Here is a 144,179-nt window from a genome sequence, read left to right as displayed (position 1 = left end):
TAATATTTTCTCTGTTAGAGAGAGATTTAGACCCATTCCCGCCATTAGGAATAATAGGGTTTTTATTAGGCTTAGATATTTTTAATGTTATTCTAGCTTCTCAGGCACAGAACTACGGAGGGACTGGGAAAATCAGGAAAAGACGGATGCAAGGGAAATCTACAAATTACATGTAAATATTTTACGAATTTTATTAGGCTTGGATATTAATAATATTACCTTAGCTTCTCAGGCACAGAATTTTGAAGGGACTGGAGCAATTGAAAAAAGACGGAATTAGAGACAAATCTGAAATTCCGGTAAGTATGTTACAAGTGTTTCATTAGTCAGGCTCACTTCTATCTAGTGTTCATTTGATTTTAGTTTGATATAATATTTTTTTGATTATAATAATACTGATACAGTAATGGACGAAGTATTATATCCATTGCTGATATTTAATATTAAAGCTTTTTTAGTAATAGGCTCTATCCATATTTGCCTATTTTATTTGTCTTAATCATTATTTTCGCTTCTATTTTTGAGGTATTTTCAACAGGAAACAGAATGTCGTGACACCGACTAAAGAAGAAAAGTATTAACAGGGCTGCCATGGCTTTTTTGTTTTCGATATTTTCTCTGTTAGAGATAGATTTAGACCCATTCCCACCGTTAGAAATTCCCGCCATGAAGATTAATAGGGTTTTTATTAGGTTTAGATATTTCTAATGGTATTCTAGATTCTCAGGCAAAGAATTATGAAGGCAATTGGGAAATTAGGAAAAGACTGATACAAGGAAACAATGAAGAAAATAGGAAAAGACTGATACAAGAAAAATCTGCGAATTGAATGTAAATATTCTTACAAATTTTATCAGGCTTAGATATTGTTAATGTTATCTTAGCTTCCCAGGTACAGAATTTTGAAGGCACTGGAGAAATTGAAAAAAGACGGAATCAGAGACAAATCTGAAATTCCGGTAAGTATGTTACAAATGTTTCATTAGTTAGGCTTACTCCTATCTAGTGTTCATTTTGATTTTAGTTTGATATAGTAATTTTTCGTTAATGGACGAAGTATTATATTCATTGCTGATATTAAATATTTAATAATAAAGCTTTTTCAGTAATATGCTCTATCCATATTTTCCTATCTGTGTTTGTCATAATCATTAATTTCTCTTCTATTTTTAAGATATTTTCAACAGGAACCAGCATATCGTGAACCAGACAAAAGAAGAAAAGTATTAACAAGTATTGCCATGGCATTTTGTTTTTAATATTTTCTCTGTTAGAGATAGATTTAGACCCATTCCCGCCATTAGGAATAATAGGGTTTTTAGTAGGCTTAGATATTTTTAATGTTATTCTAGCTTCTCAGGCACAGAACTACGGAGGGACTGGGAAAATCAGGAAAAGACGGATGCAAGGAAACTCTACAAATTACATGTAAATATTTTACGAATTTTATTAGGCTTAGATATTATTAATATTACCTTAGCTTCTCAGGCACAGAATTTTGAAGGGACTGGAGCAATTGAAAAAAGACGGAATTAGAGACAAATCTGAAATTCCGGTAAGTATGTTACAAGTGTTTCATTAGTCAGGCTCACTTCTATCTAGTGTTCATTTGATTTTAGTTTGATATAATATTTTTTTGATTATAATAATACTGATACAGTAATGGACTAAGTATTATATCGATTGATGATATTTAATATTAAAGCTTTTTTGGTAATAGGCTCTATCCATATTTGCCTATTTTATTTGTCTTAATCATTATTTTCGCTTCTATTTTTGAGGTATTTTCAACAGGAAACAGAATGTCGTGACACCGAACAAAGAAGAAAAGTATTAACAGGGCTACCATGGCTTTTTTGTTTTTGATATTTTCTCTGTTAGAGATAGATTTAAACCCGTTCCCACCGTTAGAAATACCCGCCATTAGGATTAATAGGGTTTTTATTAGGCATAGATATTTTTAATGGTATTCTAGATTCTCAGGCAAATTATAAAGGCAATTGGGAAATTAGGAAAAGACTGATACAAGGAAACAATGAATAAAATAGGAAAAGACTGATACAAGAAAAATCTACAAATTGAATGTAAATATTCTTACAAATTTTATTAGGCTTAGATATTGTTAATGTTATCTTAGCTTCCCAGGCACAGAATTTTGAAGGCACTGGAGAAATTGAAAAAAGACGGAATCAGAGACAAATCTGAAATTCCGGTAAGTATGTTACAAATGTTCCATTAGTCAGGCTTACTCCTATCTAGTGTTCATTTTGATTTTAGTTTGATATAGTAATTTTTTGTTAATGGACGAAGTAATATATTCATTGCTGATATTAAATATTTAATAATAAAGCTTTTTCAGTAATATGCTCTATCCATATTTTCCTATCTGTGTTTGTCATAATCATTAATTTCTCTTCTATTTTTAAGATATTTTCAACAGGAACCAGCATATCGTGAACCCGACAAAAGAAGAAAAGTATTAACAAGTATTGCCATGGCATTTTGTTTTTAATATTTTCTCTGTTAGAGATAGATTTAGACCCATTCCCGCCATTAGGAATAATAGGGTTTTTATTAGGCTTAGATATTTTTAATGTTATTCTAGCTTCTCAGGCACAGAACTACGGAGGGACTGGGAAAATCAGGAAAAGACGGATGCAAGGGAAATCTACAAATTACATGTAAATATTTTACGAATTTTATTAGGCTTGGATATTAATAATATTACCTTAGCTTCTCAGGCACAGAATTTTGAAGGGACTGGAGCAATTGAAAAAAGACGGAATTAGAGACAAATCTGAAATTCCGGTAAGTATGTTACAAGTGTTTCATTAGTCAGGCTCACTTCTATCTAGTGTTCATTTGATTTTAGTTTGATATAATATTTTTTTGATTATAATAATACTGATACAGTAATGGACGAAGTATTATATCCATTGCTGATATTTAATATTAAAGCTTTTTTAGTAATAGGCTCTATCCATATTTGCCTATTTTATTTGTCTTAATCATTATTTTCGCTTCTATTTTTGAGGTATTTTCAACAGGAAACAGAATGTCGTGACACCGACTAAAGAAGAAAAGTATTAACAGGGCTGCCATGGCTTTTTTGTTTTCGATATTTTCTCTGTTAGAGATAGATTTAGACCCATTCCCACCGTTAGAAATTCCCGCCATTAAGATTAATAGGGTTTTTATTAGGTTTAGATATTTCTAATGGTATTCTAGATTCTCAGGCAAAGAATTATGAAGGCAATTGGGAAATTAGGAAAAGACTGATACAAGGAAACAATGAAGAAAATAGGAAAAGACTGATACAAGAAAAATCTGCGAATTGAATGTAAATATTCTTACAAATTTTATTAGGCTTAGATATTGTTAATGTTATCTTAGCTTCCCAGGCACAGAATTTTGAAGGCACTGGAGAAATTGAAAAAAGACGGAATCAGAGACAAATCTGAAATTCCGGTAAGTATGTTACAAATGTTTCATTAGTTAGGCTTACTCCTATCTAGTGTTCATTTTGATTTTAGTTTGATATAGTAATTTTTCGTTAATGGACGAAGTATTATATTCATTGCTGATATTAAATATTTAATAATAAAGCTTTTTCAGTAATATGCTCTATCCATATTTTCCTATCTGTGTTTGTCATAATCATTAATTTCTCTTCTATTTTTAAGATATTTTCAACAGGAACCAGCATATCGTGAACCCGACAAAAGAAGAAAAGTATTAACAAGTATTGCCATGGCATTTTGTTTTTAATATTTTCTCTGTTAGAGATAGATTTAGACCCATTCCCGCCATTAGGAATAATAGGGTTTTTATTAGGCTTAGATATTTTCAATGTTATTCTAGCTTCTCAGGCACAGAACTACGGAGGGACTGGGAAAATCAGGAAAAGACGGATGCAAGGAAACTCTACAAATTACATGTAAATATTTTACGAATTTTATTAGGCTTAGATATTAATAATATTACCTTAGCTTCTCAGGCACAGAATTTTGAAGGGACTGGAGCAATTGAAAAAAGACGGAATTAGAGACAAATCTGAAATTCCGGTAAGTATGTTACAAGTGTTTCATTAGTCAGGCTCACTTCTATCTAGTGTTCATTTGATTTTAGTTTGATATAATATTTTTTTGATTATAATAATACTGATACAGTAATGGACTAAGTATTATATCGATTGCTGATATTTAATATTAAAGCTTTTTTAGTAATAGGCTCTATCCATATTTGCCTATTTTATTTGTCTTAATCATTATTTTCGCTTCTATTTTTGAGGTATTTTCAACAGGAAACAGAATGTCGTGACACCGAATAAAGAAGAAAAGTATTAACAGGGCTACCATGGCTTTTTTGTTTTTGATATTTTCTCTGTTAGAGATAGATTTAAACCCGTTCCCACCGTTAGAAATACCCGCCATTAGGATTAATAGGGTTTTTACTAGGCATAGATATTTTTAATGGTATTCTAGATTCTCAGGCAAATTATAAAGGCAATTGGGAAATTAGGAAAAGACTGATACAAGGAAACAATGAAGAAAATAGGAAAAGACTGATACAAGAAAAATATACAAATTGAATGTAAATATTCTTACAAATTTTATTAGGCTTAGATATTGTTAATGTTATCTTAGCTTCCCAGGCACAGAATTTTGAAGGCACTGGAGAAATTGAAAAAAGACGGAATCAGAGACAAATCTGAAATTCCGGTAAGTATGTTACAAATGTTCCATTAGTCAGACTTACTCCTATCTAGTGTTAATTTTGATTTTAGTTTGATATAGTAATTTTTTGTTAATGGACGAAGTAATATATTCATTGCTGATATTAAATATTTAATAATAAAGCTTTTTCAGTAATATGCTCTATCCATATTTTCCTATCTGTGTTTGTCATAATAATTAATTTCTCTTCTATTTTTAAGATATTTTCAACAGGAACCAGCATATCGTGAACCCGACAAAAGAAGAAAAGTATTAACAAGTATTGCCATGGCATTTTGTTTTTAATATTTTCTCTGTTAGAGATAGATTTAGACCCATTCCCGCCATTAGGAATAATAGGGTTTTTATTTGGCTTAGATATTTTTAATGTTATTCTAGCTTCTCAGGCACAGAACTACGGAGGGACTGGGAAAATCAGGAAAAGACGGATGCAAGGGAAATCTACAAATTACATGTAAATATTTTACGAATTTTATTAGGCTTGGATATTATTAATATTACCTTAGCTTCTCAGGCACGGAATTTTGAAGGGACTGGAGCAATTGAAAAAAGACGGAATTAGAGACAAATCTGAAATTCCGGTAAGTATGTTACAAGTGTTTCATTAGTCAGGCTCACTTCTATCTAGTGTTCATTTGATTTTAGTTTGATATAATATTTTTTTGATTATAATAATACTGATACAGTAATGGACGAAGTATTATATCCATTGCTGATATTTAATATTAAAGCTTTTTTAGTAATAGGCTCTATCCATATTTGCCTATTTTATTTGTCTTAATCATTATTTTCGCTTCTATTTTTGAAGTATTTTCAACAGGAAACAGAATGTCGTGACACCGAACAAAGAAGAAAAGTATTAACAGGGCTACCATGGCTTTTTTGTTTTTGATATTTTCTCTGTTAGAGATAGATTTAAACCAGTTCCCACCGTTAGAAATACCCGCCATTAGGATTAATAGGGTTTTTATTAGGCATAGATATTTTTAATGGTATTCTAGATTCTCAGGCAAATTATAAAGGCAATTGAGAAATTAGGAAAAGACTGATACAAGGAAACAATGAAGAAAATAGGAAAAGACTGATACAAGAAAAATCTACAAATTGAATGTAAATATTCTTACAAATTTTATTAGGCTTAGATATTGTTAATGTTATCTTAGCTTCCCAGGCACAGAATTTTGAAGGCACTGGAGAAATTGAAAAAAGACGGAATCAGAGACAAATCTGAAATTCCGGTAAGTATGTTACAAATGTTTCATTAGTCAGGGGCTTACTCCTATCTAGTGTTCATTTTGATTTTTGTTTGATATAGAAATTTTTTGTTAATGGACGAAGTATTATATTCATTGCTGATATTAAATATCCAATAATAAAGCTTTTTCAGTAATATGCTCTATCCATATTTTCCTATCTGTGTTTGTCATAGTCATTAATTTCTCTTCTATTTTTAAGATATTTTCAACAGGAACCAGCATATCGTGAACCCGACAAAAGAAGAAAATTATTAACAAGTATTGCCATGGCATTTTGTTTTTAATATTTTCTCTGTTAGAGATAGATTTAGACCCATTCCCGCCATTAGGAATAATAGGGTTTTTATTAGGCTTAGATATTTTTAATGTTATTCTAGCTTCTCAGGCACAGGACTACGGAGGGACTGGGAAAATCAGGAAAAGACGGATGCAAGGGAAATCTACAAATTACATGTAAATATTTCACGAATTTTATCAGGCTTAGATATCATTAATATTACCTTAGCTTCTCAGGCACAGAATTTTGAAGGAACTGGAGCAATTGAAAAAAGACGGAATTAGAGACAAATCTGAAATTCCGGTAAGTATGTTACAAGTGTTTCATTAGTCAGGCTCACTTCTATCTAGTGTTCATTTGATTTTAGTTTGATATAATATTTTTTTGATTATATTAATACTGATACAGTAATGGACGAAGTATTATATCCATTGCTGATATTTAATATTAAAGCTTTTTTAGTAATATGCTCTATCCATATTTGCCTATTTTATTTGTCTTAATCATTATTTTCGATTCTATTTTTGAGGTATTTTCAACAGGAAACAGAATGTCGTGACACCGAACAAAGAATAAAAGTATTAACAGGGCTACCATGGCTTTTTTGGTTTTGATATTTTCTATGTTAGAGATAGATTTAAACCCGTTCCCACCGTTAGAAATACCCGCCATTAGGATTAATAGGGTTTTTATTAGGCTTAGATATTTCTAATGGTATTCTAGATTCTCAGGCAAAGAATTATGAAGGCAATTGGGAAATTAGGAAAAGACTGATACAAGGAAACAATGAAGAAATTAGGAAAAGACTAATACAAGAAAAATCTACAAATTGAATGTAAATTTTCTTACAAATTTTATTAGGCTTAGATATTGTTAATGTTATCTTAGCTTCCCAGGCACAGAATTTTGAAGGCACTGGAGAAATTGAAAAAAGACGGAAACAGAGACAAATCTGAAATTCCGGTAAGTATGTTACAAATGTTTCATTGGTCAGGTTTACTCCTATCGAGTGTTCATTTTGATTTTAGTTTGATATAGTAATTTTTCGTTAATGGACGAAGTATTATATTCATTGCTGATATTAAATATTTAATAATAAAGATTTTTTAGTAATATGCTCTATCCATATTTTCCTATCTGTGTTTGTCATAATCATTAATTTCTCTTCTATTTTTAAGATATTTTCAACAGGAACCAGCATATCGTGAACCCGACAAAAGAAGAAAAGTATTAACAAGTATTGCCATGGCATTTTGTTTTCAATATTTTCTCTGTTAGAGATAGATTTAGACTCATTCCCGCCATTAGGAATAATAGGGTTTTTATTAGGCTTAGATATTTTTAATGTTATTCTAGCTTCTCAGGCACAGAACTACGGAGGGACTGGGAAAATCAGGAAAAGACGGATGCAAGGGAAATCTACAAATTACATGTAAATATTTTACGACTTTTATTAGGCTCAGATATTATTAATATTACCTTAGCTTCTCAGGCAAATAATTTTGAAGGGACTGGAGCAATTGAAAAAAGACGGAATTAGAGACAAATCTGAAATTCCGGTAAGTATGTTACAAGTGTTTCATCAGTCAGGCTCACTTCTATCTAGTGTTCATTTTGATTATAGTTCGATATGATATTTTTTTGTTTATATTAATACTGATACAGTGATGGACGAAGTATTATATTCATTGCTGATATTGAATATTTAATATTAAAGCTTTTTTAGTAATAGGCTCTATCCATATTTGCCTATTTTATTTGTCTTAATCATTATTTTCGCTTCTATTTTTGAGGAATTTTCTACAGGAAACAGAATGTCGTGACACCGACCAAAGAAGAAAAGTATTAACAGGGCTGCCATGGCTTTTTTGTTTTTGATATTTTTACTGTTATGATAGATTTAGGCCCATTCCCACCGTTAGAAATACCCGCCATTAGGAATAATAGGGTTTTTATTAGGCTTAGATATTTCTAATGGTATTCTAGATTCTCAGGCAAAGAATTATGAAAGCAATTGGGAAATTAGGAAAAGACTGATACAAGGAAACAATGAAGAAATTAGGAAAAGACTAATACAAGAAAAATCTACAAATTGAATGTAAATTTTCTTACAAATTTTATTAAGGCTTAGATATTGTTAATGTTATCTTAGCTTCCCAGGCACAGAATTTTGAAGGCACTGGAGAAATTGAAAAAAGACGGAATCAGAGACAAATCTGAAATTCCGGTAAGTATGTTACAAATGTTTCATTAGTCAGGCTTACTCCTATCTAGTGTTCATTTTGATTTTAGTTTGATATAGTAATTTTTCGTTAATGGACGAAGTATTACATTCATTGCTGATATTAAATATTTAATAAAAAAGCTTTTTTAGTAATATACTCTATCCATATTTTCCTATCTGTGTTTGTCATAATCATTAATTTCTCTTCTATTTTTAAGATATTTTCAACAGGAACCAGCATATCGTGAACCCGACAAAAGAAGAAGAGTACTAACAAGTATTGCCATGGCATTTTGTTTTAAATATTTTCTCTGTTAGAGATAGATTTAGACCCATTCCCGCCATTAGGAATAATAGGGTTTTTATTAGGCTTAGATATTTTTAATGTTATTCTAGCTTCTCAGGCACAGAACTACGGAGGGACTGGGAAAATCAGGAAAAGACGGATGCAAGGAAACTCTAAAAATTACATGTAAATATTTTACGAATTTTATTAGGCTCAGATATTATTAATATTACCTTAGCTTCTCAGGCACATAATTTTGAAGGGACTGGAGCAATTGAAAAAAGACGGAATTAGAGACAAATCTGAAATTCCGGTAAGTATGTTACAAGTGTTTCATTAGTCAGGCTCACTTCTATCTAGTGTTCATTTTGATTATAGTTTGATATAATATTTTTTTGTTTATATTAATACTGATACAGTGATGGACGAAGTATTATATTCATTGCTGATATTGAATATTTAATATTAAAGCTTTTTTAGTAATAGGCTCTATCCATATTTGCCTATTTTATTTGTCTTAATCATTATTTTCGCTTCTATTTCTGAGGTATTTTCAACAGGAAACAGAATGTCGTGACACCGACCAATAAAGAAAAGTATTAACAGGGCTGCCATGGCTTTTTTGTTTTTGATATTTTTACTGTTATGATAGATTTAGACCCATTCCCACCGTTGGAAATACCCGCCATTAGGAATAATAGGGTTTTTATTAGGCTTAGATATTTCTAATGGTATTCTAGATTCTCAGGCAAAGAATTATGAAGGCAATTGGGAAATTAGGAAAAGACTGATACAGAGAAACAATGAAGAAATTAGGAAAAGACTAATACAAGAAAAATCTACAAATTGAATGTAAATATTCTTACAAATTTTATTAGGCTTAGATATTGTTAATGTTATCTTAGCTTCCCAGGCACAGAATTTTGAAGGCACTGGAGAAATTGAAAAAAGACGGAATCAGAGACAAATCTGAAATTCCGGTAAGTATGTAACAAATGTTTCATTAGTCAGGCTTACTCCTATCTAGTGTTCATTTTGATTTTAGTTTGATATAGTAATTTTTCGTTAATGGACGAAGTTATATTCATTGCTGATATTAAATATTTATTAATAAAGATTTTTTAGTAATATGCTCTATCCATATTTTCCTATCTGTCTTTGTCATAATCATTAATTTCTCTTCTATTTTTAAGGTATTTTCAACAGGAACCAGCATATCGTGAACCCGACAAAAGGAGAAAAGTATTACCAAGTATTGCCATGGCATTTTGTTTTTAATATTTTCTCTGTTAGAGATAGATTAAGACCCATTCCCGCCATTAGGAATAATAGGGTTTTTATTAGGTTTAATATGTTTAATGTTATTCTAGCTTGTCAGGCACTGAACTACGGAGGGACTGGGAAAATCAGGAAAAGACGGATGCAAGGAAACTCTACAAATTACATGTAAATATTTTACGAATTTTATTAGGCTTAGATATTATTAATATTACCTTAGCTTCCCAGGCACATAATTTTGAAAGGACTGGAGCAATTGAAAAAAGACGAAATTAGAGACAAATCTGAAATTCCGGTAAGTATGTTACAAATGTTTCATTAGTTAGGCTTACTCCTATCTAGTGTTCATTTTGATTTTAGTTTGATATAGTAATTTTTCGTTAATGGACGAAGTATTATATTCATTGCTGATATTAAATATTTAATAATAAAGCTTTTTCAGTAATATGCTCTATCCATATTTTCCTATCTGTGTTTGTCATAATCATTAATTTCTCTTCTATTTTTAAGATATTTTCAACAGGAACCAGCATATCGTGAACCCGACAAAAGAAGAAAAGTATTAACAAGTATTGCCATGGCATTTTGTTTTTAATATTTTCTCTGTTAGAGATAGATTTAGACCCATTCCCGCCATTAGGAATAATAGGGTTTTTATTAGGCTTAGATATTTTCAATGTTATTCTAGCTTCTCAGGCACAGAACTACGGAGGGACTGGGAAAATCAGGAAAAGACGGATGCAAGGGAAATCTACAAATTACATGTAAATATTTCACGAATTTTATCAGGCTTAGATATCATTAATATTACCTTAGCTTCTCAGGCACAGAATTTTGAAGGAACTGGAGCAATTGAAAAAAGACGGAATTAGAGACAAATCTGAAATTCCGGTAAGTATGTTACAAGTGTTTCATTAGTCAGGCTCACTTCTATCTAGTGTTCATTTGATTTTAGTTTGATATAATATTTTTTTGATTATATTAATACTGATACAGTAATGGACGAAGTATTATATCCATTGCTGATATTTAATATTAAAGCTTTTTTAGTAATATGCTCTATCCATATTTGCCTATTTTATTTGTCTTAATCATTATTTTCGATTCTATTTTTGAGGTATTTTCAACAGGAAACAGAATGTCGTGACACCGAACAAAGAATAAAAGTATTAACAGGGCTACCATGGCTTTTTTGGTTTTGATATTTTCTATGTTAGAGATAGATTTAAACCCGTTCCCACCGTTAGAAATACCCGCCATTAGGATTAATAGGGTTTTTATTAGGCTTAGATATTTCTAATGGTATTCTAGATTCTCAGGCAAAGAATTATGAAGGCAATTGGGAAATTAGGAAAAGACTGATACAAGGAAACAATGAAGAAATTAGGAAAAGACTAATACAAGAAAAATCTACAAATTGAATGTAAATTTTCTTACAAATTTTATTAGGCTTAGATATTGTTAATGTTATCTTAGCTTCCCAGGCACAGAATTTTGAAGGCACTGGAGAAATTGAAAAAAGACGGAAACAGAGACAAATCTGAAATTCCGGTAAGTATGTTACAAATGTTTCATTGGTCAGGTTTACTCCTATCGAGTGTTCATTTTGATTTTAGTTTGATATAGTAATTTTTCGTTAATGGACGAAGTATTATATTCATTGCTGATATTAAATATTTAATAATAAAGATTTTTTAGTAATATGCTCTATCCATATTTTCCTATCTGTGTTTGTCATAATCATTAATTTCTCTTCTATTTTTAAGATATTTTCAACAGGAACCAGCATATCGTGAACCCGACAAAAGAAGAAAAGTATTAACAAGTATTGCCATGGCATTTTGTTTTCAATATTTTCTCTGTTAGAGATAGATTTAGACTCATTCCCGCCATTAGGAATAATAGGGTTTTTATTAGGCTTAGATATTTTTAATGTTATTCTAGCTTCTCAGGCACAGAACTACGGAGGGACTGGGAAAATCAGGAAAAGACGGATGCAAGGGAAATCTACAAATTACATGTAAATATTTTACGACTTTTATTAGGCTCAGATATTATTAATATTACCTTAGCTTCTCAGGCAAATAATTTTGAAGGGACTGGAGCAATTGAAAAAAGACGGAATTAGAGACAAATCTGAAATTCCGGTAAGTATGTTACAAGTGTTTCATCAGTCAGGCTCACTTCTATCTAGTGTTCATTTTGATTATAGTTCGATATGATATTTTTTTGTTTATATTAATACTGATACAGTGATGGACGAAGTATTATATTCATTGCTGATATTGAATATTTAATATTAAAGCTTTTTTAGTAATAGGCTCTATCCATATTTGCCTATTTTATTTGTCTTAATCATTATTTTCGCTTCTATTTTTGAGGAATTTTCTACAGGAAACAGAATGTCGTGACACCGACCAAAGAAGAAAAGTATTAACAGGGCTGCCATGGCTTTTTTGTTTTTGATATTTTTACTGTTATGATAGATTTAGGCCCATTCCCACCGTTAGAAATACCCGCCATTAGGAATAATAGGGTTTTTATTAGGCTTAGATATTTCTAATGGTATTCTAGATTCTCAGGCAAAGAATTATGAAAGCAATTGGGAAATTAGGAAAAGACTGATACAAGGAAACAATGAAGAAATTAGGAAAAGACTAATACAAGAAAAATCTACAAATTGAATGTAAATTTTCTTACAAATTTTATTAAGGCTTAGATATTGTTAATGTTATCTTAGCTTCCCAGGCACAGAATTTTGAAGGCACTGGAGAAATTGAAAAAAGACGGAATCAGAGACAAATCTGAAATTCCGGTAAGTATGTTACAAATGTTTCATTAGTCAGGCTTACTCCTATCTAGTGTTCATTTTGATTTTAGTTTGATATAGTAATTTTTCGTTAATGGACGAAGTATTACATTCATTGCTGATATTAAATATTTAATAAAAAAGCTTTTTTAGTAATATACTCTATCCATATTTTCCTATCTGTGTTTGTCATAATCATTAATTTCTCTTCTATTTTTAAGATATTTTCAACAGGAACCAGCATATCGTGAACCCGACAAAAGAAGAAGAGTACTAACAAGTATTGCCATGGCATTTTGTTTTAAATATTTTCTCTGTTAGAGATAGATTTAGACCCATTCCCGCCATTAGGAATAATAGGGTTTTTATTAGGCTTAGATATTTTTAATGTTATTCTAGCTTCTCAGGCACAGAACTACGGAGGGACTGGGAAAATCAGGAAAAGACGGATGCAAGGAAACTCTAAAAATTACATGTAAATATTTTACGAATTTTATTAGGCTCAGATATTATTAATATTACCTTAGCTTCTCAGGCACATAATTTTGAAGGGACTGGAGCAATTGAAAAAAGACGGAATTAGAGACAAATCTGAAATTCCGGTAAGTATGTTACAAGTGTTTCATTAGTCAGGCTCACTTCTATCTAGTGTTCATTTTGATTATAGTTTGATATAATATTTTTTTGTTTATATTAATACTGATACAGTGATGGACGAAGTATTATATTCATTGCTGATATTGAATATTTAATATTAAAGCTTTTTTAGTAATAGGCTCTATCCATATTTGCCTATTTTATTTGTCTTAATCATTATTTTCGCTTCTATTTCTGAGGTATTTTCAACAGGAAACAGAATGTCGTGACACCGACCAATAAAGAAAAGTATTAACAGGGCTGCCATGGCTTTTTTGTTTTTGATATTTTTACTGTTATGATAGATTTAGACCCATTCCCACCGTTGGAAATACCCGCCATTAGGAATAATAGGGTTTTTATTAGGCTTAGATATTTCTAATGGTATTCTAGATTCTCAGGCAAAGAATTATGAAGGCAATTGGGAAATTAGGAAAAGACTGATACAGAGAAACAATGAAGAAATTAGGAAAAGACTAATACAAGAAAAATCTACAAATTGAATGTAAATATTCTTACAAATTTTATTAGGCTTAGATATTGTTAATGTTATCTTAGCTTCCCAGGCACAGAATTTTGAAGGCACTGGAGAAATTGAAAAAAGACGGAATCAGAGACAAATCTGAAATTCCGGTAAGTATGTAACAAATGTTTCATTAGTCAGGCTTACTCCTATCTAGTGTTCATTTTGATTTTAGTTTGATATAGTAATTTTTCGTTAATGGACGAAGTATTATATTCATTGCTGATATTAAATATTTATTAATAAAGATTTTTTAGTAATATGCTCTATCCATATTTTCCTATCTGTCTTTGTCATAATCATTAATTTCTCTTCTATTTTTAAGGTATTTTCAACAGGAACCAGCATATCGTGAACCCGACAAAAGGAGAAAAGTATTACCAAGTATTGCCATGGCATTTTGTTTTTAATATTTTCTCTGTTAGAGATAGATTAAGACCCATTCCCGCCATTAGGAATAATAGGGTTTTTATTAGGTTTAATATGTTTAATGTTATTCTAGCTTGTCAGGCACTGAACTACGGAGGGACTGGGAAAATCAGGAAAAGACGGATGCAAGGAAACTCTACAAATTACATGTAAATATTTTACGAATTTTATTAGGCTTAGATATTATTAATATTACCTTAGCTTCCCAGGCACATAATTTTGAAAGGACTGGAGCAATTGAAAAAAGACGAAATTAGAGACAAATCTGAAATTTCGGTAAGTAGGTTACAAGTGTTTCATTAGTCATGCTCACTTCTATCTAGTGTTCATTTTGATTTTAGTTTGATATGATATTTTTTTGATTATAATAATACTGATACAGTGATGGACGAAGTATTATATTCATTGCTGATATTGAATATTTAATATTAAAGCTTTTTTAGTAATAGGCTCTATCCATATTTGCCTATTTTATTTGCCTTAATCATTATTTTCGCTTCTATTTTTGAGGTATTTTCAATAGGAAACAGAATGTCGTGACACCGACCAAAGAAGAAAAGTATTAACAGGGCTGCCATGGCTTTTTTGTTTTTGATATTTTTACTGTTATGATAGATTTAGACCCATTCCCACCGTTAGAAATACCCGCCATTAGGAATAATAGGGTTTTTATTAGGCTTAGATATTTCTAATGGTATTCTAGATTCTCAGGCAAAGAATTATGAAGGCAATTGGGAAATTAGGAAAAGACTGATACAAGGAAACAATGAAGAAATTAGGAAAAGACTAATACAAGAAAAATCTACAAATTGAATGTAAATTTTCTTACAAATTTTATTAGGCTTAGATATTGTTAATGTTATCTTAGCTTCCCAGGCACAGAATTTTGAAGCCACTGGAGAAATTGAAAAAAGACGGAAACAGAGACAAATCTGAAATTCCGGTAAGTATGTTACAAATGTTTCATTGGTCAGGTTTACTCCTATCGAGTGTTCATTTTGATTGTAGTTTGATATAGTAATTTTTCGTTAATGGACGAAGTATTATATTCATTGCTGATATTAAATAATTAATAATAAAGATTTTTTAGTAATATGCTCTATCCATATTTTCCTATATGTGTTTGTCATAATCATTAATTTCTCTTCTATTTTTAAGATATTTTCAACAGGAACCAGCATATCGTGAACCCGACAAAAGAAGAAAAGTATTAACAAGTATTGCCATGGCATTTTGTTTTCAATATTTTCTCTGTTAGAGATAGATTTAGACCCATTCCCGCCATTAGGAATAATAGGGTTTTTATTAGGCTTAGATATTTTTAATGTTATTCTAGCTTCTCAGGCACAGAACTACGGAGGGACTGGGAAAATCAGGAAAAGACGGATACAAGGGAAATCTACAAATTACATGTAAATATTTTACGAATTTTATTAGGCTTAGATATTATTAATATTACCTTAGCTTCTCAGGCACAGAATTTTGAAGGGACTGGAGCAATTGAAAAAAGACGGAATTAGAGACAAATCTGAAATTCCGGTAAGTATGTTACAAGTGTTTCATTAGTCAGGCTCACTTCTATCTAGTGTTCATTTGATTTTAGTTTGATATAATATTTTTTTGATTATAATAATACTGATACAGTAATGGACTAAGTATTATATCGATTGATGATATTTAATATTAAAGCTTTTTTGGTAATAGGCTCTATCCATATTTGCCTATTTTATTTGTCTTAATCATTATTTTCGCTTCTATTTTTGAGGTATTTTCAACAGGAAACAGAATGTCGTGACACCGAACAAAGAAGAAAAGTATTAACAGGGCTACCATGGCTTTTTTGTTTTTGATATTTTCTCTGTTAGAGATAGATTTAAACCCGTTCCCACCGTTAGAAATACCCGCCATTAGGATTAATAGGGTTTTTATTAGGCATAGATATTTTTAATGGTATTCTAGATTCTCAGGCAAATTATAAAGGCAATTGGGAAATTAGGAAAAGACTGATACAAGGAAACAATGAATAAAATAGGAAAAGACTGATACAAGAAAAATCTACAAATTGAATGTAAATATTCTTACAAATTTTATTAGGCTTAGATATTGTTAATGTTATCTTAGCTTCCCAGGCACAGAATTTTGAAGGCACTGGAGAAATTGAAAAAAGACGGAATCAGAGACAAATCTGAAATTCCGGTAAGTATGTTACAAATGTTCCATTAGTCAGGCTTACTCCTATCTAGTGTTCATTTTGATTTTAGTTTGATATAGTAATTTTTTGTTAATGGACGAAGTAATATATTCATTGCTGATATTAAATATTTAATAATAAAGCTTTTTCAGTAATATGCTCTATCCATATTTTCCTATCTGTGTTTGTCATAATCATTAATTTCTCTTCTATTTTTAAGATATTTTCAACAGGAACCAGCATATCGTGAACCCGACAAAAGAAGAAAAGTATTAACAAGTATTGCCATGGCATTTTGTTTTTAATATTTTCTCTGTTAGAGATAGATTTAGACCCATTCCCGCCATTAGGAATAATAGGGTTTTTATTAGGCTTAGATATTTTTAATGTTATTCTAGCTTCTCAGGCACAGAACTACGGAGGGACTGGGAAAATCAGGAAAAGACCGATGCAAGGGAAATCTACAAATTACATGTAAATATTTTACGAATTTTATTAGGCTTGGATATTAATAATATTACCTTAGCTTCTCAGGCACAGAATTTTGAAGGGACTGGAGCAATTGAAAAAAGACGGAATTAGAGACAAATCTGAAATTCCGGTAAGTATGTTACAAGTGTTTCATTAGTCAGGCTCACTTCTATCTAGTGTTCATTTGATTTTAGTTTGATATAATATTTTTTTGATTATAATAATACTGATACAGTAATGGACGAAGTATTATATCCATTGCTGATATTTAATATTAAATCTTTTTTAGTAATAGGCTCTATCCATATTTGCCTATTTTATTTGTCTTAATCATTATTTTCGCTTCTATTTTTGAGGTATTTTCAACAGGAAACAGAATGTCGTGACACCGACTAAAGAAGAAAAGTATTAACAGGGCTGCCATGGCTTTTTTGTTTTCGATATTTTCTCTGTTAGAGATAGATTTAGACCCATTCCCACCGTTAGAAATTCCCGCCATTAAGATTAATAGGGTTTTTATTAGGTTTAGATATTTCTAATGGTATTCTAGATTCTCAGGCAAAGAATTATGAAGGCAATTGGGAAATTAGGAAAAGACTGATACAAGGAAACAATGAAGAAAATAGGAAAAGACTGATACAAGAAAAATCTGCGAATTGAATGTAAATATTCTTACAAATTTTATCAGGCTTAGATATTGTTAATGTTATCTTAGCTTCCCAGGTACAGAATTTTGAAGGCACTGGAGAAATTGAAAAAAGACGGAATCAGAGACAAATCTGAAATTCCGGTAAGTATGTTACAAATGTTTCATTAGTTAGGCTTACTCCTATCTAGTGTTCATTTTGATTTTAGTTTGATATAGTAATTTTTCGTTAATGGACGAAGTATTATATTCATTGCTGATATTAAATATTTAATAATAAAGCTTTTTCAGTAATATGCTCTATCCATATTTTCCTATCTGTGTTTGTCATAATCATTAATTTCTCTTCTATTTTTAAGATATTTTCAACAGGAACCAGCATATCGTGAACCCGACAAAAGAAGAAAAGTATTAACAAGTATTGCCATGGCATTTTGTTTTTAATATTTTCTCTGTTAGAGATAGATTTAGACCCATTCCCGCCATTAGGAATAATAGGGTTTTTATTAGGCTTAGATATTTTCAATGTTATTCTAGCTTCTCAGGCACAGAACTACGGAGGGACTGGGAAAATCAGGAAAAGACGGATGCAAGGAAACTCTACAAATTACATGTAAATATTTTACGAATTTTATTAGGCTTAGATATTATTAATATTACCTTAGCTTCTCAGGCACAGAATTTTGAAAGGACTGGAGCAATTGAAAAAAGACGAAATTAGAGACAAATCTGAAATTCCGGTAAGTATGTTACAAGTGTTTCATTAGTCAGGCTCACTTCTATCTAGTGTTCATTTGATTTTAGTTTGATATAATATTTTTTTGATTATAATAATACTGATACAGTAATGGACGAAGTATTATATCCATTGCTGATATTTAATATTAAATCTTTTTTAGTAATAGGCTCTATCCATATTTGCCTATTTTATTTGTCTTAATCATTATTTTCGCTTCTATTTTTGAGGTATTTTCAACAGGAAACAGAATGTCGTGACACCGAACAAAGAAGAAAAGTATTAACAGGGCTACCATGGCTTTTTTGTTTTTGATATTTTCTCTGTTAGAGATAGATTTAAACCCGTTCCCACCGTTAGAAATACCCGCCATTAGGATTAATAGGGTTTTTACTAGGCATAGATATTTTTAATGGTATTCTAGATTCTCAGGCAAATTATAAAGGCAATTGGGAAATTAGGAAAAGACTGATACAAGGAAACAATGAAGAAAATAGGAAAAGACTGATACAAGAAAAATCTACAAATTGAATGTAAATTTTCTTACAAATTTTATTAGGCTTAGATATTGTTAATGTTATCTTAGCTTCCCAGGCACAGAATTTTGAAGGCACTGGAGAAATTGAAAAAAGACGGAAACAGAGACAAATCTGAAATTCCGGTAAGTATGTTACAAATGTTTCATTGGTCAGGTTTACTCCTATCGAGTGTTCATTTTGATTTTAGTTTGATATAGTAATTTTTCGTTAATGGACGAAGTATTATATTCATTGCTGATATTAAATATTTAATAATAAAGATTTTTTAGTAATATGCTCTATCCATATTTTCCTATCTGTGTTTGTCATAATCATTAATTTCTCTTCTATTTTTAAGATATTTTCAACAGGAACCAGCATATCGTGAACCCGACAAAAGAAGAAAAGTATTAACAAGTATTGCCATGGCATTTTGTTTTCAATATTTTCTCTGTTAGAGATAGATTTAGACCCATTCCCGCCATTAGGAATAATAGGGTTTTTATTAGGCTTAGATATTTTTAATGTTATTCTAGCTTCTCAGGCACAGAACTACGGAGGGACTGGGAAAATCAGGAAAATACGGATGCAAGGGAAATCTACAAATTACATGTAAATATTTTACGACTTTTATTAGGCTCAGATATTATTAATATTACCTTAGCTTCTTAGGCAAATAATTTTGAAGGGACTGGAGCAATTGAAAAAAGACGGAATTAGAAACAATCTGAAATTCCGGTAAGTATGTTACAAGTGTTTCATCAGTCAGGCTCACTTCTATCTAGTGTTCATTTTGATTATAGTTCGATATGATATTTTTTTGTTTATATTAATACTGATACAGTGATGGACGAAGTATTATATTCATTGCTGATATTGAATATTTAATATTAAAGCTTTTTTAGTAATAGGCTCTATCCATATTTGCCTATTTTATTTGTCTTAATCATTATTTTCGCTTCTATTTTTGAGGAATTTTCTACAGGAAACAGAATGTCGTGACACCGACCAAAGAAGAAAAGTATTAACAGGGCTGCCATGGCTTTTTTGTTTTTGATATTTTTACTGTTATGATAGATTTAGACCCATTCCCACCGTTAGAAATACCCGCCATTAGGAATAATAGGGTTTTTATTAGGCTTAGATATTTCTAATGGTATTCTAGATTCTCAGGCAAAGAATTATGAAAGCAATTGGGAAATTAGGAAAAGACTGATACAAGGAAACAATGAAGAAATTAGGAAAAGACTAATACAAGAAAAATCTACAAATTGAATGTAAATTTTCTTACAAATTTTATTAGGCTTAGATATTGTTAATGTTATCTTAGCTTCCCAGGCACAGAATTTTGAAGGCACTGGAGAAATTGAAAAAAGACGGAATCAGAGACAAATCTGAAATTCCGGTAAGTATGTTACAAATGTTTCCTTAGTCAGGCTTACTCCTATCTAGTGTTCATTTTGATTTTAGTTTGATATAGTAATTTTTCGTTAATGGACGAAGTATTACATTCATTGCTGATATTAAATATTTAATAAAAAAGCTTTTTTAGTAATATACTCTATCCATATTTTCCTATCTGTGTTTGTCATAATCATTAATTTCTCTTCTATTTTTAAGATATTTTCAACAGGAACCAGCATATCGTGAACCCGACAAAAGAAGAAGAGTACTAACAAGTATTGCCATGGCATTTTGTTTTAAATATTTTCTCTGTTAGAGATAGATTTAGACCCATTCCCGCCATTAGGAATAATAGGGTTTTTATTAGGCTTAGATATTTTTAATGTTATTCTAGCTTCTCAGGCACAGAACTACGGAGGGACTGGGAAAATCAGGAAAAGACGGATGCAAGGAAACTCTAAAAATTACATGTAAATATTTTACGAATTTTATTAGGCTCAGATATTATTAATATTACCTTAGCTTCTCAGGCACATAATTTTGAAGGGACTGGAGCAATTGAAAAAAGACGGAATTAGAGACAAATCTGAAATTCCGGTAAGTATGTTACAAGTGTTTCATTAGTCAGGCTCACTTCTATCTAGTGTTCATTTTGATTATAGTTTGATATAATATTTTTTTGTTTATATTAATACTGATACAGTGATGGACGAAGTATTATATTCATTGCTGATATTGAATATTTAATATTAAAGCTTTTTTAGTAATAGGCTCTATCCATATTTGCCTATTTTATTTGTCTTAATCATTATTTTCGCTTCTATTTCTGAGGTATTTTCAACAGGAAACAGAATGTCGTGACACCGACCAATAAAGAAAAGTATTAACAGGGCTGCCATGGCTTTTTTGTTTTTGATATTTTTACTGTTATGATAGATTTAGACCCATTCCCACCGTTGGAAATACCCGCCATTAGGAATAATAGGGTTTTTATTAGGCTTAGATATTTCTAATGGTATTCTAGATTCTCAGGCAAAGAATTATGAAGGCAATTGGGAAATTAGGAAAAGACTGATACAGAGAAACAATGAAGAAATTAGGAAAAGACTAATACAAGAAAAATCTACAAATTGAATGTAAATATTCTTACAAATTTTATTAGGCTTAGATATTGTTAATGTTATCTTAGCTTCCCAGGCACAGAATTTTGAAGGCACTGGAGAAATTGAAAAAAGACGGAATCAGAGACAAATCTGAAATTCCGGTAAGTATGTAACAAATGTTTCATTAGTCAGGCTTACTCCTATCTAGTGTTCATTTTGATTTTAGTTTGATATAGTAATTTTTCGTTAATGGACGAAGTATTATATTCATTGCTGATATTAAATATTTATTAATAAAGATTTTTTAGTAATATGCTCTATCCATATTTTCCTATCTGTCTTTGTCATAATCATTAATTTCTCTTCTATTTTTAAGGTATTTTCAACAGGAACCAGCATATCGTGAACCCGACAAAAGGAGAAAAGTATTACCAAGTATTGCCATGGCATTTTGTTTTTAATATTTTCTCTGTTAGAGATAGATTAAGACCCATTCCCGCCATTAAGAATAATAGGGTTTTTATTAGGTTTAGATATGTTTAATGTTATTCTAGCTTGTCAGGCACTGAACTACGGAGGGACTGGGAAAATCAGGAAAAGACGGATGCAAGGAAACTCTACAAATTACATGTAAATATTTTACGAATTTTATTAGGCTTAGATATTATTAATATTACCTTAGCTTCCCAGGCACATAATTTTGAAAGGACTGGAGCAATTGAAAAAAGACGGAATTAGAGACAAATCTGAAATTTCGGTAAGTAGGTTACAAGTGTTTCATTAGTCATGCTCACTTCTATCTAGTGTTCATTTTGATTTTAGTTTGATATGATATTTTTTTGATTATAATAATACTGATACAGTGATGGACGAAGTATTATATTCATTGCTGATATTGAATATTTAATATTAAAGCTTTTTTAGTAATAGGCTCTATCCATATTTGCCTATTTTATTTGCCTTAATCATTATTTTCGCTTCTATTTTTGAGGTATTTTCAATAGGAAACAGAATGTCATGACACCGACCAAAGAAGAAAAGTATTAACAGGGCTGCCATGGCTTTTTTGTTTTTGATATTTTTACTGTTATGATAGATTTAGACCCATTCCCACCGTTAGAAATACCCGCCATTAGGAATAATAGGGTTTTTATTAGGCTTAGATATTTCTAATGGTATTCTAGATTCTCAGGCAAAGAATTATGAAGGCAATTGGGAAATTAGGAAAAGACTGATACAAGGAAACAATGAAGAAATTAGGAAAAGACTAATACAAGAAAAATCTACAAATTGAATGTAAATTTTCTTACAAATTTTATTAGGCTTAGATATTGTTAATGTTATCTTAGCTTCCCAGGCACAGAATTTTGAAGCCACTGGAGAAATTGAAAAAAGACGGAAACAGAGACAAATCTGAAATTCCGGTAAGTATGTTACAAATGTTTCATTGGTCAGGTTTACTCCTATCGAGTGTTCATTTTGATTGTAGTTTGATATAGTAATTTTTCGTTAATGGACGAAGTATTATATTCATTGCTGATATTAAATAATTAATAATAAAGATTTTTTAGTAATATGCTCTATCCATATTTTCCTATATGTGTTTGTCATAATCATTAATTTCTCTTCTATTTTTAAGATATTTTCAACAGGAACCAGCATATCGTGAACCCGACAAAAGAAGAAAAGTATTAACAAGTATTGCCATGGCATTTTGTTTTCAATATTTTCTCTGTTAGAGATAGATTTAGACCCATTCCCGCCATTAGGAATAATAGGATTTTTATTAGGCTTAGATATTTTTAATGTTATTCTAGCTTCTCAGGCACAGAACTACGGAGGGACTGGGAAAATCAGGAAAAGACGGATACAAGGGAAATCTACAAATTACATGTAAATATTTTACGAATTTTATTAGGCTTAGATATTATTAATATTACCTTAGCTTCTCAGGCACAGAATTTTGAAGGGACTGGAGCAATTGAAAAAAGACGGAATTAGAGACAAATCTGAAATTCCGGTAAGTATGTTACAAGTGTTTCATTAGTCAGGCTCACTTCTATCTAGTGTTCATTTGATTTTAGTTTGATATAATATTTTTTTGATTATAATAATACTGATACAGTAATGGACTAAGTATTATATCGATTGATGATATTTAATATTAAAGCTTTTTTGGTAATAGGCTCTATCCATATTTGCCTATTTTATTTGTCTTAATCATTATTTTCGCTTCTATTTTTGAGGTATTTTCAACAGGAAACAGAATGTCGTGACACCGAACAAAGAAGAAAAGTATTAACAGGGCTACCATGGCTTTTTTGTTTTTGATATTTTCTCTGTTAGAGATAGATTTAAACCCGTTCCCACCGTTAGAAATACCCGCCATTAGGATTAATAGGGTTTTTATTAGGCATAGATATTTTTAATGGTATTCTAGATTCTCAGGCAAATTATAAAGGCAATTGGGAAATTAGGAAAAGACTGATACAAGGAAACAATGAATAAAATAGGAAAAGACTGATACAAGAAAAATCTACAAATTGAATGTAAATATTCTTACAAATTTTATTAGGCTTAGATATTGTTAATGTTATCTTAGCTTCCCAGGCACAGAATTTTGAAGGCACTGGAGAAATTGAAAAAAGACGGAATCAGAGACAAATCTGAAATTCCGGTAAGTATGTTACAAATGTTCCATTAGTCAGGCTTACTCCTATCTAGTGTTCATTTTGATTTTAGTTTGATATAGTAATTTTTTGTTAATGGACGAAGTAATATATTCATTGCTGATATTAAATATTTAATAATAAAGCTTTTTCAGTAATATGCTCTATCCATATTTTCCTATCTGTGTTTGTCATAATCATTAATTTCTCTTCTATTTTTAAGATATTTTCAACAGGAACCAGCATATCGTGAACCCGACAAAAGAAGAAAAGTATTAACAAGTATTGCCATGGCATTTTGTTTTTAATATTTTCTCTGTTAGAGATAGATTTAGACCCATTCCCGCCATTAGGAATAATAGGGTTTTTATTAGGCTTAGATATTTTTAATGTTATTCTAGCTTCTCAGGCACAGAACTACGGAGGGACTGGGAAAATCAGGAAAAGACCGATGCAAGGGAAATCTACAAATTACATGTAAATATTTTACGAATTTTATTAGGCTTGGATATTAATAATATTACCTTAGCTTCTCAGGCACAGAATTTTGAAGGGACTGGAGCAATTGAAAAAAGACGGAATTAGAGACAAATCTGAAATTCCGGTAAGTATGTTACAAGTGTTTCATTAGTCAGGCTCACTTCTATCTAGTGTTCATTTGATTTTAGTTTGATATAATATTTTTTTGATTATAATAATACTGATACAGTAATGGACGAAGTATTATATCCATTGCTGATATTTAATATTAAATCTTTTTTAGTAATAGGCTCTATCCATATTTGCCTATTTTATTTGTCTTAATCATTATTTTCGCTTCTATTTTTGAGGTATTTTCAACAGGAAACAGAATGTCGTGACACCGACTAAAGAAGAAAAGTATTAACAGGGCTGCCATGGCTTTTTTGTTTTCGATATTTTCTCTGTTAGAGATAGATTTAGACCCATTCCCACCGTTAGAAATTCCCGCCATTAAGATTAATAGGGTTTTTATTAGGTTTAGATATTTCTAATGGTATTCTAGATTCTCAGGCAAAGAATTATGAAGGCAATTGGGAAATTAGGAAAAGACTGATACAAGGAAACAATGAAGAAAATAGGAAAAGACTGATACAAGAAAAATCTGCGAATTGAATGTAAATATTCTTACAAATTTTATCAGGCTTAGATATTGTTAATGTTATCTTAGCTTCCCAGGTACAGAATTTTGAAGGCACTGGAGAAATTGAAAAAAGACGGAATCAGAGACAAATCTGAAATTCCGGTAAGTATGTTACAAATGTTTCATTAGTTAGGCTTACTCCTATCTAGTGTTCATTTTGATTTTAGTTTGATATAGTAATTTTTCGTTAATGGACGAAGTATTATATTCATTGCTGATATTAAATATTTAATAATAAAGCTTCTTCAGTAATATGCTCTATCCATATTTTCCTATCTGTGTTTGTCATAATCATTAATTTCTCTTCTATTTTTAAGATATTTTCAACAGGAACCAGCATATCGTGAACCCGACAAAAGAAGAAAAGTATTAACAAGTATTGCCATGGCATTTTGTTTTTAATATTTTCTCTGTTAGAGATAGATTTAGACCCATTCCCGCCATTAGGAATAATAGGGTTTTTATTAGGCTTAGATATTTTCAATGTTATTCTAGCTTCTCAGGCACAGAACTACGGAGGGACTGGGAAAATCAGGAAAAGACGGATGCAAGGAAACTCTACAAATTACATGTAAATATTTTACGAATTTTATTAGGCTTAGATATTAATAATATTACCTTAGCTTCTCAGGCACAGAATTTTGAAGGGACTGGAGCAATTGAAAAAAGACGGAATTAGAGACAAATCTGAAATTCCGGTAAGTATGTTACAAGTGTTTCATTAGTCAGGCTCACTTCTATCTAGTGTTCATTTGATTTTAGTTTGATATAATATTTTTTTGATTATAATAATATTGATACAGTAATGGACTAAGTATTATATCGATTGCTGATATTTAATATTAAAGCTTTTTTAGTAATAGGCTCTATCCATATTTGCCTATTTTATTTGTCTTAATCATTATTTTCGCTTCTATTTTTGAGGTATTTTCAACAGGAAACAGAATGTCGTGACACCGAATAAAGAAGAAAAGTATTAACAGGGCTACCATGGCTTTTTTGTTTTTGATATTTTCTCTGTTAGAGATAGATTTAAACCCGTTCCCACCGTTAGAAATACCCGCCATTAGGATTAATAGGGTTTTTACTAGGCATAGATATTTTTAATGGTATTCTAGATTCTCAGGCAAATTATAAAGGCAATTGGGAAATTAGGAAAAGACTGATACAAGGAAACAATGAAGAAAATAGGAAAAGACTGATACAAGAAAAATATACAAATTGAATGTAAATATTCTTACAAATTTTATTAGGCTTAGATATTGTTAATGTTATCTTAGCTTCCCAGGCACAGAATTTTGAAGGCACTGGAGAAATTGAAAAAAGACGGAATCAGAGACAAATCTGAAATTCCGGTAAGTATGTTACAAATGTTCCATTAGTCAGACTTACTCCTATCTAGTGTTCATTTTGATTTTAGTTTGATATAGTAATTTTTTGTTAATGGACGAAGTAATATATTCATTGCTGATATTAAATATTTAATAATAAAGCTTTTTCAGTAATATGCTCTATCCATATTTTCCTATCTGTGTTTGTCATAATAATTAATTTCTCTTCTATTTTTAAGATATTTTCAACAGGAACCAGCATATCGTGAACCCGACAAAAGAAGAAAAGTATTAACAAGTATTGCCATGGCATTTTGTTTTTAATATTTTCTCTGTTAGAGATAGATTTAGACCCATTCCCGCCATTAGGAATAATAGGGTTTTTATTTGGCTTAGATATTTTTAATGTTATTCTAGCTTCTCAGGCACAGAACTACGGAGGGACTGAGAAAATCAGGAAAAGACGGATGCAAGGGAAATCTACAAATTACATGTAAATATTTTACGAATTTTATTAGGCTTGGATATTATTAATATTACCTTAGCTTCTCAGGCACAGAATTTTGAAGGGACTGGAGCAATTGAAAAAAGACGGAATTAGAGACAAATCTGAAATTCCGGTAAGTATGTTACAAGTGTTTCATTAGTCAGGCTCACTTCTATCTAGTGTTCATTTGATTTTAGTTTGATATAATATTTTTTTGATTATAATAATACTGATACAGTAATGGACGAAGTATTATATCCATTGCTGATATTTAATATTAAAGCTTTTTTAGTAATAGGCTCTATCCATATTTGCCTATTTTATTTGTCTTAATCATTATTTTCGCTTCTATTTTTGAAGTATTTTCAACAGGAAACAGAATGTCGTGACACCGAACAAAGAAGAAAAGTATTAACAGGGCTACCATGGCTTTTTTGTTTTTGATATTTTCTCTGTTAGAGATAGATTTAAACCAGTTCCCACCGTTAGAAATACCCGCCATTAGGATTAATAGGGTTTTTATTAGGCATAGATATTTTTAATGGTATTCTAGATTCTCAGGCAAATTATAAAGGCAATTGAGAAATTAGGAAAAGACTGATACAAGGAAACAATGAAGAAAATAGGAAAAGACTGATACAAGAAAAATCTACAAATTGAATGTAAATATTCTTACAAATTTTATTAGGCTTAGATATTGTTAATGTTATCTTAGCTTCCCAGGCACAGAATTTTGAAGGCACTGGAGAAATTGAAAAAAGACGGAATCAGAGAAAAATCTGAAATTCCGGTAAGTATGTTACAAATGTTTCATTAGTCAGGCTTACTCCTATCTAGTGTTCATTTTGATTTTAGTTTGATATAGAAATTTTTTGTTAATGGACGAAGTATTATATTCATTGCTGATATTAAATATCCAATAATAAAGCTTTTTCAGTAATATGCTCTATCCATATTTTCCTATCTGTGTTTGTCATAGTCATTAATTTCTCTTCTATTTTTAAGATATTTTCAACAGGAACCAGCATATCGTGAACCCGACAAAAGAAGAAAATTATTAACAAGTATTGCCATGGCATTTTGTTTTTAATATTTTCTCTGTTAGAGATAGATTTAGACCCATTCCCGCCATTAGGAATAATAGGGTTTTTATTAGGCTTAGATATTTTTAATGTTATTCTAGCTTCTCAGGCACAGGACTACGGAGGGACTGGGAAAATCAGGAAAAGACGGATGCAAGGGAAATCTACAAATTACATGTAAATATTTCACGAATTTTATCAGGCTTAGATATCATTAATATTACCTTAGCTTCTCAGGCACAGAATTTTGAAGGAACTGGAGCAATTGAAAAAAGACGGAATTAGAGACAAATCTGAAATTCCGGTAAGTATGTTACAAGTGTTTCATTAGTCAGGCTCACTTCTATCTAGTGTTCATTTGATTTTAGTTTGATATAATATTTTTTTGATTATATTAATACTGATACAGTAATGGACGAAGTATTATATCCATTGCTGATATTTAATATTAAAGCTTTTTTATTAATATGCTCTATCCATATTTGCCTATTTTATTTGTCTTAATCATTATTTTCGATTCTATTTTTGAGGTATTTTCAACAGGAAACAGAATGTCGTGACACCGAACAAAGAATAAAAGTATTAACAGGGCTACCATGGCTTTTTTGGTTTTGATATTTTCTATGTTAGAGATAGATTTAAACCCGTTCCCACCGTTAGAAATACCCGCCATTAGGATTAATAGGGTTTTTATTAGGCTTAGATATTTCTAATGGTATTCTAGATTCTCAGGCAAAGAATTATGAAAGCAATTGGGAAATTAGGAAAAGACTGATACAAGGAAACAATGAAGAAATTAGGAAAAGACTAATACAAGAAAAATCTACAAATTGAATGTAAATTTTCTTACAAATTTTATTAGGCTTAGATATTGTTAATGTTATCTTAGCTTCCCAGGCACAGAATTTTGAAGGCACTGGAGAAATTGAAAAAAGACGGAAACAGAGACAAATCTGAAATTCCGGTAAGTATGTTACAAATGTTTCATTGGTCAGGTTTACTCCTATCGAGTGTTCATTTTGATTTTAGTTTGATATAGTAATTTTTCGTTAATGGACGAAGTATTATATTCATTGCTGATATTAAATATTTAATAATAAAGATTTTTTAGTAATATGCTCTATCCATATTTTCCTATCTGTGTTTGTCATAATCATTAATTTCTCTTCTATTTTTAAGATATTTTCAACAGGAACCAGCATATCGTGAACCCGACAAAAGAAGAAAAGTATTAACAAGTATTGCCATGGCATTTTGTTTTCAATATTTTCTCTGTTAGAGATAGATTTAGACCCATTCCCGCCATTAGGAATAATAGGGTTTTTATTAGGCTTAGATATTTTTAATGTTATTCTAGCTTCTCAGGCACAGAACTACGGAGGGACTGGGAAAATCAGGAAAAGACGGATGCAAGGGAAATCTACAAATTACATGTAAATATTTTACGACTTTTATTAGGCTCAGATATTATTAATATTACCTTAGCTTCTCAGGCAAATAATTTTGAAGGGACTGGAGCAATTGAAAAAAGACGGAATTAGAGACAAATCTGAAATTCCGGTAAGTATGTTACAAGTGTTTCATCAGTCAGGCTCACTTCTATCTAGTGTTCATTTTGATTATAGTTCGATATGATATTTTTTTGTTTATATTAATACTGATACAGTGATGGACGAAGTATTATATTCATTGCTGATATTGAATATTTAATATTAAAGCTTTTTTAGTAATAGGCTCTATCCATATTTGCCTATTTTATTTGTCTTAATCATTATTTTCGCTTCTATTTTTGAGGAATTTTCTACAGGAAACAGAATGTCGTGACACCGACCAAAGAAGAAAAGTATTAACAGGGCTGCCATGGCTTTTTTGTTTTTGATATTTTTACTGTTATGATAGATTTAGGCCCATTCCCACCGTTAGAAATACCCGCCATTAGGAATAATAGGGTTTTTATTAGGCTTAGATATTTCTAATGGTATTCTAGATTCTCAGGCAAAGAATTATGAAAGCAATTGGGAAATTAGGAAAAGACTGATACAAGGAAACAATGAAGAAATTAGGAAAAGACTAATACAAGAAAAATCTACAAATTGAATGTAAATTTTCTTACAAATTTTATTAGGCTTAGATATTGTTAATGTTATCTTAGCTTCCCAGGCACAGAATTTTGAAGGCACTGGAGAAATTGAAAAAAGACGGAATCAGAGACAAATCTGAAATTCCGGTAAGTATGTTACAAATGTTTCATTAGTCAGGCTTACTCCTATCTAGTGTTCATTTTGATTTTAGTTTGATATAGTAATTTTTCGTTAATGGACGAAGTATTACATTCATTGCTGATATTAAATATTTAATAAAAAAGCTTTTTTAGTAATATACTCTATCCATATTTTCCTATCTGTGTTTGTCATAATCATTAATTTCTCTTCTATTTTTAAGATATTTTCAACAGGAACCAGCATATCGTGAACCCGACAAAAGAAGAAGAGTACTAACAAGTATTGCCATGGCATTTTGTTTTAAATATTTTCTCTGTTAGAGATAGATTTAGACCCATTCCCGCCATTAGGAATAATAGGGTTTTTATTAGGCTTAGATATTTTTAATGTTATTCTAGCTTCTCAGGCACAGAACTACGGAGGGACTGGGAAAATAAGGAAAAGACGGATGCAAGGAAACTCTAAAAATTACATGTAAATATTTTACGAATTTTATTAGGCTCAGATATTATTAATATTACCTTAGCTTCTCAGGCACATAATTTTGAAGGGACTGGAGCAATTGAAAAAAGACGGAATTAGAGACAAATCTGAAATTCCGGTAAGTATGTTACAAGTGTTTCATTAGTCAGGCTCACTTCTATCTAGTGTTCATTTTGATTATAGTTTGATATAATATTTTTTTGTTTATATTAATACTGATACAGTGATGGACGAAGTATTATATTCATTGCTGATATTGAATATTTAATATTAAAGCTTTTTTAGTAATAGGCTCTATCCATATTTGCCTATTTTATTTGTCTTAATCATTATTTTCGCTTCTATTTCTGAGGTATTTCCAACAGGAAACAGAATGTCGTGACACCGACCAATAAAGAAAAGTATTAACAGGGCTGCCATGGCTTTTTTGTTTTTGATATTTTTACTGTTATGATAGATTTAGACCCATTCCCACCGTTAGAAATACCCGCCATTAGGAATAATAGGGTTTTTATTAGGCTTAGATATTTCTAATGGTATTCTAGATTCTCAGGCAAAGAATTATGAAGGCAATTGGGAAATTAGGAAAAGACTGATACAGAGAAACAATGAAGAAATTAGGAAAAGACTAATACAAGAAAAATCTACAAATTGAATGTAAATATTCTTACAAATTTTATTAGGCTTAGATATTGTTAATGTTATCTTAGCTTCCCAGGCACAGAATTTTGAAGGCACTGGAGAAATTGAAAAAAGACGGAATCAGAGACAAATCTGAAATTCCGGTAAGTATGTAACAAATGTTTCATTAGTCAGGCTTACTCCTATCTAGTGTTCATTTTGATTTTAGTTTGATATAGTAATTTTTCGTTAATGGACGAAGTATTATATTCATTGCTGATATTAAATATTTATTAATAAAGATTTTTTAGTAATATGCTCTATCCATATTTTCCTATCTGTCTTTGTCATAATCATTAATTTCTCTTCTATTTTTAAGGTATTTTCAACAGGAACCAGCATATCGTGAACCCGACAAAAGGAGAAAAGTATTACCAAGTATTGCCATGGCATTTTGTTTTTAATATTTTCTCTGTTAGAGATAGATTAAGACCCATTCCCGCCATTAGGAATTATAGGGTTTTTATTAGGTTTAGATATGTTTAATGTTATTCTAGCTTGTCAGGCACTGAACTACGGAGGGACTGGGAAAATCAGGAAAAGACGGATGCAAGGAAACTCTACAAATTACATGTAAATATTTTACGAATTTTATTAGGCTTAGATATTATTAATATTACCTTAGCTTCCCAGGCACATAATTTTGAAAGGACTGGAGCAATTGAAAAAAGACGGAATTAGAGACAAATCTGAAATTTCGGTAAGTAGGTTACAAGTGTTTCATTAGTCATGCTCACTTCTATCTAGTGTTCATTTTGATTTTAGTTTGATATGATATTTTTTTGATTATAATAATACTGATACAGTGATGGACGAAGTATTATATTCATTGCTGATATTGAATATTCAATATTAAAGCTTTTTTAGTAATAGGCTCTATCCATATTTGCCTATTTTATTTGCCTTAATCATTATTTTCGCTTCTATTTTTGAGGTATTTTCAATAGGAAACAGAATGTCGTGACACCGACCAAAGAAGAAAAGTATTAACAGGGCTGCCATGGCTTTTTTGTTTTTGATATTTTTACTGTTATGATAGATTTAGACCCATTCCCACCGTTAGAAATACCCGCCATTAGGAATAATAGGGTTTTTATTAGGCTTAGATATTTCTAATGGTATTCTAGATTCTCAGGCAAAGAATTATGAAGGCAATTGGGAAATTAGGAAAAGACTGATACAAGGAAACAATGAAGAAATTAGGAAAAGACTAATACAAGAAAAATCTACAAATTGAATGTAAATTTTCTTACAAATTTTATTAGGCTTAGATATTGTTAATGTTATCTTAGCTTCCCAGGCACAGAATTTTGAAGCCACTGGAGAAATTGAAAAAAGACGGAAACAGAGACAAATCTGAAATTCCGGTAAGTATGTTACAAATGTTTCATTGGTCAGGTTTACTCCTATCGAGTGTTCATTTTGATTGTAGTTTGATATAGTAATTTTTCGTTAATGGACGAAGTATTATATTCATTGCTGATATTAAATAATTAATAATAAAGATTTTTTAGTAATATGCTCTATCCATATTTTCCTATATGTGTTTGTCATAATCATTAATTTCTCTTCTATTTTTAAGATATTTTCAACAGGAACCAGCATATCGTGAACCCGACAAAAGAAGAAAAGTATTAACAAGTATTGCCATGGCATTTTGTTTTCAATATTTTCTCTGTTAGAGATAGATTTAGACCCATTCCCGCCATTAGGAATAATAGGGTTTTTATTAGGCTTAGATATTTTTAATGTTATTCTAGCTTCTCAGGCACAGAACTACGGAGGGACTGGGAAAATCAGGAAAAGACGGATGCAAGGGAAATCTACAAATTACATGTAAATATTTTACGACTTTTATTAGGCTCAGATATTATTAATATTACCTTAGCTTCTCAGGCACATAAATTTGAAGGGACTGGAGCAATTGAAAAAAGACGGAATTAGAGACAAATCTGAAATTCCGGTAAGTATGTTACAAGTGTTTCATTAGTCAGGCTCACTTCTATCTAGTGTTCATTTTGATTATAGTTCGATATGATATTTTTTTGTTTATATTAATACTGATACAGTGATGGACGAAGTATTATATTCATTGCTGATATTGAATATTTAATATTAAAGCTTTTTTAGTAATAGGCTCTATCCATATTTGCCTATTTTATTTGTCTTAATCATTATTTTCGCTTCTATTTTTGAGGTATTTTCAACAGGAAACAGAATGTCGTGACACCGACCAAAGAGGAAAGGTATTAACATGGCTTATTTTTTTTTGATATTTTTACTGTTATGATAGATTTAGACCCATTCCCACCGTTAGAAATACCCGCCATTAGGAATAATAGGGTTTTTATTGGGCTTAGATATTTCTAATGGTATTCTAGATTCTCAGGCAAAGAATTATGAAGGCAATTGGGAAATTAGGAAAAGACTGATACAAGGAAACAATGAAGAAATTAGGAAAAGACTAATACAAGAAAAATCTACAAATTGAATGTAAACATTCTTACAAATTTTATTAGACTTAGATATTGTTAATGTTATCTTAGCTTCCCAGGCACAGAATTTTGAAGGCACTGGAGAAATTGAAAAAAGACGGAATCAGAGACAAATCTGAAATTCCGGTAAGTATGTAACAAATGTTTCATTAGTCAGGCTTACTCCTATCTAGTGTTCATTTTGATTTTAGTTTGATATAGTAATTTTTCGTTAATGGACGAAGTATTATATTCATTGCTGATATTAAATATTTAATAATAAAGATTTTTTAGTAATATGCTCTATCCATATTTTCCTATCTGTCTTTGTCATAATCATTAATTTCTCTTCTATTTTTAAGGTATTTTCAACAGGAACCAGCATATCGTGAACCCGACAAAAGGAGAAAAGTATTACCAAGTATTGCCATGGCATTTTGTTTTTCATATTTTCTCTGTTAGAGATAGATTAAGACCCATTCCCGCCATTAGGAATAATAGGGTTTTTATTAGGTTTAGATATGTTTAATGTTATTCTAGCTTGTCAGGCACTGAACTACGGAGGGACTGGGAAAATCAGGAAAAGACGGATGCAAGGAAACTCTACAAATTACATGTAAATATTTTACGAATTTTATTAGGCTTAGATATTATTAATATTACCTTAGCTTCCCAGGCACATAATTTTGAAAGGACTGGAGCAATTGAAAAAAGACGGAATTAGAGACAAATCTGAAATTTCGGTAAGTAGGTTACAAGTGTTTCATTAGTCATGCTCACTTCTATCTAGTGTTCATTTTGATTTTAGTTTGATATGATATTTTTTTGATTATATTAATACTGATACAGTGATGGACGAAGTATTATATTCATTGCTGATATTGAATATTTAATATTAAAGCTTTTTTAGTAATAGGCTCTATCCATATTTGCCTATTTTATTTGCCTTAATCATTATTTTCGCTTCTATTTTTGAGGTATTTTCAATAGGAAACAGAATGTCGTGACACCGACCAAAGAAGAAAAGTATTAACAGGGCTGCCATGGCTTTTTTGTTTTTGATATTTTTACTGTTATGATAGATTTAGACCCATTCCCACCGTTAGAAATACCCGCCATTAGGAATAATAGGGTTTTTATTAGGCTTAGATATTTCTAATGGTATTCTAGATTCTCAGGCAAAGAATTATGAAGGCAATTGGGAAATTAGGAAAAGACTGATACAAGGAAACAATGAAGAAATTAGGAAAAGACTAATACAAGAAAAATCTACAAATTGAATGTAAATTTTCTTACAAATTTTATTAGGTTTAGATATTGTTAATGTTATCTTAGCTTCCCAGGCACAGAATTTTGAAGGCACTGGAGAAATTGAAAAAAGACGGAAACAGAGACAAATCTGAAATTCCGGTAAGTATGTTACAAATGTTTCATTGGTCAGGTTTACTCCTATCGAGTGTTCATTTTGATTTTAGTTTGATATAGTAATTTTTCGTTAATGGACGAAGTATTATATTCATTGCTGATATTAAATATTTAATAATAAAGATTTTTTAGTAATATGCTCTATCCATATTTTCCTATCTGTGTTTGTCATAATCATTAATTTCTCTTCAATTTTTAAGATATTTTCAACAGGAACCAGCATATCGTGAACCCGACAAAAGAAGAAAAGTATTAACAAGTATTGCCATGGCATTTTGTTTTCAATATTTTCTCTGTTAGAGATAGATTTAGACCCATTCCCGCCATTAGGAATAATAGGGTTTTTATTAGGCTTAGATATTTTTAATGTTATTCTAGCTTCTCAGGCACAGAACTACGGAGGGACTGGGAAAATCAGGAAAAGACGGATGCAAGGGAAATCTACAAATTACATGTAAATATTTTACGACTTTTATTAGGCTCAGATATTATTAATATTACCTTAGCTTCTCAGGCACATAATTTTGAAGGGACTGGAGCAATTGAAAAAAGACGGAATTAGAGACAAATCTGAAATTCCGGTAAGTATGTTACAAGTGTTTCATTAGTCAGGCTCACTTCTATCTAGTGTTCATTTTGATTATAGTTCGATATGATATTTTTTTGTTTATATTAATACTGATACAGTGATGGACGAAGTATTATATTCATTGCTGATATTGAATATTTAATATTAAAGCTTTTTTAGTAATAGGCTCTATCCATATTTGCCTATTTTATTTGTCTTAATCATTATTTTCGCTTCTATTTTTGAGGTATTTTCAACAGGAAACAGAATGTCGTGACACCGACCAAAGAAGAAAGGTATTAACATGGCTTATTTGTTTTTGATATTTTTACTGTTATGATAGATTTAGACCCATTCCCACCGTTAGAAATACCCGCCATTAGGAATAATAGGGTTTTTATTGGGCTTAGATATTTCTAATGGTATTCTAGATTCTCAGGCAAAGAATTATGAAGGCAATTGGGAAATTAGGAAAAGACTGATACAAGGAAACAATGAAGAAATTAGGAAAAGACTAATACAAGAAAAATCTACAAATTGAATGTAAACATTCTTACAAATTTTATTAGACTTAGATATTGTTAATGTTATCTTAGCTTCCCAGGCACAGAATTTTGAAGGCACTGGAGAAATTGAAAAAAGACGGAATCAGAGACAAATCTGAAATTCCGGTAAGTATGTAACAAATGTTTAATTAGTCAGGCTTACTCCTATCTAGTGTTCATTTTGATTTTAGTTTGATATAGTAATTTTTCGTTAATGGACGAAGTATTATATTCATTGCTGATATTAAATATTTAATAATAAAGATTTTTTAGTAATATGCTCTATTCATATTTTCCTATCTGTCTTTGTCATATTCATTAATTTCTCTTCTATTTTTAAGGTATTTTCAACAGGAACCAGCATATCGTGAACCCGACAAAAGGAGAAAAGTATTACCAAGTATTGCCATGGCATTTTGTTTTTCATATTTTCTCTGTTAGAGATAGATTAAGACCCATTCCCGCCATTAGGAATAATAGGGTTTTTATTAGGTTTAGATATGTTTAATGTTATTCTAGCTTGTCAGGCACTGAACTACGGAGGGACTGGGAAAATCAGGAAAAGACGGATGCAAGGAAACTCTACAAATTACATGTAAATATTTTACGAATTTTATTAGGCTTAGATATTATTAATATTACCTTAGCTTCCCAGGCACATAATTTTGAAAGGACTGGAGCAATTGAAAAAAGACGGAATTAGAGACAAATCTGAAATTTCGGTAAGTAAGTTACAAGTGTTTCATTAGTCATGCTCACTTCTATCTAGTGTTCATTTTGATTTTAGTTTGATATGATATTTTTTTGATTATATTAATACTGATACAGTGATGGAAGAAGTATTATATTCATTGCTGATATTGAATATTTAATATTAAAGCTTTTTTAGTAATAGGCTCTATCCATATTTGCCTATTTTATTTGCCTTAATCATTATTTTCGCTTATATTTTTGAGGTATTTTCAATAGGAAACAGAATGTCGTGACACCGACCAAAGAAGAAAAGTATTAACAGGGCTGCCATGGCTTTTTTGTTTTTGATATTTTTACTGTTATGATAGATTTAGACCCATTCCCACCGTTAGAAATACCCGCCATTAGGAATAATAGGGTTTTTATTAGGCTTAGATATTTCTAATGGTATTCTAGATTCTCAGGCAAAGAATTATGAAGGCAATTGGGAAATTAGGAAAAGACTGATACAAGGAAACAATGAAGAAATTAGGAAAAGACTAATACAAGAAAAATCTACAAATCGAATTTAAATATTCTTACAAATTTTACTAGGCTTAGATATTGTTAATGTTATCTCTTAGCTTCCCAGGCACAGAATTTTGAAGGCACTGGAGAAATTGAAAAAAGACGGAATCAGAGACAAATCTGAAATTCCGATAAGTATGTTACAAATGTTTCATTAGTCAGGCTTACTCCTATCTAGTGTTCATTTTGATTTTAGTTTGATACAGTAATTTTTCGTTAATGGACGAAGTATTATATTCATTGCTGATATTAAATATTTAATAATAAAGATTTTTTAGTAATATGCTCTATCCATATTTTCCTATCTGTGTTTGTCATAATCATTAATTTCTCTTCTATTTTTAAGATATTTTCAACAGGAACCAGCATATCGTGAACCCGACAAAAGAAGAAAAGTATTAACAAATATTGCCATGGCATTTTGTTTTTAATATTTTCTCTGTTAGAGATAGATTTAGACCCATTCCCGCCATTAGGAATAATAGGGTTTTTATTAGGCTTAGATATTTTTAATGTTATTCTAGCTTCTCAGGCACAGAACTACGGAGGGACTGGGAAAATCAGGAAAAAACGGATGCAAGGGAAATCTACAAATTACATGTGAATATTTTACGAATTTTATTAGGCTTAGATATTGTTAATATTACCTTAGCTTCTCAGGCACAGAATTTTGAAGGCACTGGAGCAATTGGAAAAAGACGGAATTAGAGACGAATCTGAATTTCCGGGCAGTATGTTACAAGTGTTTCATTAGTCAGGCTCACTCCTATATAGTGTTCATTTTGATTTTAGTTTGATATAATATTTTTTTGATTATAATAATACTGATAGAGTAATGCACGAAGTATTATGTTCATTGCTGATATTAAATATTTAATAATAAAGCTTTTTTAGTAATATGCTCTATCCATATTTTCCTATCTGTGTTTGTCATAATCATTAATTTCTCTTCTATTTGTAAGATATTTTCAACAGGAACCAGGATATCGTGAACCCGACAAAAGAAGAAAAGTATTAACAAGTCTTGCCATGGCATTTTATTTTTAATATTTTCTCTGTTAGAGATAGATTTAGACCCATTCCCGCCATTAGCAATAATAGGGTTTATATTAGGCTTATATATTTTCAATGTTATTCTAGCTTCTCAGGCACAGAACTACGAAGGGACTGGGAAAATCAGGAAAAGACGGATGAAAGGGAAATCTACAAATTACATGTAAATATTTTACGAATTTTATTAGGCTTAGATATTGTTAATATTACCTTAGCTTCTCAGGCACAGAATTTTGAAGGCACTGGAGCAATTGAAAAAAGACGGAATTAGAGACAAATCTGAAATTCCGGTAAGTATGTTACAAGTGTTTCATTAGTCAGGTTCACTCCTATCTAGTGTTCATTTTGATTTTAGTTTGATATAATATTTTTCTGATTATATTAATACTGATACAGTAATGGACGAAGTATTATATTCATTGCTGATATTGAATATTTATTATTAAAGCTTTTTTAGTAATAGGCTCTATTCATATTTGCCTATTTTATTTGTTTTAATCATTATTTTCGCTTCTATTTTTGAGGTATTTTCAACAGGAAACAGAATGTCGTGACACCGACCAAAGAAGAAAAGTATTAACAGGGCTGCCATGGCTTTTTGTTTTTGATATTTTTACTGTTATGATAGATTTAGACCCATTCCCACCGTTAGAAATACCCGCCATTAGGATTAATAGGGTATTTATTAGTCTTAGATATTTTTAATGGTATTCTAGATTCTAAGGCAAAGAATTATGAAGGCAATTGGGAAATTAGGAAAAGACTGATACAAGGAAACAATGAAGAAATTAGGAAAAGACTAATACAAGAAAAATCTACAAATTGAATGTAAATATTCTTACAAATTTTATTAGGCTTAGATATTGTTAATGTTGTCTTAGCTTCCCAGGCACAGAATTTTGAAGGCACTGGAGAAATTGAAAAAAGACGGAATCAGAGACAAATCTGAAATTCCGGTAAGTATGTTACAAATGTTTCATTAGTCAGGCTTACTCCTATCTAGTGTTCATTTTGATTTTAGTTTGATATAGTATACTTCAGGAGGTCCAAATATTTTTATTAAATGGTATTTGTTTTCAGAAAAAATTACCAAGAAATGGAAGAGGCGGAAAAATATCTGTGAAGACAATCACAATATGGTATAATATAATGTATCAATGACTGTTTTTTTTTCGAATTTTGACAAGCCACTATTTGTATAGTCCTGTTTCCCAAATTGCACAAAATAGTTTATTCATTCGGCCTTTAAATATGGGCATAGGGCGTTTCAGATAATTCTGGAGCGCGATAGGACCCCATTAACAAGTCCTAACGAGTGGGAAAGCCGACACCTCTTGGGTCCACATGGAAGCTCGGTATTATATATTGACAATTTAGAAAATACTCTTTTGTTTTACCAAATTAAATGTATTGGAAGGCCACCAAGAAAATAGGTGAGCATGGGCGTTTTATTTTGTAAGGTGATGTGTGAGCGGGAGAGCGTAGTTAGTTTTACTTTGTAACTTCATGCATGGGTGATCGTTGTCAGGTTTACCTCGTAACATCATGCATGAGTGAGTGTAGTCAGTTTTACTTTGTAACGTCATGCATAAGTGAGTGTAGTCAGTTTTACTTTTGTAATGTCATTCATGGGTTAGTGTAGTCCGTTTAACTTTGTACGTCATACATGGGTGAGCGTTGTCGGTTTTACTCTGTAACGCCATTCATGAATCAGTTTCAATTTGTAACGTAATGCATGACTGAGCGTAGTCAGTTTTACTTTGTAATGTCATGCAGGGGAGAGCATAGTCAGTTTTCCTTCATAACGACATGCATGGGTGAGAGTGTAGTCGGTTTTACTTCGTAACGTCATACATGAGTGAGAGTAGTCAGTTTTCCTTTGTAACGTCATGCATTAGTGAGCGTAGTCAGTTTTACTTAGAAACGTCATGCATGGGTAAGCATGGTTAGTTTTATAACGTCATGCATGGGTAAGCGTAGTCAATTTTGTAACTTCATGCATGGGTGAGTGTAGTCAGTTGTACTTTGTAACGTACATGGGTGAGCGTAGTCAGTTGTACTTTAACTTCATGCATGGGTGAGCCTTCTCAGTTTTACTTTGTAACTTCATGCATCGGTGAGCGTAAGCAGTTTCACTTTGTAACGTCATGCATGGGTGAGCGTAGTCAGTTTTACTTTGTAATGTCATGCATGAGTGAGCGTAGTAAGATTTACTTTGTAACCTCGTGCTTGAGTGAGCATACTCAGTTTTACTTTGTAAGGTCATGCATGTGTGAGCGTAATCAGTTTTACTTTTATAACGTCATGTATGGGTGAGCGAATTCAGTTGTACTTTGTACTCTGTAACGCGTACTCTGTAACGCCATGCATGAATTAGTTTAAATTTGTAATGTCATGCATGAATGAGCGTAGTCAGTTTAACTTTGTATCGTCATGCGTGGTCGAGCATAGACAGTTTTACTTCGTAAAATCATGCATGGGTGAGCGAATTTGTACTTTGTAGTTGAGTGGGCGTAGGAGCGTAGGATACATGGCTGAGCGTAGTCAGTTTTACTTCATAATTCCATGCATGGGTGATCGTTGGGTGTAGTCAGTTTTACTTTTGTAACTTCGTGCATTGGTGAGCGTAGTCAGTTTTACTTTTGTAATGTCATGCATGGGTACACATAGTCAGTTTTACTTTGTAAGGGCATGCATGTGTCAGTTTTAATTTGTAATGACATGCTTGAGTGATGTAGTCAGTTTTACTTTGTAACGTCATGCATGAGTGAGCGTAGTTAGTTTTACTTTGTATCGTCATGCATGGTCGAGCATAGTCAGTTTTACTTTACAACTTCATGTCAGTTTTACTTCGTAAAATCATGCATGGGTGAGCGAATTTGTACTTTGTAGTTGAGTGGGCGTAGGAGCGTAGAATACATGGGTGAGCGTAGTCAGTTGTACTTCGTAACTTCATGCCTGGGTGATCGTTGTCACTTTTACTTTGTAACATCATGCATGAGTTGGTTTAGTCAGTTTTACTTTTGTAACGTCATGCTTGAGTGAGCATACTCAGTTCTACTTTGTAACGTCATGCATGGGTGAGCGGGGTCAATTTTACTGTGTAACTTCATGCATGGGTGAGCGTAGTCTATTTCCTTTTAACGTCATGCATGAGTGAGCGTAGTCAGTTTTACTTTGTATGTCATGCATGGTTGAGCATATTCAGTTTTACTTTGTAACTTCATCCATGCGTGAGCATAGTCAGTTTTACTTTGTAACGTAATGCATGGGTGAGCATAATCAGTTTTACTTTGTATCGTCATGCATGGGTGAGCGTAGTCAAATTTGTAACTTAATGAATGGGTGAGTGTAGTCAGTTGTACTTTGTAACGTACATGGGTGAGTGTAGGAGCGTAGGATACATAGGTGAGTGTAGTCAGTTGTACTTTGTAACTTCATGCATGGGTGAGCCTTGTCAGTTTTACTTTTGGAACGTCATACATGGGTTAGCGTAGTCAGTTTTACTTTTGTAGCGTCATGCATGGGTAAGCATAGTCAAATTTGTAACTTCATGAATGGGTGAGTGTAGTCAGTTGTACTTTGTAACGTACATGGGTGAGCGTAGGAGCGTAGGATACATAGGTGAGTGTAGTCAGTTGTACTTTGTAACGTCATGCATGGGTGAGCCTTGTCAGTTTTACTTTTGGAACGTCATACATGGTTTAGCGTAGTCAGTTTTACTTTTGTAATGTCATGCATGGGTGAGTTTTACTTTGTAACATCATGCATGGGTGAGCGTAGTCAATTGTACTTTGTAACAACGTAAATGGGTGAGCGTAGTCAGTTTTACTTTGTAACTTCATGCGTGGATGAGCGTTTTCAGTTTTACTTTGTAACATCATGCATGAGTGAGCATAATCAGTTTTATATTGTAACATCATGCATGAGTGAGTGTAGTCAGTTTTACTTTGTAACGTCATGCATGGGTGAGCATAGTCGGTTTCCAATTTGTAACGATATGCATGGGTGAGCATGGTCAATTTTTCACTTTGTTAAATCATGCATGGGTGAGAGTATTCAATTTTTCTTTTTTAACGTCATGCATGGGTGAGCATAGTGAGTTTTACTTTGTAATGTCATCCATGGGTGAGCGTAGTCAGTTTTACTTTGTAATGTCATGCATGGGTGAGCATAGTCGGTTCTACTTTGTAATGTCATGCATGGTTGAGCATAGTCAGTTTCACTTTGTAACGTCATACATGGGTGAGCATAGTCAGTTTCACTTTGTAACGTCATGCATGGGTGAGCGTAGTCAGTTTTACTTTTTTAACGTTATGCATGGGTAAGCGTAGTCAATCTTGTAACTTCACGCATGGGTGAGTGTAGTCAGTTGTACTTTGTAACGTACATGAGTAAGCGTAGGATACATGGTTAAGCGTAGTCAGTTTTACTTTTTTAACGTCATGCATGGGTGAGCGTAGTCAATCTTGTAACTTCATGCATGGGTGAGTGTAGTCAGTTGTACTTTGTAACGTACATGAGTAAGCGTAGGATACATGGTTAAGCGTAGTCAGTTGTACTTTGTAACTTCATGCATGGGTGAGGGTTCTCAGTTTTACTTTAAAACTTCATGCATGGGTGAGCGTAGTCAGTTTTACTCTGTAACGTCAGGCATAGGTGAGCATATTCAGTTTTCTTTTGTAATGTCATGCATAAGTGAGCATAGTCAGTTTTACTTTGCAACGTCATGCATGAATGAGCGTAGTCAGTTTTACTTTGTAATCTCATGCCTGAGTGAGCATACTCAATTTTACTTTGTACCATCATGCATGTGTGAGCGTAATCAGTTTTACTGTGTAACCTCAAGCATGGATGGACGTAGTCAGTTTTACTCTGTAACGTCATGCATGAGTCAGTTTTACTTTGTAACGTAGTCAGGTGAGCGTAGTCAGTTTTACTTTTTCAACGTCATGCATGGGTGGGCGTAGTCAGTTGTACTTTGTAACGTACATGGGTGAGCGTAGGATACATGGGTGATCGTAGTCAGTTGTACTTTGTAACTTCATGCATAAGTGAGCGTTCTCAGTTTTACCTTGTAACTTCATGCATGGGTGAGCGTAGTCAGTTTTACTTTGTAACGTCTTGCATGGGTGAGCCTTGTCAGTTTTACTTTTGGAACGTCATACATGGGTTAGCGCAGTCAGTTTTACTTTTGTAGCGTCATGCATGAGTGAGCATACTCAGTTTTACTTTGTAACTTTGTAACATGTTACGTCGAGATGTTGTTTAATTAATTTAAGTCTCTGCTTAAGATAGTTGTTTAACCCGATGTGAGGCATTCAAAGCTTGCACAAATTTTTAAAATTGAATGCCAGCTCAAGCCCCATAGACGGCGCTCCAGAATTGTGTGTACAAATATGGAGGTAAGTAATTTTGTTCGCCCACTTTACGGACGGTTCTATAGAACCGGTGCAAACCGGCTGAATCCCACTACTGGTAAGGGACATATTTACTTGGCCAACACAGGCAGTCCCCGATTTCGAAATATAACTAAAATAAAGAAAATCTGAATAAAATTATAGCTTAACCTAAACCAGTTCACATACTACGGGAATATATACCCTATATGAACATATGGCAATGTGTAAAAAATATGAACCAGCTTGCAATTTTCTTTACAATTAGCAGAATAATAATGAACGTGAAAGACTTCTAAACGTTTTTCCGCCCATGTTTGTTTTTCGCCTATACATAGGTATTTGTCACAATATTGAAACATTGTCTTGCATAGGTGAAGCAAGTATTTGCCTGAAGCAGCGGGCTTAAGATTTTTTGCAATCTTGTAATTTTAATGGCATACGACGCATCTTTTATTGAAGGGTTTGCTATCTAAGGGTTACCTAACGTTTGCTATCTGTGCCCAAATCGTGCGGAACTTCCGGTTGAATAATTTTTTGCTGGCATAGTTTCGGAAAAATCACACAGTTGCAGAATAATCGCAATGACGTTTTATGTTAGATTGTAGTCTATTATTTTTATGGCAAGAGCAGTTGAATAATGAAACGTAATGAAGACTTGGATAATGCTGTCAGATAGGACTTAACATATATAGTCAAGTGGGGACAGCAAATTTGAACCACTGAACTGAAAATATATGGAACGATCTTCTCTCTCGTTTTGCGTTGTCTCGCCGCGGGATCATTTGATCGCCGCCATCTTGGCATTTATGCCTCCAAAGTTTCTTCGTGTTGCATATGGTTTTAGCCAGTTTTCGTCTATTTTACAATCCAGTGCGCCGCATATGGATGTATATGCAACAATTTGTGAGTATTCAAATACAATTGTATTCGAGTTGTATTTTTAGAGCCTGATGTGGATCTCGTTATTGAAAAAATTTGGTTGTTCAGGCGATTGCACAATAGATACATCTGGAAACAATTGTTTTTGCCTGGTATCATAAAAATGCGATAACCTCCACGGGTAAGATTTCACCTAAGTCTTCAGTACAGGACGAAGAGAAGTTTAGTTGATACTGCCGTAGTCTGTGTACGAGGTTGGGGTTAGACCATAACTTTATTCCGAATTTTCTTATTTTAGTTCTATTACGAGTTCGGGTACTGTGTGTGTTACCCAAGTGAATATACCCTACAGTTCCTTTACACGACTTGATGTAAAGTAGGCGAACAATATTAGTTACCTTCATATTGGTACACACACTTCTGGAGCGCCCTTTAGGACTATTGATATGTATATCTCGGGTAGGCCACTACGGCGGCAGGCCACGCAAAATACTTACGGCGATAAAATATGGCCAAATATAGACAGTTGGGGAATCGATTCCGATAAGTCATCTTGACTGATGTTCTGTGGTCGTTTTTGTTCGCTTTTGACTGATACGTTGGCCATATTATTAACCACGACTTACGCATATTCCTATAACTGCCAAAATTAAACCGTATGGTGGGCTGGGGTATATTAGCGTTTGATATATAATGAGAAACGAATCAACAACATGCATATATGCAAAAAAAATCTGCGCAAATAATTAATTTCGGTCAAATCCCATAAAAATGCATTGCGCGCATCGGAAAAGTTGGAAGCTTATCGTCAAAACGAGAGAGGCTTCAAATGATCCCGCGAAAACAAGAGAGTAGCACACTCTATATTTATATATCTCTGTGATTTGAACCCATACATTTGCACCCGTAAACTGCACCCAAGACGTTTTACCCTCCATACGTTTGCACCCACCGACATTTGCATCTACGGACATTTGAACCTATCCATTTCCACCCATTGATTTTATCACCCGCATATAGATTGAACCTGCGGACATTTGAACCCATGTGGGATACATTTAAACCCGCGGACATTTGAACCCATGTACATTCGAACTTTGTAACTTCATGCATAAGTGAGCTTTCTCAGTTTTACCTTGTAACTTCATGCATGGGTGAGCGTAGTCAGTTTTACTTTGTAACGTCTTGCATGGGTGAGCCTTGTCAGTTTTACTTTTGGAACGTCATACATGGGTTAGCGCAGTCAGTTTTACTTTTGTAGCGTCATGCATGAGTGAGCATACTCAGTTTTACTTTGTAACTTTGTAACATGTTACGTCGAGATGTTGTTTAATTAATTTAAGTCTCTGCTTAAGATAGTTGTTTAACCCGATGTGAGGCATTCAAAGCTTGCACAAATTTTTAAAATTGAATGCCAGCTCAAGCCCCATAAACGGCGCTCCAGAATTGTGTGTACAAATATGGAGGTAAGTAATTTTGTTCGCCCACTTTACGGACGGTTCTATAGAACCGGCTGAATCCCACTACTGGTAAGGGACATATTTACTTGGCCAACACAGGCATTCCCCGATTTCGAAATATAACTAAAATAAGGAAAATCTGAATAAAATTATAGCTTAACCTAAACCAGTTCACATACTACGGGAATATATACCCTATATGAACATATGGCAATGTGTAAAAAATATGAACCAGCTTGCAATTTTCTTTACAATTAGCAGAATAATAATGAACGTGAAAGACTTCTAAACGTTTTTTCCGCCCATGTTTGTTTTTCGCCTATACATAGGTATTTGTCACAATATTAAAACATTGTCTTGCATAGGTGAAGCAAGTATTTGCCTGAAGCAGCGGGCTTAAGATTTTTTGCAATCTTGTAATTTTAATGGCATACGACGCATCTTTTATTGAAGAGTTTGCTATCTAAGGGTTACCTAACGTTTGCTATCTGTGCCCAAATCGTGCGGAACTTCCAGTTGAATAATTTTTTGCTGGCATAGTTTCGGAAAAATCACACAGTTGCAGAATAATCGCAATGACGTTTTATGTTAGATTGGAGTCTATTATTTTTATGGCAAGAGCAGTTGAATAATGAAACGTAATGAAGACTTGGATAATGCTGTCAGATAGGACTTAACATATATAGTCAAGTGGGGACAGCAAATTTGAACCACTGAACTGAAAATATATGAAACGATCTTCTCTCTCGTTTTGCGTTGTCTCGCCGCGGGATCATTTGATCGCCGCCATCTTGGCATTTATGCCTCCAAAGTTTCTTCGTGTTGCATATGGTTTTAGCCAGTTTTCGTCTATTTTACAATCCAGTGCGCCGCATATGGATGTATATGCAACAATTTGTGAGTATTCAAATACAATTGTATTCGAGTTGTATTTTTAGAGCCTGATGTGGATCTCGTTCTTGAAAAAAATTGGTTGTTCAGGCGATTGCACAATAGATACATCTGGAAACAATTGTTTTTGCCTGGTATCATAAAAATGCGATAACCTCCACGGGTAAGATTTCACCTAAGTCTTCAGTACAGGACGAAGAGAAGTTTAGTTGATACTGCCGTAGTCTGTGTACGAGGTTGGGGTTAGACCATAACTTTATTCCGAATTTTCTTATTTTAGTTCTATTACGAGTTCGGGTACTGTGTGTGTTACCCAAGTGAATATACCCTACAGTTCCTTTACACGACTTGATGTAAAGTAGGCGAACAATATTAGTTACCTTCATATTGGTACACACACTTCTGGAGCGCCCTTTAGGACTATTGATATGTATATCTCGGGTAGGCCACTACGGCGGCAGGCCACGCAAAATACTTACGGCGATAAAATATGGCCAAATATAGACAGTTGGGGAATCGATTCCGATAAGTCATCTTGACTGATGTTCTGTGGTCGTTTTTGTTCGCTTTTGACTGATACGTTGGCCATATTATTAACCACGACTTACGCATATTCCTATAACTGCCAAAATTAAACCGTATGGTGGGCTGGGGTATATTAGCGTTTGATATATAATGAGAAACGAATCAACAACATGCATATATGCAAAAAAAATCTGCGCAAATAATTAATTTCGGTCAAATCCCATAAAAATGCATTGCGCGCATCGGAAAAGTTGGAAGCTTATCGTCAAAACGAGAGAGGCTTCAAATGATCCCGCAAAACAAGAGAGTAGCACACTCTATATTTATATATCTCTGTGATTTGAACCCATACATTTGCACCCGTAAACTGCACCCAAGACGTTTTACCCTCCATACGTTTGCACCCACCGACATTTGCATCTACGGACATTTGAACCTATCCATTTCCACCCATTGATTTTATCACCCGCATATAGATTGAACCTGCGGACATTTGAACCCATGTGGGATACATTTAAACCCGCGGACATTTGAACCCATGTACATTCGAACCCACGAACATTTGCACCCTGGACATTCGAACCCATGTACATTTGAACCCACTAACATTTGCACCCGCGTACATTTGAACCCGCGTACATTTGAACCCGCGCTAATTTGAACCCATCACGTACATTTGAAGCCGCGTACATTTGAACCCACGTACAATTGAACCCGCGTACATTTGAATTTTAATCCCACGTACATTTGAACCCATGTCTATTTGAACCTCGTATATTTTCACAAAAACCCATGTAGGTGATCTCCAAAACAGACGTTGACCTAGAAAGCGGTATTTCGTTGAAGAAATTTCTTGCAACCAGGGCTAATATGGAACAAATAGGTTATCGCTGCTTATTCTCCAAAATTCACAGACTCATGAAATCTCAAATGAGGGCCTTACGAAATCTAGCTTTACAGTAACATTTTTACTGGTCAACTCCTATAAATTTGCTCTGAAATTATTGTCCTGAAAGCGCCTACTATGGAATCACGGTCAGCATGAGATTTGGGAGCTCTGTGGCCCCTTCATGTTTTTTTGCTGGTATGTTTACAAAATTGTAAAATGAATACATGACCACGCTTTACTGTTGAAAATGAGTGTTGCATCAAATCAGGTTTTTCCATTTTTCTGAAACAAAGTTTTACGATATCACGATCACAGTCATAATAAAAAAGACTGCATTTGAGCTATTGAGTGGAGATACCTCAGCTTGTCGGTTTCAGTTCCATACGAAGAAATTTTAACTGATAACCTAACAGCAAGTTGTACATACTTTGATCTTTGGTGGGCCGTAACTCCTACATGAGCATTTGCCGCATTTAGTTTGTGGACTGCAATGTCTTTTTGTAGGCCATTCAGCAAACCCCACTCGGATGTTTGCATCGGAACATTCTTTGTAAGGCGTTGTGAAATCCTTCTACAGCGTTTGTTGTTTTTGGGGTCGAAGGCATGATTTCAATCTCCTCAGCATAGTTCCACACTTGAGGGGAAAATCTTGCTTCTCTTGGACGTCAACCCACTTGAGGTGCACGAATGTAGGTGGATTCAAAATATTGCAAAAGTTGTTGCATTAGGGCAAATCTTCGAAGGTGTCGGAAAGCAAGGTGAAGACTTTGGCAACCTCGGTAATGGGAACAAAGGCCAGAGCAGCCAAACTTTTAATTTTCAGATTAAGATAGGGTAGACATTCAAACTTCTCTTTTAATCCGATAGAACCAACTTTTTGGATTATAGCTTGTGACAGGTGAAGTTAACATCTATTAATTTCGGCCCGCGGAAATTGTGTATTGATAGCTGCTATTTTAAAATCAACAATGATTTTGGTGGGGTTAGCATTTGGGAAAATGATTTTCAACACTTCCAACATCTGAACGTATGTCGCTTGTCACGTAATAGGAAATATACGCAGGGAGGATAGGATACCCCAACTTTACAGTGAATTGTATACAAGTTTATACAACTGGAAGAAAATATTGGGCACCAAATCAAATGTACCGTCGCCAAAATATGTGTCATAATCTAGATGTGCAAGTAGTAATCGATCTTTAATGGCAACTATCCGATGACGATCCTCCGGGTCAGTGTAATGCAAAATGATATCTAAATATTCGCTCGGAATATTGAAGCTAGCACCTGTAGGATTCGTCGACTTGCTTGGCAAGCGCAATAGTACATCTGTTGATTCTTATTCAATACTTCACCTAAAATATATCTTGTCGATGTATTTTATGGTGTTGATGCTGCTTCATTTAATGTTGCACGAATGATCCCAACTTCTGTCTTAATGCTGTCGCCAGAATGCCTGTGATATCCTAGTTCTTTTATTACATTCGTAATTCACCGATCGTAACAACAGTCGATTTACATAGAAATTTCCCAAGTTGACGGCAGCGCCAATAAATAGCATCTAAAACCCGATCAGTTCACTTACAATATTCGTGGTCATTGTAAATTAGTAAGTCGTTTCCTCTTGCGGTCTTGGAAAATGTAGGCGCCATGTTTCCAACTTATTTTCGTAATGGATTTGTCATATTCCCAGCGGCAACGTCCTAAAGAAACAGTTTGGAATTGTCAGCGAGGAAAAAAGGGCATTGATGCGAGGAAAAACTTTGCGCGGGATCGAACTAACACATCAATTAAAATCCTTGCTCGATTGGCGCCGCGCTCTTAAGATTTGTCGACTGTTCAAAGCACAAATCCAACTCCCTATTTTGGCTCGCAATTCAACGTGGAACATTTTGTCGATGAATTCTTATGATATCGACAATTGCGACGACAATGACAGACGGACGGAGGTAGGTAATATAAATTTATACGACCAGAAAATGGTTTTAATAAAGCATTCGAGTATATAAGAGAATTTCATGGTTATAATGATTGTTTTCGCAACGTATACATTGGGAGAAAGAATCCTAAGTGTACCTTCCAACCCTATAATAGCGTGGAAGGATAAGGGTCTATATGTAAATACGCTAATATCCGTAAATGCCCATGGGTATAGGTGTCCATGGGTGCAAATCAAGCCAGTTTGGTGAGTAGAATACTTTACCTTTTACTTCCGACATTCGCGTAGCATAATTTTGCAAAATCAAAACGCAAGACTGCCATCACGCTTGGCGGATTCAAAACCACATACCCTCGAATAAACATATCTTACAACGAAATTTTGAGTTGAATATCAGATCTCATAGAATTTATAGAAACTTATGAGTAAATGAAAGGAATAGCCTTCTAGTGACAACAACAATCTTTAACAATGAAAATTTCAAAGTAATTGGTCCAGTAGTTAAAGGAAAGAATTCAGTTCACAACAGGAAAAAGAAAAGTAATACTAACAACATGATCAATGACAACATAATATCAAAATGATATTTTTGTGCATTTCGTGTCCAAAAATGTATGCCATGCAAAATATCGTTACTGACAGTGACAGGCCCCCATTGTTTAGCCTTTGTAAACAAAGCGAATTAACAGACGTCACGCTTGACGGCCGATATTTCATACAATGGCCTGTTTTATTAGTTCCGTAACGAGCTTGTATTCTCATCGTTGGGCTATCGGTTGGAGTCGTTTCGCGTCAGCAAGTACTTGTTCTACTATTCTATGCTTTTGCGCTCGTGGATCAGTATGCAATAGATTAAAAATATGTTGTAGCAAGAGTGAAGACGGCTATAATGAAGTGACCTAAAATGGTGGAATATTAGTTCAATTTACGAATTTGATTAATTTTATATGATGCATTTTTAACTCGGTCAAATTTTGCGCTTCTATTCGCGATTTGGTGTTAATCGTACGACTGGAATACTCATGCAAACGATTCAAATCAGTTTAAATCACAGACGGTCAGAATGTGCATGGGATATAGAACATAATATATAGGAGCTCTTAATTTTTTTCTTGATACGCCCCTTAAGGTTGTGTGTAATCTTAAGTACCGCTACTGCTGACAATTTATTTATTATATTCAATTAAAAATAATACCAATTTATACGATTATTCTCAATACTGCAAAAATGCTAGCAAGGCAATTTGAGAATGATAAAATTTTGGACAAACAATGCGTTCAAATATGACATAAAAACAATGAGTGTTGATTAAATGTTTTACTCCAGGCAGGTAAAATTTTTTGAATTTGGATGGCGATTCACCAGAAGACGCTTCAATGATGAGAACCTTTACTTATTTTTGCCGTTTATTTTCAGGTTTTTTATACTGATAGTCATACCTAAGTTGTTATAATTTCATCTGCTTATAACATATTTTCACTTAGAATATATTTGGTAAAAATGTCGACTAAAATATCAGATCCAGACGATGAGATCATATCTGGAAAAGAATCTCAATTGGCACAATGTCTACGATCTCTGTGTACGTTTGTAGGAGAAGAAACTGAAGAATCCCTACTTGAATCAGGTGATGTGTTAATGGAAATGGGAAAACTGTATCTCACGAAAGCAAAAGAGACTGGCGGCATGCTTCAAAAGTTAAGTTTCATTCGATCTAGCGCATTGCTGCACGGTGCAAAATCGCGATTTCAACAGAAAAAAGATCACAAACGTTGTCTTGAATTAGATAAATTACTTCGGGAATTTTCAGTTATACTCTTCAAAGAGATCGGCGTAGAAAACCCATCTCTTTATCTAAATGAGGTTTCGGATCACCTTTCAAAAGATTTATGGTACAACAGAAGAGAAATAAATTCAAAACTAGAAAACGTGACAAGAATTGCGACAAAGTTTGCAGGTGATTCAGCATTTGACAGTGATGTGCCTTTGGAAGAAGTTGAGATATTGAACGAAATGTGTTGTTTGATGGAAAATGGCACCTTGAAATCAACTTCAGATTCGATATACGGCTGTGAGTTGTACCCGGGAGAATCACAAAAGATCGATGACATGTCACGTATTATGAAAGAGAGCACTGCCAAATTTACAAACCTAATGGTTGTTATTGCTAAATGGTGTGAAGAAATAATAGGTCACGTTCCATGCAAATATGCTCTATTAGGTCTTGGTTCACTTCCTAGAGAAGAAGTGACACTGTTTTCTGATTTCGAACATGTCATCGCCCTCGAAAATCAAGCAAAAAATAATGACAAATTTGACGAAATAAAGGAGTACTTTCGTTGGTACGCTGTTGTTTTTCAAATCATCATCATAGGTATGGGAGAAACATTCATCAGAAGCGTGGGAGTGAACAGTATCAACAATCTTTATTCTTCAGATAAGTCAGAGAACTGGTATTTTGATAGTTTTACACCTTGCGGTATAGCTTTCGACGGCATGGTTCCGCATTCGTGCAACAATCCACTTGGAAGACCCCAAACTTCGCAGCTAAAAAAGAGCAAAGTTGAACTGATACAGACTTCAAACGACATGGCAAAATATTTATCATCAGCCGAACATTTAAAAAACGGGTACTACCTGGCGGATATCTTGGTTCGCACTTGTTTGGTACATGGAAACAAAGAAGTACACGATGAATTTTTAAACGAATCAAGAAAGATTCTTGAATTGGAATATTTTAATGTTACCAGAAAACAAGTGGAAGAAATTAAAAGTAATGCAAATCCTTTCGTTCCCGGACAGGTGATATTTCATTCAACATCTTCAATTGATTACAAGAAATCTTTGTATAGACCGGTTACTGCTCTAATAGCATACCTAGCTAGAATTTCGGGCATCACCGTGTGCTCAAGCTTCGATATTATTTCCGAATTACTCAAGAAAGGTACTATTACAGCCGGCGTGGCGCATTTTCTCAACTACGCTGTTGCCGTAGCGTGCGAAATTCGGATGAAAGCTTACGCAGTCATTGGACACCAGAGACACGGCCTCACTGTCAAAGATGTGATTGAATTGGTGGGAGAGAGAAGCGCGGTTGACTGTTTCTTACATCTGGGAATACTGCGTCGATTGGCAATTGGGCAGGTCCTGCATTGGAAAGAAGGCATGGCTCCTATATTAATTGGGGAGCTGAATTTGATATATATGAAAGCTTTCACACTTTACACTTTTGGACATTTCACGCAGGCTTTTCACTGGGCTCGGCGAGGTCTTGAGCACGGGGAAATAAATAGAGAGTTTTATGGTTCGCTTGAAGATTCCAACCACTTTTCGTTTTGTCTGATACAGGGATATTGTCTCATGGAACTAGGAACGCTCGTTGAAAATAATTTCACCATAAAAACTACATTTTATGAAAGTGCAGCGAAAAAATTCATTGAGTACCGTGGCATGAAAAATTGTCCGAAGCATCTTGCGAGTATGTGTTATTATAACCAAAGCAACGCACTGATTAAATTGGGCAAATATGATCAAATTTCAACATTGCTTCTGGAATGGAAAGAGTTGTTAATGTCGAACGAAAGTTTGGCAATTAAAGATTATCATCTTGGTATGATCAGTGAAATAGAGGTGCAACTCAATACTTTAATCAAGAACGTAAAATCGAATATGCAGCTTATTACCAAAGTGAAAAAACCAAGTGAAGTCGACTTTTGTTCTTGCATATATTTATTGGTTCAAGAAATGAAAGCGAGTGTTACAAAGAACGAATTTGAAAAAGCTAAAACAACTGGAGCTTATATTGTCAATTACATCAATGAAAGACCCAGTGAAGGCAGAAAATATTCACATACTATATTCAAACTCTTGACACATGTTTGCAAAATACAGTTTACAAATGATTGGTTTGAAGACATTCTTCAAACTATCAAACTCTGCAGAAGTATTGCGTGTCTTGGTGCAGATGTTGCCGGTGACTTCGATCTCGAAAGAATAGAAATAAAAGCGTTGTTTAATTTGGAAAAACATCAGGAATGCTTCCTAAAAATTAATTCTTTAGAATCAGAAAAGACAAAAGACAGTTTGGAATACCTTTCTCTTTTTTGTCAAGCAGAGATGGAATCGGTGCTGCATAAAAAAATTCCGCTTCTTCAAAAGACATGGCAAGCCTGCAAGCAAAGAGACACTGGTATATCTGCTGATGGTGTAATATGGTCTCGTACAATGGGTGGTCTACTTTACTGCTCCCAGGTAGCAATTCAAGCTTCTAAGCTTTTCAGCTCTGTTTGCTATTTTTACACGCAAACACCGGCTCACATCAAGACGGCTACAAAGAGTCTCAACCATCGAACATATACATTTTTATTGAGAATTTTATATTTTATTGAAAGCTGCATACAAGATCGAAATTATCTTAAAAGTCAGCCGTATCTCACTACAAGTTTGGAAGTTTTTCACGATAATCTTCTACACCCATTGTACTTTCTGTTCTATCAAAAGTTACGTAGATTCGAATGCGTGAAGAACGATGATAAAGTAGTGATTCTACTAAATATTCTAAAAAAAAGTTTTGTGAGCAAGTATTCACACAATAGCAAAAGACAAGGCTTGTTACTTTATAACCACGCGGTATCACTCTTTTCGAAATTGAATCTTTCATCTGCCGCACAAATGTTTTGGACTGTTTTAAACCAAAGTTACGAGAGAAACAATACAGTGGCTCGATTGGCAACGGAGCTACTTCTAGTAATCGTTTTGAACTCAAACACCCAAACTGATGACGTAGCTCTAATTACTGACCGGTTCTTCTATTACAGACGTCGGTAAATGTGATATATATGATGAAACATCGACCGTTGAAGGCAAAGAGTTTCAATATGCGATTACAATCCGTTTACAACATCTGAGTGATAATTGTCTTCAAGAAAGAATAAAATGCTGACCATTGATACAAAACCTCTAAAACTGAATTTCGATGACACATCCTCCATTTAGGCCCATTCCAATAACGACACAGTTACCTACTTCAATAATCAGAATGGGTTCTATTTTAGATCTAATACTGACTTGCTGTTACCTAATGTGTGATCCAAAAACTTGTGTGTTGTACAGGACCCATGGTTTAGAATGGTTGGTTGGTCTTATTGAAAACAAACGTATTTGTTTATATTTTTAAATTTGCTGTTAAAACTGAACTAATTATGTGTAAATCATATCAGACATTGTTCGTCGTTCGTCACAAATTTGAGAATGGCGAATGCCAAATTACAGTTCTGAACTAAATGTCTTCTATTTGTGATTAAGCAGTCCAGCGTTGTATTCTCATGGAACATTCAAATATGCCGTGCGTCGAGCAAGGCGAATATTTGATTACTGGCTTACTGCTTATGGGTATACACTTATTTGACATCTTTCATATGTGTATACACACCCCAGTTTTCTCTGCGTTACTTCTCTCAATAAAAAATTGTCTGTTCGAATTTTTTCTCATTATATAATCAAGTGCTTGTGATTTTAATTATAAGTAATCAAATTTTAATTTACCACAAAAATTGGTTTCAGATGTAACCTTTTAACCATTTTGATGACTGGAACAGATGGGCCTAAACAGTAGTAGAAAGTCCCATGTCTGGCAAAGAACAAAATCAGATTTTTGTATACGACTACAAGATTTCTTCTGAGTAATTAATCTGGATTACATTGTAGAACCGTGCGGAAAGTGGTAACATATTTAATTGATTGTGTTATTACATTTCCTTCAATTAACGGCTGGACCATGTCGCCATTCGTATAGCCTTCTCTTTTCTGCCAATCATCTGCGCAATGACAGCAAAAATATTTGTGAAGCAAGGTGTCAATTAAATATTCACATCGCGTTGTCAATTTCACTATTACCTTAAAAGTGATATTTTTTCGAGACAAAACACAAGCGTTTTGGGAAGTTTACATTTCATATTGACAAGCATGGCGTTGTGTCGTTATCTGCATGTTGCAGTTATTTATAACAATATGTGACGCTAGTATGCAGGCTCGATTCTTTCAAAACTAACAGGTAAAATGTACGGAAATGAAATTTGGAAATTAATATGTCATTACCCAAATTAAGTAATATAGAATATCGTGCATTCCAAAAAGTAACTCAAATATCATTCAAAACTAGGTACAAACGTTAAAAAAAACTGTGCTAAAATGCTACGTAATGTCGAAAGCACTTTTTCCTCAGTTTCGGCTGTTCTATTTTTACTAATCTCATTTCATCAAAGGTAAGTTAAATTAAAGATAGAGAAAAATTGTAAATTAGGTTTCGGAACGTGCGTGATTATTAATACCGATTAAAAAATTAAGTACAGTTTCTCAGAAAATATTGGTATTAATCTAGACATTTTTAATTTATATATATATTAATTGTCGTGACGAAACACAGAAAAAGTTTGAGATCGTACCGAAAATGACGATCAAAATAGCTGCTTTAGGCAATGCTATAGCTTGTATTTAAACCAGCTTCAAATTTAACTATAACTCATATTATCAAGTATAAAACTTGAGCTTTGTCGTACGCACAAAATGGCGTTTGGGTGGAAAAGTTTGTTACTGCTTTTCGCCTTGACTATACTGGCGAAGTCTTCGCATGGAATATCATGTGAGTATGCTTTTTCTATATTGTTTCATGGTAAATAAAATAGAAATTCTTCCAAATAATTTCTTTTTTAAGCAACCTCGTTATTTTTTATATAAAAAAATTGTATACGTTTTAAAATTTTACATAGATAAAGTTAAGAATGAAAAATTGAAATATTCCAAATAAAATCATTTTATTCTAAATAGTGTGCTAATTATTCGCATTAATTTACAGATACTTTCATTCGAAACAGTGAATTTAACATTAAATGAGAACTTGTAACATTACGTTTCATATAAGAAATGTGATCAACGAAATAAACAAACTACCAGTACAATAGAATATCTTATCCACGAGGCCAGCATAAAAAAAAAACATTTAGAAAACTACAATTCAGTTTCAAGCAGTAAAAATTTTATTAGTTTAAAAAAAACTCAACTATTCTTATTATAAGCGTTGAAATTAGAGGGAAATATTTGAAAAATATGAGTTTGGCTTATACGATTGACAAACAGGATGCAATTTGCGAAACAATTACACTAAAATGTAGCAAAATAAACAGCTTACGTGATACACTGTTAAATGCTTTTCGTTTGTGTGATCTCTTATTTTTTCGTCTGCGATGCTTTATAACCCACTTAAGTTTTTTCTGCTTTCAAATGACAATTAAACCAGAACACTTTTTCAGTATTGCAATTAATTTTGCATACACATTCTGGAATCCTTATTAATTACGAATTGAATCTCGCGTTCGAAGATTCTGTTCTAGCGGTCGTGGTTTTTCTATATTAAACTATTCTATTCTTCTCTAAAGGCAATTTAAAAAAATTTGTTAATTTTTGTTCCAATGCTTTTATAACTTGTTTTCCAGCCTATTGTGACCCAAATCTAAACTGCCTTGTAAACGCATGCGTTCGTGCAACTTGTCCTAGTGTACCTGGCGCAAGATGCATTTCATTTTGCAATGGTTGCATTGCACGTTTCTTCTTCAACGGAAAAGACGTCACCAAGAATTGTAAAATTGATAAACGGTGTGGAAGTTCAGAAGAAAGCTTATCACGAAGTAAACGATTCGCTTGTGGTAGGCCATGTAGTCGCTACGGAAGTTGCCCTTCGGGTCTGATATGCTGTCCGTCTGGTGAATGTGGACTGATGTGTAGAAAACCACCAATAGGTAAACATATGCAGAACTTTTGTTGTAAGCGACATATTATATTGTTTATAATAAAACAGGAATCGAAAAAATTACAAATTTGAAATAATACTCGATATCTTTGATATCAATTTCATTACTCAATTCAGATATTATAGCAATTCAAGCTTTATCACAGTTTAGTATGGCGCGTTTAAAGTCTATACGGCCTCAAGTGGTTTGTCTTGGTGCTTTTAATTTTATTAACACGAGGGAATGAACAAAATATATTGTTCACGAATTAACTAACATATTATGTTCATTTTGTCAGTTACTGATCCAAAGTGTCCTGCACGGAGAGGAAAGCGCAGAAGAAAGAGATCTATCTGTGAGGTGGACTGTTACTCAAACAAAGACTGCCAATTCTATGAAATGTGCTGCAATGGTCCTCTATGTGGGACATCTTGCCATCCTCGCTTGCCTTATTCTGGTTACAAACGTTAATATATATCATAATATAAAAAGAACAAATATATATTACGTGTTTTATTTGACAGATGTCGTATATCAGAGTACTTTATGTTACTTCGGCTGTGTTTTCAGCAATATATTCAAGAGAAGTAGAATACATGGCCACGGCTCCACCCATACTTATATGAACTCTCTCACCAGACTCTGATTATGGCAATAAGCATAATTTTTCTAGAAGAAAACCGATCAACTTAATTTCAAGATCTCTTTAAACCCCAAAAATAGTGTCATTCTCTACAATATACGCCATATGCGTCTGCTCAGATATAGCTCTAGAGCAGGGGTGGGCTGGCACGCGAGCCCATCTATTAGGCACGCGAGCGAGGCCTCGGAAACGAGATCATTCTCCTTCAGATAAAAACTTTCAAGACTTTGAATTGTATGATGAAACTCGATGTTCGTTCATTCATTATCGTTACAATCCGTTATTTATTTAAACTCTTTTTGTTCTTCTATGACATATGGCTAAAAAGAAATATATTTTGAGTGTTTGTCGAGAAGAGCGCATTCATTTGGCTACATTCTTACGTAATATAATTCGTCTGAGCCATTCTTTTTCTTCATTTCTGCTTGATTTATGAACTTGTACAACTAATGATGGTTAGAGTTACTTGCCTACTTACTGTCATAAATTGACCTCGAAAGAAATATAAGCTATTAGGGAAGGGAATACAAGAGCAAAGTGTTGAAAACGAACTATTGCCTGATTTGGATGCCATTCCCGAAATTTTTCCGTGTCCAAAAACTTTGCAACTGCATTACTCTCCATGTTCTCATCTACACATGCTTCTGAATCTCTGTTTTCAGTTATGAACTTTATTAAGTTTTGTACTAGGAGGAGCCTGAAGGATAAAACCAGTAATTTGTGTATTTCTCCAAAAGTAAAAACAAAAAACAAAATGTAAACCCAATTTAAAAGCTCTATCAGCGGTAATGTAGCAGTAGAAATCTCACCGATATAGAATATGGAAAGTAATGAAATCTAATTGTCGGACTGATATTTTTCCGATTAGTGAATCTGTCTATACATGCATAAAAGGTTTATTATTGTGTGGTTTGCTTTAAATTAGCGAAGCATTGTTTTTAATTTTGGTCGGCACGCGGAAGAATTTTGTCTATGTTGGCACGCGAGCCGAAAAAGGTTACCCACCCTGCTCTTTAGTTTGCCGGCAAGAGGATTTGGAAACGTGATTATTGATTATAGCTTTCCAATACTCGTTATTAGATGTAGTCTTAGTCTACGGAAAAATAAAATTAAAGAGCATTAAAAAGCAACCAAACAATATGGCTGTTTAGTGTGTAACAAACGTAATTGTCGTACTATTTCTGTTTCTTGGGAATATCAGAAATGGAAAAATATATTTTTCTTCGTCTACTCTACCTTTACGACAGCTATTCTTTCTGCCTTGTGGAAATGTTATTATAAGTAAACTAGGTCCGTCCGTCATCCACGAGTCAGATGGGCTGTCAATCAACTATAAATCGGAGCACAAACGTATTTATAGTGTTATTTTGATTGGTAGATTTCAGACCAGCATGAACAAACGATACATGCACAAGCAAGTAAAAACAACTCTTCTGAATAAACCCTATCTGGTAATGAAACTAGGGCGAACGGGGAATTTTTATTCGTAAAGGAAAGCATATGCTAACGAAATTACATTGAAATCAATTTTGTGCCTGGTATTGTGGCCCCTCCAACTGCTCTGTGGCTGCCTTGGGGAGCCATGAGCCCACGGGTGGGAACCACTGTACTAGAAGATCCGTATAACTTCAACAGTGATCATTGCCCGTCCATCCATCTTGCTGCGAACCACTGACCCGCGGGGCAAAAGCGACTTGTGATTTTTCGACGATCTGTTTAGTCACGTAGTATTACTGGAAACGTACTAATATTTAGTAATCCATTTTTCAGTGAAAGTTGCGGAAATATCAGCTATTTATTCCTCAAGATCAATTCAAAAAGATTACAAACTAATCGAGAAAGGCAGTAAATTTTCGATAACGTAATAAATATAACACAGATACGTGCAGGCAAAAACATGGTAAAACTATGACCCGCATATATATATATATATATGTATATATATATATATATTTTCACTCACAAAGTCGGCCACTATTTCCATAAGATTACTCGATCAATGATTACTCATTTAATACTAAAAAAATTTCAACATCATTTTAAAGTGATATTTTGTATTTCATGTGAAAAATCTTTTTTGTCCCAACGGTGAACGTAAAATTCGATATTTCGCAGTCGTAAATGCAGTATGGCAGTAAAATAGATTTTTATATCCACGTAAAAAAAAATTAGGCAAGATATTACGCAAGTGCATTAGGTACAAAAACGAGCTAATAAGCTCAAATATGTAATAAAACTTGAGTGTTGCCCTAAATTTTAAATTTTTGAAATAAGAGAACAATTTATTCCGCCACGTTTGTCTGCCTCCATCAGGCTTGCCCTTCGGTGTTTTTAACTAAAAAATTGAGTACGGTACCGATGTGCGAACATCTTATCCGTCTATTTGAGTATTGCTTCTTTGATATCCATCATTGATTACGCCAATAATTATGAAGCGGTGACCAAGAGATCCAACATCTGTTGATTTCCACAGCCCTTTAGCGACCCTAATTTCAGCATTCAAAATAGCCGTCAGAATTGGCAACCCAAGCATTGAATCGAAATGGGAAAGCACTGTCATTGATGTAATGCCCTCACAAGTTAAGCTGCTGTTTCCAGAAGTTGTTTAATTTTGGTGCACAACTGAAAATGTTTTGGTAATCATAGATTATTGCGAATTATTGGTGAGAATTTCGAAATTATCAGCCTGTAAGTTACTTAACGCTGTTTTACCACGAAGTGAAAATATACCCGTATTTTGGTAACTACCCAAATCGATTTTAACAGTAAACAGAATTTGCAAAGTCATGATCACCACGTAGTGAAAACAGGAAACGAAAATATACGACATCGTTATACACGATTTTTGAAGGCAAGTTTTATTCGCTAATTATTTTGGATTCAAAAAAGACGGGAAAAGTCTGTAACTCATTAATTAGAACATAAGTGAAATTACAATCGTGTGGAGGGTAATCTATTTCGGACATTTATGAATAAAACTAAAAAATTTCATAACTATAAATTATATTTGATCTGCCGAGATTTAATGACGTATTGTCACGAGCAAATGTTTTTACCTGGGAGTTTCGAGAAGAACAAGTCACGAACTATTAGTTGAAAAATTCCCGTAGTTTGTACGTAGTGTTTTGTTGAACCTAGCATACAACAATATTTATAAAACACGTCATCTCACTATTGTGATGTAATAAATGATGACTCAAGATCGATTGTTGCAATCTATCCATAGGTCTACTCTAATGAAATCAAAAATTGATGACATCATGACACATAATCCCCACAGTCAGTGGTGGGATTCGAATCTTTTGTCAGGCTGTTCCATCACAAAAGTCATATTTTTCGGCCGGTCCTGTTACATGTTTTTTTAGTAATGCTAACCGGTTCGCTGATCTCATAGAATTCCGTGAGACGGTTCTATAGAACCGGTGCGAACCGGCTGAATCCCACCACCACTGCCCACAGTACCTACCGATAATTGAGAACATAACCTATACAGATATACCTCGCCAACATTCATGACTAGATAGCATAGCAGGTATTAGCTTTATCTGAACTACCGTATAATATGAACTTGATATAGGGTTACTTTGTGTTATTTCAAGATATATTATATGTGAATTTATATTAAGAACAATCTCACTTGATCAGCATTTGGTCATTAAGGCCTCAGTAGAAACTTTGTTTCATCTTTCAAAAATACTGCCAAACGCAGGTGAGATGACTGATGTTTGTTTAGTTTTCAAACCGAAAGCCACTTGTCGATATCTGTGCGCTAACCGCAGGCGACTTTGCAACGCTGTTACAAGTTCATGATTATTACCTAATACAAAAAAAAATATTCGCGAAAAACAACATTACCAGACAGTTGTGCAACCAATGAAATTAATCCCGTAAGATAGTACTTAAGAAACACGTTCATTCAGTTATTATTTATTATTCAGACGACATCTGACGTAAAACAACCGATCATCAAAATGAAGCTGCGCATCGCGACGAACTTGCTGTTTGTGGCGTTCACTGTTGCAAATGCTAATTATTGTGAGTAAATTTTTCTTCTATTTTATTGAAACTGTTATTGAATTAGGTAATACATTAATCACAATGTAATAGATCGATTTATAAGATTTTGAATCTAATAGTCAATCTTTTGATAGCAAACTTAACCAATTTAGGGTCACGTTAAGACTTTTAATTGAAAAGTTGGATTTATGTATTATGTAAAATGTTCGGTCTAATATTGTTACGATTTGCACTTGCACATGACGCAGATACACACCAGCAAAACAAAACCAAGCCAGTTGAAATAATCCAGACTAGAGAGAACATAAATTTTGTGCAAAGCGTAATAGATCGCTGACTTTAGAGAGCACAACCATACACAAATTGGAGTTCAAGTATTAAATGAGTTTTCTTCATTTTCGTAATTCAAGTAATTATGAAATTTATGGGTTCGGTTTTTTGATTCCCCTGTACATCCAAAGAATATCCGATACAACTTTGTCACAAGACGCAGTTCAATATTGCAACGCGGACAGTAGTCACCATGTTAAACTCTGACCACACAAAGTATTCTCAAAATCCAAGAATAAATATATGATACGTAGGATAATTTTGGAACAATAAAATATGCCCTCAATTAAACACCGTAACCATCACACAAACAACTAATATGTACAATATTTGGCGATATATTATGGTAATCGATCTCATTCACTATTTAGATGTACCTAACATACCGCGACCTCGTTGTCCTCCACTGCCGCCGGATACGGTCGGTATTTGCGTAGATCTCTGTACCGATTACTCCTGTCCAGGGGATCAGTTATGTTGTTCCAACGGATGCGGTCGCGTTTGCAAAGATGCTTACTGTAAGTTTTTATTTTGAACAACTTCATGAGAGTCTATAAAGATTCATATTCTGCTTTAACACCTTTAATGTGTATACATATTTAATTCCATCATGTTCTATCTACCTCAATATTTGTTTTTTGTCGATTTCTATCTAAAAGTGCATTTGTGATGGGGTTTAAAATAGTTTTGATCTTTCACAAAGATGATGGATGTCCAGGTGGGTTACAACTAGCTTGCAAACCGCCAGCGTGTGATGTAACTACTTGTCCCAGACAAATTGAAGCAACATGCAGACCAACTTGCTTCGGATGTATACCTCATTTCTTCGACCAATTCAACAATGAAGTCACAGAAAAATGTGAGTAGAATGGTGCCGAGTTGTTTTCAGACAGAGAAATGGACAAATCCAAACACTAAATAAAAAATGTAGCCTACTGCTAATGCCTCACATTTGCATTCTGCAAGAAGTTCAGTACCGAATAATTTCGCCATAAATTTTTTGTTTTAAATGTATTGGACAAAAATTTTATCCGATACGAACGGTAATAATTAAATTGAATCTTATCAAATATATATACATACCCATCGCTGACTATATGAATTATTGTAAAATTTATATACAATACGCTTGGGAGTTTATGTTTACATTAACTTTTTCATCAACATGTAATTATACAAAATATTTTTGAATTTGTTGCTTAAGGCGGATGTCTCAACGGCGAACAACCTGTACAATGCTTTGATAATCCTTGTCGACAGAAAAAATGCCGTAGGCATCCCAAAGCAGTTTGTCGTACAAATACGTGTGGAAAATGTGAGGCTATTTTTTACGATCGTTTTGGTAACGAAGTCAATTGTGAACCAGGTAAATTTTTTACTAAAAAATACCATACTGCCTCAGTGGTTTTTCGTTTATTATTTATCGTCGTTGACTATCTCCCTCCCCTCTTGTCTCTTTCTTCCTAATTCAGTTCATTTATTTCTTCATCTCACATCATACCTAAATACCTTCACTTATTTTATTACTATATATATGATATTAGCTTCATCTTGCAATTATGGTTTTACATGTGATATGCAACGCTCTTACACTTAGTCTATATACAATATGATATATTTCCCCAAGAGCTGCAGATTTATTCCAGTCCTATTTTTCTCGCGAGAATGGCTATAGATTCCTACATAGGCCTACGTATTTCAGTGTTATATTCTGTCACTACATTTATCTTTATATTAGTATGCAAGCAAGAAAAAGATCCAGGACCGTGCGAAGCCCTTATTCCAAGATATTATTACAACACCGAATCTAGAAGATGCGAACGGTTCATCTATGGCGGTTGCCAAGGAAACGAAAATAATTTTAAAACTTTGAAAAAATGTCAAAGGACTTGTGGTCACGATAGTGAGTACGGTGTAATATATTGTTGTATAAAAATACCAAAATGAATTAGAATTATTTCGAGAAGTTTCAATTCTAATAAAGATGCTTTGGTCTAGTTGTTCAGCAGAAGATGAGACGGCCCTTTCGTACGAAGCCCTCGCCACTAATGCAGAGATGTGAGATTGTAGAGAAACACCCCTGTCACGTTTTAAAATACCAAATTTGTAATTGTTCAGTTAAAGTTAGGATTAGGATTAGAAATTATTTGAAAATATGGATTTCCACCGCAATCTGCTTTACTTACCCAGATAATTACTAACATTCATATTTTAATCGTTGCCGGTGGTGTTTTTAGCAGGAGCTTTGTACCAAAGATCCGATGAAATTATTCTACAAATGTGAATCAATCTTCTATGTGTCTGATACAAATATAAATCTGCTGATAGTGATGACATTTCGTCAGTACAAGCCGTCATTTCCAAACCGCCTTACAATTCATGTATCTAGTTAGTTTACTGATTCACGAGTTCCACAGTTATTTTTATGGTGCATCAGCCTGTGGATACATATATGATTATTCTCACGATCAAATTTGTATGATATATAATTCATTTTATGTCAGTTTGTAGGCAACCAAAGGATTCGGGACCCTGCGAAGCCGCAATTTCAAGGTATTTTTTCAACACTAAAAGTCAAGCATGTGAACAATTCATCTACGGAGGGTGTCAGGGAAATGACAACAACTTCAAAACTTTGCAGAAATGCCAAATTAAATGCGGCGGATACAGTATGTGTTATTATAAATTGTTTCCAGTTATACCTAACCGCTGTTTTAGAAGCATCAATATGAGCAGTGGGCACACTACTTTAAAACTTTCGTACATCTGGGTCTCATATTTTGTGGCATAATGACATAATTACTTATTTATAGAAATTACTTAACAAGACTTTCGTTTACTATGTTTCCATGTATTTTCTATCAGTATTTCATGCAGTTCCCACTTTTTTTCTTTGCTCTATTAGCAGCATGATTTTTATTTACGATGTGATTGTTATTTTTTGTTTTAAGAATTTGATCCAAAATGCCCCAGTGTTCCAAGAGATCAAGCCGGAATCTGCATCTTTTCATGCTCTTCTAACAGTGACTGCAAGCGGGAAGGTCAAATCTGCTGTAGCAACGGATGTGGTTCAACTTGTGTATATCCACCATTGGGTAAGAATATATAGTTTAATTGATTAGTTACAATATGAAATCAGTTATCTTATTCTTAAGCGATGTAATAATTGTTACATGACAATGGACAAATCCGTTATTATTGCCTTATTGGTAAAATTGCGCTAATTATAAGATCACAACGTTATGCGGAACACTGTACTGAAAATATGTAATTAGTTTATTGTTTATATCTTGAAAAATATTCCAGATAAACGTTGCCCCCCGCCAGATCCAGAAATTATAAGAACACTCCCGTTTCGAATTTGCCCTCAGCCATCCTGCTTCTCTAATGATGTTTGCCGAAAGGGGGATATCTGTTGCAGCAACGGATGTCAACAAAACTGTATATCACCTCCATGTGAGTATTGCCTATTTGAGTTCTAGAATTAGTGAATTACTTTGTTCAACGATGGGGCTCAAATCTATTTAAAACAATATGATGGCATCTTTATCGGTAAATTACATAAGAAAACATTAGAAATAAAGATAATTAGATATTGAAATTATCACTTAGCGTTCAATAGACGCACATGCAAGAAACTTTAATTTTTTTTTTACAATTTTGCGCGCGTCGGCTTGCAAACATGAATTGATCGTTAGCGTTATTTTGTGGAATAGAACATACGCTTCTAGAAAGAACATACGCTTCTAGAAAGCCATTCGTGTATTAGAGCCTAGTAGTTTACGGGTAAAAATTGTTTTGAAATGACCATACATAATAGGTTCAGAAAAATTGTCTCTAGTAGTACGTATTCATGCTCAATTATTCACAGCACACATGTTTGTTCGTCAGCTTTAAAGCCAATTTTATTTACTTTAATACAATTCAATAATACTATCTGAGATTACGTTAATCTCTTAAGTACTGTTAGCCGCATTTTGGAAAATTACGTTACACAATATGACCAACATGTATTAAAAATACTTCAGGATTAGATTTGAGATATAAAAGATCCATTGATAGGTACAAAGTAATTTTGAAGTCTTGTAATCATACCACAACACCGTATGTCACTTTTTAATCTGGAACCAACGGTTTTTGGCTTTTAGAGCAGTAGAAAATTATTCCATAATGCCGAAACTAAAATCTTAAGAAATTTCAATATTTTTTAATGTTTCAGTAGTTACTTACTGTATTTTCTTACAAACTTTAGTCACGGATCCTAGATGTTTAATAGCAAGGGAAAAGCCTGGACGTCGTAGAGAGCGGTGCCAATCAAATCTTGATTGTCGTAATGGCAAGATATGTTGCTCGAATGGACGCGGTACAGAATGCCAAGAAGTGCCTGGTAAGAATGAAGTGCATGAATGTTACTGTGCATGTTGAATTGCACAATCAAAAATTGGTAGCATGTTATATATATATATATATCTTCACCTGTCTGAATACTCGATACCGAGGAAATGGCCTTCATGCGAGATGCCTGTTGAAAATACAGAAAATACAGTACGCACAATATTCTGGCTACACGTGGTCTTAAAATACATAAATCCGTCATTTGTAGCAGCCTTGATTAGGTATTCTGGTCGTCGGCTTTTGGAAATCATTTTCTATCAGTGCATTCTTTCTTTAGACCAAGTCTATCGCTGCCCAGCACCTATTGCACCAGTTTCTCAAATATCTTGTCCGAAGATTTGTGATACAAACAGTGACTGCAGAAGCGATCACATGTGTTGTGATTTGATCTGTGGGACTCATTGCACTGCAAAACCAAGTGAGTGAAACCATCTGCATACGAAATCTTAATATCAGTACCCGAGATATCGTAAATTTTGCCAGCATACTAATTTCGGAAGTGGCTGTGTCAAAACATGAGTGCTTGTATCATGTTACTATACATGAATATGAGTGGCCCATTCAATTTCGGTACTCCCGAATTATGCGAACCAAGATGGCGGACACCGGAACGTAGTAGGTGTACCAGATTAGGGTTAGGCTATAATTTCAGCTACAAATACTGCGGGAGTCACTTGGCTAGTTCCCGAAATCGTAATAGAACTAAAATGAGGAAAATTGGAATAAAGTTATGGCCTGACCCTATCCTGGTACACATACTACGTTTCGGTGTCCGCCATCTTGGTTCACATACTTCGGGAATACTCATTTTTGACCGCAACCCAAATATCATTGGCTTAGTTACGCTTAATAAAGTACTTGATAAAATCACTGTTAACAGTTTTTATTTATCTTAATTGTTCATCAATTTTTATATTGTTAATTACCTTTACATGCTTTGACATTTGCTATATTTAGGACCGTGTGACCCCAATGAATCAATGCATAAGTGCATAAACCTTTGCGAAGGATTAGTCTGCAGAAAATATCCTGGAGCAAAATGTCGAGTACATGGTTGTAGCGGGTGTAAAGCCGAATTTTACGATGATCAGGATAGACGAGTTAAAGACTGCGATGACATTATTCCTCCGCCTTATTTATAATTTGGAAAATTATTAGATGGATGTAATCAATTGAGGGCTGAATAATAACAATTCTTTCTGATCGTTTGCAATGAATATTTGTTTTACAACTAAATTCGAGATGACATGTATAATCATGTATGCTGTTTATAAATACAGTCAATGATTTAATCCTTGCTTCATATAATTTGCTTAATATACTCGAACATGAATAATTGTATCTTTTCATTATGTGTTCGGTATATGATGAACTAATAATATTCTGATTCGTGATTTTACGAAAATACTTGGGCCTAATTAAATAAATTTAGAATTCTAATTTTTATTGTGCAGTGTGTATCACGTTTTAAGACTGGTCGAAGTAACGCGCTGAATCGCTCACACGAATTTTAACAGTCTTAGCTGATGTCCAGCCGATGGTTTCATTACGGTTTTTGATTTCCTAATATATGCAATTATAATGTGGGTATTTCATGGTTGTGGGGCGTTCGAGAAGTTGTTTGGTAAATAATTTTGAATAATTTGTGAAACATTCCGGCCTATTTCGTATTCTTCTAAATCTAGACTACAGAGAGAAAGAAGTGTGCTATACCATCATCTATGGCAGTTTTTATTGACAGTGGAATTAATTCAAGATGAACCAGTATTAACCAAAATATATGCCATTTCTGTAAAAGAATGTTACACTAAATTCAGCTTTTGATTTGTCAGAAAATGGTGCAGGTCTTTTTACAGAAACAGTCGCCTGGCTTCCATCTCAGTGACTCACAAGCGCATATTTGAAGTTGGCTTATAAAATATTCACTTTACCTCCTGATACATCGTAGAGAGGTTCAGTCTTTCGATGAAGTGTAATATCTTTCGAGAGTAGACAAGTTAACCCAGACTCGATTGTCGTTAAAAGCCAAGTAACCGTGCATGAGAGTCGGGCTCGTACATGTAATATTGGTAATCCCACCAGTCAAAACAGGGAAGGCACTGCATCGCTGTGACAGATGTCATATCCTTTTTCCTTACATGATTGAATCAAATTAAAAAGAACTGTGTTCGCCGAACAAAACGAAACAACACATCGGAAACAAGGCTTTGAAATCTATACTGATTCGTTCCAGCGAATGATTTGATCTGATTAACTCATGTCTTAACTCAGGGTGGTCAAAACCCTGACACGCAGGCCGCATGCAACCCTGGTTGCGCTTTTCATTTTAATTTCGCACCTTAAGCTCGCACCAAGCAACTCCTCATCTGGAGAGAAGTTTTGTACGTTTAATTTAGTACAAACACACCCCTATTTTCAAGCGCGGATCATGGGACAGCCGTGACGAAACGCAGATCTGAAGCAGAAACCAACAGCAAAAACAATACATCGTTTCATTTGTGTTTCATACATCTTTCTTAACATAAAAATAATAAGAACGTCACGGATTCAACATAACAATAGGCTGATTATAACGGGAAAACTCGCATTTTTTGATATATTCAAAGTAACTGAACTCGAAGTATTTTGATCACTTTTAGGTTTCCCCGAATGCGGCCCGCATAGCCTCCTCGAAAATTTTTGCGTCGCTTTAAACTTGGACCACACCACCTTAACTCATTTCAGCTCGAATTTTTTCAATATTCACTTTTGGTGTTTTCGATTAAGTTTTTATGATTCTGTTGAAGAATGAAATACTGAAGCCGTTTATTTGTGATTGCGGAAAACTTTTCCAAATGTAATGAATATCTCCACTTTTGCAATGCTTTTCCAATATAGGCAACATTTGAAAAAAAATTTTCATCAGATTTTGTCCCATATCATATCTGAGTACATATATATTTTGCCAAAATTTCAATTTTCTTCTCTGCGTTATTTTTGCAAATAGTTGAATCCATTAATTTCATACTAAATTAATTTAGTTACCGAAACGAAGTGAAAACAAGTAACGAAAATACACGACATTGTCAGGCTCGAATTTTGAAGTCAAGCTAATTATTTTGGATTAAAAAGAAAAAAAAAGGGGAAAAGTCAGAAATTATTTGTTAGAACATAAGTGAAATGACATTCGTGTGGAGGGTATTTCAGACATTTATGAATAAAACTAAAAATTGTCATAACAATAAAAATGTATTTAATCTGCCCACATTTAATTGCGTATTGTCACGAGCAAACGTTTCTACCCGGGAGTTTCGAGAAGAACAAGTCATGGGGTGGTTGAAAAATTCTCGTAGTTTGTACGTAGTGTTTTGTTGAACCTAGCATACAACGATATTTATAAAACGCGCCATCTCACTTTTGTGATGTAATAGATGATGATTCAAGATCGATTGTTGCAATCTATCCGTGGGTCTAATAAAGCCAAAAATTGATGACACCACGACACATAATCACCACAGTACCTTCGGATAGTTGGAAACATAACCCATCAGAACGCAGCACTTTCCAAGCCAACATGTATGCTTAGATATTCTGCAGCAGAGCCGGTATCAGCTTCGTGCGAACTACCAGCAGCCAATCATGGACTATATAATATACACGGGCTTGATATAAAGTTAGATTATATTCGCAATTTATCAACAGTTGATCTTTATAAGTTCATTTAAGCTTTTTCTCAGCTTAAAAAATACTGCCAAACGCAGGTGAAAAGACTGATGTTTGTTTCGTTTTCAATCCGAAAGCCACTACGTCATATTTGTTTCGGTAACCGCATACGACTTCGCGACGCTGTTACAAGTTCATGGCTATCACCTAATACAAAAAAAAAATTATTTGCGAAAAACAACATTACCAGACAGTTGTGCAACCAATAAAATTAATCCCGTGAAAAAGTACATAAAAACACGTTCATTCAGTTATTATTTATTGTTCAGACGACACCTGGCGTGAAACGACATAGCACTTATTAAAATGAAGCTGCACATCGCGATGAACTTGCTTTTTGTGGCGTGCACTGTTGCAAATGACAATTATTGTGAGTAAATTTTTCTGCTATTTTATTGAAACTGTTATTTAAATTATGTAATACAATCATCACTGTAATACATTAATTTATAAGATGTTAAATCTAACCGTCGATCTTTTGATAGCAAACCTCACCAATTTAAGGTCACGTTAAGATTTTTTATGAAAAAGTCGGATTCATGTATAATGTGAAATGTTCGGCCTAATAGTATTATAATTTGAACCTGCAAATGTCGTAGAGACACTCTATCGCAAAAATGAGATAGTCAGCTTGAGATAAATTGCGATCAAAAACCCCAGGGTCACCAACAAAATAAAACCGAGGTCTTTTGAAATAATCTAGAGAGAACATAAATTTTGGGCAAAACGTTATAGATTGCTGACTTTTTAGAGTACAATCCTACACAAACTGGAGTTCAAGTATTAGATGGGTTTTCTTCATTTTCGTAATTCAAGTAATTTGGAAATTTATGTGTTCAGTTTGTTTCGATTCCCCTGTACACCCGAAGAATATCCGATACAACCTTGTCTCAGGACGAAGTACGATAATGCAACGCAAACAGTAGTCACCATGTTAAAACTTTGACCACAGAACAAATCTACAAAATCCGAGAAGGATAAAGTTATGATACGTAGAATAATTTGGAAACACATAAATATGCATGCAATTAAACACTGTAACCACACAAACTGAATTGCACAATATTTTGTTACATAATATGGTAATCGATCTCATTTACTATATTTTAGATGTACCTAACATACCGCGACCTCGTTGTCCATCACTGCCGCCGGATACGGTCGGTATTTGCGCAGATCTCTGTACCGATTACTCCTGTCCAGGGGATCAGTTATGCTGTTCCAACGGATGCGGCCGCGTTTGCAAAGATGCTTATTGTGAGTTTTGTTTTGAACAACTGTATTAGAGTCTATAAAGATTCATATTTTGCTTTAACGCTTTTAATGTGTATATTTTATCTAACCATGTTCTCTCTACTACGATTTCTATCTGAAAATGCATTTGCAATGGGGTTAAAAATATTTTTGATCTTTCACAAAGATGATGGATGTCCAGGTGGGGGACAGCTAGCCTGCAAACCGCCAGCGTGTGATGTAACTACTTGTCCCAGACAAGTTGAAGCAACATGCAGACCAACTTGCTTCGGATGTATACCTCATTTCTTTGACCAATTCAACAATGAAGTCACAGAAAAATGTGAGTAGAATGGTGCCGAGTTGTTTTTACACAGAGAAATGGACAAATACAAACACCAAATAAAAATAAATGTAATGCTAATCCCTTGCATTTGCATTCTGCAAATATTTCAGATCCGAATAATTTAGCCACAAATTTTTCGTTTTAAATATATTGGACAAAATTTCATTCGATACGAACGCCAATAATTGAATTGAATCTCAGCAAATATAAATGTACTCATTGCTGACGACATTATTTATGGTGAAATTTATATACAATACGCTTGAGATTTAATGTTCACGTTACAATTTTCATTAATAATTACACAAAATAGTATTTAATATACACTCTAAGAAATGTTCGGTAAATTTTACCGTCATTTTAGGGGTAAAAAATTAAAAAATGAGGTCGATAAACTGATTCACCGACAAATGTCGGTAATAATCACAGACATTGGAGGCGTGGCGTTAGTCAATGTTGCGCGCGCACATTGGTTAAGGATAGCAGCCTATCAGAAGCTATATTTCAAACGCGTAATTAATCACGCGCGTTTTTTTTTGTTGCTTCACTCCTTAATTTGTCCGTTTGATTTGACATTTGATGAATTCCAGACTTTTGGACTTCGATATTTGGTCGGCCGACAGTTATATCTTGGTCGCTTTTGTTATTACTGCAGTACTGCGTTGGCAGTATTTCTGTAAGGCAATGCATCTTAGATTCAATAATGTCAGTGTAGGTGTCGTGTTGTTTAGTGCTGGTTATTAATGTATTGTTCAGTGTGATTATAGCAGTATGGGACAGTCGGGAAGTAGGGTAAGATCTACCGTACCAATAACTGAATTAATATATATATATTTGAATACATACTGGCTATAACAGTACAGCAGTATACGGTACTGGTATAAGGTTGGTTGGACTAGCTTACATCAGTAAATCCGCAGATCCATGTTACGCCTGGCGATATTTAACACAGCCAGAGCTTGATTCGTATTTCCGAATCTGAATTTTTATTGTCAGTAGACTGGCAAATGTTAAAATGGCAATACAATATCTGAATATGCCCTCTTCCCAGCTCTAGACTTTGAAATGTTAGCATCTAATTACTGAATCAAGATAAACCGTCAAATTATCAATAGCTTTATGATGATCGCAAACTCGGACTACGTGCAGGCTGGACTACAGGAAACACATGAACTGGCAGACAGGGAGAGAGGTGACGTTGCTCTACACCCCAAAACCGTGGCTTGAAGAATATGGCATTAAAATAAACAGGTATCAATTAATTATATACTCATATAATTATATACTGATTCAGTGATTGAAAATCATCTACAGACAGACAGATTTGTATTTGATTATGATATTTTAAATTATTGATTCTAGGACTAATTCAGAACAGTTTCATTTTAAAAAGAGCAATTTTAGGCAATTCACATTTATCTGACATAAAAACACTAGATTTCCTTTTAACTTATGACACTATGAATAGAAAATTTATCAAAACAATATTTATCTATCTTATTCTGTATATTTACCAGAACCAATTCTGTAAATATAGTTGAATTTCTCTTTTGAATAAGACCGAATTTGAACATAGTCTATTACATATAATGAAGTTGGGGAATGAATACATTTCTTTTTAACAGTGTTTTCTCTTTAGAAACTGAAGAATCTGATTATGCAGGCATGAACAAATTGACTGCCCCAACCCTGAACTGTGAAAAATTCAATGTCTAAGGCTTCATAATATTTGAGATTCTTACTAACATGTTATTTCAAGGAAGAAGTATTTGAGGTTAGTTATAATGTTAATTTTAAATTGTTAGAAGAGAACCTTTCTCATCTGCTCTGACAATAAAATATTAGGAGTGTAATTTTTATCATTTAGGGACTTTTAATTTTATTCCATTTAAATACTATTTCAGGTACCTCTTCCATCTGATCTACAAAGTTTGGTAATACTGGAAAAGTCTGTATCGATTGATTGCCCACAGATTTTTGTCCCTGAACTCCAAGAGGAAAAGAAAATATGAAAGTTTATAGAAAGGTGGGATAGGTGAAAGATGTAATGAATAGTACATGCAATCAAATAATTTCAGATATTTCCAACTTGCAAAAGAATTTGATTGATTGATTGAATACTACAAAATGTTAAATCTTATTCGAAAATTAAGTAATATTTTTAAATTTTGGAGTTGTTTGGGTAAAACTCTTTGTACATTCCATTTCAGATAACTTGAAGATATGGAGAATAAAATACCACGAGTTCGTAAAAGCAGATGGATAATGCAATACAATCAGCATGGGCAACACTAACCCGGAAAGACTCCCCCTCTGCCATAGAATATTCTCTCACAGAGGCTGTCTATAGAGACTTGTTTAAAGTGACTATGTGAACGGATACCCTGCGAGCATAAACTTCTTCAACGAGAAGTTTCTGTCTACCTCGCATTTCTAACTTTTCACTATACAATTTCTCATTTTTCCAAGTTTTATAATTCATTTCACGTTCACTTTTATTTTTTGAATAAACCTTGTTTCATACAATAATCTGTGATTTTTACTGATCATATCCTGTAAAATGTAATGCCAGGATATTTACGGTAATTTTTACCGGGTTCTGAATGTAAATTCACCTAATTTGTAATGTAAATTCACAGGCTAGCGTCGGTTAATATTACTACGCATTGCCGGTGAAAATTACCGGAAAGAAATTGTAAGGATTACTAGGGAAATCCTGTAAAATTCGCAGGTGATCAACAGCAATTTTACCGAAAATTCTTGTGATATTTACCTTAAAATCGCATTAAAATTTCACAACTACATCCCAGTAATATGTAATGCCAGGCGATTGCCGGTAAATATTTCTTAGAGTGTAAATAAATTAGTTATTGGTATTTGTTGCTTATTAAGGCGAATGTCGTAACGGTGAACTACCTGTGCAATGCTCCGACAATCCCTGTCGACAGAAGAAATGCCGTAGGCATCCCAAAGCAGTTTGTCGTACAAATACATGTGGAAAATGTGAGGCTATTTTCTACGATCGTTTCGGAAACGAAGTCAATTGTAAACCAGGTAAATTTTGTACTGAATATATATCATACTGACTCAAAGGTTTTTCATTTGTTGTTTAACGTCGTTGACTATCCCCCCCCCCTCCTCTTGTCTCTTTCTTCTGAATTCACTTTATCATTTCACATCATACCTAAATATCTTTACTCAATTCCTTGTTATTTCTGAGATATTAGTTTTATCCTGCTATTGTGGTTTTACATGTGATATGCAACGCTCTTACACTGATTCTATATTTCTTAAGAGCTGCAGACTTCTTCTTTTTCTCGGAAAAATGGCTAAATTTATACATATGCCTACGTATTTCAGTGTTATATTTCGTCACTACATTTATTTTCATATTAGTATGCAAGCAAGAAAAATATCCAGGACCGTGCAAAGCCAATATGCCAAGATATTATTACAACACTGAATCCAAAAGATGCGAACGGTTCATCTATGGCGGTTGCCAAGGGAACGAAAATAATTTCAAAACTTTGAAGAAATGTCAAAGAACTTGTGGTCACGACAGTAAGTACAGTGTAATATATTGTTGTATAAAAATACCAAAAATGATTAGAATTATTTCGAGAAGTTTCAATTCTGATAAAGATGCTTTGATTCAGTTGTTCAGCAGAAGATGAAACGGCCCTTTTTTACGAAGCCCCCGCCACTAATGCAAAAATGTGAGATTGAAGAAAAACACCCCTGCCACGTTTTGAAATACCAAATTTGTAATTGTTCAGTTAAGGTTAGGTTCAGAATTAGAAATTATTTGAAAATATGAATTTCCACCGCAATCTGCCTTTCTAACCCGGATAATTACTAATATTCTTATTTTAATCGTTTTCGGTGGTGCTTTGTACCAACGATCCGATGAAATTATTATACAAACGTGAATGAATCTTCTATGTGTCTGATACAAATATAAATCTGCTCATAGTGATGACATTTCGTCAGTACAAGCCGTTATTTCCAAACATCAAACCGCGTTACAATTCATGTATCTAGTTAGTTTACTGATTCACGAGTTCCGCAGTTATTTTTATCGTGCATCAGCCTGTGTATACCTTTATGATTATTCTCACGATCAAATTTGCATGATATATAATTTATGTCAGTTTGTAAGCAACCAAAGGATTCAGGACCCTGTGAAGCCGCGATTTCAAGGTATTTTTTCAACACTAAAAGTCAAGCATGTGAACAATTCTTCTACGGAGGGTGTGAGGGAAATGACAACAACTTCGAAACTTTGCAGAAATGTCAGAGTAAATGCGGCGGATACAGTATGTGTTATTATAAATTGATTTTAGTTCTTCTTAACCGTCGTTTTAGAAGCATCAATATGAGCACACTATACTTTAAAACGTTTGTACATCTGGGTCTCCTATTTTGTGGCATAATGACATAATTACTTATTTATAGAAATTACTTCACAAGACTTTCGTTTACTAAACTTGCTAATTTTCCTGTATTTTCTTTCAGTATTCCATGCACTTTCTACTTCTTCCTTTGCTCCATGAGTATTATATATGATTTTTTTTCATGATTTTTTGTTTCAAGAATTTGATCCAAAATGCCCAAGTGTTTCAAGAGATCAAGTCGGAATCTGCATTTTTTCATGCTCTTCTAACAGTGACTGCAAGCGGGAAGGTCAAATCTGCTGTAGCAACGGATGTGGTTCAACTTGTGTATATCCACTATTGGGTAATAATATAGAGTTTAATTGATTATTTAAATTTTGGGATCAGTTATCTTATTCTTCAGCGATGAAATAATTGTTACATGGCATTGGACAAATCCGTCAATATCGCCTCATTGGTAATATTGCGCTACTTATAAGAGCACAACGTCATGCGAAACACTGTACTGAAAATATGTAATTAGTTCATTTTTTATATCTTGATAAATATTTTAGATAAACGTTGCCCCGCGCCAGATCCAGAAATTATAAGAACACTTCATGCTCGACGTTGCCTTCACCCATCCTGCTTCTCTAATGATGTTTGCCAAAGGGGGAATATCTGTTGCAGTAACGGATGTCAACAAAATTGTATATCACCTCCATGTGAGTATTTCTTATTCGAATTTTAGAATGATTGAATGATTTTGATCAACGATGATGTAAATCACTCGAAGCTCAAATACGTAATGATAGGTGGTCGTTCCGTCCATATATAATAATATTGTGGTATCTTTTTCGGAAAATGACATGAGAGCACTAAAGATTACATGAGATTAGGACTAAAGATAATTAGATAACAAAACTATCACTTAGCCTCCGCTGGACACAACGTAACTCTATTATGTTTTTTTTTTACAAATTTGGCTGGCATGTATGGAATATTTACAAAAAATTGATCGTTAGCGCCAACTTGTGGAATCGAACATAAGCATATGCCCCTAGAAGCCATTCTTGAAGTTTTATCGCCCAGTAGTTGACGGATAAAAATTGTTTTAAAATGACCATATAAAACAGACTCAGAAAAGCCGTCTTCAAAAGTACGTATTTATCCCCAATTTGTCATTGAACACATGTTTGTTCGTCACTTTTAAAGGCCAATTTATTTACTTCAATACAATTCGATAACTCTCCTTGCGATTACGTTAATCTCTTGAGTATTGTTAGCCGCATTTTTAAAAATTAATTCATACGATATGACCAACCTATATCAAAAATACTTCCGGATTAAATTTGAGATATTAAGGATTCAATATTAGCTACAAAGTGATTTCGAAGTCGTATTCATACCACAAACATCGCATGCACTGATTGAGCCAAGATCCTTTAGCTGTATTTAAAATTTCGTTGAAAACTCGAAAGCTTGGCTTTTCAGAGCAGTAAAAATTTATTTTATAATGCCTCAACTAAATAAATAAAACAATGCCACAAGTTTTAATGTTTTAAAAGTTACTTACTAATATTTTCTTATGACTTTAGTCACGGATCCTAGATGTCAAATAGTTACGGAAAAGCCTGGACGTCCTAGAAAGCGGTGCCAGTCAAATCTTGACTGTCGTAATGGCAAGATATGTTGCTCAAATGGACGCGGTACAGAATGTCAAGAAGTGCCTAGTAAGAATAAAGTGCATCTATGTTATTGTACATGTTGAATACACAATTAAAAAATGGTAGCGTGTTCTATATATATATCTTCACCTGTCTGAATACTCGATACCGAGGAAATTGCCTTCATGCGAGAAGCCTGCTGAAAATACAGTAGCCTACGCACAATATTCTGGCTACACGTGGTCTTAAAAATACATAAATCCGTCATTTTCCGAGCAGCCTTGATCAGGTATTCTGGTCGTCGGCTTTTGGAAATCATTTTCTATTACTGCATTCTTTCTTTAGACCAAGTCTATCGCTGCCCGGCACCTATTGCACCAGTTTCTCAAACAGCTTGTCCGAAGATTTGTGATACAAACAGTGACTGCAGAAGTGATTACATGTGTTGTGATTTGTTCTGTGGGACTCATTGCACTGCAAAACCAAGTGAGTAAAACCATCTGCATAAGAATTCATAATATCATTATATCGTTAATTTTGCCTGCATACTAATTTCGAAAATAGCTTTGTCAAAAGTTGAGCGCTTGTATCATGTCTATAAACAATAATATGAGTGGCCCAATAATTTTGCGGTACTCCCGAAGTATGCAAACCAAGATGGCGGACACCGGAACGTAGTATGTGTACCAGGTTAGGGTTAGGCCATAATTTCAGCTACAAATACTGCGGGAGTCAGTTGGCTAGTAATAATAAAGTGCTTGATGGAAACACAGCTTTTATTAATCTCAATTGTTCATAAACTTTTTATATTGCTAATTAAACCTTTAAATACTTCGACATTTGCTATTTTTAGGACCGTGTGACCCCAATGAACCAATGCATAAGTGCATAAACCTTTGCGAAGGATTAGTCTGCAGAAAATATCCTGGAGCAAAATGTCGAGTACACGGTTGTAGCGGGTGTAAAGCCGAATTTTACGATGATCAGAATAGACGAGTTAAAAACTGCGATGATATTATTCCTCCACCTTTTTTGTAATTTTGAAAATCATTAGATGGATGTAACTGATTAAGGGCTTCTTAATAACAATTCTTCTTTGATCGTTGGCAATAAATATTTGTTTTACGACTAAATTCAAGATGGCATGTATAATCATGTATGATTTTTATGAATAACAACAATGATCTAATCCTTGCTCCATATAACACGCTTTATACACTCGAACATAAATAATTGTATCTCTTCATTATGTGTTTGGTATATGAGAAACTAATAATATTCGTGATTAGTGATTTTACGAAAATACTTGAGCCTAAATAAATAAATTTTGGGGCTCCCGAAGTATGCGAACCAAGATGGCGGTTATCGGAATGTAATATGTGTACTAGGTTAGGGTTAGGCCATAATTTTAGGTATAAACACTACGGAAGGCTCTTGGCTAGTCTTCGAACTGATAATTGGACTAAAATAAAGAAAATTTGAAAAAAATTATCGCCTAACCCTAACCTGTTACCCATGTTGCGTTCCGATGTCCGCCATCTTGGTTCGCATACTTCGGGAGCACCTAAATTTTGAATTTTAATTCCTATTGTGCAATGTGTATCACGTGCTATTCCATGCTTTTGTCAACATCAACGCGACGCTAATAAAATCTCAATGAGGCGACTGACTAATTTAAGACTAATGGTTGAAGTAACGCGCTGAATCGTTCACCCAAATTTCAACAGTCTTAGCTAATGTCCAGTTGATGGTTTCATTAAGGTTTCTAATTTCACAATATATGCAATTATAATGTGGGTATTTCATGGTTGTGGGGCGTTCGCGGAGTTGTTCTGTAAATCATAAAAGGTAAAACATTCCCTTCTATTCTTTCGTATTCTTTTATACTAGAGCGAGAAAGAAGTGTGCTATACAGCTACTACGACAGTTTTCAGTGACAGTGGAATTAATTTTAGGTAAGCCACTATCAATTAGTATGCCATTTTAGGAAAGAAGGTTACACTGAAATCAGATTTTGATTGGTCAGGAAACGGTGTAGGTGTTTTTACAGAATCAATCGCCTTTCTTTCATCCTAGTGATTCACTATCGCGTAAACGTAGAGAGAGGTTCAGTCTTTGTCCAAATATACTTTCGATGTAATATACTATCTTTCGAGAGTAGATAAGTAAACCCCGACTCGATCGTCGTTAAAAGCCAAGTCATCGTTCATGAGGAGTCGAGCTTGTACTAGTAAATATTGAAGATATTACCTTACGTAATTTCTTACCAGGCGGCTTCTGGTAATTTTGCGACGCCAGTATTACCTCTATGTTATACTATAATGTCTGATTGATCGTTTCACACTGCGCCCTTCTTCCTGTATGGTGGTGGAGTTGAATGGTACGCTTTGCTTTACAAGAAACTCCTTAACTTCTTGATAAAAATGACCGCTATCGCTATGTACTATTTAGGTACCATTCAAATAAAGTAGAAAGGCACTGTATCACTGTAGCAGACAAATTGAAAACGACCGTGTTCGCCAAAATGATACGGCACATCGGAAACAAAGCTTTGAAATCTATACTGATTCGTTCGAGCGGACGAGTTGATCTGATTAACTCATGTCTTACTTAACTCAGGGTGGTCCAAACGCATGACGCATGCAACCCTGGTCGCGCTTTCCAGTTCAATGAGGCACCTCCTCATCTGGGGAAAAGTTTTGTGCTTTTAATTTAGTACAAACACACCCCTATCCTTAAGCGTGGACCATGGTTAACGAAACGCAGATCTGAAGCAGTAACCAAAAGCAAGAAACCATAAATTGTTTTGTTATTTATTTGCGCTTCATATATATATGAAAAATAATAACATAAAAAATAAAAACGCCACAGATGGAACATAACAATAGGCTGATTATAAGGGAAAAACTCGCATATTTTAGTATATATATTTAAAGTATCTGAACTCACAGTATTTTGATCACTTTCAGGTTTCCCCGACTTCGGCCTCTTTGCCTTAACTAATTTCAGCTTGAATCTTTTCAATATTTACTTTTGGTGTTTTCAATTATGCTTTTATTATTGTGTTGAAAAATGAAATCCGAACCCGTTGATTTGAGATCGAGAAAAACTTTTTTAAATGTAATGAATATCTTCAATTATGCAATGCTTTTCTAATATAGGCAACTTAATTTAAAAAAAAAATTCTCATCCGATTTTGTGCCATTCACATATGAAAACAATACCAATTTACAATTTTTAATAAAGTATATCTGATATTAAATGACAAATTTTCTGAGGTTTATTCTTGAAGGCTGGGCTCAAATAATTTCATTATTATTATCATTCTTGTAATTTATTTGCCCAACTGGGAACGTCTCGGACGTGCCAGGATTGTCAATGAGTGTATGCAGTCGTCGTATCAACAAAAACATCCAATTTATCAATAAAATAACAAGGGTTTATATGGTAATTATTACACACATATGCATGCACACAACCATATCCATCGTACTATATTTATTCTTGAGATAAGTTTGATATTTATTGAATAAATATAGAAAAGTTTAATAAAACAAATTTAACAGTGAAATATAAATATTTCATAAATTAAAATATTGTCTAACCAGAACGACTTTTTCAAAAGAACGCATTTTGAGTGGTTTTGGCAAACAACGACAGAAACATTGGCGGTTATTTTAAAAATAAAGATTAGCTGTTCTGAATATTTCAAATATAGATAGGGATGATATTAATAGTATCCAGTCTAAGTCCTTAAATCTCTAACTGAGAGACATCTTTCAGCAATGCACAACAGAGCAATTAATTATTCCTGCCGTTTTACTTAGAAATATCCAAGTTATTTTTAACATAAAAAATTATTAATCCCGCTTTGAATGAATTCATAAAAAGTCCTTAGCTAATCTCATCAAAGTAACTTGGTATTACGTCATACAACCAATTTCGGAAGTAATCAAAAATCTAATTCTTGCAACCCGCAAAACCTGATGTCATGCCATGATTTGTGATAATTAACTGATGAAATTGAAACGATATTTTTAGTATTGCGTGATTGAAGTAATAACTGTATATTGAAGTAAAGCATTATTTTTCCTAAACATTAAGAATATAACTGTGAAGTTGTGCCAGAAAAAATTTCGGATTCAGTACATTCGATAATATCCTGTTGAGACCAAAATTTATAAAAGTGATTTGAGAGGCAAATCAAATTTTCTCATTTCGTTTTCTTGACTTTTCAAAAATTTAATAATATATTTCCACGAATAAGCTTGTCCATATGCATGCTCTTTCAAGTTGCCGCCTAAATATGTCGGAAATTTAGACATTGGCAAAAGATAAGTCATTGAAAACATCGGTACGTATGGTGGACCAATCATGTGACCAGTTCCCGGATACGATTTTATTTCATAATTCATTTTGTTTGAAGATTTCATCAGCTTTCTAGCTAGTGCTGACTGCTCTTTCCAGTTTATACATTTATCGTCCTCAGCGTAAATAAAAAGAATGCTTGCTTTAGATTTTTGGAATTCAGGGAAGTGTTTATGCATTTCCAGAAATTTTGGAGTTAGTATCATACACGAAGGTCGTTGTATGCCGTCGACCACCTGATGCCCATTAAGTTTTTCTTCCGTTGGCGTCCATATCTTGTTGCCGTATATTAAATCTTTGAAGCCGGAAGCAGAAAGAGCACCACCAATATTCACAACACACTTTATATTTTCAAAAAAGGTTGCTGCAGCCAATGAAACGCTTCCTCCAAATGAAATTCCCAATACGCCAACCCCCTCTTTTAAAACTTTCTCATGACGGAGAAGATATTCGATACCTCTTTCAATGTACGCCAAATCTACACTAGAAACTTGTTTCATTTGATCGAAAGCGCCAAACAAACTTAGGCACAGGACAACGAATCCGTAATTTGAAAGTAGTGCCGCGCGCATTTCTACCATTCCACCGTTCACTCCTCCTAAATCTATCACACCCATGAAAGAACCTTGTTGTTGAGGAACAAATATAACTCCTCTGAGATCATCTTCTTCAACGATAAACCGACGAATATTTGATTTCATTATTCTTCGTTCAAATATAGAAGTTACTATCAAACACTTGTTAACGCCTTTGATTCCAATTTTGTCAATATCAATGTGACCTTGATAAACATTCAACAAAATAACAGCAGGCTTGGTGACATTTTGTTTAATTAAAGAGGAAAATCTTCGCTTCGGTCCTGGAACTATTTTCATTGCCCAAAGTAGTCCCAAAGGTTCCACGCCGGTGTAATATCCTCCAAATGAAGCATCGACGGAAACATCGATGTTCCCATTATCATCAGTCAAGTAATATGCATAAGCATGAAAATGTCTTCCTTTATCACTCGTCTGACACGATTGTAATGTTACCTTCTCATTTCTTCCAAGATTTATTACCTTGATTACCAACTGAGAATCATCATATAAGGAACTATAAGGGCTGACTAAGATTTTGGCCATATTATTTGGTAGAGTAAACAAGGATTCTGTATAAAACAATTCTGCAATTGTTACTGATAAACATTGAAAACTACTAAAAAAAAGGGAAACCTGCATAAACATCATGTTTTGGTGGGCGAAACAATCCTGATTTGGGGAATCGTATTCACACAAGATAAACAACAACAGTCAGCATTAACAACAAAAACTGCAGTTCTAAATAATAGTGCGTCTAGAAAAACCTACTTATAATCAAATTCACGGAAACAACATAGCCTAAGGCATTTTCTCATTACAGAAATATCAAAAACCCCTTCTCTCGCAATTCCTGCAATTAAGCTGTGAGACGAGAAATCTCTCCTATTGTAAAATGCAAGACCTAATTTATCTTTCGATTCTTTCTCCACATTAAAAACAAGTTTTTACCATTGATACTTACTTAATTAACAATGTCGTCGTGCTTTAAAAGTGGACTATCTATAAAGCAGAATTTTTTAAATACGTGATAAGTTATTTTGAGTTGATATTTCTAAATGAGGTGTGGTATTTATCAAATACATAGAAGTATTTTTTTTTTCTAACATTTATCTGTTATTTATAGTTATTAAAAGTTATTTAAATATACCTAAACAAATAGGTTCGAGTGATAAAACAGGAAAATGTGTTGAATTTTCAAATATTTTGATAAAGATTTTGCGCTCGGTATGTGCGTTATTTCATTACTTACATAAAAAGCTTAAAGACTAGTTATTGTACATATAGGGCAGCTTGCCACAATGCATTTAATACGAAATACTTTACTGAAATTTGGTTGTATCCAGTCAAACGTGCGGCTGATATTTTAACATGCATCTTTTGAATTGTTGAAAGCAAAATCGTGCTGTACATCATACGAGCGTGCATAGTCAATAACGTAAACTTTACATGATATGTACTTACATGCAAAACATATGGACAATATTATTAGAGCCTGGCCTATATATTAAATTATAGTGAAAAAGTATGCGAATCAAAAAGCAGTGATTCTCCAAAAATGCATCTTCGATAGCAATAAATGTTACTGGCGCCACGTAATGTGTACTAGATCATAAGTTAATTTATAAACCTAATAATCACGTTTCCTATCCGTACGGCGTACATAATTGCCCATATTGAGGTAATAAGAATTTCTGTTTACGACGTGATCATGAGATCACGTTTTCAAGTCTTGAGAAGTTTTAGGATTGCATTCAGTGTTTTTTGAAAATCTACAAATAAAATCAAATATGGATTTTTTAACGTCTAATCATTCGCGTTGGCGTTGAGGGCAAAGAGTCGGCTTACTAGTCAGACTCGGTCAACGAAGTTTATCAAACTCTAGTCAGTCAATTCTCGGACATTATATATATCTAATACGTACACAAATGCCGATAATATACAACCTTTAAACAGCGGATTGTACCTTGCCACACCTGTTCTCTGATCTTGACAGCAATCTTGGTGCTCAGCTAATAAGAGAAGCTAATAAAATGTATTCTGGAATATACAGTAATATGGGATCAAAGAAGAAAACACGTATATAAGTAACATCTGCTCTTATTTTTGTTCAAGCTGATATTTTGTTACTAACATACGACATACTTATTTCAATTTCCCTAGCAAGCACAAAATAGTATGCTACAGTAAAATGTCTCACTGAGTAAATCCGCTTTTCATTATCCGTACAAGTCTTATTGCAGGTGGGGCAATGTTCTCTGATTTTAAGATTGATTTCCTCGTCTTCCCTCACAATGCGGCAACTATATGTTGAACGCTCTTATTGGATAAGCCCTTGTATCGTACTTTAACGCTCCAAACATAAATGACCAGTCACTGATGGTGAACCAACACACCTCTGCTGCCCACAGACGACTTTTTGTGAATCTCTTGTTGACGGCTTACAACTGCCAGTTTAAAAAATGGCTCAAAAATTTGAACTGGTTGGATTCAATAGTTAAATGAAAAAGACATTTTTGTCTTCATATAAATTATAACTATAAACTTTGAGGAAAATTAGCTAGTTTTACACGATCGTTCAAAATTACGTCTGTTCAGGAAGTAAATTATATCATAAAGTTACTATAATGAACTCTTATTTTAGATCAGGACACAGTAATATGTAGAATGAACAAATGAGGGCCGTGAGTATAAAAAAATACAAAGAAGTACGTAAATTTGGCATTTTTTGTATAACTCCAATGGCATCTAGCGTCTGTATTAAAAGTTTTTGCAGCCACGGAAGGTAGACAGAGAGTCAATCACTTTTGTTAACTGCCAAGCATATCGCGACCACAACCAACATGTCCCCTGACCAATGTTCCCTTCAATTTTTTGTAGTATGTGTGCGCAGAAATTTTGGTGTGTGCGCACTTTTTTGGAAATTACTAATATTTGTGCAAAAATCTATGAAGAAATTTTGGCGTTCTAACCGGATAATGGGTGGGCCAACAACAAACTTTCTCAACCTGCCAACCGAGAACATGGTTACATTACATCGAAATACGTCTGTGCGCAGTAAATCTATGCGTGTGCGCAGCCTCTGAAAGCTATGTGCGCGCGCACACGCACACACTTTGAAGGGAACACGGCCCTTGACCTAATCCCGCACACTCGAATACCCTCGATCACCTACCCAAAACACTAAAACCTATTAAACACAACTAATAGATTTGTTTCAAAACTTTGGGAGCTCTTTAACGTCATATTGAAATTTGCCCTTCAGTGAATAAGAATTTTTTTTTCGATAAATTCAATCTCATGCTTTATTGTGCAGTTCCATTTTGTAGCTTTTGTGACGATATCAAGACGGACTTGGTCCAAATTTCTATTTTTGTCAGTCCACAGCCCATAACATCAAGAAATATTATAATATTAGCTGGTTTTCTATTATTTTGACGCCTTCCTGAAATTGGACTATATTTTTTTCTATGCCCTACTAGCAGACTGACTAGGAAACGTAATATTTGTACAGGTTGTTACAATAGTCTGTGTATACAAGCAAATTAGTTCAAAATAACTTTATTAACCCATTACTTGAAAATTGACCCTTGTCACTTCTCTTTAATATGATGTCACACAGTAATTTTCCTACATCCCTTTCATAAGTGGTGAACGTCCATATAAAATTTAAAACATCCTCCTCCTGTAATTTTATTATTATTAACAGGAATATAATTGTTCTTGAATATCCAGAAAGAGGCATATACTGTATATATTAGTACAGGTGGTCAGCCAAACACATAATACCTTTTCTCTGCGTCTATTTTTTCAAACTTCGACTTTTAACAACATCATGCTCGTTTGTATCAATATTTTAAATAAAATACTGGAACAATTTAAAAAATGTACGCTGTATAAATATATTCGGAAACACACGTTCCACTATTTATTTATTACTCCGGTGTTTAGAACTCACAAACGTGATTCGAGAGTGAAATTGTTATCTCTCATTTTGTTCCCATGTTCTTTCAAAAAGCTGATAATGTGTTTCCATGCATTAGCCTGACCATATGCATGATCTTTCGATGTACCACCGAGGTAGGTGGGATAGTTGGCCGTTGGCAAGATATACGCCAAAGAAAACATGGGTACGTATGGGGGAAAGATCATATGGCCAGTTCCGGGGTACGATTTTATTTCATAATTTGTCTTGTTTGAAGATTTCATTAGCTGTATAGCAAGTTCTGACTGTTCTTTCCAGTTCACTGATCTGTCATCTTCGCCGTATATAAAAAGTATGGATGCCTCCGATTTTTGAAATTCTGGGAAGTGCTTATGAATTTTTAGATATTGTGGAGTTTGTATCATGCACGATGGACGCTGTATGCCGTCAATCACTGGATGTCCATTAATCTTTTCTTCCGTGGGCATCCATATTTTTTCACCATATTTGAAATTTGTAAAACCAGAAGCAGAAAGAGGACCACTAATATTCACAACGCACTTTATATCTTTGACAAATGTTGCTGCAGCCAATACAGCGCTTCCTCCAAATGAAACTCCCAACACCCCGACCCCATCTTTAAAAACTTTCTCGTGGCAAAGAAGATATTTGACCCCTCTTTCAATGTACGCCAAATCAACGTGAGAAACTTTTTTTATCTGATCGAAAGCGCCAAAGAGACTTAGGCTCAGTACAACAAATCCGTAATTTGAAAGTAGTGCCGCGCGCATTTCTACCATCCCACCGTTCACTCCTCCTAAATCTATAACACCCATAAAAGAACCTTTTTGTTCAGGAACAAATATAACACCTCTGAGATCACCTTCTTTTACAACGAACCGACGAATGTTAGAATTCGCAAATTTTCTTTCAAATTTAGAAGACACCATCAAACACTTTCTGGTATTTATGCTTCCAATTTGATCAATGTCAATGTGACCTCTATACACTTTATATATAATGAAAGCAGGTGTGGTTGCATCTTGCTTAACTAAAGACGAAAATTTCTGTTTTGGTCCCGGAACTATTCTCATTGCCCATAATAGTCCCAACGGTTCCACGCCGGTGTAATATCCTCCAAACGAAGAATCGACCGAAACATCAACTTTTCCATTGTCGTCAGTTATGTAATATGCATAAGCATGAAATTCTCTTCCTTTATCACTCGTCTGACATGATTGTATCGTTATTTTCTCATTTAACCCTAGATTCACCACTCTGATCACCAAATTGGGATCATCATACAAAGAATTGTATGGTTTGACAATTATTTTAGCCATATTTATCCGAAAACGTACACATGCCTGCTTCATGCAATACAAACGATATCTCGTTTGAAATTGATTAAAACGTTTGTACAATAATTTGAAGGTGAAAAACGTTGTACGTCGTCACGTAATGAAGAGTTATTGTGTATGCCTCACAATCAATAAAATTGCGTAGCTATGATATACCTAAGCGACTCGAGATCAATTAATCTGGACAATAATTGAAACAAACATCATATAAAAAAGATTAGTTTTATTGCGAAACATTTTTTGTGTAAACTTGATATTAAATATCATCAGAATTGCGATATGAAGTGCGACAAGCTGATTTCTAGCGTGGGGTGGTGAATTGAAATACGATAGCACACAGTCGTTTGGACGTTTTCAAATGCAATACAAAATTTGCTTCAGTACGATGACTGGTAAAATCATACGCATCTCGATATCTCTTCACAAAATAAGGTTAAACATGTATTTAATTAGGAAATATAGACATTCGCCATCATACATCGAAATAGGAAGCATATATAACTGGTCTAGGATTTTATGTTCATTCTACGAATATTTTATGAATAAGTAAGTGTAAATATTTTTGAAAGTAAGAAAATAGTATAATTAGTTTCAACATTCTGAATCTGATCCACTGGATTAATTTTGATAGACACAGTAAAAAGAAATAGCGTGTTCTTTATACTTGACGTTCTTATGCTGTCATTCAATTCCCAAACTTGCTTTGAAAAATTTGGAAATGGGAATTGTGTAGAAAATGCATCTTCCTATATCCGCAACGTCTTTCCAGTTCTATCTCGAAAGCTTGCTTTACAACGATCCTTCCGTGCTTATGCGCACTCCAGCTTATCAGCCCCATCAGGCCAGCAGATATATAAGCTTAAATTGTGAACAAGAATATAACTTGAAATCCATCACGAATTTCGTTGTAACGACGCATATTGGCTTACTTACGATTTGTTGCGCCAATTCTCTTCGAAAATAATTACATTCCCTTCATTTTGAAGCTGATTTGCAGTAATAATAAGGGCATGACGTCATGAGAATTGTCAAGTGAAGCGCTGACTTTGCAAATTCCGTAAATATAATTGTGACTTTTTCAGTAACGATTTTAGCTATAATAATGGTTGAGGTTTTGTTTTGTTTGAAAATGCCACAAGAACAGTAAAGTTAATTATCTATAATTAACGCATAAACCTTTACACTACACAGAAGCCCTTATCTGCTAAACCTTTACAGATTCTTGGATATTAGGTCGCATATCATGTAAAATGACATCAAGAAGAATAAACCTTTAGCGTTATCTCGTCATACAGAACTTGAGCATACGCTTTTAAAAAGCTACGAATGAAGTTTTAAAGCCTGTTGGTTAAAAAAAAGTTTTCTGAAAATGAACGGTGCAAAATGAACTCAGAAAATCGGATCTTAAATTGGCAATTTTAGGAAACTGCAATATAATAATATAATGCGATACTGGCGGAAAATGGGATATTATGCAAATTTCAGAAATACTTTTCTTATTCGTATTGTATCCAGCAATCATCTTTAAAATATAATGGGAATTTGAGAACCTGGTAACACTCAGCAAAGCATAAAAGCGATTCAAATTCATGAACTCGAATTCATTTTTTAAAATACAGGCACAGTATTTACAGGTACAGTATTTCGGCACACGAATTTATCATGGCTTACTAAGGTTATTCATCTATCCGTGAGTTACTCTTTATGCCATGCTTTTCCACTTTGACTTATTTTATAGCCTTGCTTACCTTATCCACAGACAACTGTTTCGAATTATTGGCTTTATCTTGCCTACACGAGAACAGCTTGAATATATAGACGCAGTCACCATATTCGAGACACATATTGAATACTACAAATTTCTCTCTGGAAAAAAAACTTTTGTCGAAATATTCTATACCTAAGTTATATTGAATGAGAAGAATGTTATATACAAACTTTTAAACTGACATTCTGAGGAACAAAACTTATCTTTCGTTTTTTTTTTGTTCTAGAGTAATTGTCGAATTTTAACCGCTAACAGATTTCGGCCAACTAAATTATTTTCTGTGACAGAAAAATATTCTTATACAGTATCTTAAAACTCGCGTTATTTTAGGGCTCATACCAACCGTCGAGCACAAATCAACTCGCGACTTTTGTTTAGCTCCGGTATAAAATGAATAATGTTATTTCGAAAATAACTCCTGGTACAAAAATTAGTTGAATTTTTCAGAATCTTTATTATTCTTCAACGACCTAGTATTTAGATATTTCGTGCGTATGCATGATCACGCATTTTGCAAGATGGAACTAAATACGTTAATCATATTCGAGTTATCTGACGTATTGTGGAGGTTACACAATGTTATTCTGTGCCACACTCATGTGATGTATAACTAGTCGTCCAGGCGTGTCTATCCAAACAATTCATAAGAGCGACCACGGGTATATGATACATCTAAGCTATGCTGCTGTTGATTTAAACCGTCAATATTACAGGTAAATTTTAATTTAGAAGGCAGAGTTGCAATGGAGAATAATTCATCTGGACCAATCTACTACGAAATCAGTCCTCTTAAGGTAAGCGTACGAAATTACTTACCTAACTTGGAGGAAACATTGAACAGTTGGGAATATTCTGTGACCGAAAACAGTAGATATAGGCCCTCTTGAAATTCTTAACGACAGTATTTAATAAAATGGGAAGGGGAATCATAGCTTGATTTGGAGAACACTTAATGGTGCTCCCGAAGAATGCGAACCAAGATGGCGGACATCGGAACGTAACATGGGTAACAGGTTAGGGTTAGGCGATAATTTTTTTCCAATTTTCCTTATTTTAGTCCTATTATCAGTTCGAAGACGAACCAAGAGCCTCTCGTAGTATTTATACCTAAAATTATGGCCTAACCCTAACCTAGTACACATATTACATTCCGATGTCCGCCATCTTGGTCCGCATACTTCATGAGCCCCCACTTAATAGTAACGTCATTAGGTTTAAGAGCCTTCATGTGAATCTATCACTTTTTATTCATTTAATTTTTTCAGAGTAAACTTGTGCGCGGTTACGGTGCAATAAGTTTTATCGTTGCAATTATTGCGATAGTACTCGTGGGAATTAAGTCATCATCAGTTCACCATGACTTATATCTACTTGTCAATATTGCAAGTAAGTTACTTTAATAATCTAATAATTAAATATGCCATGTAAACAATCATGCATAGATTGGTATTGTGCGTAATAAATATAACTTATTAATGACAAGATTCATTCATACATCCCCATTTAATGTTGTTGGTAGCGAAATCGACACAGTGCACTAAATGAAGGCAGTAGCTTATTACTTATCGATTTTGATCGGTAAGTATGTTGATAGGTATCTGTATGTCTGTCTGTCTGTTAGATGCACGCGATATCTCCCGAAAACGAAATTGAATCTGCTCTAGATTTTGCATGTGCATTCATCATATGTTGGAACAGAAGCCTATTGTTTTTGGATGAATTATGTAGTATAATTAGCGAGTTATTAATTAATTAGTGATGGGACACAAGGTGTCACTATGGAGTAAGAGCGATGTTTTGGGGGAGTCCCTAACTTTCGATCGATAAGTCTTCGGTCTCTGGCCGATATTCTCGTTTGTATATTAGAGCGTGCATGCTAGACTCCAAAACTTGACGTATGTGTTACCTTTTGAATAGCTGCCTATGGATAAACGTTCTCCAATAGTAACAGAGAACTATCCTGAGACTTACTGAATGTATTCAACTGCCTACCTGATACTTCCAAAATGATGGGCTCTAAATGCAAACGTACGTTAGACTCTGACGTATCAATTCATTCATTCTATTCGTCACCCTAATCAAACGTGACATTTGCACGCGAAAATTTTTGACATCTAATTTGTTTTTACCTGAATTTTTTTTAGTAAGTATCTTCGTATGTCTTCTGTTATCCTGGTTTTATAAAAGAGAAACAGTGGTGAGCATTTTACAGTGAATTACAATATTTTCAGTCACTTTAATAAATAAAAACCGTCGAACAGATTGTGTTTACGTGATTTCTGTTTAGTCGTTGTTTTAGTCCCCGTTTCATTGAATATTGGAATATTCACTATTTTTTCTGTATGTATACTCGTTTGCATAAAGTTGAAATTAGTAAAAACTTTAGAAATTCTTGTTCTCCTCGTTCGTTTAATCGTTAAACTTATGGTATGATGAGTTCCCATGAGAGCTGATAAATTTATGTTAAATTTGTGCTTGTGTTCAACCAATTTGAATAAAATTTTAATTACACTTTACTAATCAGAACAGTTTTCATACCTCAATATTAGCTTTCTAATAGTAACACGACAACGATGTTTACTTTTCCAGAGCTGAAACACCTAACATTTCTTCATTTTACAGGGACAAGGAAAATGGTGGTTCATGATTGTAGTTTTCAGCGCTCTTTTATATCAAAGCATCATTTCTGTTTTATTTGTATACTTTCATGAGCCTTCCTCTATACCTGCTCACACTGTGGCTGTTGATCCACATACCTTATATGTAAAGCCTCATACTTTCAAACCCATTCATCACTCCCCAAAGGAGAGCAACACTATCCCTTGATGTTAACATTCAACTTGAAACTGAACATACTCGAAGGAGAAACTTTGAAATTGGTTGTAAATAGATTCTGTCCTGCACTGTTATACGTACTCATTGGAAGTTCTAATTAGGATTTCTTTTATGGCATCTATGGGCCACTGACTGATCCCCCAAGTACAAGCTTGAAAACCTAACTTAAGTTAACTACTATCGACTTCACTACACTAACGTATCTTCAACAAAACACAGTTTTAAAACGTGTTATGGGAGCATATATTGGATTATCAGATAGCAATAATGATTTTATATTTTTTACAATGATACATACTTACTGATAAATATTATTATTGTGCAATAAAGCGATGTGTATTTCATTAGTAATAGAAAAAACTCAATGACATGCATGCATGTGGCTATATAACCAACTTGGAGATATAGAAAAACAATGCTGTTTAATCAGATATAATTAAAATAATAGAACGACAGAGCAGAACATTAAGTTGGTCGAGCTCGAAAACTTTTGCCAACGATACGATTTAAAACTGAATATATAGATATTCACATGCTTTTCAGTAATAGTACAATTGTTGACTTCCTATCACATTTTTGAACAAGAGTGAAATTCTCAAATATATAAACACGAAGTTTGGGTGTTGGTATACTACAGTGGGACCTCAGCTGAGACCGAATATACTGAAAATTTGGGAGAACAGGCGAGACAAACAAAATTTTCTAGTATTGTGAAAGGTTTTACTATGTACTAAGATGGAACAACAAAGTTTTGTATTAAATATATCCTGGGAGTTTGAAATTGAAAAATTTAAATTGATAGACATTCATCCACTTTCAACTATTAAAAATCAAAAATCGGGCAATTGATTATTGATTTAATTGAGGGGCAATAAAAAAAGTCTCTTCTCAAAAAAAGCGGTCTCCTTAACAACAATTTAACAAAAAATCAGAGTAGACTATTGTACAATCATCAACAACTCTAATGAAACAATTACTTATTAAAAATGTAGTTTATGTATTATATAACAGCTATAGTATTATAACCGTTTAAATCACCCAAAATTGAAGAATTAAAAAGAAGTGTTTGCAACTATTTAGCATGAGCATAAGATTAAAATTAAACAGGTCATTTTGTAAGGTTTCTTTTTTAACCCATACATTCCAGTTTTCCAAGACTGATACTGGCAGTTTCAGGTGTCCCCCCCATGTCACCAAATCGAAGTTCCTGAACTGGTAGTTTGGTTTTATCAGTCAAATACCCTTCGTCTTGGGTAAGCAGCAATTGATTATTGTCACAGTTGCATTTTCCTCGATTGCCTAAATGATTTGGTTCACACGAGTCTAAATAAATAAATTAAAATTAGACTGGAAAATTCAAAATTATTCCATTCATATTAATTAAAGAATATATTGAGTAAATTGTGTTTCAACTCTATAAAATGACATTTCGCACAATCAATCGCCATGTTTTAAACCAGTCTACTACTGGGCCATAAATGAACATAGGGGCAGTGTGAGGGCCTCATCAATTTCCGCATATAAACAATTGGCCCATTAAACTTTTGACGCACACTGACAAACCAACAATTTTTATTTCTGTGTTAATTACAATTATCGGTAGCCCGTTCGGCACGCGAAAAACTAACAATTGACATGTTCTTTCGCGTACGCCAGGGGTCGGAAACCCTTTGTCGATCGCGAACCAAAATCTAGGGGTGGGAGTCTTGGCGGGCGGCACACATTTTTTAGGAAGGTAAAAAAGAATCACAATTTTTTCACCGATTACGATTTTTCCGACTTTTCTTTGTGATGTTCATTTTCGAAAATAATTGTTCGCACGCAAGAAGATACTTTTTATAAAAATGAAGCAGTGATACATCTCTCGAATACAATATGGATTTTGTTTCCTCATTGCATTGCATGTCAAGAAGCTCAAATATTTTCTGCGCCATTGCACCCTCTGCACTCAGCATTAACTTTTCTGCGTGTTGCCATTTGTCTAATTACAATTAAATTGTAGACTCGTCAAACAAGTAGATAATCACTAAGTATAAGTTGGGGTATATTATAATTTAATCTACACATGTCTCACAATAAATTCTGTTACGTGAAAAATATAATCAACTCCTCAAGCGTGGAATATAAAATTAATCCATCATCAAAACCGCCATTTTGTCGCTATAATTCAGTGGAGCGTCGCGGCCCGGATTATTTTACTCCGCGGGCCGGGTTAGGCCCGCGTGTCGTAGGTTGCCGATGCCGTCTCTTGGCTAACGCTAATCACAGCAAATTATGAAAATTTTTGTTTTTACTCATTAGAAGTGAAGTCGTTCGAAGGCAACAAAAAAGTTTACCAACTACGTTTCAAACCCATAAAACAAATCGTTAGAGCGAACAAATTGTCTAGACTAGAGAATGACAAAAATAATAGAACCAGATTAAATTCAAAAACCTTCAAATACTAAAAATACAATTTTTGATTTGACTATAAATATTTCTCACTTATTTCTCCACAAGCGCAATACCCAGCTCTTCTTGATGTCGATCCTCCCCAGTATGTCATGACTTCTCCAACGCGAGCAATCTAAGACCCGAATGTTAAAACTACACCAAAACATCTAAACTACAATAATATAATGATAAATTTTATTCACCAAAACATGCACTATAGTTTGTTATTTTTATATTTCAAGATTTTCCGAATTTCTGAATCCTATGTCTCATCATCAACTTTATATTATTGATTATAGCGTGATGCGATATAGAGATGAAACAATTTAGAGATATGACTTGTTGTAACGGAACAAAAGTTTGGTAGGTCAGCTAAACAAAACGTTGATGGAGTATATCAAATATTGCAGTCAAAGTTTGCTTCCTCAATGAGTTTTTACTGACTCGTATACGTTTGATGTGATACTAATTAGGATGTTTTATTTCTATTTTAACTCTTAGCGTAGTGAAACTTAATTAGCGTAGTGACACTTAATAAAAAAAAAGCTTCCAACTCAAAAATTGAAATATTTAGCAGTAAATTCAATACTTTAGAAAGTTACTTTTATATACTGTCTACACTCTTCTGAACTGGTAACTATGTCCAATATTTCCTGATCGGCTATGAAGTAACTGGGTTTTGTTTTATAACAGTTTTTTTCCTCGCACTTCTCAGTAATAAAATTCTCTTCCATCATATTATGCCAGACTTTAGTTGTAGCTAAAAATAATAAAGTCGCTTTTATTGTTGTTCAATTTAGTATTGTATCATTAATACTTATGGAATCAGAATGTTTTGCTACACTAGGAGATAATACTAGCATTTAATGCTTTTTGTGAACCGAGACTAAAAATGTGAATCGATGACTATAAAACATATTCAATGTTATAAAGCGGATGGGTAAATCATAGTTTCAACCAACCTCTTGGCGACGATAGGTTGCAATATAGGTCCAATACATTGCTTCCGCTGTTTTTCCTTATTTTATAAATTCCCGACATTATTACCTTGTATTTCAATCTTAGATGATGGCAAGTGGTGATACCTGTGATATTGATAGTATTTGATAAACGTTGAGCACCGGTCCATGGGAATATAACATATAAGTACTTAGCATTGCCTGAACACACCCAATGCTTCGATGAGAGAATGCGAAAGATGTAGGTGTGTTTTTTTTTGAATTGCGATATGCGAAATACTTCAAACAATGAGATACTCAGGGTTATCGCGAAGGAAACATTTTGGAAACAATAAATTTGCTTATTATTTTTTTAGTCTGTTGGAGTAAAATAAAGATACTGCTATAGTTTATTTGAATAGGAATTAATATTCGTATGCATTCTTCTAGGACAAGTTATAAACTATTGCCAACCTTCATATACATGGAAGTCGCAATACATATGCATTGCTTGTGTGGATTCCGGTGATTTCATAACGTAAAATCCAGATTGTGTGATACCAAATTCCGTTTCCAATTGTCGACAACTCGTCACACCTTCACCAAAATATAACTTAGATGAACAATTAGAGTCTGGCATCTACGTCGATTTATATGTTTTTATTTAATATTATCGTTTCAACAACCACCTCTTTCTCATTTGCAAATTGTTTCACTGTTCTGTATGTTGTTCATCTAAATAAATCCTGGCCAATTGCTTATACTATGATTAAAAGGTTTACCAAGGCACTTGAGTAAGTCAACGTTTTTTTTGATTTGTAAGTTTTTTCTTTCTTTAAGTTAGCTGTTTAATTTCAAATGGGCACCGTTGCTCAAGATTTATTCAAATTTATATGGATGAAAATTCAAATACTTACGAAGAATTTCAAACATTAAATCGGTAATGAAGCTGGATCTCACATCAGGTGCTGGCTCGCCTTTCATTCCAACCTCGCCCTTTAATGTAAGTCCATGATAGTATTTGATCAAATGACATGAATTTAAAATTAACAACGCTAGTGGATTACAAAAATTTTTTGGATATGAACTTTGTGAAAGTATGAAATTTTGTTTATGAAAAAATGTACTACCAAATTTTCGTGACTTGAAACAGTGTAAAATATTAATGTCGAGCGGGGACCAGTTTGCTTTTTTAACTATACTTTCTTTTCATGGAAGCATTTTGAATGGAATGCATGTTTGCTGCTATATTATTACTGTTTTAAGCATCAATGTGTAAGTATGGCATATAATATAAAGCAATACAAAAAATGTCATCACAAACCCATAACAAATTTCTAATCAATCGAAAAAATGAAAGTATAAATAGAGTATTTCATGCATGTCAATATACTTCAGGTTTGATACATATTTAAAATTGTTGAAAAAAATCTCGAATAGTACGCACCTGTGTCAAAAACACTAGTATAGCTATCAGCTAAAAAACTTACGTAATGAATATTGTTACCCTAATTTTTACACTCTTACACGGATTGTTAAAATCAAGTTTTGGAAGAGCAAAGAACGTGGCGCGATAAATATTCAATAAATGTCTCAGCATATCATTTTCTTCAATTTAATTAATGCTCACTTTTTGACCCTTGTCTCCTCCTGAGCCATGGGGACCTCTGGGACCAAGTTTACCTGGCGGGCCTTGCGGGCCACGTGATTGACTTTCTTCATTACTTGTTTCATCAAACTGACTTTTTCCACATTGAACATTGATGACATTGCATGAATCTTTGGATGTATGAAAAGGGACGCTTTGTTCGCGTTGTCCCGTTGCTTGTGACAAAGCCCAAAAAACTACAAGGAACTTGACAGAAGGTATCATTTCTGCAGTAATGATCTGAGCTGCAAAAATTATCAAAAATACATTTTCAATTGCCAGCGGAATGAATTAGGGTCAATTTTGCAACAATAAAATACAGTATATTGCAAATAGAAATCAATATTCGGCTTGTAGCTAAGCAAGGAATTACACTGAGTGTGAGTTTATTGGCCCTCAACGCCTAACGTGCTATGAAATTCTGTTCTATACCAAACAACGCGAGAAATTGGAAATCGACAACCTGTACTTGTATATCTGATATCCGACTCGTATTATAAGCCATTTTTATAATATTTTCTACTTTTTTGTCTCGGACCGATATAAATATAAAATATTCGTAAGTCTATAATAAGCAGATGTTTTCTGCACATGCTGCATATTTCGCACCTCTTTTTGTAATACAAGATCGTAAACATTTATATTTGAAATATAGCCCTTGTGATTCAAGCTTTTTCTCGAAATTGATAGAATATGTTTTATGTGTTGCGGTAGCACAAATTAACCTATGAGTCTTAGGGGTTTCAATCTTTTGGCGCCAGAAAAAAATCAAAAAATATTTAACTAAATCCAGCACTCTTAAAGGCTCAACTCAAATAGATTGATGTAACGCATTCCTGGTAGGTCATTGGGTGGCTGTTTTAAATAAGTTATGATAAATTGACGAGGTTTATTCTTAATTATCAACTTGATTGACTTGAACGCGAAATACCAAAGAAAACAAAATGATACATCATTCACTGATTTATTTTCAGGTCATATTTGAAATCATATGCATTCAATAAATCAAAACATATCTTGAAATACTTGTTTGAGAAGCAACTCAAAATAAAATTGATTAAGTAGTCGAAAATTCAGGTACAACACTATTATTTTCCTTCAAATTGGCGGCACAACAACATGACTAACATTACTAATTATTTCCACATTTTTGTATTATTTTCAGAGCTTCAATCCGAACAAGATTTTAGACCAGGGGATAGGTTAGGAGCTACTATTCTGAAAGGATTGGAATTTTGCTCGGTCGATGTCGCTTACCCAATTCATTCAAACCACGTTTTAACTGTGAATAGTTTTGTAAAAAGAGTTGAATCATCTCGTCAAATGGAATGTTCGATTTCAAGACAGCTCTAGGTGTTTATTTTAATATATTATGCTGAGCGAACTCTACGATTATATTTGTCAAGTTTAAAGTGTAAATTTCCAAATTATAAGACTAAATCACTATTCAAATTAATATATATGTATTTGAAATATGCATAATTTTTTGACATATTGACAGTAAAATACAAATCTAAAAATGAACTTGAAACAACGTAACATGTTATTGATTAGTATTAGATTACAATTACTCCAGTTTACATGGATTGAGATCAAGTAAAAACAAATTTACAATTTCCAAACGTTTTATGTCAATGTTGTATATTCTGTGATGCGTATTAGTGATTTAAAACCCTTGTTCGACCTTTGTACCCAATGAATAAAGAGCATGCGCATAAATCACATACAATTTTTTCAATAAAAGTTGAAAGTTATAATAAAAATAATAAAGAAACAAGAAACACAATGAAACATTTTGAACCATAACTAATTTTGCAGCAACCGTTGTGCGCTGATGATAATGCAACTTTTTCATAGTTTCCATATTGAATTTTAAAATATATAGAATTTGGCAAAAGTAATTTGCAATACTATCTAATTCACGCATTTTCAAATGTTGCTGAAAATTTTGCTCACTTTCAATAAGTATAAAAAGAGAATAAATAAAAAATGATCTGCTTGCAGACGTTTTCTAACAGAAGGGATAGATTTCTTTAGAGATTTGCATAATAAATTACACACATTTTTCGTGGATAATTTCGGCGGGCGAAAAGTACTTTTGCAAACACTTACGATGGTACTCAACGGCTAAAGGTTTGAGGTAAAAATTAGTCTCCCTTATTATATGGTAATGCAAGTAGGCATGTTCTGCAAAATGAAGACATCGGTCCCCATTACTAAGACTACTTGTCAGTTTAAGTGAAAGTTATAAAAGAATTTTGACGAATGAATATACGACAGAAATTTCACCATTTTCAAAGTCACAATCAATTTTTTTTCTTCATGCATCGTAAATTTATATTCGCTAATGAGCTACAGAGCATCAATTGGTTATATCTTCAATGAACAAAAAACAACATTTGACTGAATATACCTTATATTAAAAACAAGAGTTGTAATAGTGGATCAGTGGCTTAGTTAGTTTGAAATGTCATATTGCAAAATCATGGCGCTAAATCCATTCGCATAATCTTTTGTCCTCCTTTCCTCTTCTGTTCTATCCTCCGTGCGTAAAATACGAATTACGAATCAATTCACAAAATTTGAATCAGACTACCAATGATCCATTTAAGTCTCCGTTTTGGTGAGGAGGTGTAATATCAAGATGACGTGACACTCCAATACTCTGTGACGTAGAACTTCCCTCCTCTTCTAAAGCGTCTAATGTTGGCACCATAGCGACAATATTAACATAGTGTTCGGAGTCCTGTAATGAAGGCGGTTTCATATCATCCACGAGTTGTTTGAACGTTGGACGTTTTAATGGTTTCCATTCCCAGCATTTGAGCATAATGTTGTATCTGTAAAACACGAAATGTAAATAGAAGGGGTCACTGAGTGCGCAGTTATATTCACAACAATAATAATAAAATAAATGTGTTGGAAAAGACAACTATCTTCTATATTAGTTCATTGTTTATGGTAAATTACATGCTGAATGTGAGGAAGATTGGCATTGAAAGTTTGAAATTGGAAATTAGTTGGTTTAGGAGTCGACGACTATATTCAAACTAAAAGTTTACAGATGATAATTTCAATTACATTTTCAAGCTACAAAAAGTATAATAATATATATCCATTTTCTCATTTTAAAAAGTAAACATCAGTTTCTCTCTATTCAATATGTGAGACACTGGGATAAGTTAGAACATCATAGGGTACGATGATAAAAACATTTCTCACAGATATAAACTGCATGATTCAGGCTGTTTCATTCGATATCCACTTTTCAGTTTGTCGAATATTTCATCTCGTGGTATTTCCGGATACGGAGATGCTCCGAGCGTGATCGCTTCATATAACAATATTCCGAATGACCATCTGAACAAAAATTAAACTATAATTTGAGCACGACCGCAAATATATTACTCTTTTTCATTGCAGTAATACGGACTGGAATCAAGGCAAACTAAGGACATAAACCCGATTAGCTAGAATTTGTGCAAATGAAATTTTGTTGGAATTACGGCTTGAAATGTTAATCGTTACCCTTTAAAATACTGAAAAAAATTACTGTCAATAATTGATTATATTTTTGTTATTAAAAAGTACGTGAAATAAAATTAAATATATCTATTCTAGAATATAGACTCTTTGAATTTTAATGAAGTTTTGATCGATTTCGATTTCTTTAATCAGAGCTTTGAATTTTTTTGTTATAATTTATATTATTTTAAAACGAACACTTACTTTAACTTCGGTCTGGGCAAAGTTTTACAACTTGCTTAATTGTTTATAACTCTTGTCCACCCAAGTATAAATATAGGATAACAGAAACCAAGAAACAAATTTGAAGACAATAAAATAACATTACTGAAATTAGTCCGGAGTAAACAACGCCAATAACAGTAAAATCAAGTACCACAACAAAAATTTAGCAAACGAGCCAAACGCCAGCGTCCTATCCAATAAATAATCCTAAATGTAATTTTACTCAATGATCTCTTTTAATGAATGTTTAATTTCCAATACGTACACATCGCTTCTCCATGTAATCGGTACTTTTCCAGCCATCATTCGTTCTGGACTAACCCATTTTAGGGGTACGGTTTTTTCTGCCGCTCCTTTGATCATGCCATATCGATAAACATCGTTCGCTAATCCAAAATCAGAAATTTTGCATTTGAGACCCTGAAATCAAGAAAACAATTTACTAATTTTAGTTCAGTATACCACTGTCTAATCTCATACAGAGTCACGGAACTTTATCGCACAATATTCTGGGAAATGATCACGAACAAATTACACTACACTACACAGTATTTATGTCTTTTTTGCCATAATTATATCGCATTGAAAGCATTTTGACACTCTATATCAGCCCCAGGGCAAATATTCATAGATAGAGCTTCTAACACGACAAAAATGGATACTACTCGTTATGCAAAATCTTAGAATTAGAATAAATACAATCATGTTCACCTTGCAAATTTAAGTTAGTTTTATCAATTATTGCACAAATATTATAAGATCTCACTTCGTCGACTAAAATATTCCTTGCTGCTATGTCCCCGTGAATAAATTTATTTTCACTCAAATATTGCATTCCATTTGCAACCTGGGCAGCAATATGATAGATTCCCAACTCCGTCAAATTGTAGATAGGATCCTTGAGACGATTACTTTCCTGTAATATATAAATATGATTCTAATTCTCAGTCACCTGTAAATTTTATAATCTTCAATCCATTAAGTTAGATATTAGCACATTTAGATAGAAGATCAGACATATAAAAGGATCACTATGTGGGAACAGACAAAAAATAGGCGTTGGTTAAAGTAGACTGGCACGGAATGCTTTTTTACATGATAATTTTAGACAGCAGTAGGTATTGACCACTAAAAAAGCAACATTTGCCTAAATATTCAAGGTTTTATGAATGTCTGATGCAGGGCTGTGCAACCTCTAATACAATCGGGTGAAATACAAACAACTGGATGAAATCGCGGGCCGCAACTATAATTAACATAGGCTTTCTAGTAGTTGCAAGCACAAAAATCTCGATTATTGATCTTTGACACGCGTTGTCCGCTTCGCATAAGCTAGCTGTGTAACGTCATAAGCATAGATAAAAAAAAAATTGGACTCAGATATAGGTTTTGCAACGCAATGGGATTGGAATTACTCGCACGTATCAGATTAAACAAAATTAAAAACTCGTTTCGCGGGTCTCACACCATTCAAAATTGGCACTCCTCCTCGGGCGCACTATTTTTCCTTGTCCTTGGCTGCAGGTTGCACCCCCCTGGTCAAATGGATGGATATGCATAACGGATTCAAATTTATATTATTTATAATATATGTAATTGGAAAATCCGTGTAAAAATAGATTTCAAATATTATTCTGTGGTTTAAAACGAAAGCAACGGTCCAAAAGTAAAAGACTGCAAAAACTTGTCAGCGTGACTATGCGAAATAAAAATTAAAAATTGATAGAATTTCACGCGGTGCGATTTTCGACTTTCTCAACCACTAACAACATATATTTATCACCTTTTGACGCCACCATTGACGCCATGAAGGTCAGATTTTAAAAGATTAGAAGGAGACGCTTTCGATATGTTTTTTATTGTAATTAGTTTGAATGTTTTGATAAATTTTACGTCCATTACATTGTAAACAGAAAATAGAAGCAAATAACCATATACATATGTATAAATTGCCAATTAGAATTTCTGTTAAATTTTTTTTTGCAGGATTTAGTTTATTAATCTAACATTTTTCATACGCATAATATAGACCACAGAAGAAGAATATGCAAAACAATTGGAACTAAATAAACCATATTTAAAAAACTGAACACTTAATATTTAGCAATTTTTAGAAAATGGATTTGCTATTTCATTAATTAATTTTAATTATTTGCAGAACTAATTTCATAGATCAATAATTAATAGTTCTCAACAATTTCAAATAATTTTCGCAGGGTCGTAAATTTTGAATACTGAGACAATACAATTTTTTACAAAATGGCAAATTTCAAAATTATTATTTGGTATAAAATATATTTTAATGTTTTTTCATAAGAAACAAATTTGGAATTGTAAATTGGCAAAATTGGCTTGGGCATAATGGGACTGAACATAACTATAAGAGTTTTTTTTTATCTATTTGTATAATTTTACTTTATTATATTTTATAAAGTTTTTCTTATTAAACAATAACAATTGACCAAAAATACTTTAACATAAATAAATCGATGTTGTTTTCATAGCAAGCCTCAATTATCGGAAAATTATTGCCTAAGGCAGTATTGTTTTTATAGCGATAGTCTTAATTTATCATGCACAAATCTGAGCTTTTATTGTGACTTGATTAGTCCGATGAATCCGATGAATTAGTCATCAGTTTATTTGGTTTATTCATTATTTATTATATATTCAATCACAACAGCTAAAATTACATGATAAAATTGAGGTTTAGTAACAGTGTGCAAGAATATGGCATGAAAAATCTGTTACATAGTTTGATAAGCTTGATAATTTATAGATAACTAATTTTGACGTAGTTTAAATTCAAAAATAGTTCACAAACCTCTCTTGCATCCCACAAGAAATGCAATAAATCTCCATATTTCATAAATTGCGAGACCAAATATATTGGTTTTTGTGGATCACCAGCTGTACAACATCCAATCATTCCGATTAAGTTTTCATGTAAACCGATTGACGTTATCAAAGATATTTCAGCCAGAAAAGATTGTCTGATTGATTCCGACGGATTTTCTAAAACATAGAGAGTAACGGGTTATTAGAGTACAACGGCGTTAACAATACATACTCAATAATATGTTGTAGGTCATTTACCTGGAGTCATTTTCACTGCGACTGACTTTTCCTCTCCTTCTGCTGTGTACAATCCTCTGTAAACAACCCCAAAATTTCCACGACCGATGACGCCTGTGAGTTATGAAATTTTTCAAAATTATGATCAACCCGCCATTTTAAAACATATATACAAACGATATTTTGGTTGAATTATTGGTTAAAATAACAAGTCTGCTTGCATTGGGTAAGAAGTTACTTAATAACAGCAGCCTGCTGAGATTTATAGAAGGTTTATTATATCAGGGTGGGGAGCTAAAATGCAAAGTTTCTCTAATAAATACGACGCCTATATAAGTTAATCAATGTTACTAAAATTATATATATCTTGCCTTTCAGTTCGATTGAATTTCGATCGAGCTCCCATTTTTTGCCGAAAACTCCGTTGTCTTGTGTCTCCATGGTATTTTTATTCATAAATATACTTTTGGATATTGATGAAGTGTAATTCACATCGGGAGTCGAGAAGAAATGGGACATCTTTTTCTCGATTTGTCTAAAAATATTATTAGTTTTAGTTTGAGTTGAAGACATACATACGCTTTCCCTGATGGGAAATATATGAGAACATGGATACAGGTTTTTTCAATCCACGATAACGGAGTCGGATAAACAAAGAATGAAGCCATCGCCAGTCAATTTATATATGAAGCACTGTGTGAGACGCTTTTATCACTTCAAAAGCTTGACCGGTCGATTAAAATTATGTTAAATGATAAAACCAACGGTCAACATTCCGCTTAAAATGCCAAATATTCAATTAGATATTCATTTATTGAATTGTTGTTACCAAATTCAAAATAATTGACAGCGGATTTTTAACAGTTGTTATTTGCAACCATTTTATTAAAAAGAATTCATTTGATTCAAAACAGCTACCCACCTCTTTTTATAAAGTCTCATTTTCCATAAAACTGCCAGCACAGCCACAACGACCAAGGCTACAGCAGGAAGTCCAACACCTAAAGCAATTATTAACGATAGTTTTGTGCATCCTGATCCGGATCTGTACCCGTCTCCCACGAAATCAGCCCTGTACATGGTTCATAACATTCATTAATCAAATTTTGTCTAAACGTTCTTATAAGATTATATGGCGTACTCAACTTACGGGCATGAACAATTTGCTCCCATGCTCGGAGCTTGTAAGTCTTTACAAAAAGCGTAAGGATGACAGGTATGGTTGCTGACATTTCTTGCAGCGCATGCGTCATAATCGACGCAACCTTCTCCTCCTGCGTACGCGATTCCATTTCCTTCATAACCCACACCGCATGTACATGAAGCAGAACTCTCATTACTGCTCGGAAAATCGTGACAGATTGCTGCTGAATGACAATACGGTTCTGTAATATTGTCTCCTTTGCAAGCATCAATATCTGAAGAAAACGAAATGAAATATATAGATATCATAGACGTACTCGACAAGATGTAATTCCCGAATAACTCACAGTAGGTTTTTTATGAAACAAAGAATTTACTAAATAAGTAGAAAGAACATAATACCTGAAAATTTGAACAATTTAACGCCGGGAAATCCATAATTTGTGCATCCGTCACAGTTGTCGGTATATGGAGTGATTCTGACTTCAACTTCTTCGCCGAATTTTATATTAGTTATTTTCAATACTGTGTAATTTCCATCTGCTGATTTTTCACTTGCAAACTAAAATAAGTTAATAATGAATATTGGATATATTGGTCCTATTCATTATATTTTAACATATTGTAAGTATACATTGCATGAACTCCATATGGTTGTAAATTGTTCGTTGGTATTTCATAAAAAATAGACAGCAAAGACAATTGCAATAATGACTTTATCCTAATAAGGAGTCGAAAATATCAAAAAACCGAGATGCAAAAGCTTTTTAAAAAAGTGAAAATGTATCTTGTTTACCACTGTTCCCCTGTTGGGTTCTCCTTTGCTTGCGAATACAGCATAACTTAGCACAGTAACGTTAGGAAGCAAGTCATGAGGGTCGCTCCACCGGAGTTCAACCACTCCTCTGTTGATACTCATATCTCTATACTCTTTGAAAATTTCCAAGTTTGCCGGTGGCCCACTGAAGTAAGTGTTTTCTAAAATTAAGTGATAATGTGTTAGGATTTATATTAATCAAAAATAAACCTGAAACATGATTCCCGTTTAAGTATGCTGTAGCAAAATATATATAACCACTCAATAAATCAGATTGTAGAAAACTACCAGCTTTGCACGACGGTAGTACAAGAAGTACACTAATTCAATACTGCTATCTGCAGTTGGCATTATAAGAAGGTTTTCAAGCATTTTGGTGAACCCCAATGTACTATTCCAGAGACTCAAGGAACCCCTGTACAATAGTTTAATTGTTTTTAATATCCGACAAACTATAAATATATACAAAAGCAAACCTAATACTGACAAAACAAAATGTATATTAACACTGGGGTATAATTTTTTATACTATGATATGCCACAAAAACCTTAAAATATATTACTAACTTGCTATGTCTTGTTCATCACTACAGAATTGATGTGCCAGTGTTTCATCAACTTTGTGGTTTGTAATTAGCTCATGTCGACAAAACGACACTATCTCTGTAAGTTTGAACTCCACTTCATGTCCTATACTCCATTCTTTATAAACCATCATTTTGAATCTGTAGACTCTTCCGAACTCAATAGGCATTTCTAATTTTCTCTGATTCTATAAAAAGATAAGAAAAGTTGACTGACATTATGAGGTGATTATAAGCAACAATTATATTCGCATGTAGTATTCCCAACACATTGCTTGAAACATGAACCTAAGCAAGCAATTACTCATACTTAAGGAACTATCTCTATTTATTAAATCTTCTTCGTTTGAAATTGCCTGCTCAATAGTAAAATACTCTGAGCAGATAATGGAATGGATACATAGACGATCAAAAATTATTAAAATTCAATATCTTCAAATCTAGATAGCGATAAACATTGCTATCTCAAACACAGGCTGTAAATCTGATTAAAAGTTTATATCTATATATATATATATATATATACAGCTTTAAAATTTGTCATATATCACGATTTCTAAATTCATCGTTCGGCCAAGATATATGAAAACTGCAACAAGTGCTGATGTAGAAAACTGCTATTCCATGCTATGTAGACCATACATTGAGGCAAATTTCAAACATTAACTTCACAGTAAGTTTCTTTGCAAAATTCAAAATAAAATACCAACCATACCTTTGGCAAAGAAGTGAAGTTATTTGCAAGCTGCGCACAAACTTGAGAATAGAGGCAAGGCTCACTCAATATACCCTTGCATGGAACTTGACATTCTACCGATGTACCGTTACTATCAACGGTCCATAGTGTTTTGTTGTTGCACGATGATCTAAATGGGTGATCACCATTGTTTAAATAGTTATTTACCGATATAATGATGGATAAGGGCGTGTTAAAACACCTAGGTATTGTGTTGGTAATACCTAATTATCGCCATTCTTATTTCAACCATATAAGCATGCGTGGAGCAAAAACAAAAAACGGTTTCGTGGTGCACATCAAAATACACACTGCATCAGCGAATTTATACACAGTATCATGTCAATATACTGTATGTTATGACAAGAAAACAAATCAACAAAAATTTGAAAAAATTGTTGTACTCAAAGCAACGCTAGGATAATCACATTAGCTTAAAAACAAATAATGCATATGACTGTATCTTTGTACTCACGGTGTTGTGTTGATAACTGAAAAAAAAAAAATTAATATTAAAATTTTAGGATGTTTAATAATTGAAACTATGACATTATATCACACATTGAATATAAAATTTACTTTATATGATCCCATTCAATTTGATTAAGGATTTAAAACGTTTCACACATCACAAGGTGCGCTTGATCAACGAGCAACCAGAAGAAATGATTGCAAAAGCCATTGTTGCATCAGTTTACCGTGAACGCAATTTTCCTGGTTTTTGTAGTTTCTAGTTCCAGTTTTCTTGGAAACTACTTCAAATCAGAAATTGGAATGCCGCCAACAGTTACCCGTTTGTATGCATTGTTAATATGCGTGCTTTTGTGGGGTTATTAAACTGATTTACTTTATCATAGGTTAATAAAAATTTCTACATACCAGGAGGTGGAGGCGGTGGAATAAATCTTCGTTTTCTCAATTGAGGTTGAGATTCGCTGTCGGTGAGCCTTACCAGTATCCCATCGTAATCTACCCCTGAATATAGAATTATCTATATAAGATCCTTCGATTATTTGGAATGATTAAATATAGGGTAAAACAAACCGAGTTGAAATATGTTACTTACCTTCACTTATATTCCATGACATAACCAATGTCAACTTATATTCTGAAAGTTCTGATTTGTTTTCCAAATGAAATTTGTAATCAGCTTCCAGGTTTGAAATCTCGATTTCAGAAAGAGAAGGATCTGTAAATGGCAAACAACTGTTTAAAAGTAAGGCCAAAAGAATCTTTCGCAAAAAAAAGAACTATCTTCGATGAAATCGTATGGTCCAAACAATGTCAAATACATTTACTACATTGCTGACTTGTGGCGTGCTTTGACCGAATTATAACCCTACAGTGGTAACTTGACGTAATCGTTGATATGCGTCAATACTCATATTTGAATAAGTTTGTCGCGTGCTTATGTCGCATTTGTGGACATCCGATTACCGGTATAGTTACACATCGCTAGAAACTTCGTATACATCATGTAACTTCGTTTATTTTGAAATTCATCAAGTTTTGTGTTAAATTTCGTAAACGTAACCAATAATTGAATAATGTCACTATTTATTATACCTCATTTGTTTCTGGTTCACAGATTTCGTTTTTACGCCCTTCAGCATTATTATATATTAAATGAAAGGGTACTGTGACTTACAATTGCTATCAAAGCGAGACACATAGAAACCAAATAAGAAACAGACTGATCCTAGCACCACCCTAAATTTGAGTGTTGAGTATAATTTTTCATTTTTATCTCGCTCACACTCTGACTATGTACTGTATTGTGCACAATCCAAATATAAAAGCACTTTATATTTATATATATATATACCAATAGGATATTTCAAAACTTACTTCTTTGAGAACCAACGCATGCTTCAGTGGACATCACAATTGCAAGCACAACGGTAATAATTCCAAGGTAAGTCTTCATCTCTCAAAAGCTAACTTATTCCGCGTAGAGTTGAATATGACAAAGCTCATCAAAAACGTAAAGTAAGCTATTGAAGAGTTCTGGATATACTAAAAAAGTGCTTGTTAATAATCTCGTTTACCGCTGTGTACAAGTAAAATTCATTTTTACAACAATACTACAGGCAGAATGTAAAAATGATCAAGTCAGCTTTACACACTTTCGTTCTCATACTTCACATTTTAATTTGTGGAACTATATTATGTGAGGTATGGTCCGGTGTAAATCGCACATGACGTATTATCCTCAGTATATATCACCGTGCATGGCTTAACATTATTCTCATACATATACTTAGAAATTATTAGGCGAAATTCGACAACATATGAATCACTTTACATACCCAAACGCATGTCTTGCCTACAGCTACAGATATTTCAATTTGACACAGGCAACCAGCTACCTCGTCATGGTATATCACTGCGATACGATAAGTTGTGACGAAAATAGAGATGAAATATCTGACGTTAGCCTAATTCGAATATAGCCTGCCGCAGGCGATCGCTAGGTCCTATCCAGCGATTTTAACAAAATAAAATAAATTTTGAGGTACAAAAGACGATAAACTTTTAAGAAATTGGTAACTGACGATTTTCCAATAAAACAGGCTTTGTTATAGATCACCTTCTATTATTGTATGTTTGTTTTTTTATTCAGATATGGGGTGTCTTTGTCACGCGTTGATGTTATTTGTATAAAATATTGTTTTTCCATTCCGTTTCTACTTTGCCTTTAATTGTTTTCTAATCTTCGTTCCCTCTCTATTTTCATCTTCAGTTATTCAGTGTCGAACGGCGAATAATTTACAAGCATCGTCCTTCTCACATATAAACATTTTCGCGCCATTTTGAAAAAAATGATTTGCGTTTAAATTCAATGGAATCGTGTCATACAAGTTAGGTGAGCAATTAAAACAAATAAAAATAACAATAAAGTGCAGCCTGACCCATTGAAACAAATTTTGGGTTCAAATTTCAATATCCATGACGAATCCAAAGCGGACATATTACTCAAGAGTTTGCTTATTGAAATCTCGTAACATTCTTGCTGCAGGGATGTTCAAAATTTTGAGATTTCCTTAAGCGAATATAATATATAACCCGCGTCTAAATAGACGTAAAATTAATCGTAACCATACTTGGCCAACGGTACATACATGACACATTCAATAGTTCTATTCAGTTCGCGGTGACCAATGTATCTCTTTGTTTCGGGATCTGCAATAACAGCCTCGTTTGAAATGACTAATTCTAAATCAAAAGCGATGGGTTGATGTATAACCTGAATTGTCTTTTTGGAAAAAAGTCGAAAACAGTCGAATGTTTGCTTTCAGACTTTTTGTACTACCTGTTCATTCAGTACTATATTTAGCCTTGTCCACAAATTCGAATTCTAAATAATTGATCCCATCCATAATCACGTCAAAATATTTGCCAACTTGTCAAACACATCCACATGAAGCTTATTTTTTAGGTAGTGAATAATAACCAAATTTAGCCAGAGAAAATATTTTTTCAGTATTAAAATATACCTAATCGCTAAACATACTTTTAAATCCCCGCTATCTGTCGGGTCCCGTCGTGAACTCATAATAACTCGCTCAGTAAATCACGCCTCAAGTATTATATGACGAATTTGTTTACGAAATACTTTCCAGCCTACTTCTACTTTTTTTCTTATATATTCTATTTATTTATTAGCGAGCGAGTGCTCAACAAGGCCCGTGAATGACGTATTTCTTCAACATACAATAGCGCACAAAAAGAAAACCCTAAATATCGTGTTACGCTGTCTTGTCGTCGATTGAATCTGAAATCCCCGATTGGGCCCGATTTTAAAGACCGGAAACGCAGCGAAGTATTACTACTTATATTTCGCTCGCTTGCTGTTTATTGCAGCAACTTTGTACACAGCAACAACGTTGACAATATTCGTGTAATATTACTTCGATTTCTTAGTATACCGCGCACATCTGGCAATCTAAATAGACCATACCCGCAATTACTATTCTTTTGTTAATATATTTGAGCAACAGATAAACGCAGTTCAACAAAAGTGTACATATATGATCGATTCACTCTAGAAAATTCATCAGCAATGAGTGCGTGTCGCTATGTGATATCAAAATGACTAAATCAAGAATGGAACGTAATTTTAGAGTTCTAATTTCCATATTTTTGTAGAATTGTGATAGAAGCACGAAGAATGGTTTTAAATGTAATCGATATCTAACAATTGTAGTTTTTACTTCCAATTGAAGTTCTGAAACGTGCCTCTCAAACAAAAGATAAATTTGTTTTGTTCGTCTTGTTTTTCAAAAGTACCTAAACGCAAGACAATCTACAACCCACACGGGTAATTGATGCGTGAACCATGAACGCACTGTGGCATATTTTCTTGGCCAAATTACGTGGTATTTAGTCTAACGCCGTATTCAAAAACTGTAACGGAATTTTCCGCTGAACGAAGATTTTACTTAATTGCGGGCATGTTGCAGATAAACAGCTTGCAAACAAGTCAAATTAGATAAACGTACCGACCAAAATAAATTTTAGGCGGCCAAAATTTGCTCATTTTTTTTACTGAATCATATATCGACAATCACTGATATCTGAATAGCACAGTCACTGTAAAAGCACAAATGTATATACTATATTTCATTTATTTGGTCTTAATCTAAATCCTATTTCGCCTTGTCAATAAAGCCATAGCATGATAATAAATGACCGCGGCCTATAATATCGTGAATCGCCTTTGGGCGAATGAAGTGAAATTTGTCACGAATTATATGAAAACAAAAGGTTTCAGTTGATTTTCCGGATTTACTTTCACGAATCGTAAATAAACTTTCATTTTTATAATTAAAAAAAATCATCGTCGATCATGTGTCGCAGATACCCTGCATCTAATGGTACTCTCCATAATTGACGACTTTCTGTTTTTGTCAATCCTACAGTCGAATCAGCGATCAACAGGAGCAAGTACCGTATATACCGGTGATTTTTACCACGTTTGTTCCAGTGTAAAACGTTTGTTTTTCGGTATGTCGTTCACGGCCATAAGCGAACTGAAGCGAATTATACAACGCATCGCTTACTGATTAAAAGACTTAAATAATTGGCCGGCCGTCGGTTATCTCGTCTGTATTACGTCCGAGGATCATATTTTTGAAGTATTACACTCGCACTTTTATAATATTTTATTAATTTTCTGTTAATCTCAGAATACGAAAAACCGGCATCGTTGTTAGGAGACTAGATGGTTAACTAGTTCAGAACGAGATACTTGACGCTTTTGTTATTCGAAGAAAATATTTTCGACGCCAGCGGTCCAGGAAAACACCTAGAGCCCACAAAAGAATGTTCGGGTTTTCCAATAATGTTTTTTGAAAATCAGACAATGAGTGATAAATTGCAGACAAAATTTTGTAATTTTCAAATTTTACATCACAGTATTACGAAAGTATTAGATATTTCTTTGAGAATAGCGATATCAAATGTACAATGCCTTTCGAAACCTTTTGAAACTGAAGCAAAGACACATCAGTATTGATCTCAGGATAACAATAGTCGCATATATTGGGTATACGATGCTGTCACTCTTTGTCTGTCCAACCGAACAAAACTGACTCATGATGTCCTGGCAACAAAATATTATCCATGAATTTACAAAATACTGTAATTTACTTTACAACGTCAAAAATATAAATCTATACACACGTGATTTTGAGTTCATCCAACCGGAACAAAAATATTGTTTTGCGCTTGCTAATACCTGGTTACGATGGAAGTCGAGGAAATCCGCCAACGAAAAAACCCACAGCAACAATATTGATAAATCTACTATTTGGCTCGGAATTTCGATAATATGTTAATTCAGATGTATCCAGGCAGTTTACCTGTCTCTGTTATGATCTAAATTCTATTCGATATAACGAATGATAATGCAATAATTCAATTTTTCCAGTTTTACCGTATACCATATCGATACAAAGACTTGAAGATAAAAACGACACAAAACGAAAAAAATGTTCAGAATGAATAGGAGCATTTTCCCTTTTAGCATGTTTGCCATATTCCTAATGTATGATCAAATCATGAGTTTCAATGAATATGGCTTAGACAAATTTTATTAAAGAAACCAATAATCAAATTTTAATAAATAACCAACCAATAAACATTTGAGCATTGCACATAAATTTCAAGCAATAAATTCGCGCAAAGTAGATTTAATTTCAGCCGCCATTCGAAATTATATTTTAACATGAACACCATAGGCCAAAGAACGAAAATAACCCCCGAGGCCGGTCCATCGAAGGCCAATACTTCGGCCAAGTAAAACATATCCTAACCAGAACCACAATTTGAAAACGTTGCCTAGATTGAGTCCATAAATAGTTTCTTATCAGAAAACCGGATGAATTTACCTAAAATTCTGGAAAACCGTTTTGTTTTTCGTTTAATTTGTAATATATGCAAAATTATTATTGAACTCGTTGAAATAGTAAGATTTCGTCATATTTAAATAATATTTAACTATTAATGAAATTAATACCTTAAAATATAACACTTGTGAACGACAAGCGTCCACGTTAGAACTTGAATTTGAATCATAGTATATTTACGTTCGTTACAACTGAAAATATTTTGTGTCCAAATAAATCCTAACTTGCTCACATTATTACAATACACTTCATGTTTAAATTGTGTCATTGATACATTATCATTTGCAAAACATAAATATTTAACAAAGATTGGTGGATTGGATAGGTTTAGAATAATATTAATAGTATTGGTTGTTCTCGTTGTCCAATTTTATTCATTCATTTTTTTTCAAAGGTAATTTGGAATCATATTCTGAGGTTTGAGTCCTCGCTCGTTCATTGTTCATGGTATTGGGAGACGTTGGATTGATAAAACTAAATCGACTAGATCCGATCTTTTTGACTTCATAATTCTATGTACATCGACATAATTACTTGTGCCGCGCCTTGTTCGAAGCCAACGTTATTACATTCCCACAATAATATTAATATTATTATATATTTTTGCACAACCCTATCATAATAAAATTAATATTCCGGTATTTAGCAGTTCTAATATACGAGCGTAATTATCGCTGGCCAGCAAATTCTTGCGGAAAACCGCGTTAAAAATCTTCAAACTATAGGACTGTATTTAAGCTGAATTATTTAATTAAAGTATCAGTTATTTTTGTGACAGTATATCTCAGGCGGGAGCGACACGGTGTGAGACTTCAACGTAACGGCAAAACGAAATTCTATTTTTGTACAAATTTCAGACACGAAATCGTCCCGCGAATATTTGGTTTTGTTTGGTATATTGTATCTAAGTACTGATTTTTGTCACGTGTGAACAATTGTGGGCGAAAATTTGATAATAAGTCTAGATTTAATCAAAGATTTGTAAACTTAACAACTGTATGTAGATCACGTTATTGCAAATCGTGAGAGGGACGAGTTTAACACCGTACTACCCGACTATATGAATGTATAACTAAATTGCAAATACATACCACGCTTCGCGCATAAACAGTTACTCTTGCACAAGAGACAGGATTTTAGCATTTATAAATGAAACGATCGAAAGATTTAAAATGATATGTGAGTGACAGATAATCTACCTCATTGAGTCATCTTACCTTTGAACATTTGGTTTATTAAAACTTTTGACTTTTTATTGTTTGCAATATCATTCGTACATAGCAAGCTAGATGTGTTCATTAACGTAAAACACCAAGCCACGATGCGTCAAATCCCATAGACGTTTAGGACATCTTAACTCTACCATCAGATAAATTTGGGACTCGTTTTTATCATTTTAAAGCGCCCGTCCATGTTGACATTACGAAAATTTACAAGTTAAATTCATTATATTACAAGCAGGCGTACGTTTTTACATGATGAGTCAAATCTTTTACCCATTTATGTCGCTACAATTTTAAAAAAAGACTAAATAAATCGATATAAACTTCAGCGAAAGTCAAGTATATAATTATTTTCCACAGTTGTGTTCCATAGAAAACAATCTCAACCCTGTGCTTAAGGTTTGCATGAAAAAAATCCTCTGGGTCCTTTAGAACTTTTTGTTTGAAGTCAAGAAAATGTTTGTTTGTAATTATGGGTATCAATGACTACTAACCATCTGTATGTATTAGAACAAAATACTATGTAACTAGTAGAGCGACATTAAATGCTATCAAACATCAATTTAATCTCTAACATTACTATTTTGAGAAAGAATATTTTTTATTTTACCGCATAAGAGCTAATTTTTCAATTTTCACATAGCAATTATTGTCTAGATAATATTGTCTTGAAGATATTTTCTCCACAGGAAACTATGCGTTCTAAATATCCGACTCGGTCCGATTCGTAAAACTGATTTTATGCAAATTTTAGTTTGCAGTGTGAAGAGAAAATCTGATTTTCTGCGATCGGAAATTAAGTCGCGTCAGTGTCTTACTTAAATATTGTCCCTTATACGTGTTTTACTACTGGGCCATTACCATTTACAAACGATAATATCTCGATATTGCTCGACGATTATTTAATCAAAAGTGCCGAATAATCCCCAAAATCTTGTGTAACTCATTTAATAGTCAGCATTATTACTTATCGATCTTAAGATCGGTAAGTATGTTGATAGGTATTTGTCTGTCTGTTAGATGCACGCGATATCTCACGAAAGCGAGGTTGAATCTGCTCCAAACTTTGCATGTGCATTCATCATAGCTCGCACCAGAAGCCTATTGCTTCTGGATGAATTATGTCGTATAATTAGCAAGTTTAATAATTAATTAGTGATAGGACACAGGATGTCACTATGGAGTAATGACGCTGTTTTGGAGAATCCCCTGACTTTCGATCGATAAGTCTTCGGTCTCTGAACGATATTCTCGTATTAATTGTTGTTTGTTAAAACCAAAAAGGTGAATTTATTTGAAAATTTTCTCATTGAAGTGTCTTTCTCTTATTTGTGAAAGTGATAGCCATTCATAGCCATGCTTTTTTGTGCAAAAGCAAAGATAAATTGCTTAGTTACTATAAGGCTAAATATAATAATCTGTTTTGCGTGGTCAAAACTAGAAGTTTTGTCGATATCGAAATCAGTTGGTAGCTAGATGGTTGCTAAAAGCGAGGCCAATGAAAAACGTTTTACTTAAAGCAAGCCAAAAATCCATAATAGGACAATGGAAGTTATTCCACGACTTTATGCTAATAGAAATGTGTCTTTTGAGATAATATGAATCAACTACCTAAGTTTTTAATAGTCAACAAGAAAAATATTCCACTCAAAAAAAATATGAAGATGAAGTAAAACAAAATAATGCATTTCTGCTATTTATATTCAGTTCCTGCTTAGGGAGCTTCTAGCTTTAACTATCAAACTAAAACGGCGGGGATAACCTGAAAACTTTGCGGTCGAAGTTTAAACTATACTTTTGCAGCGAAGTGGAAACGATAGATTTGAGTTTAAAAAAACCAGAAAAAATTAGCTAATGCAAAAGTAGTATATTTTTATCCCCTAACTTTGGTTACATTGATTAGCCTTGAAGAAATCTTCTAGATATCATATCATTGAACTGAAATGACTACTTTCAAATTTTTTAATGTTTTACTTATGTTTTTACTGATATATATTTTGCTTGCAAACTTAAAATAACGTTATCAAAAATCTTATATGAATGGATATGGATAATTGGTATATGATATAATGGTATATGGATAATTATACACACTTCAATGAAAAATTAAGCGACAATCGCTGGAATAATTTGCAGAAATCAATATGAAATTTGGGTATTGAAAATAGCATTTCACGAACATCTGATTGCCTGCGAGAATTATCACTGAAATTCGATGAAAAACCCAAAAAATTTCCTAGGTTTTACAAATCAGACTGCACATGTTCTAAATCAAATTTAAGAAATATATTCAAGAAGGAATCGTATCTTCGTGATACTTTTATTTCACACGAGGTTCAAATAATCTCCCTGTATTCAACAAACTGTAACTTTATACAGACGGAAAAGGTAGCATGAAACGAGGAATGAATTTCGTCATATTATTAGCGACGTGTGTTGCTGACGCCATTTTTGTTAATGGGAGAATCATTGTTAGCATAGGAGATATAAAGGCAAGCACAACCGCTGTAGAATTTTTATTAGGAAAACTTCTGTCGATTTCTGCATAAACGTGCAATGCCAGTTACATCATGTGGTTGCACATTCACGCCACCTAACGATGTTGGTATTTTAATCCCAATACTTAACTTTGAATTTACAATTTTGAACGCTTCGTTTTTGCAAAAAAGGACGAGTTAGATGCCTATTTTCAATTAAAATATTCTCAACTCAATAAATCAAATTGAATCTTGTATATTCATAACAAATTATTTGCTAAAAAATTACACGATGAATCATAATTTTTAATGTAGCTCAATATAGGCAGGTTGGATAGAATACTCGGATTTGAGCTTTAGTAAATTTCTCCTAAAGTTATAACCAATCAGATGATTGATGCCTGGAAAAACTGTTTGGACTTGATAGGAACGAAGATGTGGAGTATTTAACAACATTTCAAATGTATTATTATTGTGAATTTTTATGTAATAGAGCACAGTAAAAATTTTTCCTCATAATCAGGAAAACCATAATATAGTCTATTACCAATTGTGGAATTTTATTTTCAATTGCAAAAAAAAAACACAACGTTCATAACAGATATTTTTGTTTGAAAGTGTAATTCAGAGATCTTCAATTGAATTCAATCAGAGGCAACAAAGATAAATGCACAATATATGTGCAAAGTAACATTGACAATTACATCAGCAAAAACCAATCATATGAAATTCGACATGTTTTAAAATAAGATCTCATTGCTAAAGGTCTATCAATTCTGAATTGACATCAGATACTCAAAGTAAGCAAACTTTTTAAATTACACGACAATGTATATTGACAGTAAACATACGTCCTTTGGTGTGACGCGTAGAAAATAAAATAAACATGTTTTGTGTTGAAACAATTCGCGATAAACAGAGACATTCGCCAAAGATGATACGTACTTGGCAGACACAGTTTATGTACCAGCGTCACATGTCCAATGGATGGAAATATTTAATCTCTTGATGCGAACATTTAAAAATTTGTAATAAATACACATAAATAGTTTTGAAGTTTACAGGTTATAGGAGGTCAATTTAAAACATTCATATTTTTTTTGTAATTCTGAATGAAACGAGAAGTCACCCTGCGGTGGTGTAAATATGAAATCTGTATTATATGGTTCTATAAACGGGTTGAAGGATTGAGTGTGGTTAGTTGAACATGTCAAACGGAATGTCAGTGAAAGAAAAGGTAATTTTCTTAATATGTTAGTTATTGAATCAAAACTTAAAATAGAAATAAATATTGTATTAATTTGAAAAACTAAATTTTATACAGAAAGTATCATTTGTAGAAGAGCCTGAAGTAGCGTCTGTGACAAGTCATGGAGGACGATTGCCTGCTACCGCAGTTAACATTAGAGGTTAAATTAATTCATTACTGTTATATATTATGTGCTTATCTTTTATTTACTGATGTTTTTTGATATATTAAGCACGAAAAGAAGGTAATCGAACTTTTGTTGACCATAATCAGATGGAATTAGCGAGAGCAAGAGCAGAGCTACGTCTAACATCATACATAGTGCAGATGACAGAAAAACCAATGTAAGGTTGAAAGTTTATTCCTGACAAATGCAACACAATATAATGCTATATTTTAATTTTTTAATTTATTTACCTAGTCCACCACACACTCCAAATATTTGGAATGGGTTAAGACCGTATGCAAGAACATATGACCCTGAATTCGTCAACAGACTTCCCAATGATACATTTGTTGGTGGCCAGAGTCGAATAACTGTACAAAATATTGTTGATCCAGAAATCGATGTGATGATCGACCAAACAAAGGTATATACATATATATATATATATATATATATATATATATATATATATCTAATACGGTAGTTAAGTAGACATACCGTGCTAAAAAAGCGACAGTTATGTAGACGGAAAAATTGGGTAGACATTTTCCTGTCCGCTTAATTATTCCACGTTCCATAATTAAAACGTTTTGCTATTTTTTGCTGAATTCTCTTTTTCTCTGATAAAACAGTATCAAAAATAATATGTTCTTTCAATATTTTTAAAATATCTGCATATTTTCGCCACCTTTAAGGGGACAGTAGTTCTGCTGGTTTATAATCAACGGGTATTATTTTCGTACACTAAGCGGACATTTTGTTTACGCGAAAATCTTTTAATTTTTCGGTATATGTCTTTACGATTTTTGGAGAGTAGGATTGATAATTTTGATACAATAACCAGGCAGAACATGAAGATCGTTCGTTCTGTTTTTTGTAATATAAGCTCAATAAACTGAAAAGGACCTTAATTCACAACTCCGTACTAAAGAGGCTTTGTGTCGCAATAGTAAAACTGTCGGGTTTGCCGAGAACTTTACCTACCACGTTTGCCGTTTTGTTCGCAAGTAACCTGGTGAGGGGATCGGGATCTTCATGAGTGAGTGATTGCAGAAATTTAGATAAAATAGAACAGTTGTGTTTGGAGAAGCGATCCAAGTCTTTTGTGTCAGGTGTTATCAATTACCCAGTGAGTTGAAGTCGAGTCATAATAACTTGAAACAAGGTTTTCAACGTCACCGAGGAATGCTGCTGGAAATCATCACTCATCGGATAAGGTGATTAGTCATAACGATTTTTAATATTAGGGCTACTATATTTTTGTTCTAAGTGATTCAGGAGTCTTGCTGCACACTAACACAATTATATTTACTATGTATGTCTGAAGAAGTCTGACCTTGGTCAGACGAAACGTTACAGAAATATAATTGTGTTAGTGTGCAGCAAGACTCTTGAATCACTTAGGACTGTAGGATAGTTATCTTTACTCTTGCTACAGCATACTTGCACTATATGCATACGGATCCGCCGACACAAAAGCATAGAAGAAGGATATGCAGTTAGTCTTGCAGAAACCAAATCATTAGCATATATTTTTGTTGTTGAGATTTTTCACTTATTCCTGATTATCAAAATATAGACTACTGATACTGTTGTGCTTTTACTGGTCGTAGTTCTGATCTGACCATCAAAATATTGCTACGACTGAGTTTGCGTTTGTAAGAGTGTGTAATTCAGAAGGATTTCTAAATCCAGATGACAATACAAACGAAGATTGTGAAAATTCAATGAATTCAAATTTTTCTCGAAACAGAAGGAGACACGAGAAGCGAGTGGTTGACGCCACTTTATATAGGTTTGTATAGCTTTGTATAAATAAAAATATTTAATACACCGCTTCATATTAGATTAGAATATTTTATCTTCGGAAAACAGTTTTAAAGAATTGCATTGCTAGCAATTTTGTTTTGTGATTTGGCACATATCCCTGTGTTATTTTACCATCCTCATCTAGTTATTTACTGGGCTGTATTTTTGTTCACATGTAAGTGACTCTCCAACGAGATGGCCCATGTTCAGAACTTAGCAGACGGAAATGCGGGTAGTGATTCGGAGAACGCTGTGCCAGGAGGTGATTAAATCAGTTTGCTATGCTTGTTTTTAATTAAATACGGTATCTCAAATTGATACCAATGAATGGTAATAAACCAAATCATAATATCAATTGTAGCCCATCACAAATAGCGCAGCTATCTACGAATAATTGTATTGCACCGTTTAAAAACACTGTTTGGTGCTCCCGAAGTATGCGAACCAAGATGGCGGACATTGGAACGTAACATGGGTAACAGGTTAGGGTTAGGCGATAATTTTTTTCCAGTTTTCCTTATTTTAGTCCTATTATCAGTTCGAAGACTAGCCAAGAGCCTCCCGTAGTATTTATACCTAAAATTATTGCCTAACCCTAACCTAGTACACATATTACATTCCGATGTCCGCCATCTTGGTTCGCATACTTCGGGAGCCCCCACTGTTTTATTTGAGTAATAATGCAATTCCCCATTTCAAACACTTCGTTTGTTCTGTCAATCAAGAGTACCGTAATTCTGAATTGGACTAGAACACTGTGATGATGTTTTGTGACTTATGCATGTATTTTTGACCAAAGTTTCAGATTAGTCAACAGACTATACCGCACCATCTTCAGAATCACTTTCAATAAGCAATGTAAGTGACTTAAAAGAAAATCATATATACGGAAAAGAAAAGGGCTGTAAATCAATTTCAAAAAAAGCTTCTAAATAAACGTGAACCAGAAAAGAAACGACGAAAAGAAAAATAGTTGCACGGCTTTGTATATCTTGCGAGAAGTTTATTGTAAAGCTTTAAGACATCTCTGTATAATCCATAAAGATGAACCGGCAGTGAACACATAATTTTGTCTCTCCTCAACAACTTAATCTAGTGGGCATATCCAAATTCGTATACATACTTGGCATACATTTTTACTATTTAATTATAAATTCAAAATAACAATCATGTTTTTGTATTCCGAGTTGGTGCAAAAATTTTAAATAAATTGTGCAAAGATTCTAAATTAATATCGGGGTTGAATAATTTCATGTTGATCGCTTGTATAGTTGACTGTATAATCACTGCTATACTTAGGCGCGCCTTGATAGGTAGACATTTGAGTTATAATTGGTGTAAAGTTTCTCTTTTTAGTTGACATGGCAAAATTTCATTTCGCATTTATAGGCCCCACTGAAAACGTCATTTAATTGAACATTTGAGATATGTTGTGTGTAATGGTTCTTGATATTTTTTTAAAGAATTTCGTGTTTTAATTACATACCTTCTGAAATGGTCGGATGGTTGAAATTTTCTTTGAATGCTTCCTAATATTATTGTCATTCCAAAATATCATTTTGCATTTACATGACACACTTACGTATCTGAGTAAATGACGATTTGCGATATATTTTCTGTATTGTTCCTCAATATGGTTTCAAAATTTTGTTTTATAATATTTGTCACTCTCAAGTTATCGGATAGGTGAACATTTGAGATAAATTTTGAGCAATTTTCCACAACATCAAAATATGATTAGTATTCGAAATTTCGTATTTTAGTTATATTTCACACACTGAAGCGGTCGAATAAGTTGACATTTGAGATAAATTTTGTGTAAGATTTCTCAATATGATTTCAGGAATTGGTTTCAATAGTTGTATGCTACACTTAGGCAGTCGGGTATTCGGACATTTGAGATATATATTTTGTGTAATGTTCCTCAATATCATTTCAGAATTTTCATTGTGATCGTTTTATGCCACACTTAGATGGCCGGATAGGTAGACATTTGAGATATACTTTGTGTAATGTTTCTCAATATGATTTCAGAATTTTCATTGTGATTGTTTTATGCCACACTTAGGTGGTCGGATAGGTGAACATTTGAGATATACTTTGTGTGATGTTTCTCAATATGATTTCAGAATTTTCATTTCAATTTTTGTATGCCACACTTAGGTGGCGGGATTGGTGGACATTTGAGATATACTTTGTGTAATGTTTCTCAATATGATTTCAGAATTTTCATTTCAATTCTTGTATGCCACACTTAGGTGGCCGGATAGGTGGACATTTGATTTATACTTCGCACAATGTTTCTCATTACGATTTCGGAATTTTCATTTTAATGTTTTATGCCACACTTAGGTGGCCGGATAGGTGGACATTTGAGATATACTTTGTGTCATGTTTCTCAATATGATTCCAGAATTTTCATTGTGATTGTTTTATGCCACACTTAGGTGGCCGGATAGGTGGACATTTGAGATATACTTCGTGTAATGTTTCTCAATATGATTCCAGAATTTTCATTTTAATGCTTTATGCCACACTTAGGTGGCCGGATAGGTGGACATTTGAGATAAAGTTTGTGATATTTCTCAATATGATTTCAGAATTTTCATTTCAAATCTTGTATGCCACACTTAGGTGGCCGGATAGGTGGACATTTAAGATATACTTTGTGTGATATTTCTCAATATGATTTCAAAATTTTCATTTTAATTCTTGTATGCCACACTTAGGTGGCCGGATAGGTGGACATTTGAAATATATTTTGTGTAATATTTCTCAATATGATTTCAGAATTTTCATTTTAATGCTATGCCACACTTAGGTGGCCGGATAGGTGGACATTTGAGATATACTTTGTGTAATGTTTTTCAATATGATTTCAGAATTTTCATTTTAATGCTTTATGCCACACTTAGGTGGCCGGATAGGTGGACATTTGAGATATACTTTGTGTGATATTTCTCGATAGGATTTCAAAATTTTCATTTCAATTCTTGTATGCCACACTTAGGTGGCCGGATAGGTGGACATTTGAGATATACTTTGTGTAATATTTCTCAATATGATTTCAGGGTTTTCATTTCAATTCTTGTATGCCACACTTAGGTGGCCGGATAGGTGGACATTTGAGATATACTTTGTGTAATATTTCTCAATATGATTTCATAATTTTTATTTTATTTGGTATATGCCACACTTAAATGCCGGATAAGTAGACATTTGAGATATATTTTGTGTAATGTTTCTCAATAGGGCTGGTGTTCATTTTTCAATTACGTGCCACATTTGAGTGACCGAATAGATGAACATTTGAAATCGAATTTGTGTGATTTTTGTCTTCATTAATGACATACCAGAATTCCCATTTACAATTATTTGTATAAATTAAAAGGCCGGATAGGTGGACATTTGAGATAAAGTTTGTGATATTTTTTCAATATTATTGGCATTTCCGAATTTCATTCTGCGGTTTCCTTCTGCGTATATATAATTTTCTTTTATTGTTTCTCAATAATATTAGCACTTTCATATTTTATTTTACTATTATATACCACACTTCCTTTTTAAAATAATATTTCACACTTTAGCAATCAAATTGGTGATACATTTGAAATATATTTTGTGTATTGTTTCTCAATATGTATGGCATTTCGAAATTTTGTTTTTCAATTATATGTCACGCTTAATAACTAGCCATATAGATATGCGGATTTTTGAGATATATTTTGCGCAAAGTTTATCAATATTATTTGAATGCAATAATTTTGACTTGGTATTGATATCTTGACACTCACAACATAGCATCTGTTTAATCTATATGTTACACCATAGGGTTGGAATAGGTGAACATTTGTGATATGCTCTGTGTATTTCTCAGTTTCAAATATATATTACGTTTGAATCAATTTGTTTCGATTTGTCTACCTTCACGTTGCATTTTGAGTATTTTTTGACATGGAAGATTATTTCCTACACCAAACACAGTGCATCTCCCTTGCACAAAATACTGAACATTGAAAAAAAAATGCTATTTTTTGTGATAAATAATGCTAAATGGTTCGAATCCATTGGAAATTAAAGCGAGGTCATACGCTTTAAAATGCGTAATAAAATAAAAGCAGCATCATTTATGTAGACATCCAGGGCGACATATAAGAGGGGTCCGGCTTAGTGCCGAAATAGGCTAAAACATTTGGTGCTCTGAATTAAGTGGACGAATTAAGCGGACAAAAATTTTATATCTGTCATCGAGAGGATTGTGTTGACTCTTTTTTTCCGTAGTTGTCAACGGCTCTCACGCTCTCCAAGTACGTATTTAAAAACAATGATACGGACACAGGAACGACGTCCGCTTAAGTACTGCAATTATGGCAGGTCCGTTTAACTACCGTAATAGAGTCATATATATATATATATATATATATATATAAACATTTTTTGCAATTTTCTTTTTCACTGCAATTATTCTATATATTTTTTCATTTGATATAAATTTGGCTTCACTTTTCGAGTAACCTCATCATAGATATTTTTCATACTCTGTCCTTATCATATTTTTAACATCTTCATCACCATCTCAGATATTTAATACTTGTTTCTGTTTACAATTTTTTTAACTTGTTTCCCCTATTTTCACTCCTCCATCTTATACAGTACTTGAGAGTGAAAATAATTTGTTTCGCCCACAGGTAACATTGCCCGACATAAATCTAACACGTAGACAATTGCTTAGTCAACGAAGAGAAGAGAGAATGAAGCTGCCATCTACTGGAGAAGATATATTGGATCCAAAGTAAATATACATCTTACTAACACGCTAAAAGCGTTTCAAATATGATAAAAAAGAGGGCATGCACATATAATTATAATACATGTGAATCAAGAATCCTGCTCCACGCTAAAGTAAACGTATTTCGGTAACGTTCCATCTCATTCTTGATACAACATTCTTGCATTATAAGCATAAATATCGTAGATCGCAAAGACTTAGACTTAGCTTAGGTACCTCGTCCCATGTAACCCCAACAAAAGTTATGTAGATTTTTATTCGGAAGTTCTTTACCTCTCAGAAGTAAGCCGATTCCGTGGTCTCAGAAGGAAGGTAGTACCCATCTAACGCCTTTTGCAAAAGTGAATTACCGCCGCCCTGAGATTGCTATGCACAAAGGAACTATTAATTTTACACATGTCAAAGAACTGAGGTAACAAATCTTTGCATCCTTGATTTTTACTAACTCCATTGTGTACTTATTTATAAGAGTAATTTTGTTTTGTTTTGAAGACAGCAGATGCAGCAAATGTACGGGACCAGAGCGCAACAGAAAAATGATATTGACTTTGCCCGTACCTCAAAGGATTTTTACCGAATGGATTTGAACGTGGCACGTAACCGAGCACACCCACTCAACCGTTACCTGCTTGATCAAGCGTGTCGAGTGTATCTTGGTCCCTCTCGTGGTTCATTGCGAGCTTATAATGAGCTTACTAGACCTCTAACGACATTAGATGACGAATGATACGGTATATTTGTATAAGAGTATTCGACTCGATTATATTTATGACCATATATATATAGAATAATTATTATTAGTTTACTTTTTACTCGCTATTATTTAATATTCCATGTTCCTGATCAATTAACTCGTAGTTGCATGCTTTCAATTCCAGCCCATTTTGGTTTTGTCATCAGTAATTTTTCTCAAAATATGGTAGCGAGTCATAACGTTAGCATGAATAAGTAAATAGATAGTTTGGCGGGAAGTATTTGAAACAAAAGCTTTGTTGGGGAAGCAGATTGGTGAAAGATATGCCAACAAAAAGCAGATTTGTAAATATAAGCGTTTAAAGTTTGCGCACAAATGGATACTGTTACACGGAATGAATGCGAACAAATCACGCTAATGTAGTGGATCGAGCAAAACGTTTCTGAGTTACGAGAGGATGAAAACAGGCAAAAAGTTGAGGCACAAAATAAAAACAGGCAAATTATATAAGACGACAATCCAACAAATAAATATGTTGTACCGCGATTCCACCGGGTGGCAAATGGGATCTGGATGAACAAGCCGAAATTCGGAAATCCCGAGGTTTTGTTGGTTAGTGAAAGCATTTTATATTGACATCTACTTGAAGAATGCTCATGTGCAAATTTATTGATGATAAAAGATAAAGTTGTGTTTATGACAATATATCATTTGTTCGTGAACATGATATCGTAAACGATCTCCTTTTTTAAGAATCGAACGGAGTAATATCTGAACACCTGCCCATAATAATATTTATAGATTAAATGTATGACAACTAAAACAAATATTTGCCCAGATGTCATCAGACACACATGTTTTAGCCTCAAAAATAAAACGTATATATATTAATTGACCGAGTCTTGGAATAGTCTACATCAGGGTGGTCCAAGGTTGTGGGCTCCGCGGGCCACAAAATTATTTTGGGTCACGGGCCACAATAGTACCAAGAATAGGTAAACAGTGCAATACAAAACAAGCACTTCTATTGTGTGAACACATAGGGATCAGGCATTGCAAACCTAGTCTAATGGAATTCGCATCCGATGTTTAGTTTTCTATCATGCCTATATTGTTAGCATATATTCCCGACCAAAACGATAGAAATCCATGTAACAATTTAGACTGCCCATCACATATTCACTTCGCTAGTTGCTTCAGCTAGCCATCATACTAGTCAATTCAGTCACAGTAGTGATATAACAACAAGATGTCAAACAATTTTTCTGATTTATTTTATGAGAAGCAATTTAAAATACGATGTTTTGATTACTCTCCGAATGCGGCGCTGACCACAGATAATGGAGCGGCGGGCCCCATGTGTCCCGCGGGCCTGGGTTTGGACCACCCTGGTCTACATCAAAATAATTAGTGGAAGACAACAAGTTTTGAAGAGTTCTCTGATGATTTAATCCTGGGTAAGCCTTTGGGTTGATTATTTTAGTTTACTCAGCACAGGCACCACCTATTTCTCTGTGAAGTGAAACTATCATTTAGGCTTTTAAACAAACTAATTTGTAAACTGAGCAATGATTATTACTCTAAACTTTTCCCCATGCAGCGTTTACGTTTCATGCTCACAACAATGCGTTGGGTTTTTTATAATTTTTTTCGCTCAACTAACTAAAAAATCGGAACTTTTCCAAACTATAAAAAACGCATTCTTCACTGTTTACCGTAAATTCTTTGGAGACACACAAATTTTTGACGACAAGAAAAATAAACGAATAAATCACTAACTAAATTAAAAAATAGAGTTGAAAATAATACAGAAAAAAAATTAAACATTCCGACACTAAACAAAGAAAGCATTTAAATTGGAAGAAGTTTCTTTTATTATACAGGATGTAATAAAATGAAAGGCTTAATTCGTTTAATGAAACTAGGTAATAAAAAAAAACAGTTCAAGCAGATTGGTCGATAGGTTGGAAAATTGAAGTTTATTTAAATTGAGTCACACCTTATATGAAACTAAATATGTCCGTAAGATGTACAGTTTGGTAGTTTTAAAATTTCATGAAAAATTAATTGTGTTGCGAGAAACCGAAGATAAAACAAGTGATGCTGGGAAATTACAGATAGAAACAAAAATTCATACGAAACTATTAACTTCGAACGATGGATACTCATACCAGCACGTTGTTCTAGCATTCATACGGGTGCGTCTTGTATTTATCCGTGCGTCATTTCTAATTGTAATATAAAGACAAAGACCCTGTTCTGTGATACTTTCTATGGGAATAATACAGTTAGTCCCTTATCATACATTGATTCATATCAGGTGGTCTTGACCAAAGTTATCGGGTGACATCGTTATGACTGGAAGAAAGTGAAAAAATTCACCATAAAATTGTTTTTAAAAAGAACCGTGCTCGATTTATCAATAGCCCCCAATAAGATCCCGAAAGTGACCCTTATTATCTAAAGCTTGAGACCTAAAAAAAAATTATATTATTTACAATAACAGAAGAAAGACTTGAAAAACATCAATTATTTAATATGTGAAAAAAATGCATAGCAAAAGTTTGACACAAAGTAGAAAAAATGGATTCTGATGAGCAAAGTGCGATTTTGATTTTGAGTATTATTTCTTTATTTAAGGTTATTTTATGCACTTAGATATTTGTAAACTTTACATTATTTATCAATGAAGTTAAAAAAAATTTCGTGCCCTCGATAGTCAAAATAATACTCACTATACAGCTAAAATTTTGGAAGGTTTATCTCGGGAGAAAAATATTAGGATTTGACTAATCTGAATATTTTCCACAACCAAGGCTGTTCGTTATATGTTTGACAAAGAATCATACTCGACCAAATATGTTTCAATACTAGTATGCTGCAAGTAAGTACACGCTCAAACAAAGGCCGGGAAAATCCAGGAAATTGCTTTCAAGTTTTTTGCTGAAGTGTTTTTTATTCAATAGCGACGATCTTTAACATCGTCTGGGACAAGAAGACGTGCTTTACTCGTATTGAGTACATTCAAAATTTTTGGAATTTTTCAAAATTTTAGAAACTTTCCCAACAAATTCGGTAATGTCATAAAAGGAAACAAATCATTCCTACAATCAAATCACATAAAAAACAAAAATTTCACATAAAAACTCCCCAGAAAATATATGTATAGGAGGACCCTGGTAATAAAAATTTAGCATACAATTCAACTGAAATTAATTAAGCAAAAAATATACGTCATTCTTTGTCAGAGTGTTTATCTAGACACTTAAAAATAAAGTACTTCAAATCAATGCACGTGGATACATTTTTCTTCTCAAATGATGCAATTTTTCAAGCGCAAGAGTCTGAACTCCATAAGAGTCCTGGGATTTCTATGGCAATTGGCAATGTATCTTTTTAATTTGACCGGTAATTGAATTTTTAGGTCAGCCGAACAAACAATACAGCTTGTATTTTTTATGATCTCATGACAACGGCGTTGTCGTCCAGTTGAATTTTTTGACGAATTTGGTTTTGTATAAGTTGCGCTGCGACGTCCATCGAATTCTTGTCAGAGATGAAAATCTCATCTAGCTGGTCTTCCACTTGACGATCAGCAAGAATTTTGGCTTGCGTAACCGAAACTGTAATGGACACTAAACAATGAAGACCTTCTTGTTTCTTCGGCTTTTGTCCCACAGAAAGCTTAATGGTCGACGACGGTGTGGTTCCAGTTCTCGACATCTGGCGCAAAAACTCGTTTGAGTCGAATATCTTTGCCCATTTCATTCGCGCCAAACCGTCACATTCAAGTACATCACTTTCCTGTACGTTAGTACCATATGGGAAGACCTAAAACAACAACAATGATATAATAAAGAAATATATAAATATAAAAATAAATACAATAAAATGTAAATAATTTCAAATTTAATATGAGATAAATCACGCGGGTATATTCCAATATTCAAAACTGTCATGTCCACAGCGGATGTTTTATAAAAATTTAATAATATGTTTTCACTACGTCATATCATGATCAGTTGAAATATTCCACGAATTCATAGACCCTATTTGGTTAGATGTGTCAAATTACGGCATAGAAGACGCTGCGAACTGGGTGGGTCTATTCTTGTAATAGAAATGATAGTAGATATGCGGTTTAAAAGAAATCTTATCCCTAAACCTTTTTTTAATTTTTCTTAACTTTTTCGTACACAGTAAGTAGGGCGAATTTTGGAATAAAATGTATATAATATGAAAGATAAAATATTTGTAATAAAATAAGGTTTATGCAAAATATGCTTCAAAAAGAAACCCATTTAAAAAACAAGCATCACATCTCCCGAGACCAATTGGGCACAAAATGATCTATAGAATCATTTGATACGATGAGTTGAGTATTGTTGCCATTATATTTGGAGTTTTACTCACAGGAAACATAAAATTAATAAATATACCACAAAAACAATCTAATACATAGCAATTAATTTGTACAAAAATTTGTTCCCAACGGGCAGAAGTCATCAAGACAGTTGTACACTTCCATGTTAATCCCTAACTGAATGTCTGTGCTTATTGTCAACGAAGATGATAAAAGGTCACAAACCAGGAAGGAGAGGTCATTTTTTTTATCATACAATGTATGACACATGTGGAATGACGTAATAATATAATCTATTGGGAATCGAACACAAATTTTATGCACAAAACCCGAAAATTTTTTAACATCCTCGATATTTTTGTGCAAAGGGATGAATGTGACTTATACAGGAAGGCTAAAATTTCATTAAATAATTTTCAACCAACAAAAGTTTGTTTAGTAAAATAATCATAAAATTGTAATTTTGTGATCCGTTGACTTCTGTATTTTAAATAATTCTGGAAAATTTCTGAAAAGTAAAAATCAAGATTTAGACAAAATTAATGAGCCTCACCCTTGTTTGGCAGAGTCTGATACAATATACATTGGGTATGATAGCTTGGTCATATGGCGTAACGTCGTTATTCGCGTTTTCAATATAAAATATGAGTCCTCGATCCATATTTGATAATATCTCATTCGTTTGTAATGCTTGCTTGTCTGTAATCTGTTTTATGGATGGCATCTAAAATAAAATAGGAAGGATTGGTTGGACTTGTGTAACGAACATTACATTGATGATGATTTAGATTTTAGAGTTTGGGAAATAAAATAACTAAAATCCGTCGTTTCATCATGCCACTGTAATAGAACAACATGAAACAATTTTATTTGACGATAAGGTATATGTCGACTGCATTTAGATGATTCAAATAATTACAATCAGTAAGATCATTTGCGAAGTATTGCCTTTGATTATTAATCACATCGATATCAAAACAGCCACACAGATCCGCTTTATTGAAAGTGACGTAGAGGTTTGAAAATGCCTGTTTGGTGTTGCTATTCATGTCACGAAATATTTTATATACCCGAAAAACTTTTTGTGAATGGGAAGTTCCCAGTCTAAATAATTCTAGCTTTTCCTTTGTTAGAATGATCGGTATTTGAGTAATATCGGATGGAAATATCTACAAGGACCAGCTATTATCTTCTTTCAACATTCGCCATCTTTAAGCGACACATACACGGGATTACTGTTTGTTTGTACTTAGGCGTAAGACATGGATTATACAGCTGAAGACTGCGATCCACTGAGCGATGATGAATAATGTTTTATTATAAAGGCTGTTTTGTCCCTGGATTCGCTTCAGTTCACGCTATATAAAACAAATTTGCTTTCGACCAACGAAATAACACGTTCATCGCTGTTTGCTAGAAATACATAAATGTGGGAAATGCAATAAAATCATGTCTGCTAGTACAGGGTTAATAATTTTCATTCTAAAATATGACTCGTCGACCCCGATGGAAACCCCCAGAGTAGTTAATGAATAAAGCGACGTTATACAGATCGTGATGATTGTTGTAGGCCTATATTGCCTACGATTTCAAAATTTCACATAGTGTTTTCTTTGAATCAATGGTCAACCAATGTATGGCACTTAACATCTACAAACTGTATACAAGAGAGCAATACCCAAATATAAATAGTCAAATATCGAATTAAAGTGGCTGTGAATTAAATTGATTAAATTAGAAAATTTTGAGTAAAATTTCGGGTAGATAGGCCCAAAAAGTAACAGCATTCCAGCGTTCTCGTCAACCTTCAAGTACCGACACTTTGTAATTCGTTGGATTATTAGTTGCTCAGAAAAGCGATATTTCAAAATAACAACAACCCAAAGCATCTCAACTACAATTTTGCATAATGATCCATATACACCGCGTAAAGTAATCAAATGAAATCAGATTAACCCAGCATTTTTAATGCATTTATAGTGATGCAACAGCGAAGCGGGATGGTATATATATCGAATTGTTTACTCAGTAACATATAAAAAAAATATAAGATGTTTTTCATCGTCTAGTCTAGTTGGTATTTTGTTTAGTCTATAGTCATGATTTGATTCTTCGCCGTCAATTTTCTGGATATCAGTTAATTAATAAAGGGGTTATTACACGTTCCCACAAAATTTAAGCGATGGGATGTCATATTGACTACTCAGCACACGCGCCGTAAAAAGACAATTTCAGTGAATTTAGTTGTTGAAGTTATATCAGTTGATGACTTACTTTATCCTTATTTTATAAAATGTTCAAGTAATAAATATAGAAAGGGAGATTTTACAGAGAAAGGTAAGAAAAAACGTAGCTGATCGTTCGTTTTGTTTTGATTAAAAAATATTTAAAACAAGACTCACTTCCACCTGTTCCACTGAATCTGGACCGAATAAGTATTCGCTATTGAATCTGGTGAGTCTCTGAAGTTGATCTCTCTGTGCTGTATCAAGAAGTCGCGACATATCCGGAATGTTGTTGCCGGAGTACAATCGAAATCCGGAAGAATTAGTGACTGATTTTTTCATGACCTCGTTACCACGAAAATACACCTTGATTAGAAGACTCTCATTTAAATTCTGTGGCGGAGAAACGGCCGAGTGGCCGTTCATGTGTGGGCCTGCAGTGGCTGTCACGTATCGATTTGGAACTTGTAGCTGCGGTGCTTGGACCATTTGATAATCTTGTTGAGGTACATGCGACGCTGTAGTTACATTGCGAACTGGTTGAGGAACAGCGTATGTGCTGTACGCGCCGTTCGGTTGCTGATAATCGATGGTCACAGGAGCGTCCGGGAGAGTGGGTTCAGGCGTGTTTATCATCTCTTCAATAAGGGTACCGATGGATGGCTCTCTGTCGTCCTGCATTTCTGTCGTCTGTGGAATCTGAAAATTTGTCTGGGGTTGGAAGCATGCTATGTGATTTGGTGATGATGTCACTGTCATAGGAGAGCTGCCGTAGTTTTCCCATTCACGTTGGTCTATAGAAAAGACGTAAAAGTATTACTGAAAAGTCGATTCAAAATCCACATTTCAGAAAAATAAAATACAAAGTTAAATTAATCCAATGAATTTTTACAGATTTCATATGTAGGAATCATAGCATTTTTGTGTTCCGAGTTGTGAAAATCTAATTTGTACAGAATAAAATTTTGCTGGATTACAACAGAATGTTCAGGTTAGACAATGAAACATAGCTCAACACCAACACAAATAAAAAGCACATTATTGAAACTAAATGGTTCCGATCAAAATGCAAAAAATGTAACTTTTCTTGATGTCGATTAATTATTCAGTTTGACTCGCTTACATATACCGAGAGGAAGTTCATTATACAGTACACTGCACCCTTGAATAAACATAGAGTTTGAGTCAACCACAAAATTCTTAGCTTAGAAAAACGAAACAATGAAAAAATTTCCAGGAACTTCTTTAGAACCCGGTGGTGCTTTCCAAATATGATGCTTTTTGCCACTATATTGTATATATTCACAAAATATTAATAAAATCATTTTTTCTTATCTAAAAAGAATTTTGTTTGATATGAGATTATTAGTTGAGTGATGTTGGGAGATATTAATTTAGATAAAATAATATGATATTAGATATTAATTTGATTTACAACAATAATGATCTTATAGGACGGTAATACAGCGGCTTTAAAACTCAGTTTTGTGCAGTCGATACGACTTATCTGCAAAATCGTGTCAGTTTTGTGTAGTTTTCTTGTGACAGTTGGCAATAATCGTTATAGTTTAAGAATTCATTTTTATGTGTGTTAATGTATTCACGTTGCCAAAGATGACTGATTTTAAATGAATATTCTGGTATTGGATTTTTTAATATACTCATTTCATATTTTACCGAAATAAAATTCTACATTCGGGTATATATATTAACTTTTAAGCTCTTAAAAGCTCAGACTTATGGTGGATTCCTATCTTCAAGTAAAAAGTGTAGCATATGTATGGGGATTCCAATATGGATCACTTACTTTAGAAACAGGTATGGGTGTGCAACACTGTACATCCATACTTATCCATCCTCCAAATGTAGATAATTTGCAAACATTGTGAACGTGTGCAAAGCAGAATATCGTCACGCTAATAACCGAATTGCGTAAGTCATTTTTGGCGGTTTTGAGTTTTTCATAAAATAGTATTTATGTAATGCTGCGCACCTGTCTGTTAACTCAGATTTTATTTTAAGAATTCCGAAACCCATAAAAATATAGAATTTGTATGATACGCAAATTTGTTCAATTGTTTCGTCATAATGAATTATCATTGTTAACGCAGGACTATTATGACGTCACAAAGGCAAAATAACCTCGGCGAAGGATTTTCGAGTTTTTGCATCTCAGATTCTAGCTTAGCGCTTATAAGTTTCAGTTTAAACTACAGTATAGGAAGGCGTGCACTTGTGATATTCACTGTCTGAATCCAATTCACCTTGGTTGGCTTTTATATAAGGGTACATTGCTGTTTTATTCTTTATATTTAACGTTAGTCTTATTTCGGTGGATGTGCAGAGCGTGTTTTTTGGAAATATATATTTTTAAACATAAAAAATAAAGTAATTGAAGCAGATTAGCTATTTTGGGGATTAGACATCGTATATACTAAGAATTACATTCATTTTTGGATTGTTTTGTTTTCAGGACTGGTACATGTAGTCAAGTTGCCAAATTGCGTATGTCCCCTAACACATTTCTGCCTAAGTCACAGAGCGCCTTTATGACGTCACTTGACTGCGTCATACAAATTAACTTGAATCCGTCTACGATCGAAAAATTGAACTATGGCAAATTATTGATTCTCAATGGCATAGCAATATCATTAGGAAGTTTTTTACGTTTTACTCAAAACTGCTAAAAATGACTTACGCAATTCGGTTATTAGCGTGACGATATGTGTAAGAACAATAGTTTTACCTGGTATTCCACCTTGGTGATGCATTTGAACATTATACGCATAATCATTTCTTTCGGGGGCTGCTTGTTGTTCGTAATAAGAGTGAGGTGAATTTCCTCCTCTTCCAGATCGGAAATTTCCATTTTCTGTTTGCTCTTTCTCTTTTTTAGTATCTGAGCAAATGTAAAAATAATGAAATACAATGAATACAGACAGCATAAGAAAAGTATATGATTCAACTTAAAGGCGGTGGAGTGGTAGTTCAAGCTTGAAGATTAAGGTTTTGAAGAAATTTTGGGCTGGCTAATATGGGTAATGATGAATGTTGTAATCGAAAAAATTACCGGCAAATTCATAGACTCTGAGTGTATCAGTAGAAAGCTGTTTATTGCATTTCAATCCGTCTGCCCTTGCTAGTGCGTTCCTGAATCGATGTTTCTGTGCGCTCAATGGTTCTGTTTCGAGTTGTTCGCCTCTTCCTCCTCGTTTTCGGAATGACAAATAGGCCCATTCCTAAATAAAAATATATATATTTTGATCTATTGGCAAAGATATATAATAAAGCGACTCGGTTCCATGATTAGAAAATGAAATAAATAATTTACTACAGGACCATTACCAGAAATACATTGTTTACTATCGTTATTACAAATCACGATGCATTAAAAAAATTGACTTCATTGGAGACGAAGCAAACCTATCGATCGTTTTTCAAATTTTCTGTTGAAAAAATATCTTATTTTTCTGATATTGAAATTTTTTACTAAATTCACATAAGCTAACGGTACTGCAATTGGACATTCGTGTGCATATACATCTGATCAATGCTCTCATGGTAATTATAGTGAGCCACCAGCATGCAGCAATATCTTGCACCTCATTGTCTGATTTATTAAATTAATAACGCAATATTTATTTCCGTGTTTGGATTGAATGATGTGTTTATCGTATTTTAAATTCGAGATACTGAACATGGATAGCCAATACACAAGAAGGAAATGACGTCGGCGTTAAGTCATATACGTTTTAATTAAGCCATGCAAACATGAATGGCAAATGTTCATCCGATGCATATAAGAAAGTACCTCGCACGCTCATCGATAGATTCATGCATATTGTCATGAGTTTACAACAAAGCATCCGTATAGTCAAATTACAATCACCGTTATAATTTGTTAACAGTTAACACTTGACATAAACGCATTTCAAAGATGATGTGACGAAAGCGAAACTGAAACTAGAAAATACGAAAATAATAGTGAAAATATGACACAAGTCAAACGCACCAAATCCAGAAGACATTACGTCGTTTATTTATTTAATTGGATATCCCGATAACAATTAATCCGAGTAATTTAGACATACTTTTAATACATAAGCTTAAATAACCAAGCGCCATAATTTAAAAAAGGCCCGGATTCCTAACAGCAAACTAAAGGTTTAAGTAACGTGACAGCGTTATAGTAGAAAACTTTCAGCTCGTCAGTACTCTTATACACGGTAGTCTATTGAGACGAGAACGCGAAAACTTGCCCTGACCAAATTTGAATCAAACAAAAGTGATTTGAGATTTGCACTCAGAATCACAGCAGCGGGAATATATATGTATATACGAATAATTATCAGAACTGCTTGTGGATTGGGTTTAACCACGAGATGAATTTTTCATTGAATTTTTCATTGTAATAAACAAGTTTGCCATGTTTCCAAGAAGTCTTAATGCCTTGTGAACTATATTATTTTCTCTGGTATTTATATAGGGCGAAACAAGGTTGTATATGACGAGTTTTTTTGGTAAGAGATAAACAATAGCCTACAGGTAAGGTTTCAAACGAATTTAAAGAATTGGGATTTCTATCAGAAGCATATAATGGCTTGTGATTTATTCCCAATCATTAACACTGCATTTTCCTTGAAAACCACAACATTTTTTAAAAGCTTGTGTGTTGTTTTCCACAGATAAGTCAGAACACAATAGAGGAAGCATGATTGAGTCACCTAACGTTACTTCCACAATGAGTACTCGATAACAGAACGGGCTGCATGATTTGCTGTATATTATAGTATACAATGAGTAGGCAAACATCATTAAAGTATTAAATACTTCCTGGCATGAACTTAAGTCTTTCTTAGCATTGTTAGGCAATTCCGGGAAAGCCTAATGAGCCTTTGAGCATGTAGAAATTTTTAACGAGGTTTATCCTTCTGATCATCCGCTGCATTGTATAAGATCCATACGTTATTTCATTTCTAAAACAGCTGTCAACGACTCAGAGGTTTTACTCAAAAAGTACTTAAATATTATCTTCAAAGAACCGAAAGATATTTTTTCGTCACTGAGGACGTGGCTAATAATTTAAATCCTCGCTTACTTTACAAACGGTTTTAATATCATAGGCCATATTTGACATCGCATAAATATTTAAATAAATGTTGATCGGAAGGCATGACACGTAAACTAAGTTTCTTATAGTGCAATTACTCAAATGTAAAACATGTTCAAGATTATATAATGTTTCATACACAATTAAATAGAATAAGAGACATATCGAAACTGCCATGGTTTCGAAATTTAATACACATATGACAAATAACGCTGAATCAACAATGGGATTTTTTTTAACAAATACAATTGCTGACTACAGTCTTATGTATAAAGGTCCTGTGTTTTAGTAGCGACTAAAAATAAAATTGATGTAATATTATATGAGTTGTTTGTTAGCAATCTAAAGATCTACAGCCATTTAAGGTCTGTTTCTCAACCAAAATTGACAATTGTGAATATAATTTATAATACTATTGTTTTATTTTTTGATATGTTTCTTAATATCTACTGAAATATATGACGAGCAACTTTTCAGGAGTAGGGGTGTAGGCTTTGTGAAATGCCACTATGTTGGAAAAGCCTTTCCGTTTAAATTTTGTCAAAATATGCCCGATTTGTTATAATTAGTTTGCGGCGATGCATTCTATCTCAATGATGAATCAAGCGAAGACCTAATGAAACTTTTTTTATTCGTATAGCAAACCACAGCGTCTTGACGATCACGTGACCAAGTAGCGTAAGAGGTAGTTAAAACGATGTAGCATTGGATTTACGTCTATACGTAAGGCGTACAATGCTTACGTGAAAAAAACTATTACTTTGCAGGGTCAAGCTCGTTTTCATTACTTTATATTAATAACAAGGATCTGCCTTGTGACAAAAATAAAATATCCATCGTTGGACGAAAAAGGTTTTGTTTTAGCTACCTGACATTAGAAGAAGGTACGTTTTTTTTTCCAATATACGATGGTCTCGTCGTTAATGCATGAACATTTCTGCGTCGAAGCTGTGATCCCAAATATATATGTATAACATAATTACCCTAGCATTGTGTTAACTCGAGGCGCCCTGCATTTTTCGCATGGCTTCTGACTCCGGGATTCTTGACATAATTACACGGTTTCAAATTTATTCAATTGAAATGTTGGACTCAGTCAGCGTGCAATAAATAGGTTACCAGACAAAAGTGTTCAGCGTTTCGGACGCCGTTCGGACGTCGCCCGACTAGACATATAGCTGATATTTTACTATTCAGTGACACATAAATCCATTCCAGCATGCAACACAAACAAATATTTAATTTGTACGCACACATACCGTAAACATATGAAAACTGTCCGGAATATCTTCGCTTTGCCTTGGTACGGTCGGCCACGGAATACAAATCATATTTTTGTCGTTTTCATAGTATCTTAGACCATACTTTCCTCGGTCACATCTCTCTTTCAAAAATGCAGCCATCTTTTGTAATTCAGGCTCGTTTTCACGACCGGCGAACCCCCTGCTGTCCATTTTAATTGACTTTCTTGATAGTATAACTATAATGTATTAAATATTAACCTTGGGTGCATATAGAATACATTAGTTTTGATATTGAATCACAATCTAACTATATATTCACACTCATTTCGCTGTATATTACGACTATACCTTAAGTACTCTCACTAAATTAATAATAATATATTAGTAGAAGCTTCAGTGGTTTGGATGGTAGAAACATTCTAAAGCATTCAATGCGTGGATCTCTATTTACCACGAGTGACCTCGGTTAGAGCAAACGTACACTAAATACTGTGCTATCATTACTTACTCGCATCGAAGCATAGGGAAACGACCAAGTATCATGCGTATGTCGACAGTGTGAATGAGATTAAAAATAGAATGTGATCTAGAAACTTACGCATGAGTTTTTTATAAACAAAAAAAAGATTTTTGTCTAACTTGGGGTAGCACTAATTTAATGCAAGACTATTAATATTCACAGAAAATATTAAACGATATATTTCAATAGCTTCAAGCGCTTGGAAACACTGAACATGTGACTGAATGTACATTATTTATCTCTCAATATCAACATTTGTAAATATTTTTAGGCACCGTTCGTAATCTTTCTCAAAAAATACAGTGAAAAATATCCCAGTCAAAATCAATATATCACTACCATATGCTGCCTGCTGAAACGACAACCTCGTTTGTAAACATTTGACGTCCACCGGATTTATTTAAGCAGACGGCTACGTCACTCAGAATAAACGATAACCCATTTTATAGAATAAACCGCGTGTGAGGCAAACTGCATTGAAAATGAAATTTCCGCTCGGAACGTCGTCGTACCTGGTCAACGTACCATCGACGATTGTATATAGAATTGAGCACACATGAAAACACATCTGAAGTTTTACTGCTTTCTTAAAAATTCCATAACAACAACAAAAATTCCATAAAAAATAAAATATACCTAAGTAGGCTACATAAATTGAAGAAGTGACTTTTGGCTCCTACTAAATGTGTCTACCAAAAATTCGTGCACGTCAATCTTTTATAAAACTGTTACTATTACAAACTGAAGCAATTTATAATCTGGAAATACCTTCAGCGTTTCGTGCTTTCTAGTAGGCGGGTATGCTAGTATTTCATGGTGCACTTGCGTGGCACCGAATCATTTTACAATTGACAAATGAAACATGATCTACAAACTGGTACAGCCATAGCTTACTTATTCACTCGACGAAGCTGGCTTGCCTTCGCCTGAATAACACAACTCTCTCGCGCGCAAGCTTGTCACAGCCGAAATATCACATTACGTCACTAAACAAACCGATAAAATCCCCGCTCGGTGCGTGCTTCGCTATACAATAATGTTCCACTACCACATGCGGTATTCGACACTGGCACGATAAAAATTACCGGGTATGGGTACTTACTCGATTTTCCCTAATTTGCATGCGAAAGTTGTGGGTCTGTAAGAATAATATATAATACTATTTGTAAGCCTCATGATTCATTCAGGTGTTTTTGTTTCTCAAATAAAATCTTTGTCAAATGTCAATAAAAAAATAAGTCCCATTTGAAGTCCCACTTTTTTTTGCTAAATTCCATGTTTTATATATGAGCTTCATTGAAACCTATTCTTTGTATACTGTACCGAATTGGCTTTCTGCTGATGATACCGACTGAACAATCAAGTTTTGATAAACTAGAAACTTCTATCTAACATAACGGACTTATATTGAAGGTCGTGTTTGACGGAAGATATCTACTTCTCTAACAAATAAAACACCTGAACTAAAATAAAACCGTTGGTAGATTATTTCACTTTTTGGAATACCAGTCGGTCGGTTCAAACCATCACAACGTACAATCTTCAGTCAGTTACCAAAATTTTTTCCGGTGTTGTCAAGAAGCACAGGACTAATGAATATTACTATAAAAACTTGAGTCAACTTGATTATACAATTTAGTACTATATTTTCATGATATTTTGAGAAAAGAAAACCTGATTTGAGACAAAAGTATCAGCAGTGGGAAACTGACGAAAAATTGATTGAATGTTCATGATAACAACAAGAGGTAGATGTTTCGGGTATTTCACCGTGTATTCGTGTAGGTCGATATCTACAGATTCAGCATATATATATACGAAATTTATACGGTATTTTCGAACTACGGTGCGGCTTTCGATACATCCTAATAAGTGGCGTGACAGTAATGATAGACTCAAAACGCGAAACAGTGAGTTTTGCGTGAGTTAATGCAGAACTCGGTACAAATGAAATCTTTGAGAACGACATTCATGGTCCATTTTTATCAAATCTATCCAATGATTAGTTGATAAATCAAATTGGGAATTGAATTTATCTCATAAACAATATCAGCTTTAAAACAACAAGGTTGGGCTTGACAACAAGTGAATGAAATATTTTAAACGCACTCAAAAATGTTAAAAATTATTCGACATATATAGGCCTACAACCTGGATAATAATACAAAATTATGCATTTTCGCCACTGAGTAACTAGTTGAAATTTCGTGAGCGAAAACTTTGTAAAGTTTTCTGATATCAATGAGCTTTTATTTCAAGCACTTCATTCCATGCACTTATGCAGCTATACCTGGAATGGAAAATAAAGTTGTGCATTGGAATTATGCAATATGATGAGATAGGCTGAATTTTACTTTCTGTCTACCACTGTGATGCTATCTCTTGCCACTGGCAACTTCATACAATAAATCACTGAGTCATTGAAATAAACGTAGCAACCATTGATTCTATATTTTACTATACTCGGCTTAGATGATTTCTATTTTATTATGAGAAATTAATAAAC

The 144,179-nt window shown here is 33.6% G+C and overlaps 11 protein-coding genes and 2 long non-coding RNA genes across 14 annotated transcripts; 7 read left to right on the top strand and 6 right to left on the bottom strand.

The window, feature by feature from the left end:
- The first annotated feature begins 57,431 nt into the window (after positions 1-57,431).
- On the top strand, positions 57,432-59,237 carry LOC120335204 (uncharacterized). The gene is made up of 3 exons (XM_039402691.2): positions 57,432-57,591; positions 58,442-58,744; positions 59,034-59,237. The coding sequence occupies exons 1-3, from the start codon at positions 57,516-57,518 to the stop codon at positions 59,204-59,206; spliced, it is 552 nt and encodes a 183-aa protein (XP_039258625.2). The 5' UTR covers positions 57,432-57,515; the 3' UTR covers positions 59,207-59,237.
- Positions 59,238-63,253: 4,016 nt separating this feature from the next.
- On the top strand, positions 63,254-69,566 carry LOC120335194 (uncharacterized). The gene is made up of 11 exons (XM_039402683.2): positions 63,254-63,413; positions 64,097-64,243; positions 64,429-64,584; positions 64,930-65,091; positions 65,464-65,628; positions 66,230-66,394; positions 66,677-66,820; positions 67,032-67,181; positions 67,978-68,112; positions 68,398-68,538; positions 69,078-69,566. The coding sequence occupies exons 1-11, from the start codon at positions 63,350-63,352 to the stop codon at positions 69,260-69,262; spliced, it is 1,614 nt and encodes a 537-aa protein (XP_039258617.2). The 5' UTR covers positions 63,254-63,349; the 3' UTR covers positions 69,263-69,566.
- Positions 69,567-72,070: 2,504 nt separating this feature from the next.
- Positions 72,071-80,844, top strand: LOC120335224 (uncharacterized). Its single transcript, XM_078119514.1, has 11 exons — positions 72,071-72,192; positions 72,933-73,079; positions 73,243-73,398; positions 76,294-76,455; positions 76,798-76,962; positions 77,553-77,717; positions 77,995-78,138; positions 78,350-78,499; positions 79,373-79,507; positions 79,787-79,927; positions 80,295-80,844. The coding sequence occupies exons 1-11, from the start codon at positions 72,129-72,131 to the stop codon at positions 80,477-80,479; spliced, it is 1,614 nt and encodes a 537-aa protein (XP_077975640.1). The 5' UTR covers positions 72,071-72,128; the 3' UTR covers positions 80,480-80,844.
- Positions 74,488-75,930, top strand: LOC144431408 (uncharacterized). 2 transcript variants are annotated; one of them, XR_013479986.1, is made up of 4 exons: positions 74,488-74,652; positions 75,041-75,175; positions 75,306-75,427; positions 75,612-75,930. It is a non-coding gene; the product is annotated as an uncharacterized LOC144431408 (long non-coding RNA). The 2 variants fall into 2 exon arrangements; XR_013479985.1 differs by lacking the exon at positions 74,488-74,652 and having other exon boundaries at positions 74,762-75,175.
- A 2,775-nt stretch (positions 80,845-83,619) lies between the features above and the next one.
- LOC120333091 (bile acid-CoA:amino acid N-acyltransferase-like) lies at positions 83,620-84,930 on the bottom strand. The gene has a single exon (XM_039400443.2). The coding sequence runs from the start codon at positions 84,928-84,930 to the stop codon at positions 83,620-83,622; it is 1,311 nt and encodes a 436-aa protein (XP_039256377.2).
- Positions 84,931-88,338: 3,408 nt separating this feature from the next.
- Positions 88,339-89,649, bottom strand: LOC120335244 (acyl-coenzyme A amino acid N-acyltransferase 1-like). Its single transcript, XM_039402727.2, has one exon. The coding sequence runs from the start codon at positions 89,647-89,649 to the stop codon at positions 88,339-88,341; it is 1,311 nt and encodes a 436-aa protein (XP_039258661.2).
- A 2,428-nt stretch (positions 89,650-92,077) lies between these two features.
- Positions 92,078-94,565, top strand: LOC120332873 (uncharacterized). Its single transcript, XM_039400202.2, has 4 exons — positions 92,078-92,229; positions 92,701-92,821; positions 93,580-93,632; positions 94,058-94,565. Exons 1-4 carry the CDS (start codon positions 92,179-92,181, stop codon positions 94,259-94,261), a joined length of 429 nt encoding a protein of 142 aa, XP_039256136.2. The 5' UTR covers positions 92,078-92,178; the 3' UTR covers positions 94,262-94,565.
- A 359-nt stretch (positions 94,566-94,924) lies between these two features.
- On the bottom strand, positions 94,925-97,441 carry LOC120332874 (EGF and laminin G domain-containing protein-like). The gene is made up of 3 exons (XM_078119482.1): positions 97,306-97,441; positions 96,755-96,875; positions 94,925-95,593 (listed from the first exon to the last, which is right to left on the bottom strand). The coding sequence occupies exons 2-3, from the start codon at positions 96,813-96,815 to the stop codon at positions 95,400-95,402; spliced, it is 255 nt and encodes an 84-aa protein (XP_077975608.1). The 5' UTR covers positions 96,816-96,875; positions 97,306-97,441; the 3' UTR covers positions 94,925-95,399.
- Positions 97,442-97,648: 207 nt separating this feature from the next.
- Positions 97,649-99,794, bottom strand: LOC120333090 (uncharacterized). Its single transcript, XM_078119426.1, has 5 exons — positions 99,722-99,794; positions 99,272-99,534; positions 98,559-98,637; positions 98,116-98,238; positions 97,649-97,788 (listed from the first exon to the last, which is right to left on the bottom strand). Exons 1-5 carry the CDS (start codon positions 99,792-99,794, stop codon positions 97,649-97,651), a joined length of 678 nt encoding a protein of 225 aa, XP_077975552.1.
- Positions 99,795-100,237: 443 nt separating this feature from the next.
- LOC120332675 (uncharacterized) lies at positions 100,238-111,711 on the bottom strand. The gene is made up of 17 exons (XM_039399973.2): positions 111,243-111,711; positions 110,461-110,583; positions 110,274-110,369; positions 109,870-109,885; positions 109,374-109,524; positions 108,642-108,846; positions 108,054-108,235; positions 107,660-107,819; positions 107,265-107,532; positions 107,037-107,186; positions 106,486-106,649; positions 106,136-106,228; positions 105,864-106,054; positions 103,806-103,955; positions 103,305-103,459; positions 102,512-102,649; positions 100,238-102,129 (listed from the first exon to the last, which is right to left on the bottom strand). The coding sequence occupies exons 1-17, from the start codon at positions 111,319-111,321 to the stop codon at positions 101,877-101,879; spliced, it is 2,574 nt and encodes an 857-aa protein (XP_039255907.2). The 5' UTR covers positions 111,322-111,711; the 3' UTR covers positions 100,238-101,876.
- Positions 111,712-120,626: 8,915 nt separating this feature from the next.
- LOC120333313 (uncharacterized) lies at positions 120,627-129,053 on the top strand. The gene is made up of 7 exons (XM_039400711.2): positions 120,627-120,741; positions 120,829-120,913; positions 120,986-121,097; positions 121,175-121,343; positions 127,417-127,520; positions 127,798-127,929; positions 128,010-129,053. Exons 1-7 carry the CDS (start codon positions 120,712-120,714, stop codon positions 128,242-128,244), a joined length of 867 nt encoding a protein of 288 aa, XP_039256645.1. The 5' UTR covers positions 120,627-120,711; the 3' UTR covers positions 128,245-129,053.
- Positions 121,371-124,854, top strand: LOC120328083 (uncharacterized). Its single transcript, XR_013479940.1, has 3 exons — positions 121,371-122,714; positions 122,909-122,990; positions 123,528-124,854. It is a non-coding gene; the product is annotated as an uncharacterized LOC120328083 (long non-coding RNA).
- A 925-nt stretch (positions 129,054-129,978) lies between the features above and the next one.
- On the bottom strand, positions 129,979-141,414 carry LOC120333105 (uncharacterized). Its single transcript, XM_039400455.2, has 6 exons — positions 141,169-141,414; positions 137,870-138,038; positions 137,546-137,698; positions 134,977-135,593; positions 133,128-133,298; positions 129,979-132,042 (listed from the first exon to the last, which is right to left on the bottom strand). The coding sequence occupies exons 1-6, from the start codon at positions 141,361-141,363 to the stop codon at positions 131,668-131,670; spliced, it is 1,680 nt and encodes a 559-aa protein (XP_039256389.2). The 5' UTR covers positions 141,364-141,414; the 3' UTR covers positions 129,979-131,667.
- Between the last annotated feature and the right edge of the window lie 2,765 nt (positions 141,415-144,179).

Source organism: Styela clava, chromosome 13, assembly GCF_964204865.1.
Source record: "Styela clava chromosome 13, kaStyClav1.hap1.2, whole genome shotgun sequence".
Taxonomy (NCBI): Eukaryota; Metazoa; Chordata; class Ascidiacea; order Stolidobranchia; family Styelidae; genus Styela; species Styela clava.
Note: the sequence above shows the minus strand (reverse complement) of the source record. Positions and strands in the feature narration are given on the sequence as shown.

Bases quoted from the DNA above. Each gene is read 5' to 3' on its own strand.
- LOC120335204 (XM_039402691.2), top strand. From the start codon at position 57,516: ATGGCGTTTGGGTGGAAAAGTTTGTTACTGCTTTTCGCCTTGACTATA. The intron at 57,592-58,441 runs GTGAGTATGCTT...CTTGTTTTCCAG, and splicing joins GTCTTCGCATGGAATATCAT to CCTATTGTGACCCAAATCTA. The intron at 58,745-59,033 runs GTAAACATATGC...TCATTTTGTCAG, and splicing joins GTGTAGAAAACCACCAATAG to TTACTGATCCAAAGTGTCCT.
- LOC120335194 (XM_039402683.2), top strand. From the start codon at position 63,350: ATGAAGCTGCGCATCGCGACGAACTTGCTGTTTGTGGCGTTCACTGTT. The intron at 66,821-67,031 runs GTAAGAATATAT...AAAATATTCCAG, and splicing joins TTGTGTATATCCACCATTGG to ATAAACGTTGCCCCCCGCCA. The intron at 68,539-69,077 runs GTGAGTGAAACC...TGCTATATTTAG, and splicing joins TCATTGCACTGCAAAACCAA to GACCGTGTGACCCCAATGAA.
- LOC120335224 (XM_078119514.1), top strand. From the start codon at position 72,129: ATGAAGCTGCACATCGCGATGAACTTGCTTTTTGTGGCGTGCACTGTT. The intron at 72,193-72,932 runs GTGAGTAAATTT...ACTATATTTTAG, and splicing joins TGTTGCAAATGACAATTATT to ATGTACCTAACATACCGCGA. The intron at 76,456-76,797 runs GTAAATTTTGTA...TTTTCATATTAG, and splicing joins CGAAGTCAATTGTAAACCAG to TATGCAAGCAAGAAAAATAT.
- LOC120333091 (XM_039400443.2), bottom strand. From the start codon at position 84,930: ATGGCCAAAATCTTAGTCAGCCCTTATAGTTCCTTATATGATGATTCT.
- LOC120335244 (XM_039402727.2), bottom strand. From the start codon at position 89,649: ATGGCTAAAATAATTGTCAAACCATACAATTCTTTGTATGATGATCCC.
- LOC120332873 (XM_039400202.2), top strand. From the start codon at position 92,179: ATGGAGAATAATTCATCTGGACCAATCTACTACGAAATCAGTCCTCTT. The intron at 92,822-93,579 runs GTAAGTTACTTT...AATTTTTTTTAG, and splicing joins TCTACTTGTCAATATTGCAA to TAAGTATCTTCGTATGTCTT. The intron at 93,633-94,057 runs GTGAGCATTTTA...TTCATTTTACAG, and splicing joins TTTATAAAAGAGAAACAGTG to GGACAAGGAAAATGGTGGTT.
- LOC120332874 (XM_078119482.1), bottom strand. From the start codon at position 96,815: ATGACATACTGGGGAGGATCGACATCAAGAAGAGCTGGGTATTGCGCT. The intron at 95,594-96,754 runs GTGAGAAATATT...TTATTTATTTAG, and splicing joins TTGCGCTTGTGGAGAAATAA to ACTCGTGTGAACCAAATCAT.
- LOC120333090 (XM_078119426.1), bottom strand. From the start codon at position 99,794: ATGGCTTATAATACGAGTCGGATATCAGATATACAAGTACAGGTTGTC. The intron at 99,535-99,721 runs GTATAGAACAGA...TAATTTTTGCAG, and splicing joins CCAATTTCTCGCGTTGTTTG to CTCAGATCATTACTGCAGAA. The intron at 98,638-99,271 runs GTGAGCATTAAT...CTTACATTAAAG, and splicing joins GAGGAGACAAGGGTCAAAAA to GGCGAGGTTGGAATGAAAGG.
- LOC120332675 (XM_039399973.2), bottom strand. From the start codon at position 111,321: ATGAAGACTTACCTTGGAATTATTACCGTTGTGCTTGCAATTGTGATG. The intron at 107,820-108,053 runs GTAAACAAGATA...AACTTATTTTAG, and splicing joins AACCCAACAGGGGAACAGTG to TTTGCAAGTGAAAAATCAGC. The intron at 106,055-106,135 runs GTAAATGACCTA...TCTATGTTTTAG, and splicing joins CGCAGTGAAAATGACTCCAG to AAAATCCGTCGGAATCAATC.
- LOC120333313 (XM_039400711.2), top strand. From the start codon at position 120,712: ATGTCAAACGGAATGTCAGTGAAAGAAAAG. The intron at 121,098-121,174 runs GTAAGGTTGAAA...TTATTTACCTAG, and splicing joins CAGATGACAGAAAAACCAAT to TCCACCACACACTCCAAATA. The intron at 127,521-127,797 runs GTAAATATACAT...TTTACCTCTCAG, and splicing joins GAAGATATATTGGATCCAAA to AAGTAAGCCGATTCCGTGGT.
- LOC120333105 (XM_039400455.2), bottom strand. From the start codon at position 141,363: ATGGACAGCAGGGGGTTCGCCGGTCGTGAAAACGAGCCTGAATTACAA. The intron at 137,699-137,869 runs GTAATTTTTTCG...ACATTTGCTCAG, and splicing joins CAGAGTCTATGAATTTGCCG to ATACTAAAAAAGAGAAAGAG. The intron at 135,594-137,545 runs GTAAAACTATTG...TCTTTTCTATAG, and splicing joins TCACCAAGGTGGAATACCAG to ACCAACGTGAATGGGAAAAC.